This window comes from Gopherus evgoodei, chromosome 6 (assembly GCF_007399415.2).
Source record: "Gopherus evgoodei ecotype Sinaloan lineage chromosome 6, rGopEvg1_v1.p, whole genome shotgun sequence".
NCBI lineage: Eukaryota > Metazoa > Chordata > Testudines > Testudinidae > Gopherus > Gopherus evgoodei.
In genome coordinates this window covers 115,153,752-115,295,650 of record NC_044327.1, presented here as the reverse complement: position 1 = coordinate 115,295,650, position 141,899 = coordinate 115,153,752, and the positions used below count along the sequence as shown (strand labels likewise).

The 141,899-nt window shown below is 44.8% G+C and overlaps 2 protein-coding genes, 1 long non-coding RNA gene and 12 other non-coding genes across 15 annotated transcripts in view; 1 reads left to right on the top strand and 14 right to left on the bottom strand.

Moving 5' to 3' along the window:
* LOC115653896 overlaps positions 1-21,609 on the top strand; it is a 25,899-nt gene extending 4,290 nt beyond the window's left edge. The window contains exons 2-3 of the long non-coding RNA XR_004001032.1: positions 17,919-18,006; positions 19,341-21,609. This is a non-coding gene — a long non-coding RNA (uncharacterized LOC115653896). The remainder of the gene's footprint in view (positions 1-17,918; positions 18,007-19,340) is intronic.
* Positions 21,610-37,010: 15,401 nt separating this feature from the next.
* Positions 37,011-62,553, bottom strand: LOC115653375 (alpha-protein kinase 2-like). The gene is made up of 4 exons (XM_030566596.1): positions 62,517-62,553; positions 62,391-62,426; positions 48,043-48,091; positions 37,011-38,042 (listed from the first exon to the last, which is right to left on the bottom strand). Exons 3-4 carry the CDS (start codon positions 48,081-48,083, stop codon positions 37,826-37,828), a joined length of 258 nt encoding a protein of 85 aa, XP_030422456.1. The 5' UTR covers positions 48,084-48,091; positions 62,391-62,426; positions 62,517-62,553; the 3' UTR covers positions 37,011-37,825.
* Positions 62,554-75,757: 13,204 nt separating this feature from the next.
* On the bottom strand, positions 75,758-108,971 carry LOC115653373 (alpha-protein kinase 2-like). Its single transcript, XM_030566595.1, is given in 4 exon segments — positions 75,758-75,924; positions 76,054-76,327; positions 107,599-108,407; positions 108,410-108,971. Coding segments are annotated over 4 exon segments (1,743 nt in total). The 3' UTR covers positions 75,758-75,826.
* A 16,507-nt stretch (positions 108,972-125,478) lies between these two features.
* Positions 125,479-125,550, bottom strand: TRNAS-UGA. Its single transcript has one exon. It is a non-coding gene; the product is annotated as a tRNA-Ser (tRNA).
* A 1,660-nt stretch (positions 125,551-127,210) lies between these two features.
* On the bottom strand, positions 127,211-127,282 carry TRNAP-AGG. The gene has a single exon. It is a non-coding gene; the product is annotated as a tRNA-Pro (tRNA).
* A 955-nt stretch (positions 127,283-128,237) lies between these two features.
* On the bottom strand, positions 128,238-128,309 carry TRNAP-UGG. The gene has a single exon. It is a non-coding gene; the product is annotated as a tRNA-Pro (tRNA).
* Positions 128,310-129,969: 1,660 nt separating this feature from the next.
* Positions 129,970-130,041, bottom strand: TRNAP-AGG. Its single transcript has one exon. It is a non-coding gene; the product is annotated as a tRNA-Pro (tRNA).
* A 951-nt stretch (positions 130,042-130,992) lies between these two features.
* On the bottom strand, positions 130,993-131,064 carry TRNAP-UGG. Its single transcript has one exon. It is a non-coding gene; the product is annotated as a tRNA-Pro (tRNA).
* A 1,660-nt stretch (positions 131,065-132,724) lies between these two features.
* On the bottom strand, positions 132,725-132,797 carry TRNAP-AGG. Its single transcript has one exon. It is a non-coding gene; the product is annotated as a tRNA-Pro (tRNA).
* Positions 132,798-133,752: 955 nt separating this feature from the next.
* Positions 133,753-133,824, bottom strand: TRNAP-UGG. The gene has a single exon. It is a non-coding gene; the product is annotated as a tRNA-Pro (tRNA).
* A 1,660-nt stretch (positions 133,825-135,484) lies between these two features.
* TRNAP-AGG lies at positions 135,485-135,556 on the bottom strand. The gene has a single exon. It is a non-coding gene; the product is annotated as a tRNA-Pro (tRNA).
* A 973-nt stretch (positions 135,557-136,529) lies between these two features.
* Positions 136,530-136,601, bottom strand: TRNAP-UGG. Its single transcript has one exon. It is a non-coding gene; the product is annotated as a tRNA-Pro (tRNA).
* A 1,660-nt stretch (positions 136,602-138,261) lies between these two features.
* On the bottom strand, positions 138,262-138,333 carry TRNAP-AGG. Its single transcript has one exon. It is a non-coding gene; the product is annotated as a tRNA-Pro (tRNA).
* Positions 138,334-139,288: 955 nt separating this feature from the next.
* Positions 139,289-139,360, bottom strand: TRNAP-UGG. Its single transcript has one exon. It is a non-coding gene; the product is annotated as a tRNA-Pro (tRNA).
* A 1,660-nt stretch (positions 139,361-141,020) lies between these two features.
* On the bottom strand, positions 141,021-141,092 carry TRNAP-AGG. The gene has a single exon. It is a non-coding gene; the product is annotated as a tRNA-Pro (tRNA).
* Positions 141,093-141,899: the final 807 nt, after the last annotated feature.

The window sequence follows — 141,899 nt, the reverse complement described above, 5'->3', positions numbered from 1 at the left end:
CTTGTAAAGGGGACTTGAAAAGTAGTTTTCTCAAAACTGGGTTTGTGCCGAGATGCTGAAGGTTTTTAAGTGTTTATTTTTCCCAGGGCTGCCTGGGAGTGGGAGAGGGGCAAGTGGGTCAATTTGCCCAGGGCCCGCAGGGGCCCCCATGAGAATATAGTGTTCTATAGTATTGAATTTTTTGTATGTTGGGGCCCCTGAATCCTCTGCACGGCCCTGATAACTCTGGGCCTTAGAAACCCCAGCCGCACCAGTTGGAAGAGGGATTTAAAAGGGAGTCACTCCATATAGCAGGGCAGAGGGTGGAGAGAAGCAGACCTGCATTTGTTGCTGCAGAGGGACTATGCCAGGAAGGGAGGTCTGGTGCGCACAGCTTAGACTCCATACCGTGATGAGACCCATGGGCCAAGTCGACAGGGACAACCGCCAGCCACCACGTAGCTCAAATGGGGGCAGAGTGGTAGGAAGAGGCCAGGGGAGAGCATCAGCTGGACTGCAGCTTGTAGACTCCTGCCTTATGGTGCTCAAGAAGGATTTCTGTGTTGGAACCTGGGAGGCGGGGTTTCCACCACAGACTTTTACCTCTAGGCAGGGCTCCTGCCATGGGCTGTAACAGCTAGGTGAGGACTGCTGCCACAGATGGTAACCACCAGGCCAGGAGGCGCACTTCACTTGTGATTGGTAGAGAATGTGATCATAATGGGCCAGTCCTGCTGAAGGATGTAAAGAAGACCAGCAGAGAAATGAGGAAGGAGAATAGGAAGAAACAACATGGACATGGAGAAATTGCTGAAGTAGTCAGTGGACAGCCAACAGCAACAGGCGGCCCAGATGCTGCAGCAATAGAATCAATTATTACAACAGCTGGCCTCACAATGCCAACAGCAATTCATCCAGGAGCTGACCAGAACCAACAATACCTGGTCTAGTAGATAGAGGCACTCCATCACCCCCTGGGAGCCACACTTAACCCGGGGCCATGATCCCCTGGGGGCATCCCAACGCCTGAGATCCAGTCAAGCTGACAAAGATGGCTCCAGGGGATAACATCAAAGCCTTCCTGGTGACATTTGAATGTGTGGCCATTATGGTGGCGTAGTAACCAGATCATTGAGCCATGCTCTTGGCCCCATGTCTAACTGGGCTGACCTAGGCAGTTTCTAGGGCACTAGATCCTGGGGATGCCCGAGACTACCATAAGGTCAAGGTGCCCATCTTGGACTGCTTCGATACCTCCTTGAAGACATACTGCCAATATGTCTGCAGGGAAAAATGCCCACTCTTGGGTGATGGCTCAGTACCTCACGGATTCTTTCTGGTGCTAGCTAACCCTAGAAAGGTGCAGATGGTGGAGAATATTGTCCTAGAGCAATTTATCCAAACTCTCTCAGTCAGGGGATGGGAGCGGGTGCAGAGATATCACCCTAGCACACTGTTGGAAGTGGTAGAAATCATGGGAAATTACCTGGCTGCCGAAGAGCCAATTCCCCAGACCTCCAATGGTAAAGGCCTTGAAATTAAGCTGTTGCCAAAAGTGAAGGGCCACGCATAATAGAAAGAACAGGACACAGGTGACCACCAGCTGGGGCGGGGTCCAAGTCCCTTTTGAGGCAGAGACTACGAGGCTGAATGATAGCGCCCCAAGACACAGAGGCCTGGAGAGACAGAAGCTAAGACTCCTCCAGCTGGAACAACCACAGCGGAGGAGGGTTGGACAGTGGCCCTCCCAGTGAGCAGTAGCTTCAAATGCAGGCAGCATGGCCACTTTCAACACAACTGCCCCTTTATGGATTGTAGCTACAAGTAGGCCTGGACAGCTGCCTCTAGAGCCTGCAAACAGGCAAGGCTGGCTCCAGGCACCAGCTTAGCAGGCAGGTGCTTGGGGCGGCCACTCCGGAGAGGGGTGGCAACTCCAGCTATTCAGCGGCAATTCGGTGGAGGGTCCCTCAGTCCCAGTCGGAGCGAAGGACCTCCTGCTGAATTGCCTCAGATTGCGCTCACGTTTTTTTTTTTTTGTTGTTTTTTTGGCTGCTTGGGGCGGCAAAACCCCTGGAGCCGGCCCTGCAAACAGGGGCTGTCCAAGATAATGGGCCCAGTGAGGGTCTAGGGGATTGAGGCACTTGGCCTAACAGATTCTGGATGCAGACAGACCCTTGTAAGGGAAAAGCTAGTTATGTCCTATGGGATGCTGTCCAACATGATCTTCATACAGTGTGCACATGAAGATATGCACCCTTACCCAACAAAGGAGATACAGCAGACAGTGGGGAGCCATACTGATATGCTCCATGGGCGGGGGTGGGAATGTATTTCTCTTGCCTACCCTGTGGTCCTGGGACAAGACTGGAAGTACTTCAGCAGAGTCTTGCAGGTGCAGGAGAGAGACCCATCCCAGGGTTGACCATAACTCTGATGCTGTAAAAGGAGCAGGGGGCACAAAACTGGCTGATCCAAAAGTGTGAAAAGATCCAGGGGAAGGGACCTCACAACAGGCAGAGGAGCCCCTGAAAGACCATTAGGACTCACGAACCCTGTGGGTATGGAATTGCTGACCCAGAACAAAGAATTCATTAGGGAACAGAAGAGAACCTATCTTCTGCCAGGCATATGAAAAGTTGGCAGCTGTCAACAGGGAGGTAGTTGAGCTACAGGGAGCATGACAATGGTCACGCTTTGAGTTGAGGAGTGCCTATACTGATTGGTACAGCGTGACCCCCAGACCACAAAGTCCAAGCCCAACTCCTGGTACCCTGACCCTTTCAGGGAGTTACTCTGGCTCATGCACTTAGTACCATGTGCTGGCCGCCCGGGAAGAGAGAAAACAATGGAAAGAATTACCAGCTGGTTGTATTGGCCAGGTATCCACCAAGACCGGTGATTATAAAATGCTCAGGGAGATCAGAGAGGTCACAAAGGCAGAAAATGCAATAAAAATAGGGTATTTCAACTATCCTCACACTGGGTATATGTCACCCCAGGAGCTCTGAAGGATCTTAAATATGAAACTGCAGAACTATTAACTGGTATGTAACCTATCACTTGCATCAGCCTCTGCACCAGATGACTGGAGAATAGTTAATGTAAAAAATTTTTTAAAAGGCTCCAGAGGCAATCCTGGCAATTACAGGCTGGTAAGTCTAACTTCAGTACCAGGCAAATTGAATGAAACTACAGTAAAGAACAAATTCATTAGACGCACCCATAAACACGATATGTGGGGAAGAGTCTATGAGGCTTTTGCATATGAAAACACGCCTCATCAATCTATTAAAATTATTTGAGAGTGTCAGCAAGCATGTGGATACTGGTGATCAAGTAATTATAGTGCACTCGGACTTTAAGAAAGCCTTTACCAAGTTCCCTCACCAAAGGCTCTTAAGCAAGGTAAGCAGTCAAGGTATAAGAGGGAAGGTCTTCTCATGGATCAGTAACTGGTTAAAAGATAGGAAACAAATGGTAGGAATAAATGATCAGTTTTCACAATGGGGAGAGATAGATAGTGGTGTTCCCCAAGGCTTTGTACTGGGACCAGCACTGTTCAACATATTCATAAATGATCTGGAAAAGAGGTTGAACCATGAAGGGGCAAAATTTGCAGACAATACAAAATTAATCAAGATAGTTAAATCCAAAGCCAACTGTGAAAGGGATCTCACCAGCCTGGGTAACTGGGCAATAAAATGGCAGATGCAATCCAGTGAGAAGTGTGAAGCAATGCATATTAGGAAAAATAATCCCAACTATACATACAAAATGATGGGGTCTAAATTAGCTCTTAGCACTTAAAAAAGAGATCTTGTAGTTATAGTGGATGGTTCACTGAAAACATCCACTCAATGTGCAGTAAAAAAAATCTGAGAATGTTAGGCACCATTAGGAAGAGCATAGATAACAAGACAGAAAAGATCAAAATGCCACTATATAGATCTGTTGTATTCCCACAACTTGAATAGTTCATACAGTTCCGGTAGCCCCATCTCAAAAAAAGATATATTAGAATTGGAAAGAGTACAGAGAAGGGCAACAAAAGTGATTTATTTAATCTAGTATGTTTTTATGTTCTTAAAATTACAGATTAATTCGGTCATGGATTTTTTATATACCACAGCTGGTCTAACCAATCTCTTTTGTAGAATAGGGCCAGATTCTGATATCCATACTGATGCTGAATAACCCTTTGACTTCAGTGCGAGTGTTCATAGAGTAAGGTGCTACTCAGCTTGAGTAAAGTATCTAACTCTGCCCTGTACACTGGGAGTGGGGAGGGGGAACATAGCACGCTCAGGGGGAAGAGGTGGGACCAGGGCAGGGATTTGGGGAGGGGTACAATGGGGCGGGCAGGGAGGGGGTAGAGTTGATGCAGGGACTTTGGGGAAGGGGTTGGAATGGGAGTGGAGGCAGGCAGGGCAGAGGTGGAATCAGGGCGGGGCCGGGGGGGTCACGAGCACTCACCAGCACCTGGAAAAGGTGGCACCTATGTCCTGGCATACAGAGAGAGGCACCTCCCTGCACCCCAGACTTAGGCACATCTCTCTCAGAGAGGGGTGGGGCTCAGCACATAAGCTTTTGGTTGGCATCTCCCATTGGCTGACTTAAGCAACTCCTCACCTAGCCTGCTGGCTTTTCTGAATCACTTTCTAAGGTGTCTGTTTCTCCCCAGTCTTTATTCTACAGGGAACCTCAGTGCCTACCTCAGGCTTTTTTAATCTCAGTGATTTTTCCATGCGCCGGAAAGTTAGGCACTGTAACACTCAGCATCACAATGCCTAAATCCTTTTGAACATTCAGTCCTAAGTCATTAGGGTAAAATTCTCAAAAGCACCTATATTCTTATTTACTGGTGTAAGATCAGACCTGCTGAGTATGTTCATTGTATGTAAAGTTATGCTCTCAAAAATTCTGCATTGCAATGTTGTTAATGGGATCAGGAGATTAGAAGTCGTAGAAAGAGAAATGAGGATGGTATGAAATCCCTGATCAGGGAACTATTTACAGTGCTATTTACTAATTTAGTATCTTTAATAACTGTCAGCTCACAGGAAAGGGAGAAATTTAATGAACTGACACTTGGTGACCCAACTTCAAGAAAGGACTTTACTTAATGCTTCCCAGAGGGGATTTGCTTTATGTTTACTTCATGCTTCACAGAAGAGAGACATTTGCACAGTCACTTAATCAAACCACCACTTCCCCACCAAATTACTGTAGACAGCAGTCAAGCCCATGAGAATGAGGAGTTGCGCTGAGCATGCTTAGAACATCCCCTACATATTGGCTCCTCCTTGGTTTATTGACAGTAAAGGAGCCAGAAATTCCTGAATCCATCCTTGGAAAGAATCTCAGATAGAGAGGAAAAGCCATGGGTGAAATCTATGGCCTTGGGCACGCTCACGCACACACCTACACCCACATCCAGTGAACTAACCAACCCTGGGTAGGGTAAAGGACAAGCAGGCCTCTGATGTGAGGACAAATTCCCCCGCCACATACTAAATAGTCAACAGGAGTTGCCACCAGAAGGTTATGGTAAGAGAGAGAGAGAGGAGACACATGTCCTGAAAGGGTTGATTAATTGTTTAAAAACAAAAACGGTCCCCAAATCCTCTCCTTTTCCTATCACCAGTAGACAGGAGAGGCAGCCATAGCCTAGGGCTGTAATAATTCCTATCTCCTGCAGGGAAGGAGAGGAAAGAGCACTGCTATTGGGGGGGAAGTTCATTCGTGTGAGTTATATAACTTCCATCTTTGGAGGCAGGCAGCTTTACCTTTTCCCTGAAGAGACTGGCTTAGTGAGCAGCCAGAATGTGGGTTCACACGCCCAAGGCCACTTACTTTCTAATCTGGATGGGGTCCATTGGTAGTAAAAGTTGGTCTTGGAGGTATTATGCCAGCAAATTAATTTGTGCTTTGTTGCCATTGGCAGCAGCAGCAAAATCTGCACAAGGATTTATGTTCAATGAACCTGAATAATGTAAAATGCTGCTGGATAATACCTAGCTAGATTTTCTCTCTGTCACTGTGAAGATTTAGGGAATGACAATGAAAGATACTGTCTATGGACCAGATTTTTAAACAGCAGTCTCCCCTCTTGTGCCTGCAATCATTTTCAAGTGTAATTTAGGTCACTTTGACATAAGGGCTTGTTTGCTTGAGAGGCAGTGTGGCCTATTGGCTCGGACAGTGGACTAAGAACTCAGGAGACCAGAGGTTGATTCCCAGCTCTGTCACTAGTTTGCTGAGTGACCTTAGGGAAGTCATTCTATTGTATGGTGCCTCAGTTTCCCCAGCTGTAAAATGGGGATAATGATGCTGATCGCCTATGGAGGTATGTATCCTCATTACTACTCAAGTCTAAGTTATCTACATTCTTCCCATGGCAATTTTGAAGGTGTAAAAGGGAGTTCTGAGTGAATCTAGACTGAAAATCAGGCCCTATATTTTTAATTTCAAGATAATGGTCTACCTTTGTTCCCTGGGGTTGATGTGTCAGTGTGGTGAGTCACTACGGGGAATGCCAGCATGGTGTATAGGAGCTGATGTAATGAGGCTGACCATTGGGAAATTCAAATCAATTTAGTTTACTGAAAGCTCCAGTGGAAAAGTTCATGGTTTCTAGGTTAACCACCTTTGATCTGTTTCATCCTTTATTATTTTTTTTAAGTTAATTTTTATCTTCCCACTACTCTGGACTACTGGCCAGTCATAGATAATTTTTAACTATTAGCCACTGACTCATTTGGGTCACAGGCACTTTCCCCTCTGTGCGTATTTGGGGTCTATATCACTGTTATGCTTATACTGCATATAGCTTACCTTTGTCTGTAATACCGTGCTAAAAGAGCTAGGTGAAACTATGATTTTGCTTTACAGGGTATTCTACAGTCCTTTTATTTTGGTTCATGTGTATTCATGGCTCTTGAATAGCATGATACATTTTGAGTAAAGATCCAAACAAATAAGCAAAAATCAGCTGAAATGCTCAAGCTTTGCATGCTTTAAGTTATAGAGCTTCTCTACCGATTTCCATGCAAAGCTGTAGAGCCAGATCCTTAGCTGATGTACATCAGCATAGCTCCATTTAAATCCATGAGCCATAATGATGAGTCAGATGTGATTATTTCAATGGAGCTATGCCTGTTCCACATCTGAGGATCTGGCCCATAATTTTGACCCAGGTTTTGTGAATATCAGTAACCCAAGCCCAATTGCTGGGTTTGTAACAGGATACAAAGGTTTTTTCATAGGCGAAATATCCAGATCAGAAATGGTTTTATTAGTCCCAAGTTTATTTTATCATATACCATAGAAGATAGAGCTGGAATAAAACCATAAAGGCACTAGTCATTAATACAGGATGTTTCCTTACATTATTGACATTGGCATAATAGTTAAATTCTTAAATCCTGCAGGAAAAATCCCTTTGACTTCAAATATATGCCTTGCTAAGGACTGCAGAATCAGGCCTTTCTTGAATCCCTCCAGGGCTAGTGCCTCCACTGTCCCCTTTGGCAAACTCTGCATATCAGTGTCCCATGTTTCAGTGAAGAATGTTTGCTTCCCAACTCCACCTCCTCCTCCTTTTCAGTTTTGAGGGCCCAATCCGCAAATCAGTCCACTCATCAGACTGCTGTTGCCTTCAGTTGGAGTTGTGGCATGGCAGTTGCAGTGCATGCAGCTTGCGTGTGTTGGGGGTGTGCACTGCCCCTTGAAATGGAGAGCAGTCTCTCTCCAGGCAGTGGTGGCAGCTGCCATTTTGTGCTCGTGTGCAGCCTGCACGCTGTGCTCTCTCGCTGTCCCACGCAGTTGTATTTGTTCTGTTCATATTAAAAAATGATTATTCTGATTGGAAGTATATGAAAAAATACCCAATCCTGGCAAACCTCATTTAGGTGATGTAAATGGGAGCACTACCCCATGGTCTCAAAATTGAATTGAATGGTGGAATTAGCTTTTTAAAGTCTGGCATAAACAAACACAGCCATTTTCCCCAATTGTGTTTTTAAGCTTTCTCCAGACTGCCCTTGAAATCAGCTTTACTGTGCACAGGGTGGCTTTATGCAGATAAAGTCTGAGCCGGCTCAGATTCACTGAGGGCCTTTTCAGTTAGCATTTCCCTCCTTCCCCCAAGAGAGTATTGCCATCCACTACTCCTTTGGGGTCATATCCCTCTCACACTGGGTGGGGGAATTGCCTAATACTTCATTGTTTGCCCCAGACACTTTATTTTGCCTGTACAGTATGGAGTTGACAGCTGTACTCAGACAATGCTTAACCCTCTCCTTGCCAGTTTCTGGGCTGGTTCAATTCTCCCTATTGCAGAACCTAACCTTTAGCTTCTAGATCATAATTTCATACTTTACCTCTTTCAAAGTATTATGAAAATTCCCTATTTCCTGCCTTAGTAGTAGTTTATTAACTCCTTCAATCAGTGCAGTATTTTTCACGTCCTTCCCTCACCCTTCTGTCTCCCCTTTTTTACCCACAGCATATGACCTGAGGTCCATCTGTTTCTTTTGTTGTATCTTCCAGTCTTTACATAAGGCAAATAATATAAAAGGATTTTCCTGCTTTCACCTGTGAGACAACTTTAAGTTTCTTATAGACTTAGAGCAACCAAAGTCAGCGAGATCTGTTCATATGTATCTGAGGATAGAATTTGTCCCACATATTTATGTATGGTGTACATATTGCATCATGCTTATCTGCTCCTGGATCACATTTAGTGACCTTTAACCAATCCAATTAATTTTCTCCAGGAATTTCAAAACAATTTGGCATTTTATTTCAAAGAACAGGAGCAGGAACAGCCAGTCCTGAATGAGGATTGTTGCAATTCTCTCAAATTATCACCCAGTATCTCCATGTGCAGTGGTGAAAGCCTTTACTTTATTAGCTTTAATGGCTCATTTAAAATTGTAGCACAGGGTTTCTGGGAAAGGAACTTTTACTCATGAACACACTCCCAGCAGTCATTACCTAGTGACACTTCCCTTCTGAAAAATAACAGCATACTAAAAATCTGTTAGAGTTTAGACAAATTACAGCTCATAAAATACATTCTAAATAAATGATTACTTTTTGGTTGTCTTCTGTCTGCTGTTTCAGTTAAGTACAAACCTTCCCCATCATACCAGATACTTCCCATAAGCTTCAAAAACAGGTTTGAATTTTCAGAATTGCACCCAGAATTGGCACATACAGTTATGGTAACTGTACAGGTAAGTCATACACACATCTTTGCACAAGTGCCATTCTGAAAATTTGGACAGCCTCTTAAATGTACTGTGCTCTCCAGTTAGCATGTTAATCATTATTATTTCTTCTTTGTATTACCTGTCTGGCACCTACACGTCCCAACCAAGCAACCAAGAGTGGCACCATTATATAGTGGCTATACAAACACAGAGTAAAAGAGAGGCCCTGCTCCCTAAGTGTTTAGAATCTAAATAGACAAAGAGTGGGAAGGGAAATGGAGACACATTGCCATGCAGTGACTTGTTCATTGTCAAACACAAGCTTAGTAGCAGAGATGGGATTAGAATGCAGGGCTTCTGATTCACAGGATAGAGCCCCAACTGCCAAACCATCCTGCCCCCCGAAACAGGTAGATGCAAATAGCTGCAGCTGAAAATACAGGAATATATTTCAACTAGGGCATATTTATCTCACAATAATTGCGATCTCATTATTAGAATATATCTCCGTTCTCTTTCTGCTGTTATTATCTAATCTTTATACTGCAGAATGCAGAGCCCCATTGTGTAAGGTTTTGCAGACACACACATAGAAGACGACATGGTCTGAACTCTCAGGGTGCAATCCTGGTCCTGTTAAAGTCAGTGGGCGTTTTTGTTTGTCATTTGGTGATTGGCCAGGTTAGGTGAAAACAGTTGACACAAATTTCCCAGAATTATGTTCCCGTGAAAGCTCAGTAGTGATAAACTGGGGCTGCCCCGTGCAGCTGCATTGTATAGGGTGAACCCCTCTCTTCATCATGGTGTATCCATGAAGGAGGAAGCCAGGACATAGTTGCTGTGCATCCTTGAGCACTAGGGGGCTGGCAACGCGCTATCAGGTGCTTCACTTCACTAGGACTTAAACTGCTTAAGTGATTTGCTGAATCAGGACCTAAGTGGCTTGTCTGGCCAATGCGGCTAGTTGTGCTCTTCACCTCCATAGTCCCCAATGGGTACATGGCGAGTTGATTTGGGGGTGTGGCAGGATCCACCCCTGGTACAACAACTGGATTTAGGAAGCAGGTGGTTGGGGCAGCTCCCACTTTAAAGGCGATGTAGGGAGCAAAAGGGATTGTCATTCGTTGCTTGCAGTATTCTCTCCCCACTCCCCCTTTCCTGGTGCATCTCCGGATGCATAAGCTAGCGCTTAGCCTCTAGACTTCATTCTTCTTTGTCTTATTCCGATCTCTGAATTCCTACCAAATGTGTTAACGTTATTCGTTTGCATCAACACTCCCCCTCCCGCCCCCCGAATCTTCTTTTTAAAAAAATGCAACCTGATGCAATGAATTCACGGAATGTTTTCTGTTTTCTCATTTTCATACACAGGAAAAAAGAACATTACAAAAATGCATCATTGGTCTCTCGCATCATTAAAAATGCTAGAGTTATGAGTGGAGGAAATGATCCTTAGAACATAGACTCATAATAGATGTAATGATTAAAAATAAAAGAATCCTGAGACCCAGCAGTGGCGCTCCTCTCTTCAGATATAATGCAATTAAACCCATTCTTTCCTTCTCTCCCCATTTACAGATGTTCTTGGTATTATGTTACAATAATGCCAGGCGGCCCCATTGTGCTAGGCACTGTACAAATACATAGTGGGAGACAGTTCCTGCCCTGAAGAGCTTACAGCATGAATGATGGAAGGAGAAACAGAGACTTGCTCGACATCAAACAGCAGCAGAGCCAGGAAGAGAAGGCATGTCTCTGGAGTGGTCTGTCACTGTACTAGTACATTAAGGGCTTGAGTCTGCTGGGCAGCTGACCACTCTTCCAAAGTGAGTGCGTCATTACCCAGTGGCCACTTTACAGTGCTTCAGCAGAGTAAAGGAGCCTTAATGTCGGCATAAATTACATTGCACCCGCTTTTAAGCCCCTGTACGCTGTGAAAATGGTGCCCAGTAGTCTTAGTGTAAATGAGCATTCCAGCCCCAAACTGCAGGGTGTGAAATGCCACATAGGCTTGTTCCCTAGCTGCCACATGTGTCATGTGAAGAGTCCGTAACAGCACTAAGCAGTGTTATCTGCTCACCCACCCGCATGCCAGCAGCTATAGCCCATCTTATTTTCATATTCTTTTTAGCTGAGAATAAGTATTTTTTAAAAACCTTTTCTAATGAAACAAACAAACAAAACCCAACAACAACAACAACAAAAAAGAATTAAGGATAGTAAAGCACAGGCTAGCTCAGCATTGGGCAGTTTGTTGGACTCAAAATGTAACTTTGGTATATGGCGCAGTAGGTCCCAGGCTCAAATCCTATGCTAGTCCTCAGGAAGGTGAAATATATGGTACCTTTACTTTTGGAATTTGTGTGATGGTTAAGTGGTTAAGGCTCTAAACTATGACTCAGGAAACCTGGGTTCAATTCCTGTTTCTCCCACCCTCTTCTTGTGTGAACATGCATAAGGCTAATATGTGCCTCAGTTTCCCTATCTGTAATATGGGGATCATACTTCCCTACCTGGCAGGAGCGTTGGGAAAATAAAATCCATTAAGGACTGTGGGGTGTTCAGGTTCTTTGGGTATGAGAGTCACATAAATACCTCCACAGAGCAATGAACTTAAACAACAAAAGGTTAACACACAAATCTGTGCAGGAAATGGTAACATTAGTATTGCAGCCAGGAGGTCTGAGATGGGCCATGCTCACTGGAAGTCAGATTTAAACAATTAATGTAGATACTGAGGCTGAATTAACTCTCTTCATCTGAGAAAGAGTTAAGCAAACACAGAGGGCAGTTCTTTTTTGATGTGTGGTTGCAATATCATTTTTTAAGAAACACTGTTTCAAGTCAGGGTAATACAACCATTCCCTCCCACCAATCCACTTTCTCCCCTCTCCACCTACCCACACACACTCTACCCCAAGGGAGGAGGAAAAACCGGATTTTCAAGGTTTTTTTTTCTTGGTCTGTTTGACTAAAGGTGACTCCTGCTTAGTGGACAGAGGGCCATCCCCCACTGATCAATATTTTAATGTGACTTATCAGAAAGAGAATGAATTGTTTACTTAAAAACTCAGGATTCCATAAAGGGCAAGGGGAAAGTGTCCACTGGAAACAGAAGTTCTGGATGCCTGCTGCTGTAAATTCCTAACAAGGAAGCCTAAAACTCAAAGAATCAGAAGACAGTGGTGTCCAGCAAAACAATGCGTTAGAACCAAAACTCCAACAAAGGCACAGGCAGCAGTTATGCAGGATGGTAAGTGCTTTCCTGGGTATATTTCAAGTGAGCAAAATGAAACAACCTCTTCAGGTGGGGGAATGTACTGATAAAAAATTGAGTACAAAAATGATTTAAAATGCCAGTGTTGTTATGCATCTGCTACACTAAAATGTTCTTGCAAGTCCTGTTGCCCCGCAACACAGATGAAATGGATGCTGTATTATAGTCGTCGGATCTGTTCCTGCACCTTTTAAGTCAAGGGGAGCTTTTCCTGTAACTTCAATGGGTACAGGATCAAGCCTATAGACATCCTAAATGCTTATTGTAAAAATAATGATGCAAACGTGCTTGGTTAGACTTTACTAGTCTTGAGGATTAGATACGTCTTGAGAGTTTAGATACATGAAAAGGCTTTAAAAATACAGTAAGTACAGTATTTCTTTTCCTTGCAATGGTGTTCTGCATTGAAGAGCTCCATGCTTTAAACCCAAAGCCACCAAAAGAGTGGCTGAATGTGGAAAGTTTGTGGTGCTACAGCATTTACATTCTGTTTCTACCCTGTGCCAACGTGTCACTCTCACCTTGCCTTTGCTCTTTGCTCTGTTGCACTATTTTAACAATCTCAACCCCTCAGGAATCAATTATCTTCTCTATTCTGTGTCACGACCTATTGTTTCCGGAACGATTTCTGCTGAACTGCTGGGAGTTCCTATGCATGGATAGTGGGGCTTTGAGCATGCCTCACTTTCAGTCACATTGCTTGTCTGAAATATTATTTTAACTTTTTATATTGCAGTAGGGCCTAGAGGTCAGCTATGCTGGGGCCCCACTGTGCTAGGCACTGCACATATATATAGTGCATGACAGTCCCTGCATGATATATACGTGAATTAGAACCCAAATTTCAATATTACTGTTTGCATCCCTTTTGTACTCACTTTTCACTAATAATGCGAGTGAAGGTTTGTTTGTGAGACTGGAAAATAAAATTCAGGTCCATAGCTGAAAATTTGTATCATGACAAAGTGAAATTTGTTTTAGATATAGCTGGGAATCTACCATCTAAACTAAGGCCCCTTCATTAACTTATATAACTGTGTGACAACAGAAACAACAGCAGCCTCCTGGTGTTGTGTATAGGGTATGTTACAGCCCGCTCTTTCTCCCAGAGCTTGCTGCTTCTTAGCAGTAAGGTTAGGCATATCTGCCATCCTGCCTGACAGCAATGTGCTGTGCTGGCATTCACCTACACAGCTGTTTCCTGCTACAGATCTTGAAGGCTCCAGAATAGATACACAATAAACTAAGGATGATTAATATATTGAAAAAGGAGCCATTCCCATCCATTCATTTGCAGATCATGTATGTGCACAAAAATGGAGATGACACAATGGTTATATTAATAAAACAAAAAAGAGAGAGAGGTCTGGCACATTAACTGGCAGGGTTAGGTTGCCTTTGGGCCGTCCATCTGCTAAGGACTGACTCACAACTTGACTAGTATTCTCAGTAGAAATGTGCTCTGGTTTAATTAAATCAGTTTAAAAATCAGTTTAGTGAAACTGGTCCAAAGCCCAAAGGTTAGACTCACTTAAATTTTGCTTAAATCAATGTATTTTAGGTTGGTAACTCACTTATGCAAGTGAAACTGATTTCAACAGATGAAGGGTGTATGTATTAGGGGCTTGTACTGGTTTAACTAGATCAATTTTTAAACCAGTTAAACAAATAGCTTCCAGAAAAGATGGAACATTTGTGTGGATGAAACAATTGGTGGCAGGTTTCCTGGATGGAGCCAATTGTGGAAAAACTTTATTAGAGTCCAAAGGATCCTGCCATGTCCTGTTTTTTCCCCTGCATTGGAATGTGATGGCATCATCATTATCTCTCTTAGAGAAAGGAAACCAGCCCTGTTCTTCTTCCAGTTTAAGCCTGCGAGAGTTTTGCCATTAAGTGAATGGATTTAGAGTCAGGCCCATCATGTCTAACAATTGCTGGTCCTTCCTAAATTACGATAACATATTGATTTATACTTGCCCAACAAATACGTCTCATATTTTCACCAACTATTTAAGATTCCCAGTGAGTGAGTTTGTCCTAAAATTAAATCTAGGCCTCTTTCACTCTTCTACCCCATTGTAGGCCATCAGGTCTACTCTATGAGATGTTCACCTAGTAAGGCCTTGTCTACACTGGGAGGGGTGCGTGTTGATATAAGATACGCAACTTCAGCTACGGGAATTCCGTAGCTGAAGTCAACATATCTTATTCCGACTTACCTCCCGTCCTCACTGCGTGGGATCGACAGCCACTGCTCCCCCGTCTCATAGACTTTAAGGTCAGAAGGGACCATTATGATCATCTAGTCTGACCTCCGGCACAATGCAGGCCACAGAATCTCACCAATCCACTTCTATAACAAACCCCTAACCTATGTCTGAGTTACTGAAGTCCTCAAATTGTGGTTTGAAGACCTCAAGCTGCAGAGAATCCTCCAGCAAGTGACCTGTGCCCCTTGCTGCAGAGGAAGGTGAAAAACCTCCAGGGCCTCTGCCAATCTGCCCTGGAGGAAAATTCCTTCCTGACCCCAAATATGGCGATCAGTTAAACCCTGAGCGTGTGGGCAAGACTCACCAGCCAGCACCCAGGAAAGAATTCTCTGCAGTAACTCAGATCCCAACCCATCTAACATCCCTTCACAGACCACTGGGCATACTTACCTGCAGATAACCAATGATCAATTGCTAAATTAATTGCCAAATTTAGGCTATCCCATCATACCATCCCCTCCATAAACTTATCAAGCTTAGTCTTAAATCCAGATATGTCTTTTGCCCCCACTACTCCCCTTGGAAGGCTGTTCCAGAACTTCACTCCTCTAATGGTTAGAAACCTTCGTCTAATTTCAAGTCTAAACTTCCTAGTGTCTAGTTTATATCCATTTGTTCTTGTGTCCACATTGGTACTAAGCTTAAATAATTCCTCTCCCTCCCTGATATAAATATATCAGAGGGATTAATAAGAAGCAATCATATCCCCTCTCAACCTTCTTTTGGATAGGCTAAACAAGTCAAGCTCTTTGAGTCTCCTTTCATAAGACAGGTTTTCCATTCCTCGGATCATCCTAGTAGCCCGTCTCTGAACCTGTTCCAGTTTGAATTCATCCTTCTTAAACATGAAGTTTAACTCTGGTGGAGTTCCGGTGTCGATGGGGAGCGTGTTCCGGGATCGGTATATCGTGTCTCAGAATAGATTTATTGGGGTTATATCAATCCCTGATAAATCGAATGCTACCCGATGATGCGATGGGTAGTCTGGATGTACCCTAAATAGCTCTGAAGCTGCTAATAAAATCCCTATGTCGAGACAGAACAACTATTGAAAAAAATCACAGCAATCATCCAAAGAGGGCACTGCAAACATTCTTCCCGTATGTATTTCTGGTGCTCATGTGTTAGGTGCATTAAAAACATTTCGGCAACTGGAGGGTTCAAAATTTGCTAATATGTTCTTCCATTTATGCACTGCATCTCTGATATGTGATGCCATAGTAGGCCCCTCTAATTAACAGGAAATAACCACTGGATCTCTGCTATCATGGTATGGCAATTGTTGCTAAATGCTGAAATTTAAAATAATTGGAGATATACCAATCTCCTAGAACTGGAAGGGACCTTGAAAGGTCATTGAGTCCAGCCCCCTGCCTTCACAAGCAGGACCAATTTATGCCCTAGATCTCTTAAGTGGCCCCCCTCAAGGATTGAACTCACAATCCTAGGTTTAGTAGGCCAATGCTCAAACCACTGAGCTATCCCTCCCCCTCCATGTAGGAACATGTATGAAATGTGATCCTTCTTCTGTATCCATATTCCAAGCCTCTTATGGGGCACACGCTTTTGCAGGGTTTGTGTTTTTACAAGCAGCTGCTGATATAGACTTGCAGAGGATGGGGAATCTGGTAGGTGACTATAAGGGACACATAGCGTATGTGAGAGTGTGTGCATTATTGGCTTTGAATGTAAAGCCACTAAAGGAAAATAAATCACTTTAACAAGAATTTAAGGGCAATGTGCACTATGGGGGTGTGATTTCTAAAACACACTAATATATTGCTCATTAATTTGTCCCTGTAGACCTGCTGGTATGAACTAAAGGTTCTCTAGTATGTGTTAACATAGTGCTCTTTGAAACAGTGCTATGCTGAAGTGCATTAGGGAATATTTAGTAAGCATCAGCAGGATCTATATGGACTAACTAAGGGCAGGTCTACCCTACTGCTTAAATCAATCTAACTTGTGTCACTCAGGGGTGTGAAAAGGGGTGTCAAGGAGTGACACAAGTTACTGTGACCTAAGCGCTGTCCACACCGGCACCATGTCAGTGAAAGATGCTCTCCCGCTGACATAGCTTCCACCTCTCATGGAGGTGGGGTAATTATGTCAACGGGAGAGCGCGCTCCTGTTGACATAAAGTGTCTTCACCAGATGCACTACAGCATTAGTGCAACTATGCAGATTTAGTGCTTAGACCTGCTCTAATGTGCAGCACATTAGTATGCTTTGAAAATCACATAGTGAGCATTATCATACAGTGGAGACATACCTTCAGGGAAGAGAGAATGTTCCCTGAATATCCAAAGCACTTCTCCCTCAAACCTTCTCAACTCACTTAACACACCCAGCAATTGCACCCAGGTGTCATAATGATGGGTGAATTAGATAAAATAGAATAGAAGAAATGAAATACTCTAGCGTTAGATGCATCAGAATACTCCTCTTGGTCCATTGGTTCTGGCAGCATTTGAAAGCTGCTGGCTTTCTTAATTATGGGTGGAACATGGTTCAAAATGTATACAAGAGGGATATATTTATAGAACATGTCTAAATGGAGATGGATAAATTAAATCAGTTATAGAGGAGTTCTGTGTCTTATCCTCTCACACAAATAAACAGCTCCCTTCACTTCCATGAACAGATCAGCACCCAATCAATGGAGTTTTTGGAGCCAGACAATTTAAGTTCTTATTAGCCGTAGCAAACCATTAGGGAATCATATTTCAGCATGCAGCACATGTCAAAATCCACGCAGTGCTGTTCAAAATGAGCAATTAATTACACATACTGTGCTGCACCTGAAACACTTTCACCATCTCTAGAGGGATAAAGGAATCCCATCGAAAGGCGAGAATATATCCTTTGGCTTCCCAGTTCACTGCTCATTTTTTGAAAACTGATGGAAAAGTATGTTATTGTTATTATTTATGAATAATAAATCATGACGTTGCAGTTACATACGGTACCTTTTATCTGAGGAGATCGGCGATTTACAAACATCTAATGCACACAACAATCCTGCATAAAGTATCTTGTGGGTTGATGGTTTCTGTTTCAATCAGGAAAGAGAGAGGAGGAGTAAGAAGAAAAGATGGAGACTCTGAATCCTAACCTTTCCTTCTCCACTCCCCTCACTTCATATTTCCCTCATCTATTCCCTTCTTTCTTTTCCAGTGCTCTCACAGAGTGTAGCAGTGGCTCTGCCTGGAGGACGAGTGAGAAGAATACATCTAGTTTGGTTCATGAGATGGTGGAGGGCACAGTAAGTATCACATGCACTTTAGTACTGAGGTTAAATTGCTCAATAAGCCACATCTGAGAGCATTCAATAAACCCCTTGCAGCTAAGGGCCACCACAAATCCCACCATGTTTTGGTGCAAGTGTAAAGTAATCGCCTTTGATCTTGCCTTTCCTAACATAAATAGCAACCTGGATGTTAAAAACAAAACCAACCCCCCCAAAACTCACCTTACTCAAACATGATACTCCCCTGCACTCACACATCTGGCGCTGAGAGAACAAACATGGGACAGAGGTTAGTCATGTTGCTTAATGAACTATGGGAATTCACTCAGATACTACAGTGACGAATGTGATGTAACAACTTGGGCAGAGTAGAACAGAATCTCTGAGGTCTTTCCGTCTCCTGCATCGTCACCATCCATACAGGTCCTGAAGGGCAATCTGTGCTTGTTGTTCTAACTGTGCAGCCCTATTGCCTGTGTGAAGTCGGTTACCATGGTGATGTATGTAGCATGAAAGCCTAGCTCGAGAGGAAGGGTGGCCTTGTGGTTAAGGCGTAGGGCTGGAGAGCTGGGTTCATTTCCTGGTTTTGCCACAGATTGCTGTGTGACCTTGGGTAAACTGCTTAGTCTCTCTCTGCCTCAGTCCTCCATCTGCAAAAGGGGGAGTAATGGCACTTATTTCACACACTCCAACACACATACATACCATTCCCTTTGTCTGTGTTGTGTATTTAGTTTATAAGCTCTTTGATGCATGGACTGCCTCTTACTATGTATTTGTACTGTGGAGCCCTCGGCTGGGGACTCTAGGTGCTACTTTAATACAGGTAAATCATCATCATAAAATTCAAATGGGTTTGAGCAGTGGTAACTAATAGCAACCTAGTGGGCAATGCTTCTGGTGATGTAGGTGGAGGGCTAGAACGCAGCTTAGTCTTCTTTAGCTCTGTTGGATCTATGGGGCTAACAGGAGTAAAAAGAAGAGACTATTTTAGTCACTTAAGGGCTTGATCCTGCCTCCATGGAAGTAAATGACGAAACTCTCATGGGGTTCAGTGGTATAGGACTGTGCCTTTAGGGCCTGATTCAAAGCCCAGTGAAGTCCATGACTAGTTACACTTGGCTTTGAATTGGGGACTAAATAAACACAGGGAACATCTGTGTGGAGAAAGGAGGAGCCATTTTCAACTAAAGTGTATCCAGATTATAACCTCGCTTGAGCAGTGTACAACATGGCAAGGTGCCCAGACTAAACAGTATTGTAAATGCACGCTGTAGCTTGTCACTGATATTTCAAACTTGTTTCCATCATTCATGTTTCACTTGTGATCCTTTGTCTGTTTGTTGCAGATCCTCAACACTGGAGTTTGGGACTTGTCTGTATTTCAGCTCCTACCCAGGACTATTTACTGCCAGAGCTGTGGAGTGTGACAATGGTGTTTGTGTCCAATCTATCAAACGCCATTATCACACTAAATAGCTACTGTTAGATAAGCCATCAGGTCACAGAAGGAAGAGAGCTTTAAGCAATAAATTTTCTGGCTGTGATGAGGAATAAAGCAGGTTTGTTCTTGTATGTCACGATGACTGTGCTCTTTTATGAGCAATGCTAAAATAATTTATAATAAACAAATACTCTGCTGTACGGCTTCCAGTTGTAAAACTCCTTTTTAAAGTACACATTGTAATGAACTTAATGCTGTCCATTTGCTCTTACCGAGTCGTGTTTATATTCATGGATTGTAATGTTTTTATTCAGCAATGCAAGTGGCTGTGAATTCTTCCCTTATTTAGATTTCTGTTAAGTTATAGCTGGCAACCTGCAGCCCCTATTTAAGCAGTGTTGTCAGTATTTAATGCATTTAATTAACACGTTTTGGTGTGGAACATATTCTTCAATGATCTCATTGAATTATCTCACAAAGACCATTGTGGCAATGAAATAAATTTGTTTGGAGGTCAGTTGTACAAATACAACACAGTGGAGTCATGATTAAAGAAAATGAATCAGGAGTATTGCTGCCAAATCATCAAACTGACATGATGTTGTCAGAAAAGAAACCCGAGGCGCAGTCCTGCAACTCTTATGCAAATAGTGTTTGGGCATGTGGAAGTCATGGAAGTCAATGAAAGCTCTGGGTGCTCATATCTTTAAAAATGTAGGGTCAGATTATGAGCCTCTTACTAATGTTGAATAGTCCCTACAAATAGTCCTGTTGAAGCTAACTTGGGGAAAGATCGTGCTACGTCGCATGACTAATGGTGTCACAATCTGGCCCTTATTTAGGTGCCTATTTGTAAGTACCCGAGTTTGAAACATTTGGCTTAGATGCCCAACTTAGCACTTTATGCACCTAGGTTTGACTATTTGGCCCTAAGTAAAATGAATGCAGGAAAGAGCAGATAATGATAATCACTGCTTCTGTATTGTAGTATTAGGTTAGCAAGTGGTGACCTAAGTAGAGCAATTGCCTTTCATTCATAGCATCTATATAGTTCTCCTTATTAGGGCATGGAAAAGTTGTATTTAACACTTGACTTACCTTTTATATAAACACAACATAAATCTGCCACTGCAGCTGCACTCCACATCCTTGGACAAAGACAGCTTTGTTCCCGTGTTGGACAAGTATGAAAAATAAATCGTGATGATGCTAGTTTCTCTTGGTGGATGTTTCCCCCTTTTTAGAGAAAACACCAGCAAGAAAAATTAGGTTGGGCTCATCAGATAACACAGAATGCCAGTAGTGTTCCATCCCAGATATGATTGCATGTTGGTGTTTACAGGCTACATCAGTTGTGCATGGTCTGTAAAGATCCTTGCAAGAAAAGCATCCTGCAAGGTCATGAGTGAATATGAATGCAGCATCAGGCTTCCCACAAACAAAGGAAAGGAAACTTTACTCACAGCCCTATACTACAAGTGTGTCATTTCTTCTTGCAGACTTCCCAGCCATTGTTTTTTAGCTGTTTTTGCAGTTATTCATTCACCCTACTACCAATGCCAAATGACTTCTGATAGCTCAGAGGAGCATGCTGGAACTGTAACACAAAGCAGAAATGGGTATAGGATGGAAATATTTATTGTTCATGGATACACAACCTGGCTGATTAATTGAAAGTGACAAGAACCAGAAGTGCTTGCAAACAAATATAGCCTGTGTTTTATTTCACAAATCTTCAAAAGGCTGAACCTGTGCTAAGGAAGTTTGTCCATTAGGTTACCCATAAACAAATGACAGTTGCCCACAAATGGTCCATCTATTCTATGGTGCAAAAATTATGTTGGATAAATATGCTTAGTGTATTCGAAAAGAAAGAAAGGTAAAAATGGTTTTACTTGCTCAAGTTTCTCTCTGCTCTCAGTACACCCCTTCTACCTTCATACCTATCTGTTCCTGTTCCAGTCCAATTGGCTGATGGTCAGGAGTCTGTAAAATCCCCTCTTTCTCCTGTCTTGGTGAGAGAGAACATTACACAGATACATAAAGCTAAAAAAAAGTCAGGGCTGAGGCATGCTGAGCCTGCAGCCATAGCATTTGGTAGAGTCTGAATTCTCCCCTTCTTCATTACTGTAACTATGGAGTTGTCTGTTGAGAACTACTGGGCTAGGTTAAGAATTAAGTGTTGGGATTTTGAAAGGTACCTGAGGGAGTTAGGCACACAAATCTCATTGGGTACAACTTTGAAAAACTCTTAAATGATTTAGGAGCTGAAGTCCCATTGAAAGTCATTGGAACTTTGGCTCCTAAGTCACTCAGGGTATGTCTACACTGCAATTAAACACCAGTGGCTGGCCTGAGTCAGCTGACTTGGGCTCGTGGGGCTTGGGCTTGGGCTGCAAAATAGCAGTGTAAATGTTTGGGCTTGGGCTGGCACCTAATCTCTCGGACTCCACGATGGGGAAGGATCTGAGAAACTGGGCCCCACCCTGAGCCCAAACATCTACACAGCAACTTTACAACCCCACAGCCTGAGCCCTACAAGGGCCAGCTGTGGGTATTATTTGCAGTCTAGACATACCCCTAGGCACTTTTGACAATTTTGCTCATTAACTTGCAAGGAGAATTGGGCACCTACTTTCCCTGATGCTCTTTTAAAAATTCCTGCCTACAATGATTTTTAAGGTCAAGTGATCACACATTTGTACTGGTAAAAAGAGTGCTTCATGCAGTTCTCTTTCACTGAAGCGTAGCATTATCTCTGGAAGAAATTATACATCAACATTTGTGATTTATCATATAGAAATTACATTGTATTTGCATCTGCAACCATTTCTATTGTTCATCCTCTCTGAACAGAGCATTTTTTACGAGCACCTGAAAATTTTGCATTGAAAATGCAGTCCTCGTCCCTGGGATGTATTCCCATAAAAATTATTAATGACAATATATTGGATTGGTTTACGATGTAAAGAGAGAGATACAACCTCATATTAACATTCAGTTTTAGGGTATGTCTACACTGCGAAGTTGTCGACAAAACTTTTGTCTTTCGCAGGTATTTAAAAAAGCTCCCCTATGAAAGACAAAAGTTTTGCCGACGCAAGTGCGCTCTCCTACCAACAAAGCTAATGCTGCTCGCGGGGCTGGAAGTATTTAGTTGGCAAAAGTGCCAACAAAGTACCGACAAAGAGCATTTACACACGCTGACTTTTAGTGACAAGGCTGTGTCGACGCAGCCCTGTCGCTAAAAACTGCGTGGTATAGGCAAGCCCTTAGTTTAGGCCAGAGGTAGGCAACATATGGCACGCGTGCCAAAGATGGCATGCGAGGTGGTTTTCAGTGGCACTCACACTGCTCGGGTCCTGGCCACTAGTCCAGTAGGCTCTGCATTTTAATATAATTTTAAATGAAGCTTCTTAAACATTTTAAAAACCTTATTTACTTTACATACAACAATAGTTTAGTTATATATTATAGAAAGAGACCATCTAAAAATGTTAAAATGTATTATTGGTATGCACAACCTTAGATTAGAGTAAATAAATGAAGACTTGGCACCCCGCTTATGAAAGGTTGCTGACCCCTGGTTTAGGCACTTGGTAAAAAGAATTTTCCAGACTTCAAACAAGCTGATAATCCTTAATAGTCCCACCACAGGTTGCTCCTCAAGGGACCCTTAAAAATCAGTACTACCCACAGTTTTATGTTTTTCCTCATCAGAACTGCCTGTTCAAAAGCCTTTCCACTTATTGATTTCTTTTGCATTCTGGAAACTTTCAGAGCCACCTGGTGCAGACCATATTAGAGACAGCAGTTAGAGGCTGATGAGTCTGATCAACAGTGATCCAGCTTCTACCTCAAATTGGGAACAGCTCTTGCAGAGAAGTGGGGAGAAAACTGTGGGATAAGTACAGTCAGTAAAGGTGACAAAGTGAGCAATTTTAAGAGAGACAAATGTTCTTGAATCACAGAATTATGGGAGTTATAAATGGAAAGGACCTACAACATTTTTCCCTAGAGTACATTCTCGAAGTGCTTTTTCCAGGCTGCTTTTAAATGGTTTAAAAATTAATGGCGATTTGTATTTTGGAAAAAAAGTGCTATCCAGGCACCTATTTTAAGCTTTCCTTCTAGTTTAAATTAGTTACAATGTCTTAGAGATGCGGTCGGTGATGGCTCCAAGTTTATGGATGTGCGAGGCAGTATAAATGCCTAGCTAGATGCAAATTGTGACCTGAAGAACTCTGTGTAAGCTTGAAAGCTTGTGTCTCACCAACAGAGGTTGGTCCAATAACATATATTACCTCATCCACCTTGTCTAGCTAGATGCAAAGTCTATATAGCACCTATTGCTGTGGAACTTCATACAAAAATGAAAAACCTGAATTGATAAACAATCCCAGAGTTAGTAGCATTACCCCTTTTGACCTGAGCAGTTAGCCAAATTTGGGGTGTGGGAGTTGTTCCAGTTACGAGGAGAATTCTATGACTGAGCCAGCTATTTCCTTTGATGCAGCCGTGTTTATTTACAAGTGTTATAAGATTATACTGTTTCTCTGACACAGGAAGACTCAAATGGCCTGAGACAGTTTCTTTGTTCGCCATCCCAAAACTGCCTTTCCAGCCAGCACTCTGTGCCCAAAACACTTTCTTTCTTTGCTTTCTCTCAAGACCACATTACAAGCACTGCAGTTATTGTCTGACTGCTTGGTTCTCTGGTTGCCTCTGCCTCTGTGTGACCCTCTCCTTGTTCTGTGTCTCTCACACAGATAAGAAGAATCTGGGTCAGAGCCTCTGGTTTTGAAATCCCTTGGGCCACATGGCTCAGTGTCTATTCCCGTTTTTCATGTGCTGGTGTTTGGGTGCTACTGCTGTTGTTTCAGCCACTTCTTTACAATGGCTTCTTTACATTTCTCTTGAATAAAAGGCATTGGTGATTTCTGGCTCACTACACTAAGGTATAACATAAACTAACCCATAACCCTCGTATTAGCTAAAAAACCAATCCCCTCCCCACAACCCTGCTATTGGTAAAACCACCTCAGGCTGTGAGTGATTTGCTAGAGCAGTAACCAGAGATCGTGTCTGTTGGAGGTGTTAAACTGGCATTGTCAGCCCTAGCTTAGGTCTGGCATAACCAAGCCACAGGTGGGGCCAGCACTAGATCCCCCCTGCTGAGGCAGTGAGGGATGGCTCAAGGTGGTTAGGGAATGCACATCACGCCTGGAGCTGGCAGAGCACACCTCCTCTGGGGCCTGGCATATGGTGCAGGCAGGGGCACCCCATGACTTTTTCACATGGTATGTACAACTGAACCACACTCACTTTAGGGGGTCACAGCATCATTCAAGTTTGGCCCAATGACCCCCTCTGTTGTAATGGAGGGGTCACCAGGTCACATTTCAGTGAGTGCATTGTGACCTGGCATGTGAGGTTGCAGGGCCAGTCAGGTCTGGGGGCCCTTCTTCCCATGGGTGGCATTGCTCCTTCCAATGGTATGCAATATGTATAAGGTACGTATGCCTGCGGGTGCCACTGGACACAGGGCAGAATTGCTCTGGGCAGCTGGGGAACTTCTGGTAGGTGTGCGTTATGACATCCTACCCCCTGCATAACAAGACCAGGGGCCAGGTGACAGTCAGGGCCTCAACTTACTACTCTTTAGAATGCGGTGTTGCAATCCTGGCTGGCCCTGTGGACGGAGGGAAGATGTGGGGGAAGGGGGGTTCTCTCTGGCTTCAGTCACATAGCCATGCAGTAGAAGGGGCAGGGTTTTGTCATTATCTTTTAGGTTAGCATGCACAGCAACAGGATCAGCCCTGACTTTTCTGACTAACTGGTAAATTCCCTCTGCATTGTCCCTATTTCTTCATTATGGAAAACAACTGTCTTATTGCAGCTGTCCTTTGGATCATTGACAAAAGGCCTGACTGAGTCTCCTGCTTTCAGAGTCGTCAAAGATTTTTCAGTGTGCAGCTTCCTCCCACAGTTCTCTGTTTTTTCGTTCCATTCTCTGAATCACTCTCAGTAGCATCCACTTCTTGAAATCTATAAATAACTTTGATTCCGCAGTGCTTTTGCTACCCGTCCTCTCTCGCTGCTGGACTCTTCTCGAAACTTGGCCATCCACTGCCCTCCAGTTCCCCTCTTGAGCTACGCAGCCAGCACAAATTACCTTCATCTCCTCCTATCTCCTGCAGTCTTTGCACCCTGACTTCGATGGGCATTTTGCCTGAGCAAGGGCTATGGAATAAGTTTCCTGATTGACCATCAAGTGCCACAGACAGTGATGGATGGATAGATCCTCTGCTGTGACTCCTCCTCTGTTCCTGAGAGCATTTCCTCTGTGCTTGAGAACATCTACCCTTGTTTCTAACTTGGTGATAGAAACATTTAGCAACACCACTAATACACAAGAGACTTGATTCTGTTACATAACAGCAACCTCAGCTCACTTCAAGGTAAATTGCTTGCATGCAGCAGCCGCCACCGCAGAAAGCAAAGATTCTCCTGTCTCCTAAGACTCACTAATCACAATAATTTCACACCCACAATATTGTACAGCAAAACCTTGAAGCTGAATCATAGTAGCTGCTGCTAATTATGGTTTATTTTTCAAAAAGCCTTTTATGAGAGCAAACTGGTGATGGGGAGGGAAAGATTTCTAGAGGCTAGTCTGGGGACAATCCTGCTCTCTCTCCTTGCCCTTGCTCTGAGTGAGTGTAGTGGTTCCTTCCCTTCTGCAAAGCTGTGAGGGCGATGCCTTCAGCAGCAGCTGCTTGGCTTCTCCCCCTTTGAGAAGAGAGTAGAAAAGAGCGCCCTCAACTTCCATTCCTGCAGTGCTGTCTAGGGAGTTAATGGCAATGTTGCTTGCCCTCGCCTCATTATGGATAAGATGATTCTTCTTTGTGCAAAGAACATTTTATGCTATTTTTCTCCTTCTGCTCCCAGATCCCAGTGTGATGTCTGCCAGAACATGATAACCCTACGATAACAACAGTACCAGCAGGAAACTAAAAGCCTGTCATCCTGGAATAGCCCTCGTAGTCACAACATGTCCTTGCCCACTCCAGTACGGTGGGGTGCAAATAGGGGGCACCAATGCCTGAGTTTTGGGGGTGCAAGGGCTGTATTGGCTTCTCCCTGCAGCCTTAATAAAGGAAAAGCATCACTCACACACACACACACGGTTCTCCACCCCCATGGTGCTTCGTGGCAGAATGATAGCTGTGTAGATTAAATTTTCAGTTTTGTTACTGTACCGCACTGAGAACTCCAGATGAAAAGTCATTTATTGAGGCTTTTATTGTAGAGCTGCATGACCTTTGCAACACCCACACAAGTGTTACATATGCTGAAGTTTCTTGAAGAGTGAAAAAGAATTGAGGAGGACTGGGGCAGGGGGAGGAATAATAGGTCTCGGAGCCTTGCAGATCATTCTTAGGTCATGGGAGGCTGAGCAGTGGGACCTCTCTTAAGAAGTCTCCCAATATCAAATAAATATAAAAAAGAACGTAATCAAAAGTGCATTTTCTTTGGTTAAGTGGTACATGAAGAATGTTCCGGAAAACATGCTGCCTATTTCTTAATGGCATTACTTCTCTTCCAGCCTCTCTAAAAGAATGGAAAAGAAACAGAACAGTAGCATTCCAAGCAGAGCAGCTGAGGTTTTTTGGGGCTACCACTTTACCTTCCTGAGCTTCCATCCATATTTCTACAGAATGATTGAGTGACCTGCAAAGTAGGTGAGCAGGATTGTGGGGAATAGGACCTGGTATCTGGCACTCAACTAGCCTAGTGCTAGAGATCAACTTGGCCCTGGAAACCTGACACTCCTGTTTCCCCTCCTTGAAATCTGAATTTGAATGGTAGTATCTGAATGTTTCAATTAGAGCCTATCCCTGTAATGAGCAAAGTCCTTTTTTCAAGTGCCCACCCAGGCACCTACGTCCAGGGGTGGCTCTAGCTTTTTTGCCGCCCAAAGCACGGCAGGCAGGCTGCCTTCAGCAGCTTGCCTGGGGGAGGTTCGCTAGTCCCGTGGCTTCGGCGTACCCGCCGCTGAATTGCCGCCAAATCCGCAGGACTGGTGGACCTCCCACAGGCAAGCCGCCGAAGGCTGCCTGACTGCTGCCTTCGCAGGGACTGGCAGGGTGCCCCCCATGGCTTGCTGCCCCAAGCACGCGCTTGGAGCGCTGGTGCCTGGAGCCGCCGCTGCTTATGTCCCATTGGCTTTCAAGCAGTTTAGACCTCGAAAGCCCAAATCCTCAAAAGTAGATAGGTGCCTAACTCCCACTGAAACCAGTGGGAGTTAAGTATCTAAATATCTTCACGGATCTGGGCCTATGTTCCTGGGTCTTAAGGAGCTTTTGAAAATTAACTAAAACATTGCAAACTTTGGCTCCTTTTAATCATGCCCACTCTATTCTTAAAAACTATGTAGGAAGTGGACTAGAAAAAACATAGGTTAAGAATAGGTATCTGCTTAGAAGATACATATACATCTCTAAATTCAATACTGTATCCTGGCCATGTGATTAATTACTTTTTGAATAACAAAAGGAAACATTTAGTAGTGGCCTTATTGATCATCCATGGCTAAATGTTTTATCATTCTTAATATCTGTAATAAGAATGTAAATCATGAAACAATAGTGCCTCAACCTAAATTACAGCTACGATCATGGTGGATTCTCCATCACGGACCATTTTAAAATCAAGAGTGGATGTTTTTCTAAAAGTTACACGCTAAGAATTATTTTGGGGAAGTTCTACGGCCTCTATTACGCAGGAGGTCAAACTAATTGATCACAATGGTTGCTTCTGGCCTTGGAATCTATGAAGAGGCAAATAAGCATAAGGTTACAAAACCAGTCACAGAGTACAGTGTGCTCATTGTGCCTGAGTCTGAGGATGTTGATGAGTGTAACAATGGGTGCCTGCTGTTAGCACAGGGATTCTCAAACTGGAGGTCGGGACCCCTCAATGGGTCGTGAGGTTATTACATGGGTGGTGGTGAGCTGCCAGCATCCACCCCAAACCCTACTTTGCTGCCAGCATTTATAATATTGTTAAATATATAAAAAAGTGTTTTTAATGTATGGGGGTCACACTGACAGGCTTGCTATGTGAAAGGGGTCACCAGTACAAAAGTCTGAGAACCACTGTGTTAGCAGATACAAAAGTGTTTCTTTTGACTACTTTGCAGATCTAAAGAGTCAATCTTGGGAGTGGTCACTGATGAGATTTTATCTGACTTTAACATCATTCAGAAAGAGCATTCTTTTGCATGGGATGTATTTGCTGGGATTAGAAAACCGATATCTATGTGCACATCAAATATATTTGCATTTTGCTTCTGTGATATGAAAGTTGGGGGTGCAACCAAGCAGCCAGTATGTGTTGGCATTCCACACTGGGACTTTTCTGGTGACCCTTTCGGTTTCTGCAGAATTTAAATTCATATTTAAAAATGACAATGTAAGCAAAATGTTCATTCTGAAGCCTACAATGAGACCTACAATATCAGCATTGTTAATGGTTTTACTGCTGATTATTTTAGCATTTGCAGTACCCTGGGATTGTGGAGAGATGTTAAGTAGAGTGTTACCGCTTCTTTCCCCCCAATATGACCCTGTGGTGAAAATTATTAGCCCATGCACAGTGTGTTTAGTTGATATTCAATTAATGAAAATTTTAATATAAATAAAAACATTACTAACCTTTATAGTCATGGGAACCAATGCACAGTCTTCTGGAGCATTCAGAAACTGACTAAAGAAAGGTATGTACTATTCCCATTCATCTCAATAAGGTGTTAACGCTGAAGCCTAACGATAATACATTCTTTGACAACTGTGTTAACTATTTCACTGATGATCATGAAACCTCCAACTACGATACATTGGGAGGGACTATGAGTGGATTTGGAGCAAAGCTGGCTATCATGGGTAGGGCCGGCTCCAGGCACCAGCAAAGGAAGCAGGTACCTGGGGCAGCCAATAGAAAGGGGCGGCACTCCGTATGTTACTGGGGCGGCACGTCCCAGTCTGCAGTGGCAATTTGGCAGTGGGTCCTTCGGTCCCTCTCTTCTTCTTTGGTGGCACTTTGGCGGCAACTCAATCGCTCCACTTCTAGTCCTCAGCGGCAGGTCGATCAGCATTTTCTTTTTTTCCCCTCTTTTTTTATTTTTTTCACCGCTTGGGGCGGCAAAAAAGCTGGAGCCAGCCCTGATCGTGGGTGCAATCCTGGGTCCACTGAATTAATAGCTAAAGTCCCATTGACTTCAGTGAGACCAAGATTTCACCCCATAGCTGTACTTTCCCCCTCACTCCAGACTGACTCCTTCTAGTCTCACTCCTCAGCCCAGGCCAGTGAATTAAACTGAGATAAAATGCACTCTTTCCTCAGCTTTTCACGTATGCTGGGTTACGTTTACCGGTCCAGACTGGCAAACCATATAGTGCAGAGTAATCACTTGTCAGCCCATGAAGGAAAGGACTTTAGATCTGCAGGAGATCAGAACAGGATCCTTAATGATTATTTGAAATAGCCTCTTTGCCCATTTTCTCTCTCTCTCGTGTGTGTAACCAATGCATTCTCTTGGTCATTCACTCACACGGAATGTCTTTGGTACTCTGTTGGTGCGGGTCATAGGTTCACTATTTTCAATGTTGCTATTTGTATTATGCTAATGCCTAGGAACCTCAATCAAAGAACGGGGTCCCATTGTGCTAGACATTGTACAGACAGACTAATAACAGAAAAGACAGTGAGTGCGAAATGCCTCAGAGTAGCTCATAATCTGCATAACAGTAAATAGATGGATGAAACAGACAAGCAGGTTTGGGGTGGGGTAGGAGGCTCAGATAGTAATAGCATTGAGTTTAGTAGAAAAGCAGAAGTCTGCTCACCAGATGGTAGTGATGGGAATGATTTGTAGGCATCATGGCAGAGGTACTTTTAAACTAATCAGAATGTTTTTCAGCTAAGATAAAGTTAAGAAAATTGATTATTTTTTTCCCTGTGGCAAACTTTCAAGGTGTAATTATTTCAGTGTATTTGCACTTCAAAGTGAATCCAAATGCCACAGAGATTTAAAAAAATCTTCTAGGAAACAGTCGTTAATTTTAACTTTTTAGTTCTGTTGCAGGCAGCTCATTGTATAAAACTAGTTTTCCTGTCCTAAGCTGGAAAAAAAGAACCAATGGGCATACTACAAATATCTTTAAGATTTGTTGTGGGCGTTACATTGTGAATGTATTAATGGTGCATTGTATCTCTAATATGCTTATTAATTGGGAAGAATGGTAAAAATCAATGAAATCTTGGGTAGTGGAAAAGCAAAACCTTTTAATAGCTGTGAAGGAAGTCCACATTCATTTAACCTTAATATGGATAGCTGTTATTACACAGTGCTTCACAGGCACTTCTGTTCTGAAAAATCAATAAGAAGAAAATCACACTTAGCCTTTGAGTAGTGATGTCAGTACTTGGGCCTGGTATTTTTCAGTTGCCTGTTCATCCATCAAAATACCCCTACCCAGCCAGAACATGCCCTGACTCTTTAGAGTCACTGATTAACCATCCATCAATGGACTTGGATAATGACAATCCTCCATAGGAGCGAATATTTCATAAGACTCCCTTATGATCATTTCTGGTGAGGAAAATGTGCTTTTCTTCTTTGGAAAAAAGCATCTTTCCCAAAGAGCCTTTCAAAGTGTTGTGTTCCATAAGCACATCTCAATCAAACCAATCCCTAAGCCGGATTTGTGGTTCCAGCCCGTTCCACTTATTGATCAACAGGTTTGGATAGAGTTTTTGATTAATGAATAAGGAAAACAATATTATTATTGGTTTGTATTATTGTAATACCTATGAGCCCGATCCATGGGCCAGGACCTCACTGTGGAAGGTGCTGCACAAACACAGAACACAAAGACAAAGAGCTTACGGCAAATCCTGCCCCAAAGAGCTTACGGCAAATCCTGCAAGCAATGCTGCAGGGATGGAACCATGGAGCCCATCCATATGACATCATTTGCAAGATCCGTTCCCTCTATGTTCTCTCATCAGTAGTGAACTCGCCAGATAAGTACAATGGGGAAGTGAAAGTCTTCAGGAGGGTACCAAGCGTCAATAAAACTAAGTAGATTTTTTTCTTTCCCAATTCTATACCTCCTGGAGATGTGAGGTAACAGAAAGCGGGCAGCCTATTACTAACGAGGGAAAAGGAGAGGGATGCAAATGTCCTGCTAAAATATACAGTACATAAAGGGACAAATTCTAGTCACCCAGAGCAATACCTGGCAGTTGTTGGCTGTTCAGAATCTTCCTGGTCCAGAAAGACCAAATAAATCACTCTGCCGCTCCTACACAAAGGGGTATAAGAGGGCATGGCCTTCGCAGAAGTGAGTGTGCCCTGCATGTATATGCACCTAAACATACTCAACATCTGGATCAAGCAATATTCCCTGGGCAAGGCTTCCTCACTTAGCAAGACTGAGGGAGAATCCAGACCCAGTGATCATAGCAAGCTTTACAAGACAACACTTCAGAACATAAGAATGGCCACACTGGGTCAGACCAATGGTCCACCTAGCCCAGTATCCTGTTTTCCAAAAGTGTCCGGTGCCAGGTGCTTCAAAGGGAATAAATGTAATAAGGCAATTTTGAGTGATTCATCCAGTCCCAGTTTCTGGCAGTCAGAGGTTTATGGACATGTAGAGCATGGAGTTGCATTCTTGAACATAGATTCATAGATTCTAGAGTCAGAAGGGACCAATGTGATCATCTAGTCCGAACCCCTGCACAAAGCAGACCACAGAACCCTACCCATCCACTTCTATAACATCTTGGCTAGTTATTGATAGACCTATCCTTTGTGAACTTACTGAATTCTTTTTTAACCCATTTATACTTTTGGCCTTCACATCATCCTCTGGCAATGAGTTCCACAGGTTGATGTTCATTCTGTGAAGAAGTACCTCCTTATGCTGGTTTTAAACCAGCTGCCTAATAATTTCATTGTGTGACTCCTGGTTCTTGTGTTATGTGAAGGGGTAAAACACCACTTCCTTGTTCCCTTTCTTTACACCATTCATGATATTATACACCTCTATCATATCCCACCATAGTCATCTCTTTCCTGAGCTGAACAGTTCTAGTCTTTTTAATCTCTTCTTGAATGGAAGCTGTTGCATACCCCTAATCATTTTTGTTGCCCTTCTCTGTACCTTTTCCAATTCTAATATATCTTTCTTGAGATTAAACAATCAGAACTGCCTGTAGTATTTAATGTGTGTACATACCATAGGTTTATATAGTGGCATTTTGATATTTTCTGTCTTATCCCTTTTCCAATGGTTCCTAATGTTATTTTTATGACTGCTGCTGTACATTAAGTGGATGTTTTCAGAGAATTATCCACAATGACTCCAAGATCTTTCTTGAGTGGTAACAGCTATTTTAGACCATTTTGGATGTATAGCTGGGATTATTTTTTTCTGATATGCATTACTCAGTGTTGAATTTCATCTGCCCTGTCACCCAGGCTCTGTGAATTCCCTTTGTAACTCTTCACAGTCAGCTTTGGATTTAACTGTCTAGAGTAATTTTATGTCATCTTCAGACTTTGCCACCTCACTGTTTTCCTCCTTTTCCAGATCAGTTATGATATGCTGAATACCACCGGTCCAGTACAGATCCTTGGGGACCCCACTTTTTACCTCTCTCCATTGTGAAAACTGACAATTAATTCCTACCTTTTGTATTCTATCTTTTAACCAGGTACTGATCCATGAGAAGACTTTTCCTCTTATTCCATGACTGTTTAGTTTGTTGAAGAGCCTTTAGTGAGGAACCTTGTCAAAGGCTTTCTGAAAGTCCGAGTGTACTGTATCAGCTCTATTAACCTTGTCCACATGCTTGTTGATACCCTGACCCTCAAAGAATTGTAATTACTATAGTTTCAAACAATTTGCCTGGTACTGAAGTTAGGTTTACTGGTCTGTAATTGTCAGGATTGCCTCTGGAGCCTTTTTTAAAATTTGCATTACATTAGCTGCTTTCTAGGCATCTGGTACAGAGGCTGATTTAAGCAAAACGTTACATACCACAGTCAGAAGTTCTGCAATTTCACATCTGAATTCCTTCAGACTCTTGGGTGAATACCATCTTGTCCTGGTGAATTATTACTGTTTAATTTATCAATTTGTTTCAAAACCTCCTGTACTGACACCTCAATCTGTGACAGTTACTCAGATCTGTCACCTAAAAGAAATGGCTCTTATGTAGGAATCTCCCTCACAGCCACTGCAGTGAAGACAGACACAAAGAATTCATTTAGCTTCTCCACAATGGGGAAGGATAGCTCAGTGGTTTGATCATTGGCTTGCTAAACCTAGGGTTGTGAGCTCAATCCCTGAGGGGGCCATTTAGGGAACTGGGGTAAAAATTTGGGGATTTGTCCTGCTTTGAGCAAGGTCCCTTCCAATCCTAATATTCTATGATTCTATCTTCCTGAAGTGCTCATTCAGCACCTCAGTTGTCTAGAGGTCCCACTGATTGTTTGGCAGACTTCCTGCTTTGGATGTTCTTAAAATTATTTTTGCTTAGTTTTTGTGTCTTTGGCTAGTTGCTCAAATTTTTTTGCTCTGCTGAATTGTTCTGTGCACTTGACTTGCCAGCAATGTTCCCTCTAACTTTTTACATCCATGTGCAGGATGAATTTTGTTATGTGCACCAATATGGAGGTGATGTGCAGTGGGGGTGAAATGGAGGGGTTTGGAGTGTGGGAAGGGGCTCAGAGCTGGGGCACAGGGTTCGGTGCAGGGGGTAAGGGTTCTAGCTGGGGGTGTGGGCTCTGGGGTGGGCCTGGGGTTGAGGGGTTTGGGGTGCAGGCTGCCCCCCAGCCCTCTCTTGTCTCAGCATCCTGGGGCTGGGGGAGAGGTGCCTCTCCAGTCCAGGCCCTGTGGCTGCGTGCCTGTGCAGCCCTCGATAGCCTGCTGTGCAGCCACGCAGCTTTGCAGGAACTTAGCTTGCCAGTGTTTATGCTTCTTTCTATTATCTTCACTAAGATTTTACTTGCAATTTTTAAAGGATGCCTTTTACCACCTCTTCTGCTCTGTTGTTTAGCCATGGTGGCATTTTTTGTCCTTTTACTGTTTTTTTTTTAATTATTACTAAGGAAATACATGTAGTTTGAGCCTTTTTAACGGTGTTTTAAAATCGTTTCCATGCAGCTTTCATGCATTTAATTCTTGTGTCTATTCTTTTAAGTTCTAGTTTTCTGATTCATTTTTGTACAGTTCCTCTTTTTGAAACGGAACTGTGGTGGGTTTCTTTGGCATTCCCCCCCTACAAAGGTGTTAAATTTAATTACATCATGGTTGCTCTGAGGGTTGCTGGAAACCGGGGGTGGCATGGCAGCATCATTTTAAAAGTAGTCTTGGGGGGAAGAAGAGGCACAGGGGTGGGGCCTCAGGAGAAGGGGCTACTTTTACGGAGCTTCTGTCACTTCTGGTTGCTATTATCAAGCGGTCCAGCTATATTCATCTCCTGGACCAGATCTTGTGCTCCACTTAAGACTAAATCAAGACTTGCCTCTCCTCTTGTGGGTTCCAGGGCTAGCTGCTCCAGGAAGCAGTCATTTCATGTGTCTAGAAATTTTATCTCTGCATCCCATCCTGAGGTGATATATACCAGTCAATATGGGGGAGAGTTGAAATCCCCAACTGTTAATGGTTTTCTGTTTTTTGTAGCCTCTCTGATCTCCCTGAACATTTCACAGTCACCATCACCAGCCAGGCGAAGTGGTCGGTAACATATTCCTACTGCTATGGTCTTACTATTCAAGCATGGAATTTCTATCCATAGAGATTCCATGGCACTGTTTGGTTCATGTAAGATTTTTACTATAGTCGATTCTATGCTTTCTTTCACATATAGTGCCACTCCCCCACCAGCGTAATCTACTCTGTCATTCCTACCTATTTTTTTACCCTGGTATTAACATATCCCATTGATTATCAATGTTCCACCAAGTTTCTGTGATACCTATTATATCAACATCCTTATTTAACACCAGGCACTCAAATCCATCCATCTGCTCCTCTGCACCTGTTAGCTTTCCCCCAGCCCTTAGTTTAAAAAATCCTCGGTGATCTTTTTAAATTTATATGGCAGCAATCTGGCCTATAATCTTCCCCTTCCATTCTGTTCAGGTTCTTACCCTGCTCCAGTCACTGTGGTATCTTAGCACCTGAGAAAGTGGTATTTGATATACAGAGCCAGATTCTCCAGCCTGTTTAGACCACTTTGCACCATATCAGTAGCCTTAAAACAACTGGAGGTAGCTGGTGGAGAATTCCCCTTGGGTAGGGGCACTTTTTTCTGGTGGAAACTGGGCAGAAACTCACTTCTAGCTCTTCCTCTCCCCGCATAAAGAGAGGAAGGGGGCATGTCAGGGGCAGTCTGGGGGTAGGTGTGGATACAAGGATGTATGGTGAAGAATAGCTCCACTATGCCTGGTCTTCCACCAATAAGATATGGCCCTTATGCCAGTGGCAGAAGTTGGAGCAGGCCCCATGGGTGGTTGAAATTCAGGGAACCACACCTGGATCCCTGTGGTGGCCAATCTCCACAATATGCTGCACTGCTTACACATAGTGGAGAATCGAGGTCACCACAATAATTTCCTGTTCTAAGTATGTCAGTTACTGTTGTCTGGGAATTCTGGGTCAGTGTGGACTGTCATGATGGCTCCTCGTTGCATTAGGCACACTTGACTCTAAGCTATTCCTTCAGAAACTCAGAAATCCCTGTGAAGACAAAAATTATTGTACCTTTGTTGTCATGGGGTCTACTCACTGCATGTGGCGCCTCCTCCTAGTGGCTCTAGGGATTAGCTCTTGCTAGGCATTGCCCTCCTCTGGCGTTGTCTCTACCCATCATCTCTTTCACCCTATGGCCCTGCTCACTCCAGAAGTTGTAGCTTCCTGTTGATGACTTGGCCCTCCAGCCAGGTCACTAAAGTTCTCCCCTTCTGGGGAATTCAAAGTCCTTCTGGACCAACTGTCTGTCTGCATCTCCAACACACTGCACCACTTCCCAATGACTGGTAGGGGAACCCAGGCCCACCCACTATACTGGGTTCCAGCTTCCAGCTCAGGGACCCTCTAACAAGCAGCCAAGGTCTGTACAGTTCTGCTCCTTGCTGCTGTTTTCCTACCTATTTGGCTCTGCACCACAAGTTTGCCAGCCCAAGCTCCCTCCTCCCAGGGAGTGACTGCAGACTACTTCCTTGCAGCCTCTTGCTGCTCACTGCTCCTGGGTTTTATACAGGCCCCTCCTCTTCCTGCCCAGCTGAGCCCATTTCCTGCTCCCTGCCTCCTTCAGGTGCAGGCTGGGCAGTTAATTGGCCAGCCTCGCTCTTTAACCCCTCCGGGCCTTGTGTGGGGTCTGCACTGCATCACATGTTGTCAATTAGGTCTCAGTCTTGCAAGGTGCTGAATATCCTTAACTCCCAATGACTTCAGTATGAGTTGTGTTCAACACCCTGCAACGTGGGTCCTCAGGCCCCAGTCCTGCAGCAGGATCTGGGTGGGAGCAAGATGGGTCCAACTGCAGGATCAGGGCCTCAGGGAGAAAACACATTCTTTGAATAAGAAAGTCCCAGGTGTTGCCCAGTTTTAGGATTTTTCCAACTGAGTGACCGAACTTTATCAGGAAAGCTACATAGGTGGCAGCTAAATCCTTGAGCTTGTTCAGAGAACAGGTGTGTATAATGATCCAAATACCCACGTGGCTTATGCTTGTTTTAAAAGGAATTTAACTGGCAAAAGTACAAGGAATATGAGTACAGTAAGGATTAAAATTGTGCAAAGGGTAGGAAATAAAGCAATTATTTTCATACATCCTTGACCCCAGTGCCAGTATCGAGCTCTACTCCAAAACCTTTACTAAGTGGTGGATTAAGTAGTTTTATTTTTACATAGCTGCTGAATTCCACAGTGTCGCTGGTGTAGAGATCTGGGAGTTGCCAAATGGAGGACAGAAATGCTCCAGTCACCCCTCTCCTGCACAAAGATAGAGTGTGCAAATACACAAATATACACTGACGTGACATATGTAAAAATACTTCAAAGTTAATTGAGGCAGATAGCTTTGTTTGGCTTTGAAAACTTTCCATCGCTTTTGAATTGTAGCCTGCTAGGCCACAGACACAGCTGGTTTCCTGGTTGCTGTTATCAAAGAACAGCTTCAAAATGGGGGTATAATGCAGAAGGCTCAGTCTAACTCCGCCGTCATGTCCTTCGGTACCTGTGCATTTCTGGAGAGGAGCTTGTGCGGAGTGGTGCAGTGTTACTGGATGCTTTGAAGACAGGAGGTCTATGTTGTCTTGGTTGCCTGTGTGCTGGCCACTTTTTTCTGTACATTCAGTGACTTTGGAGGGACTTTGCTTTTCATGGCTGTTGGTTTCCTCTGTTTTTGATGACTGCCTGGGAGGGATTTCAACCCCAACATCTCACAGTACTTATTGCACTGGTGGAGGGCTTTAAACTGATCAATGAAGGAAATGGCGCAGTTGCCTTTAAACCCTTTGTATCTGCAGCAGTGAAGAAAAACAAAAAGGGGATTTCAACATTCGTTTTTCAAGCCAGGTCTATGGTGTGACTTTGGATTCATAAGTAACACTATGACATTTAATAAGCCTCTTTGAAGGAGAGAAGTATTATTCCAATTTTACAGATGGTAAAATGAGGCACTGAGAGATTAAATGACTCACCCAAGGCCAATCAGTGAGTCAGCTGCAGAGCAGAAAACAGGGCTCAGGAGGCTGGCTCTCAGCCCTGTGTTCCAACTATTCCTCTTCCATCTATAATTTCAATTTGTGGCTAATACAATTGTCAGTTAACAAACTTCTGCGTTAGATAAATTTATAAAAAAAGAAAAATTCCACAGTATAATCTTTATAAAGTGCTTGGGGCACCTCAGATAGAAGAAGGCTACAGAAGTGGTAAGTGTGATTGTTATTACTCTGAAGGAGTGTCCCTGATGCTCACACACAGAGCTAGTGTGCAGGGGACACAGGCTGTCAAGCTGCCCAGCGTTTTCTCGTTCCCTTGTGTTCTTTCCATCTCTTTGTATCCATCTGTTGTTGCTTGGCTTAGATTGTAAGCTTTGGGGGGCAGGGACTGTCGTTTTGTTTTGTTTGTAATCGGAGCAGGAGTGTGAGCTTTGTCCTGTTGGGATCTGTGCGTGAACAAGTTTATATGGTAGCATCAAAATGAAAATATCTGAGCTGCAATCTAATATACAGTCCTAATACATTCTGAGCATTTCATTTCTCTCCCAGGCAGCCTGCCTAGTGCTAATAAAGATGTTGTCTGCTCCAAGAAGAAAAGCCCAATCTCTATATGATGGATAGGCCTGTCGGTTCTAACATGCTTTGTAGAATAAAATTCACCAAAGGAGATAAGCAGGTGGCACAGAAACCAAAAACTATCTTTGAAGGCAGCATGTCAGTATCTTTCTCTGCATACCTCTAACAGCTTCATTTTGCATCTCTATTGTTCCTTTAAGGTGACGGAATAGGGAAATTGAAATGTCAGGCTATCTGCTTTTCTAGCATCAGTAATCTCACATGAGATGAAAAGGCCACCTGGGAACTCCCATGTGTCAGATCATGATGGAACACACAGTTCCACGGTAAGATGGAAAAAACTCTTTGATGGATCACACAAATCCTACGGTTTCTCAAACATACCCAAAAAGTAAGTCATGCTTTTCTGCATACCTGCACTTCATATTTCAGGCTCCATTGCTTCCTTACACACACAGACTTTGTTGCTTTGTTTAAACACATGCATACACACAATCTTGTCTTAAATGATTTTAAACAAATCATTGTAGCCTTGAACGTATGTGGAAAGAAGATAACAAACCCTCATTATCTTGTAAGGGAAATTATTGGTGTCCTTTATGGAGATCAGCTTCAATAGGAGAGGGAAGTTCTGAAATCAGCCTTTTAATTTTTGATATTTTTGGTCATTTTTGTCTTCTTGTGGTGACCTTACAATCTCATCCCCTTCCTTAAAGTTGGAGCTGGTTGAAATTTAAAAAAAAAAAAAAAACTTTTGCGGGAATTTTACTGAATAAAAGCATTACACTGAGGTTGCTATTATGTGTGGTGTGAACATACATATGCCAAGCCAGCCAGGGGAGGATTTATCTGCCTGACAAGTGAATCTGGTGGACCTGCCCTGCTCTAGCAATGATACCCAGCTTGTCTGGTGGAAGTAGAGAAATCTCCCGCTTGACTCATTTAGGGCCAAGGGTAAGAGTTTATCTGAGTAAGCCCTGGCATATAGCTGTGCTGCTCCAGGAGGAGCTCCCTAAAGGAAATGCAACTCAGACTCGCTCTCTGAGTTACAATTGCTCCACGATGCCTGTTTGCATACTAAGGAATATGTTGCATTTGCCCATGAACTGATCCAGCATATATAATCCACTGGTCTGTATGTATCTGCACCCAATCCAAAGAGGATGTGACTCTATTTCAGTTCTTAGCTGCAGCTTCAGCCCATGCTGTAGACTCATGGTTCTAGGTCTGGAGGCCTCTAGTTCAATCCAGATCAAGGTGATGAACATCACGTGTACTTCACCCACCCTCACCACTGCCAGCCAGCCCTGTTGGCTAGTGTGTGTGTATGTGTGTGTGTGTGTAGTCCTGGCTTTCCTTGTCCCTTTGCCGGCTCCCAGCGTGATTATCAGGCACAGAGTCTGTGCTCTCCCCCTACACCCTGACTCAGGTTTAGAGAAGCTTGCACCTGGTGTCCCCACTCCTTCACGCTCCCTGGCTCTGCAGGTTGCACTCACAGTCTAGCCCTATGGGAGATTATAAACAGAAAGGCAAAGTAGCTTGAGGCTCAGTGAGGGAATGATGAAATGTTCTCCCGCTCCTGGGGGGCGGGAAGAGAGCCAGGAGACCCCCAGACCAAGCCCTGCTCTAGAAGCATGAAGACCCTGATGCAGTCACATCAGAGGATGGTTCTTTTCACAAGCAAGCCTACCTGACATTGACAAGAGCTGCTCCTTTGGATCAAGTTGAGGATAGCCTTGGGCTTGATTGTGGAAATTGGCCAGGGCAGAGCAGCACCTCATCAGAAAGGGCGTGCCTCAAAGAGGCAGTGTTTTATTTCCCCTTTTGTTGTGTTTTGTCTGTGTCTGAAGGCCAGCCTTAGTCCCCCTTCCAACAGGGGTTTAATCATGAATATTCAACCAAGCATTGGCCATTTGTGGAAATAAAGGCCAAATTCACAGGGGCTATTAGTCAACAACAAATAATTCAATGAGTTCTAGTTAAAATCCCTTTGCACTACAGTGGTTTTGAATTACTCTCCTGCATGCTGCAGCACTGTACATGTCAGAGATTCAGGTGTCAGTGTCTGAGAGGATAAAGAGCCTCTGTGATGTAGAGAGCCTTTGGAGAGCATCTGCTTGCTTTAACATTTAAAATATCTTGTTTCCACTGCAGGACTGAAAGAGAGGCCACGTTTCTCTTCTATTGAGCAGGACTGGCTTCTCTGGTGGTGATTTAAAGGTCCCAGGGCTCTAGCAGCTGCGGGGAGCACCAGGCCCTTTAAATCACTGCCAGAGCTCCGGCAGCCGTGCTTGGGAGGGGATTTAAAGGGCCCGGTACTCCTGCAACTACAGGGAGCCCCAGGCCCTTTAAATCACCACCTAAGCCCTGCTGCCCTGGGGTAGCAGTGGCAGGGCTCCCACAGTGATTTAAAAAGCTCAGAGCTCCACAGCGGCCAGTTTCCCAGGTCCTTTAATTTGCCCCGGGGCTTCCAGCCACCTCTGCAGCTGGTAGCTCTGGGGTGATTTAAAGACCCTAGGGCTCACAGCCACAGCCAGAGCCCCAGAGCCTTTAAATCTTGAACGGCCCTGCCTTGTTCAGTTGAGGCCACGCCCCTGCTCAGGACTCCAACATACTGGTAGATCCTTTAAGTTACTTTCACCCCTGCAATTGGGCACCCAGAAACTCAGGGACTGCAGATGAGTGTCCAGTTTTATGAATGTTGGCTATAGTTAAGTAGTTTCAGGTTAATAGGAGAATGAGTTCAAAAGAAAATCCAGTTTAATGAATTCGGACTATTTTCCTGTTCGTATTTTGTTTCTGTCACTCACTATGCTCCTTTTAAAGAGCAGATTATCCAATCAGGGACCAAAAACAATAGAATATGATCAGTTTCATGCCACGAATAGCAGATGATTGAAGTGAACAATTTGTGAAAACTTCACAAACAAGCCACAGTCTCAGAGTTCTTCAGCTGAAATATTCAACACATACTGAATACATTCACAGCAAACGGGACTAGGCCTTTAATGGCTCAGGAATGAAAAACGAGGCCAACATTTTGTAGAGTTTAAAAAGGTGATTAATACTATTCTACCAGCTTTATTCACAAATCAGATCACACCCATTTCCCTTCTTTTATCACAATTGGCTTTTGTTTGCTCTTGTAACTAGAGACAGGACAAAATCAACCCTGCCCCTCTGATCCAAACACCACCACATTTTGGAGGTTGAGATGCTTCAAAATCTTGGGCTGGATCTGAATTTTGTAAATGGCTCCTATCTTTACAATGGGTCATTGAGAGCTACCTGTTTATCCTTTTATACCACACCCATCACCGCAGCACGTGAGAATTAAATCCTTGCATCTACACCCCCAGCCTTTGGGGTATTCAAAAATCCAGATCCAATTTTTGCAGTTCATAACTCAGTGCCTCTATAGAGCCCTCCATCACTTACACATCTATCACTTACACAAATGTATCATTTGTTCTGCAAAGTCTTAATGACTAGTCTAGCTGCAGCTTGGCAGGACTAGTGATGCTAATTCAAACATTCTGCTGCTATTATAGCTTGTGGGTACATGTAATGGGGGAGGAGGTCTGTGTCAGTGAATGGCTTCTAAATTGGAAATGTCCTTATGTTGCTTTCATATGAATTGCATTCGAGAGCACTGAATGACCTTTCCAAGCTCCTGAAAGAATGTTTAATCTGTTGTTTAACATGCCAGGTGTTATTAATTAACTAGCTAGATCAGTGATGAATGCAGTTTATGACAAAATCCCCTAATGTTTAGGGAGAAGCCCAAAGCAAAACTCCTAAAATCTAGAGGAGTTAGCATTTGGATCCAGATTCAAACTTTGTGGTGCTTTCTCTCTCCACAGTAGGCTACTCCAAAGGTCTCCATGCTCAAAAACATGGAGGAATTTTTAGATTCTACGTTTGGCAGCCAAAGCCTTTTTTAATCATAATGGCTATGGGTGTACAAAAGCATATCATGATCTCATTTCCTTTGTGTTTTTTACAAACCATGGCTACTCCTAAATTGGCACTTTAACATCTAATCTAAAATTTTGGTTAGTAGTCAGGAAGCTGCTAGAAATCAGATCATTGTATTTTACTTTTTTTGTTTAAATCTATGAAAGAATTAAGCCAATATCATATTTACAAGAGTTAAATTGCTGACTTTGGTGCTCCCCAATTGTTAAATGATAAATATTTTCATGTTTGTTTTTTTTATTTCCAGGAAAACTTTGCCCTCTAGTGGTAAAAAAAAATTATCACAGCCATTTCTATTACACCTCAACTAATACATTTGTGCTTTTGCGCCTTTTTACTCCACTGATGAAACAGACATGAGAGGTGCGCAAAGCAATTGCTAATCAGAAATGTGTTTAAATGTTGTAAGCATCTAGTCTCTTCATAACCACTACCAAAGCGGGGGAGATAGAGAGGAGGGCAGACAAATAAATAAATTCTGGACAGTGCAATTCATTGTGGTTCAGACTCTAACTGCTTGGAATCTCTGGCTTATAAAAAGATTAATGGCACTGGGCAATGCTAGAAATGTTTTGCAGAATATTAATCTGAGCTGTCTCTTGCTAGATGTATTGTATGCTTGTTTTAAAAGTAATACTAGGGGAAATTAAATGAACATAAATAATTCCGATGTTTGCCCTATCAGCTTTTCTAAATTCATCAGTAACCGTTTACAGCATGACATGATAGTATTTTTCAACTTAATTATGTAAGCAATACAGTGTAGGTATTATTTTTTTGCTAATCATAGTCATAGTGGTGTCAGAGTGCATTTGGCTTTTTATTTACTTGCTGAATTGAACAGAAACTCTATGAATAGTCTCCACTCAGCCATAATTCTGGTAAAATTTCCCAAAGTTCAATATAGGTTCAAAGGAATTAGATATGACACTTATTCGATCAATGAGTTCATCTCCCCTGCAAAGGCAGGTTAGAGCCTATAACGGAATTTGTGTTGGCTATCACATTGATACATTAGTTTCATTTCATCTCGGTCTTACAGAGTCAAGAATATTAGAATCATTATCGGAATTATAACCTAGTATGACTATGTATGCTCTCACAGACATACTGGATTTACTATCTCACTTGTTTGTTTACATCGTATTGTCGTTAGCACTAAGCTGTGATGTGGATGAATTCTACCTATTTGTTTTCCCCTGTACATCCCAACATGTTTTAAAATCAATCTGGCAAAAATTAACTGAGAGGCATCCTTCTGGGTAAATGATGAACAATGTGGAGAAAATACAGGATCAGCAAAATATCTGTTGCCTTGTAGAAATAACATGAGTCAAACAAAAGGACACTAGAAATTTAAATTGCTTAAGACAATAAGTGTCTATTTGGAGTGATCCTTAGTTCAGATTTCACTGTACATTCTTTGTCTGACTTCATCTTCCTGTCTCTTTGTCTCAGATGGGTTTTCATCAGCATAATTTCCCATAATATGTTGTATAATAACATTCATTAAAGCCTTCCTATAAATCATCAGGTTCCAGAGCACAGCATAACATAATGACAACTTTTATTTCTTTATTTTCTAGATGGATGATGAGAGACTAATTCAAATGATTTCACTCTGGAGCCAATGAAAAAAAAATCAATTTAAATTTTGAAAAAGTGCCAGGCTAGAAGTGTGAAGGGTTTTCCTAGAATATGCTAGGATAGTACAAAGGAGGGTGGGTGGAAAGCATTGTTTTTTTCTGTGTCTCTGGCATATAGAGAACCACATAGCCAATAAAGAGATTTCTCTTTGTACCTATTGCTGTGATCAGTTCTATATTTTGTATAGATTACTTAAGGAAGAATATAATGTAAAGTGGGTGTCACAACCATCTACCCAAGGAAAATGCAAGGGAACAGAACTGTGACAACACATACAACAAAGTTGGAGAAAAGAATAGTATGCATTAGTTGAGGAAACAACAGGCTTGTTAAAATAATACCGGAAAGAGTGTTGTTCTCTCTCTCTGGTGCAAAATTTCACAGCAGTTATTGTTGGTAGGGCTGGAATTGCTAAACATCTCAGCAGATGAATGACATTTAAAAACTGATAAAAGGAAATTTGTGATTTCCCCATGTACGGTTAATCTGTAGAATTCTCTGCAAGATATTTGCTTTTGGGTCTTAGCAGGTTTTAAACGGCCTAGCAGGGCTTAAATAAAGGTTAACAGTTATGTGAATAATAATAATAATATCACTCAGTCATATTTGCTGGTGTAAATGTGTACGAGGGATAATGGCACAGGCTTCTGGAGGAGAGTCAGCAACTAACTGTCTGGGATAGTTGCCTATGTTGTCCATTACGTGGCTTTTACACTTTCTTGTGAAGCATCTGGTATTTGCCAATGTCTGAGATAGGATACTGGATTCGATGGACCATGGGTCTAACCTGGTACGACTGCTTCTGTTAGGGTGACCAGACAGAAAATGTGAAAAAAAGGGGACAAGGGGTGGGGGGGGGGATAGGAGCTTATATAAGCAAAAGACCCCAAAATCAGGACTGTCCCTTTAAAATAGAGACATCTGGTAACCCTAGCTTCAGTGCTCCATGATATAATCTAGAGATGACAGAAGGCAAAGTCCTGCAACTCTGGAATGCTCCTAAACTACTGTCACAAGCTCGCTGCCCTTTAAGGCAACCCAGGCTTGGCCTTGCCTGTGACCAGACAGCTATCCCCAGCTGAGGCTGATGGAGACTTAATTATATAATGATTCACCTCAGATGCCAGGGAGCAGTGAGAGGATTACTTAAACAGAGCTGTGAACTCAGTCTGGGGAGGAGTCCCAGGAGAGAGGAGGAGGAGCATGGGAAGGTCTGAGGAAATGAGGCTGGAAGAGACCTACAGGCAGCAGGTTAGGATCTTGTGGAGAGGCTGTGAGATAGGGCCTCTAATGACCAGGGAGATCTCTGAGGGAAGCTGTGAGAGTCCCTGGGGAGGGGACAACAATGGGGGAAAACCTGCTGGGAGGAAACAGCAACAGAGAAGCTCTGCAGGGCCCAGGGATAGTAGCTAAGAAGCCGAGAATGTCAGTGTAGCCTGAGGGGGCAGAGGAATTATTCATTTGGATTTATTGAGATTTACAGTTGGGACTGAATTCAAAAGATTTTGAAAGAGACAGGTCATTGTGGGGTAATGAAGTGGGCACTAGAGGTGAAGTCCTCTGCAACATCATGACTTCGCATCAAGGGGTACTAGGGTGGTAAGAGCGACCACTTCCAGTCCCAAGGGAGCAAACTTGCTTCATGCCTTCTAGAAGACTTCATAAAAACTCAGCGGGTGAAATCCTGGTCTTATTGAAATGAATGACAAAACTCCCACTGTATTCAGTGGGGCCAAGATTCACCCAGAGTTCCCACTCCCTGACATGGGTTATCCTCACAGAGGGATTAAAGGGGCCTGTGTTTTTAGCTGTTATTTTATAGCATACTCAGTAAATTTAATGAATGACTGTCTCTACAGATTAAAAATCAGTAGTACTTTGGGAGAAGTGGAAAATAATTATAACATAAATGGGCCAAGCTCTTTATTTCTGCTGTGGGATTCTATATATTTGTCTCTTAAGAAGGTCTAAAATAATTGCAGAGCCACTTGGAGACAGGTTGCTTTTAAATGCCTTGTACAGTGTTTGCCATTTCCGAGAGGTTTTTGTATTTGAAAAGGCGGGAGAGTGGGGGAAGAGAGAGGAGGGGCTGCTTTGCAATCAAATAAATATCAGCAAATCCTTAAATGAGTTTCCTTTGTGCATCAGGTTACTAGCCTAGATATAGCTGCATTAGACACTCTCCTTCACCTGCCGTGTGTGGCTCACAAGAGCACACAGTTGAGCCTGAGAAAACAGGAGGCATCTGAATGTGTCATGGGAGGAATAACTAACACACAGAGTCTGAAATGTGAGAGAGGGGTATTTACATATAAAACAAGGTGCCACCGTCTTCCAGAAGTGGGAGGGATGTTTAGTTTTAGTATCGCATAACTAATAATGACAGTATCTGAAGGCTCCTGACCTTTCTGCCCAGCCCAGGACTCTCTGCCATGCTCAAATCTCTTCCAGCAAACCATTTTATTCTTCAACATGAAACTCAGGAAAAATGTCAAAACAGAAGGAAGTTCTTCTGTCCCCCACAGGATACAGCCCCCAGAGGCTTCTCCCCTGGCCCCTTTCAGAGCTGAAAGGAGAACATGCCCTTTCCTTCATTCCCGCTGCATCAGGGTCTACTGCAGGATCCTGTCTCTCACCTGCAGCTTCTCTCAGCTGAGCCACTTGCTGACTTTCACAATCACTTGCTCCCTTCCCAGCTGGGTCTGATCACTGAACAGGGCTGGCTGGCCCCAGGCCCTGGCACTTAAAGGGGCAGACCACCTTGTTGCAGTATCCATCAATCTGTGGCCTCTGCCAACAAGTGCAAGTTGTGGTATGGGTGCATCCCATTCTAGGGACATTGCATGTTTCATAACAATTATTCAATAGCCATCAGATAGTAATGGTCACTTGTCGGCTGGGCTGGACTTGCCTTGAAGAAGCAACATAGGCTGGGGCTGCCAAACATTTCAAAAAGAACAAGTGATTTTTGGATGCCTCATTTTTTTGGTGCTCAAACTGAGGTGCTTTAAGGGGCCTGATCTTCAGAAGGTGATTGTTCAGCACTTCTGAAAATCAAGCCCTTATAAAGTATTTCAAGATGGGTACACAAAACCACTTCTGAAAATGTAGGCCTGTATCCCACTACTCATCCTCTGAATCATCACATCTCCCTGATTTTTCAAATAATTTTGCATTGTGGATAAGATAGGAACTGAAGTATTAAATATCGACCATTCTATTGATTTGTATTGCATTGGAGATAAAAAAACAAATAGAAAAGAAAATCTTGATTATTTTTTGTTATTTTACGAGGAATACCAATGACATCTTATTTGTTCCAGGATAAAGTGTTTATGAAGAAATTCTGTAAAGCAAAACCTCCAGTATGTTCCCTTTCCTTCAAAGAGAAAAACAAATGTATTTTCTTGATAGGAAGGTTCCCATTAATATTTTATGAACATGAGGAGGTTAACAGAAATCGCATTGGGATTGTTTCTCCCCCCAAGTTATGGTGAGAAATAAACATCCAATGCATCAACCCCCATCGGGTTTACACTGTGAGGAGTTTGAAGCACAATGCAAATATGTTCCATTGAGAAATATGTCTTTCACTCACCCTTTGGCCAATGTTGCTATGCCAACGTCGGTTAACTTCATTCCTACACCTACAAAAAAACAAAACAGGAAGCTTGCATTATACCAGGCTTTCTAGGAATGTCTTCAGATTTATAGCCTTATAGATGCAGTTAGGTATTCTTTATTGATTATAGTTTGTTTGTTATCTCTGTGTAGCGACAATATTTTAACATTCTCCCCGCAAACGTAGGGTTTTTGGTCTGTGCAGTTCACAACACTAGCAGCAGTCAATAGCATTCCAGTGATTCACAGACAGGGTGATAAATTACACTAATTGAATCTATTTCCCTATGTTAAGTTCTCCTCACACCTTCTATGGGTCATCTTAATTATCATTATTATTATTCAAAAGTTTTTTTTTTCCCCTGAGGACAATAGCTCATCTCAATTGATTAGATTCTTCCTGTTGGTATGCATACTTTCACCTTTTCATGTTCTCTGTATGTATAAATATCTCCTGTCTGTGTGTTCCATTCTGTGCATCTGAAGAAGTGAGCTGTAGCTCACGAAAGCTCATGCTGAAATAAATGTGTTAGTCTCTAAGGTGCCACAAGTACTCCTGTTCTTTTTGCGGATACAGACTAACAACGGCTGCTACTCTGAAAAGGGTGATAAATGGAGCTCTAAGACTCTGGAATGTTTCATATGCTGGAGGGTAACTGAGAGCCTCACTTTAACTGTGGCATCTTAAAGGAACATCTACATCCAGCATCAGAACACGTACATCTGCAAAAAATGCATACAGGTCATTTATTGTTCCTAAGTTTTGGGATTTGGATGTTTGCAAGTGGGGGTGGGGTGGGCTACAGTGTTTTCCACTGGGGAAACCACTTTGCATATCAACATCCTGGCCCAACAATCTTTGCTCTGTTTAGAGTTTTGAGTGATCAATAGGTACTAAATTAAACTCTTCACTCAGTGTTTCCAAAAAGGCCTTATCACTTTTACCCCCACTTTTGTTTTACTAGCCATTGTGGGGAAAGCCCTGCCCTGTGTCGCGCACTTGTGCTGTGGAAAGATGATGATGCAGGGAGTCTCCTTCTCCCTCAGAGCAGGTATAGGGTAGGATACTGATCTAGCACTTCCTTGAGTGCACTGCAGGAAACCAAGCTAATGTGCCTTGCACCATTCACAGCCACGCCATTCCAAGGGGATGTGGTCAGCAGGTTTGGAGCATGGACAGGGTCCCAGTGGTCCGCCTTTGTGAGGATGCTGTTGTTAGCAGCACATATGCCGTGCTCTGTTTTTGGAGCAGCAGGTAAGAATCAATACAGCATATAGCTCACATGCTAACTCAGCTGTTCTGCTTCCTGACTCTAGTGTGCCTCATACTCATAAGGCCAGGAGGAGTTTGCCCTATAGGCTTTTCCCTGTTAATTCATTTGCATTTGGTTTTGGGTTTTTTTCAGCCTTCTAATTTGAAAGGGTAGGAGGTGGAGAGATTCCACCTTTCCTTGCAGAACCCCAGCCAGGACTGTTGCTCTATTTATTCCCTTAACAACTTAGTGAACACACAGACTACTTCTTTTAAGGCCAAATATTTGCACGATGTGGGTGAGCAAGGTGCATAATGGTGTCATGGCAGCATTCTCTAGATATAAGGAGGTCATTCCTTCAGACGTGATCAGGAGCCTAAATTTTTCCATTGGTTTTAAAGACAGATGTTAGATGTTTAAATGCAAGGCAAAGTGCTGGCACAGGGTGCTGTTTTGAGAGTCTTTTAATTCACAAAGCGGTTCATAAATCCCAGAGTGGTGGAGTGAAAAGCAGGCATTAGTCAGCCTTGTTTTGAATGTTCTGATTTACTAAGGGGCATTTGTAGTCAAATTAAATCTTAGTAAGAGTGTGAGACTTTTTTTTTTCTCTCCAAGCTGGTTATTTACAGAGACACAAGCCATGTGAAAACCTCCCCTACCCCGGATTAGATGCCAATGAACCTTTTTAAATAAATTTGTTAGTCTCTAAGGTGCCACAAGTACTCCTGTTCTTTTTAAAGCACTTGCCACAGCAAGCAGCTAATTCATTTCTTTCCTATGAGTATGGATCATGCACAGAAAGCCAACACAGCACCAGAGCTCACAGGGCCTGCGTCAGAGAGTAAAGAAAATATCAGAAACCTCCCTGTGCAGCTTCTATTCTCTCCCATGTGAGATGCCATATCAAAAGGCCATGTATTATTTTAATTGTTCTAACCCCATATTTGTATTGTTCTCCAGTCACTCTGCCAAAGGCACTTGTTATTAGTATTGATGTTTTTTAATTACCAGGTGGGTCTCAGTGCTTCAATTAGACTAAAAAAGAATATACTTTAGACTATCCAATGTCCCTATTTAAAAATTTGACTGCGGTTCCTCTGGCATAATGCTAGTTTGAATTGTTATTTCAGGCAAAAAAGCCTGTTACAATAAGTTTTTGATAACAGTAATTTACAGATATTTTTATACTGACAGGGTATCATCTAATTAGCTAATTCCCGTGAATGATGTTGTTCTTTATTTGTACTTCAGTAGGGCGTAGGAGTCATGAACTAGGGCCCCATTGTGCGAGGCATTGTACAAACAAAGTCATTGGAAGCTGGAGCCATGTGATTTCCTGGTTTGCATAAAAGGTTCAGGTGTGATTCTTGATTCTAGCCTCTCACTACCAAGACCAGAAAGAACCAGGAGCACTGCAAGGGCAGCATGCTTAGCAGAGCAGCGGGATCAAGTCAGAAATGAGACAGTTAGACTCAGATGAGAGTACCATAAGTCCACAATGGGCTGGAGAGAGTATAACACAAGCCAAACAGTTGGTGGAGTGAGGGGAAGAGCCGCCTAGGGTTCCAGAGAACCAGGGCCAACTCCAGGCACCGGCAAAGGAAGCAGGTGTTTGGGATGGCCAATGGAAAGGGGCAGCACTTCTATCCCTATATTAATGTTTAAGTGGTGCAACAGGCTTCATGCTATTTCACCCTATGGTTACTAATTCCATCATTAATATCTGTATGGGACAGATTGCCCCTTTTGTCCTCCTGCTGTTAGATAATGTACAGCTGACTGAATGGATGGGTTCTATGTGCTCAAAGGGTTTCTCATGCCCTAAATTCCTTCTCTTGCAACCATTACAAAGCTCCTTTTGACTTCAGTGGGCATGGGTCAGGCTCTAAGGTCATGGGTATGAAAAGAATATCCTTCTGAGAGACAAAAGTTTCTCTGGCATAAGTACTTGTGCACAACATTATGTTGGCAGGACAGGTTTTCCCGTCAGCATACCTATCGCCACTCGTTGAAGTGATTTTATTATGTTGATGGGAGAGCTCTCTCCCATCAGCATAGAGCTGCTGCACAAGTGATCTTACAGCGGCGCAGCTGCATCAGTATGGCTGTGCTGCTGTAAGCTCGCTCGTGTAGACATGACCTAAGGCAGCTAAAGCCTTTGAGCTGTTAGTGACATGCCACATGTGATGCTCTGTGGAATTGTGACACACTTTATATTATTATTATTAATGCCAATATTATAAAATTGCAATGAATCGTGCCAGATATGCTGTGCAAGGTATCTGTGAAAACATTATGATTTGCCAAGTATGATGATCGTATTTATCTGTTTGTATCACCTTTCTATTGTGAGTTATAGATATGTAGGGTATGTCTGTATTTCCAAACTTGTGCTGTGCATCTGGGTGACACCCCCAGAAAGACTGCCATCAGCACTGCCCATCAAGAGTCATCAACTGTACAATGAATCCATTGAAAGGAACCAGAGAATACACCTGATGAGTCCGCACAGCATGTAGGGGCATGCCTATAGACAGAACTCTAAGGCTTTTCCATACCATGTGCTGTAAAGCTTGTGTTTGGTACAAAGGAAGTACAAGCTGCGTGGTAAAAGAATATAAAAGGCAGCTGCATCATCTCCATTTGTCTTCATTCCTGCTTCTTACCTCTGGAGTAACTTTTCTACAAACTGAAGCTCTGAACAGAGGACTGAATGACTCATCCATGTTGTGAATGTATTCCAGAGGAACTTTCAAGCCAGCAAACTCACCAGTACTGCTAAGAACCTGATCTATGGAGGCTGAGGTCTTTGTATTTATCTGGGTGCTTTAACATTTAACAACTCTCTTCTTGTTCTTTCTTCCTTTTAGAATAAACCTTTAGTTTTAGATGCTAAAGGATTGGCTGGCAGTGTGGTATTTTGGGTAAGATCCAAACTAATATTGACCTGGTAATGTGGCTGGTCTTTTGGGGTCAGAAGAACATTTTGTATAGTGAGCAAAGTTTTTTTTAATAACTTCTCACCGTACTGGACCTAGGTGCTGATTGGGAGCCAGAGAACTGGAATGTAATAAAGGGCGCTATGTGATTTCTTTTTTCAGCTTCTTGATAATCAGAGTGGGGGATCAGAAGCACAGTTTGTGACTGGTTGGTGAGTTTAACTTCAGTGTTACTCTCAAAACTGGTGGTTATCTGCTCTCCCTTTTGCAGCCTGCCCTGATGTTGGCATTTTAAGTGAGGGCTGCCCCAGGTACACAGGTACTTACATTGTGTTTCTGAAATAAAGGTTCAAGAAAAAATGTTCCAACTTTGGTGCCGGAAGACTGGCATTTAAATCCAGATTTAGACACCTGAACACGTGGCCTGGTATTCAGAGGTATGGAGCACCTACAACTCCTAGTCTGGGTTATAATGCCCAGTAATAATACTGTCCTTTACAGGGGACTATACTTGATGCCATGGGGTGGCTTCTATGTTCCAATGACCCTGGGAGCTGTGATGGTGGGAGTTTTAACTTCTGTTAGGACTACCCAACAGACAGGTCAAAGGATAAGGACCAGACAAAAAGCAGCCCACTGGCTGAGCGAAAGGCCAACAACCTATCCTTGTAAAAGAGCTGAGTTATAGAAACACAACAGGAGAACCATTCTGTCAAACAGCACAATAGATAGGGATGGCAGAGCCTTATGGATACTGCTGGTGATGTCTGATGGTGTGGGAAGGATTCAGATTCTGAGCGGGGGGATAAAACATCAAGAATTAAATATTAGAGCCACAAAAGGAATTTAAAAAGTACTCAAGAGAGAGACAGTAAGTGTGGTAGCAGGTGTGCAGCCAGGGCACTGGACATGATCTGTTCAACAGGAATCTCTCTGGTCCTCATCCAAGGGAAGTAGTTTTATGTGAGGAGGTTAGCGAGTGAGAGTAACCCATGCCTGCTTGGCGTGGCGCTCTGTCCCTTTCTAGTGGCAGCTACACCAGCTAGGGATTGATGAGCCTGCTACAGCCTTGGCTAAGAGACATATATCTTTTAGCTCATGCAGTAGAGGATCATGTGTTAAGTCAAGAGCTCTCAGGTTCGATCCTGGCTGCTGATGACTAGGGTCAGACAACGTTACATGACCATGCTCAGCAAGTTCAGTATGTTGAAAACAACAAAGAATAGAATTGTGCTGGAATGAGGCCCTGAGGGCATATCTACATAGCCTGTGGCCTTGAGATTTCCGGCCTGGGGCGATGGACATGGGTTGGCGAGACTCGTGCTAGCACTCTAAAAATAGCTGTGTAGGCAGCGCTTTCAAGTGTACTACCCTCAGCCCTAGGCTTCAGAGTTTGAGCTGCTGCCCAAATTGTAACTTCAGTGCAGATTTTTTAGCTAGCACAAAGCCCCACCCCAAATCTGTCAGCCCAGGCAGGGAGGCGCACCGCCACTGACTCCATAGACGTACTATGAAAGTCTGTCCAGTCACTGTGATACTGAGTGATTGGGTGTCAGGGTGATAGCATGGCAGAACTGTCGCATACTGTCACAAGGATCAGAATTCTCACCTTGAAAATCTGTAACGAGCAAATTTCCATTGGTTTTCTCATACAGCCAGTGCTGAAAGGTGCAACACTTCTGACCAGCTTCTGAGTCTTTTCTCATGAAATTTATTTCCTTGCCATCCCGGACAGAATATTTCACAAATTCTCCAATCAGTTCCTCTTCCACGGTTGCATAAGGGATATTATTCTTAGGACGATGAACAAGGAAACAGGAATGATCCTGAAATCGAACCAATAAGCCTTAATGATCTCAGTCAGGGAAAGTGTAAGAGAGAGACTTTTTGTCCAGGAACATGCAGTTTCAGACAGTCATAGAAAAGATACTAGGGCTGAGTCAAGTTTGATACTAGGAAACATTTGATAGGAATTAGATCCTTCTATTGTGCAGTGATCTACAAATTATGTAAGTTCTTTTTCATGTATTGGGTCAAATCTAAACCCTTCGGCATTAAGTTTTTTAAGCATAATTGCTAATGCTGTCCTTGTACATTCTGAAAATGAAGACCTACATTTTAAAAAGTGTTCCCTAATTTTTGGGTGCATTGTTTTTATGGTGACTTTTTGACAACAGAAGGCCTGATTTTTAAAGGTGCTGAGCCCTTTTATCTTCCAGTGGCTTCCATGGCAATGTTATCTGTGATTAGTGTTGATGCACTTCAGGGCTTGGGTTTCTCATTTGTGCACCTAAAGCCAGAGGCATCCAAGTTAGTTAGCACATTTGAAAATTCAGACCAAAACAACTCTTTTGTCAGACAACAAGAGGAGGAAATATAAGAACTTCTTTTTAGAGGGATCATTAGACTCAGTGTTGCAGCATTGCTTGCTTTATCTCAGAGCTATAGAGAAAATAAAAACCAGTTGTGCTGAGCACGCTTACTGCATACAGAGTAACCGAATGGAAGCAGTCCAGCCTTCCTCTTTCCTTCTGGTGCTGTATGAAATAGCTGCCACTGTGAATGGCATGTATATAAATTATTCTAATTAGTAAAGATGGAAAGACATGGTGTGGATACCAAACCACCTGCTGTTTTGGACAAACCAGGGCTTAGCTTAATGTTCAGCTCACTTTGAGTCAGCATATAGATGTTTATTTCACTGTTTTCTGGATTGGGATCCAAATGGAATCATCTTCACTATATGTAGGGAGACTACTGGGAAAAAGTTAATTCATCCACTCTAATCTTTTTCAGTGATTCAGATGCAGCTGAAGCAGATATCTTATGTCATCTACAAGGAGATGAAGACTTAGGCTGCTCACAGGCATGTGAGGTTTATCCTTGAGATGAGTCATGGACAGGTGGAATTTCAACCATCTTTTGGGCATCTGACTATATATGGTAGCCAAAAACAGGAACAGCAAATCCTTTGAAAAAGATCTGAGATATCTGTTGCAAAATTCACGAGGTGTCACTTCCCATCCTGAGGTGCAGCGATGGGTCTGTACTAAAACTACTCACCTGATTTCCATACATAGACAAACCCACTCTCTACACCGGGACAATCCTTCAATATGAACATCCCAAACATGAGAAGAGTGCAGAACCAGAGCTAAACTTTGTGGCTTAAGCACAGATGGGCTCAAGTGACTTGCCTAAACAGAAGAGGCTTAGTACCAGCTTTCAGAAATTCTACGGGTTTTTTGCTAGGTTTTATTTTTAATTGAAAGCTTTGGGGTCTGACTCTTGTCTACCACTGAGTTTACACTGGTGTACTTGCACTGACATATATGGATTAGTCTTTACATCAGTATAAATGAGAGTGGAATTCGGCCCTTTGCTTCTGAATCTCCGCTACTCACTGGAGTTTACTCTTTTTCTTTATAACTGGAAGAAAGAATCATTCTTACCATTTCATCATTACCAAGTATGATCTAAGATATGACTGCAGTGGTACCTCATATTTTCTCAGCATGTCTGTTTTTTTCTTCCCCAGCAATATTTTCCAGGAGCCAGATGGCCAGTGTAGCTCAGAATAATATACATACTCACTCTGGCACGTCTCCAAAGCCTTCCAAAGATTCTGCTTCTGCTGCGTATATCTTGGCGTACTCTCTTGCGGTATTTTGAACATAGCATTCCTATATTATAAACAGGAATGCCAATGCAGCGTTACTGAAAACATTTAACACAGCCAGCTGTTTGAACATTTCACAGCTAGCTATTCCCACAATGTTTGTTTACAGAAGAAAATGGAGTTTACCTGCATTGCCAGTTTGTAGTTCTTCTGAACAAGTTCATCTTTGGTTTTGGTCCCGTATGAAATAGCAGTGTGCACTTTAAGAACACAAGGATGACCGGGGCTGAATATAGGCACTAGGCCTTGCATCACTTTACTTCGAAATGCTTTCCGGTGCACCCCTTCGCCAAAGTGTAACTCTTCCGTTGCAATTCTTCCATGTAGGTTGCCACCAAAATAGCTATCGCTGATGAAGTCTTCTCTGAACATGAGCTGAATGAATTCAATCTCTTCCAAACCTAAACCACAATGAAACTGTGTTCTGTACAGCATCTTTCCATATACACAGTAAATTGCAAAGAAAGAGACTGTTAAGAGTGAAAAGAAAATAAATAGGGGAAAGAGGTGGAAAGAAGGCTGTTCAGATGGGGAAAGACTGCAGAAGAGAATGCCGAGACACTATGGAGGGACAGAGAGGGACAGGGAGTCTCACTGAGGGAGCAGAGAGGGAAAGAGAGAGATTCAAGGTCCATGAGGTAGGCTGCAGCAAATCCACAATGGATTTTAAAAACAAGAAGGGCAATTTTGAACTGGATCCTCAAATGTACGTGAAGCCATTACAGCTGCTTGAGAACCTGAAGTCGGTGGTGGGGGTGATTTGCTTCAATTTTTTGTTCCTGTGAGAAGGCAGGAAAGTTGGGCCATTGAGCCTACAAAATACACACACAGCTAAGGTGTGCTCTATTTGCATGTGTGATTGCACACCTAAGCTCCCTGGAAATCAGGCCTAATCTTTTTAGAAAAGCCTGAAGACTTGAGGGTGTTGTCAATTCTGCTTTAGCTTATTTTACAATTGAAAAACAATGTTTACAAATTAACTTTAGCTTTCAGATTTCTTCAGTGCAGAACCATGTTTACTTGTGTGCTTGTATAGCACCTGGTTCAAGAGGTCCCAATCTGGACCAGATACTACCATAGTATACATAATAATTATAGCATCATAACATTTTTCAGATCAGTCCAGAGCTGCAGAATTACATGCTAAATCATGTATCTTGAATAGTTGTGTTTGAAAGCAGTAAGCAATAGGTTAAAGATTGATTAGAAAGGAGAGAAGATAATAGGAAGACTAGGAGGGATGGTCTAGGTAATACTTGGTTATTTCTCAGTGCAGAGACTAGACTTGATGACCTATCGAGTCCTTTCTAGTCCTCCATTTCCATGATTCTATGACTTTTTTTATTCCACAGGTGGTTTTGTGTAGACTCAGGTTCTCCATAAAATATTGTGTCACATTCATCTGTGGAGTAACTGCTTTGATTTCAGTGGGGGTGACACTAGGCATAAATTTGAACCATGATTTCTCAAACTGTCACCTGTGGATTTTATAGGTTGCACTGAGATGACGAACATCTGCTTAAGTTTGTTAAAACTGAATAAAACTGCGGAACTACTGACTTCAATTTCTAAATGTGTGGAATAATGTTACAACGAAAATACAGACAAAATATCGGAGGAAGAAGAAGCAGGGAAATACAAAAAGAGTAAAATTAAAAACTGAAGTGGGGAAAAGGGCAAGTTTGTAGAGGAAAATGAACTAAAAATTCTATCTGTATTTCAGATCTGCAGAGTAGGGTGACCAGATGTCCCGATATTAGGGGCTTTGTCTTATATAGGCAACTATACTCCCTGCCCCCTAGGGTGGGGGAAAAAGTATCCCAGTTTTCCATAGTTGCTATCTGGTCACCCTACTGCAGAGTTACGTAGAGTGAGGACTACTTTCATCTCTCTATGTACATGCAACTTCTCCTGTGTTATGAAAAGCGAGAGAGGAAAACCTAAAGCTCTAAGTGTGCAGTCCAAAGTCTTTCTGCTTGCAAAAGTGACTATCTCTGATTTAGACATGTAATCCTTTTACTCCCTTTGAAGCAAAGAATGAACAGTGTATGTATATATACAATGCTATAATAAAAGGGCTCCTTATCTCCAATTATAGTTCTTTTATCAAGTTATACCGCATTGCTAGATGAAAAGCCCTCCATTTGTTTTAAAGAGGAAGTGAATGATTAATTCTACTCCACAAAGAGAAACAAGAAAAAAATCAACCATCTGAATGAAGTAGTTGACTAGTACAGTATGTTCAGAAATGATAAACCAATTTGCAAAGCGTTGTCTATCTTTAGCACATGCGTAGCAAGATGTGCCGGTCTGATTAAATAAAAGATAACACATAGGGAAAATATTCCAGATCTTCATCCTTGCCCTTCTCCTTGGGTAAAGTTACACAGCAGACAACTTGCAAATACCATGTGTTCAAATAGCACTGGAAGATTTTATGCCAGAATATTTTATTGCGCCTCTTTTTTTCTCCTTTATTACTGTGACATGTTGCGGTGGTATTTCACTAGTTACTGTGTGTGAAGTGACAGTGCACCAAATGCATCAAAAGTATCTGTCCATTTAACTCAACCTGTTTTATACGACAGGAATTCTATAAAAGGCACAATTCTGCAAACTCCCATTAGCTTTAAGGGGAATTTTGCCGTTATTAGGACAGCAAGGGACAATGCATAATGGGAAAGAACTGTCCAAGAAATATTGCACTAATGACTGATCTATAAGGTCTGAAGGCATTTCTGGTGCAAGAGGAAAAGATGATTTATCATGTATTAATGGTATAATGAAAGAGGATTCAGGGTCAAAGCTCATTTAATCTCTGATGAGTGTTGTGTCTTGGGCTGCACCTTGGAAACACTACGACTGGATATACGATAATATCATACGACTGGAAGGGACCTTGACAGATCATCTAGTCCAGTAACCTGCACTCATGGCAGGACTAAGTATTATCTTCTAGATCATCCCTGACAACTATTTGTTTAACTTGCTCTTAAAAATCTCCAATGATGGAGATTCCACAACCTCTCTATGCAATTTATTTCAGTGCTTAACCACCCTGACAGTTAGAAAGCTTTTCCTAATGTCCAATCCAAACCACCCTGGCTGCAATTTAAGCCCATTGCTTCTTGCCCAATCCTCAGAGGTTAAGGAAAACAATCAGACCTACAGATACATAACCATTAGTACCCCCGCCACAACTCTGGAGCTGAACACCTCTGAAGTTCGGAAAAAATTAAAACCAGATATGACTGTTGTAACTGGCCCTACCTATAAAATGGGTCAAATGGGCTGAATCCTCTGCTCAGATGCTCCCGAATATCGGAGTGTTTAAACTCCAGACCTGAATTTTAGTGATAAGTGCATTCACCAAGATATGTGATGCATTGTGCATGTTGGATTAGAATATGCACCTATGTGATCAAAAACCTTCGCCACTGTTAATCAGAGTTTTTGAAAATCAAGCTACATGACTTTGTCGATCTGTATTGAAATATATATTATGATGATTTTGTTGTATGATTAGGTAATCATCCAGAATTACTGCCTTAAGGTTAGTGGGCTAGTGGATAGGGAGAAGCTGTTGACATGATATATCATGATTTTAGTAAGATTTTTGACACAGTCCCACATGACACTCATAAGCACACTAGGGAAACACAGGACTGACAGATATTTTCTGGCCAAACTTGTTTTGGCCAAGAACATTTGGGGTCACCACGATGAAGTACAAGGGGACTTTTGTTTGTTATAAAATACAGGTTAGCTTATATAGATCTGAAATAGCTACAAGGTGTATCCCAAAACATTTGACAGGAAAAAAGTTTTACAGAATCGGGTGCAGTGATTTGTATGTAACACCTTGTGGCGATGGAGCAGAAAAAAATGAGGGCACTATCAAGAAAAGAAAGATGACCTCTTTACAAATAGTAAGGTGGAAGATATTTCAAGCATATTTAGTTATAGTAAGGGAGACTGGAAAGGGACAATAATAGGGAGAAGAATTTGGTTGAAAAACCGTACTAAAAGAGTAGTGTTCAATGGTTCACTATCAGACAGAGAGGACATATCTAAAGGAGTCCTGCAGGGGTCTGTCCTGGGTTTGGTACTATTCAATATTTTCATTAGTGACTTGGATAATGGAGTGGGGAATAAGCTTATAATATTTGCAGATGACACCAAGTGGGGAGCACTTTGGAGGCAGATTAAAATTCAAAATGACCTTGACAAATTGGACAATTTGGACTGAAATCAAGATGATATTCAATAAAGACAAGTGCAAAGGACTTCACTTAGGAAGAAAAAATCAAATGCACAAATAGAAGTACAAAATGGAAATAACCTGACTAGGGGTAGTACTGCTGATAAGGATCTGGGGCTTACAGCGGATCATAAATTTAACATGAGTCAACAGTGTGATGCAGTTGTGAAAAAGGCTAATAACATTCTGAGATGTATTAACAGGAGTGTCATATGTGGGAGGTATTGGTCTCATTCTACTTTGAACTGGTGGGCCTCAACTGAGTATTGTGTCCAGTTTTGGGTGCCACACTTAGGAAAGATATGAACAAATTGGGAGGGAATCCAGAGGAAAGCATAAAAATGATCAAAGCTTTAGAAAGCCTGATCATGAAGAAAGGTTAAAAAAATGGGCATGTTTAGTCTTGGGAAAAGAAGTCTGAAGGCAGAGGTGAAAGTAAGCCTGTACGGTCCAGTATGAACGTACCAGTAAGGAGGTGGCTGCTGGTACATAGCTGACCATACCTGCAGGGCCGCTGATGGGGAGGGGCAGGGGGAAAGGGGCAGCTACTGCAGCAGCGGCCGAGACCCAGGTCCTTTAAATCGCTACCGGAGCCTGGTTTAGTGCAGGCCGGGCAGTTCTGAAGGGCTGGCTGGGGGAGTCTGGCCACAGCCCTGCCCCTTCTGCCTGAGGCCCCGCTCCTTCTGGGGGCCCAGAGCTCCCCCCCACACCTTGCCCAGAAACCAGCTGCCCTGCATACCAGTAAGTCCATTAAGTTACTTTCACCCCTGCCTGAAGGGATGACCTGATAACAGTTAACGGGTGGTTAAATTCTGGAATAGACTTCCGAGGGAGGCATAGGTGCTGACTTCTGCTCCTGCCGGTGGGTGCTTGACGCCCCCTCTGTCACCGTCCCTGCCCCTTCCATGAAGCCCCACCCTCCCACTCCTTCCCCACCCCCATTCCAACCCCTTCCGCAAAGTCCCCGCCCCAGTTCCACCCCCTCCCTTCCCCTGTTCCAACTCCTTCCCCAAATCCCCGCCCCAGCCCCACCTCTTCCACTGAGTGCACCATGTTCCTGCTCCTGCCCCTCCCTCCCAGAACTTGCTGCTGTTTGGTGGCAGCTGGGAGTGCTGGGAGGGAGGCGGAGGAGCGGTGACAGGGCATGCAGGGGGTGAGGGGAGCTTGGCTGCTGCTGAGTGCAGAGCACCCACTATTTTTTCCCCGTGAGTGCTCCAGCCCCAGAGCACCCACGAAGTCGGTTCCTATGAAAGGAGGTTGAGCAAAACCTACCAGTGGAGGTTTTTAAGAACAGGTTAGACAATGGTCTAGGTTTATTTGGTCCTGGCTCAGTGCAGGGAGCTGTACTTGGTAACTCCTCGAGGTCTCTTCCAGCCCAACATTCTATAATTCTATAGAAATTGTAAATCTGAGTGTTAGTATCCCAAACAAGGTTGTATTTTTTAAAATGTTGGGTTTTCCTACTATGTATCTTTGACTTGTGTGTGTAAATGGAGTTGTTCTGGCATGCAAAAGATAGTGCAGCTTTGTGGATGCAATCATTTCCCCTGAGACAATTTAAGACATAACTTCCTCACTGAAAAAGATGTGTGCGAAGAATGATTCTGTTCCTAATTCTAGAACAGCCAGCATCACACACACAGTTCATTCCTCTGATCAAGGGAGGGTGAACTGTAAGAATCACGACTGCATTTGCAAACTGGGTGATCTGACCTGAACATAGCTGTTCAGGCACCTAATTTACCATTTGCAAGTGCAATTTGATTTACATATGAAACCACTGCAATTGTGCACGTAAATATGTATATTTTTTGTTCATGTTTTTGTTTGGATCTTGTTTGAAAATTCTTTCCATAAGTTCATCTCTGGGACCATCATTAAAGTGGCAACTTTGCTCATCATTTATTTTCACATTAAGAGAAATGAAATATGTTGGGCCAGATTAACTGAAACAATCAGCCCACTTTGACGATGCAAAGCAGCTGTATAATGATAACCAGATAGTTAAATCAAGCTGACAGCTGCTTTGCATCACCAGAGAAATGAAAAGAACTAACAAACCTGGTCCTTTACCTTCAGGAGCCTAATAATATCATACTTACAAATTGATTGTTGATTTTTATTATATTTTATTGACAAAAGTGTGGCAATTAGTAAGGGCAGGTATTTGAAACAAACAATGATTGTATTTACCTTCAGTATCCTGATAACTTGAAAGATGTTTCAATACTGCAAGGGAACAAAAGGAAGAGACACTGTAGTGATACAGTGTCTGTCATTGTTCTTATCATTTAAAAAGCCAGTGTGTTTGGGATTTACCTTCAGAGTTCAGGTTAAATTCAGCAGTCACCTTTCCATAAACATCTTCAAGCAGCAACAATACAATCCCTGGTCGTTATGCTAGTTTGAATTATTGCCAAAGACACTGGGCGAATCATCCCCTGCACTGGAACAGAAGTTGTTAACATTTGCAGTTTAGTATTTTAAAACATTTTTTCTAACCAATTTACTCAGAACCACCCAATTTTTTGGACTTAATGAAGCTGCAAAGAGCGTGATTCAGAGGGGATGTGAATAGATTTGATATGTTTTTTCAAATCCCACTTGGAAGTATTCAGCCTGTTTTGTATTGCCCAGTAGATTTTTTTTCATCATATCCTGAGAGAAAATAATACTTCTACCAAACCTACATAGAACCTGATTATATTACAATATTGGAAACTCTTATCAGTTTCTAATATTCATATTGGTTTCACAGGTAACCTTGCTACGGCAGGCAGGGCATGTGTACTGGGGAACATGACACTAGCAGTCATAAGATAGAATGTTTTCTGTAGTCTCTTAACATAGCATGTAAAGTATATTTTCCTGTAGACTAAGAAACAAATACCGTTGAATGGACATTCAGATCAGCTCTGCATGGAAATAGAGTGCGTCCTTCCAAAGAAACATGTATAGTTATTGGATATTGGTATGGACCACTTTTTGACATGAAAGAGAACAAAGGTTGCTAACATCGGGGCTGAATTTGACTCTGTGTGTGAGACTAAGGCTGGTATATAGCACCTTATATTTTATCTTTGAGCCTATGCTCAACTTTAAGCATGTGCTGAAGGCCAACCTCTTCATTCATATTATATATTTGCCACTCCACAGCATCATTTGGAGGAGCTAAGAATGGCACATCTAATGTGACCTGGTGAGTGTTGGGAACCTGCTCAGTTACTCTACTAGTAGATGCCCTCAGCTATGCTAACCCTCATTTTTATGCCACTCTTGGATCGTTGTTGCTTAGTGCTGTAATGCTATTTAGGGAAGGGCTGCTTTCCGAGAACAATGACATTCAAGATGGCCAAACCCACAGGCTCAAATATCTCTCTCTTAATCTTTATTATTTACTATTTGTCAGGGCCCTAGCAACAAAGAACGTGGCCCCCTCCGAACATATGTCCGGGGCCCCTTACAATGCAGAAACTGGAATGCGGTATTTATTTTATACAATATACAGGGTTCATATTATGTATAATAGGCCTACAGTGTACATGTATTCCGTATTTACGCAAAGCGCTTCTTTCGAGCCTTGTTCTCCGCAAATTGGTTAATCAATGCGTCATAGTCCAGAGATCTGGCAATCTTGTTTTCGATTGAGATAACGGCAAGCGCAGAAAGCCTGTCATTTGTCATGGTTGAGCGCAGGATATTCCTTGATCAGTTTCATTCTGCTGAAGCTCCTTTCAGCACCAGCGACAGTAACTGGTGTGGTCAGAAGAATTCTGATGCAAATGCAAAGATTCGATATATCTCCTAAAGCTGTTCTTGTATATGTACAGTAAAAAAATTGTTTGCCGTGACAAGTCCTCTCTCTTTCTCGATGACATAAATAAAATGATTCAATTCCATTATGAGTTCGTTGGCATCAATGTCCTCCCATTTTTTCTTTCAACATTTTGCTGTGATTCTCCAGTTCATTTCTCTGTGACACGGCTTCAGGCTGTTAGTGTTGTACAGAAAATCCAAACAACTTATACCACTTCACGAGTTGTTCAATCATGACAAACAGAAGATATGGCCTGATCAGTGAAACAAGAAAGACTGCTATTTGAATTTTTCTTTGGCAGAAAGACGACTCGAATCATCAGCACATTCGTAATCAAACATTCTCTTCTTATGTCGCACCCTGGTTTCTGGAAACACCTGCTCAGTACCCATATGCTCTGCTATTTCACGTGCATTTGTGACCACAGAGTTATATCCTGTATTTTGATAGTCTTCCAAACCTTCATTGTAGCACCAACTTCTGCCTGTAGTACGTCAATTGACACATCTGGTGACTGAATTAATTTGCTGGTTTATTGACGTGAAATAGTATATCGTACCACATGTACACAGTCAGAACAAAAGGCCACGTAGTAACATGGTCTAAAAGCGCACCGGCTTCTGTTGCTGTATTGCCATCTTTCTTTCGAGCGCATATTCTCGCAAAGATGACAAAGCATTGCACAATTCTTCAAGGTGATAATGCAATGGCTTCGCAGCATCAATTCTCGACCCTCAACGAGTGTCCGATAACCCTTTAACAGATATTGGCATATGTTCTTGAGTATATCCCAACGTGAAGGTGAAGAAGAAAAGATAATATATATCTGTTAATCAGACCAAAAAAGTCAACGGCATATTTCGATGACTTTGCCGCGTCTGAGATCACAGATTCCAAGTGTGAGCTCCACAGGGTACATACAAGGCACGGTCATTTATTTCTAGCATGTGGCTTGAACTCCTTTATTCTTTCCTCTCATATTTGCAGCAACCGTTATCATAAGCTTGGCCTCTCATGTCAGCAATGTCTATTCCTAAGTTGTTTGCCTTTTCAAGAAATGCTTCCAATAACCCTCGCCAGTTGTATCATGAACATTAAGAAAAACCAACAAACGCTTCACGAATATTGACACCATCTTCACCGTTGTATTCAACAAAGCGTAACACCACAGACATCTGTTCTTCATGTGACACGTCGGAGGTACAGTCCAAATAACTGAATAATATTTTGCTTTTTTAAGCTGCGCTATGTTGGCCTCTTGAATGTTACTGGCAACAAGTTGAATCAGCTCGTTTTGGATCTGTGGACTGAGGTACTGAACATGTGTCTCTGCCTTCTTATCCTCTGTAAAAATTCGCTGAGGACAGTATCATACTTTGCAAGCATTCAAACAGTCCCAAAAAGTTGCCATTCGAAGGATCGCCGAGCTTTTCATTACTTCCTCGAAATGCCAAGTTTCTTTCGGACAAGAAAATAACGGCATCAACCATGTGTTTGACAACATTTCTCCAGAAATCTCTTTCTTTCAGAAAAGCCTGCAATTCGAGTTGGTCAATAGATGTACGGTTTACTATGCCTGACTGAAGGTCAAACCATTTCACCATACAGTCTTGATGACTTTGCCTGTTTCATGCTGCTGAAGTCTTTTGACAGTGCTTTCCAAGCAGATGTTCCACGACGTAGCAGTATGTTGCCAGTGCCAAGATAATTTACAACAAAAACAAAAAATGGCATCTTTCTGAACTGAGTACATTAACCATGAATGTCGTATTTTCCTCGCCATTTGCCATGGTTCGATAGAAATGAGTACTTGTGAACCTCCGTCTTTCCCTCGTTAAATGGAAATTCGTAACTTTCATTCTGCTGCGGTGGGCCACGTGCAACAATGTCACACACTTACCTGTCCAATATTATAGACGGCCAATCTCCTGGATCATCAGTCAGTGGTTCGATTCAGATACTCTTTCCCGGCAGCAGCTGAATACTGTCACAGTTTGTTTGGTATAATAACTAGCTTCATCTTCGACCTCACTTGAAGCACTTCGGATACTTCTGGATACGATTCGTCGCTGCTAGCACTGTCTGTTTCATGTGTCTGTACCTGTACGTTGGATTGCAGCACAAAATACGTTGACACTTTGGAATTTTCTCAAGTTTCCTTCTCGCATCTTTTGCTGCCTTTCGTTTTCTAGCTCCGCTCTTATACATTCTCTTAGACATCACAAGCAAGCTTCTGCGTTGGTAAACATAAAAAACTAAACAACTAAATTAATAACATTTATTCCGCCGACCGCCATTATGACGCAAATACACATTCTTTGAATGGGTCCAACTAAAATTCGAAACTGACTGACAGACAACTGATGTAGCCAATAGCATTATGATGTATCATAATGACTTCACGGTTTTGTCAGTAAAGCCGACGTGGATTGTGCAATAGCGTCAATAAATGTCACTTACCTAGTTATACCTTACATTTTTTTGCCACTTTTAGGGGCCCCCTTCCTTGCGGGGCCCCTCCGTTTGGAGGGTACAGGAGGGTGCTCGCTACGCTCTGCTATTTGTATTACAGTAGTGCCCAGAGATGCCCTATCAGCATCGGGGCCCCATTGTATTGGTTATTGTATTAGTGTACAGACTATGACAAGCCGTAAACTGAAAAGCATACTGTCTATATGGTGACAAGACTATGGGTACGAGGTCTAGGTTTATTTGGTCCTGCCTCATTGCAGGGGGGCTGGGCTAGATGATCTCTCAAGGTCTTTTGCAGTCCTACATTTCCTGTGATTTTATGCTACATCTACACTGCAATTAAAAAAACCCAGGGGCGCCAAGTCTCAGAGGCTGGGTCACCGCTGACTCGTGCTCACTGGGCTTGGGCTGCGGGGCTATCAGATTTTAGCTTAGCTGTTTGGGCTCAGACACTCACCAGGTCTGGGCCCTGAGACCTGTGAGTGTCCTACACTGCAATTTATAGCTTCACAGCCTGTGCCATGCAAGCCTCAGTCAGCTGTCCTGCAGTGTAAATGTACCCTGACAGACTGGAGAGGTAGATTGAAAGGGCACAATGAAAGAGCTGAAGAGATGGGAAGAGGAGTAAAAATTCTAAAAGTGCCCATGTGACTTAGGCTCCAAAGTTTCCATTTTCAAAAGTCACGTAGTACTAAGAAGCCCTAAGTATCATTGAAAGTCATTGGGGACTAAGGGCCATATTTGTAAAGGTATTTAGGTGCCTACATATGCTTAGTAGGAGTCTGAAAAGAGGCTAGGTTGCCTAACTCTCCTGAATAGATAAAACTTTCATTTCCACTTTTCTCAGTGCACTGCTGCTCAGTCATCCGTAATATAATTTATTGGCTGGTTAAGGAGTCAGAATAATTTTCACCTCATAACCCAACTCTTGTCAGTTTAAAGGGCCATTTAAAACAGAACTTAAAGTTCAAAGGATGTGACCTCTCCTGTTCCTCAAAAGAAGCTGCTTTATTAGGCCTTGGAGATGCATATCTCCCAGTTTCTCATATCTTAGCCAGACTTGTTTATATCGTTTGGCCCAGCTGCATGATCTTGTACAGTAGCTGACAGTCTGTTGGGAACAGAATGAAACAGCTAAAGCAAGCAGACAGGAACGACCTTGAAGGAGGGAAACAATGTCTGATGTTAATACCCTCTGCAAAACTCTGGCTACTTGTTTTAGCCAGTATAGTGTCCCGTCATTGCTCTACAGTTTTCCTCACCAAGAGTTTATCATTAGACCCTTTAATTTTCCCCCACGAAAGATCAATCTCAAAATATTCAAGAAGTGCCAGTTAGGATCCCTCCTTACCTTCTATTGACTCGAGCTAGTAACTTTGAATCTTTAATCCATGTAACGATGGAGTCTTCATGAATTTCCCCAAACTGACAGCATAATTTAAGATTTCCAGAACAATCAGGGAACAGCTCAGCATGATTTTCTTCAGTAACGTGGGGGCTTGAAATGAAATATCTAGTTAAGATCAGAAAATACTACTACTACTTTGCCATTTTCAGAGGGACCTCAAAATTCAGCTACATAATTTAAACTGTTAAAGACTGTAAATATTTAGGAATAAATATTAATGCAAATTACCCTCCAATGTGGAATAAAATATAAAAGACTTGGAGGAATGAAACAAGTATGAAATTTCTTGGTTAGGTAGGGTAGCCTTGGTAAGATGAATGTCCTCCCAAAGTTATTATTTTGTTTCAATGCAATCCTGTTGGGTATCCCTGAATGACATTAAAACATGTCAGGATGCACTATTAAATTCCTATGGAAACAAATGACAAGGGTTAGTTCTAACATTCTGTATAAGCCTACAAAGAGGTATGGACTAGCTTTCCCTAACTTTGGCTTATTATTATGCATCACAATAAAGAAATGTGAATCTGTTGGTTAATAATTGAGACATGGACGCAAACACTGCTAAAATGAGAACAAACGGAGATATTTTAAATATGATTGGATTAAATGAAATGTACGGTCACCGAAAAACAAAATATCACTCTATTCTCGCAGGAACTACCTTAGTGGGCTTTGGACATATTTCTAAATTTCTTACTTGGGGCCAAGGCCCTCCCCTTAGCTATTTCATTAAATAATGATGAAAATATCCCTAGGAAATATCAAAGTGACTGTTCGTATGTTTGGTTAAGAGCTGTGATTACTTCATTCAAACAGCTGTTCTGGGTCCTTATCTTGAAATCATACACAGAGAGAATAAATTAATGTAAATAATATAAAGATCCCATATTTTCAATATTGAAAAGTCAAAGATTTTGCTGGATATTAGGTGGCCCTATTTAGGCCTTTAATCACATTTGAGGAGTTGACGCAGGAGCAAGCAAGAACAAAAGATTTAATTTCTAAAATATATACAATTTTGACTGAAAAGGACATTGATAAGAAAACAACCCAGATGAAAAGATGAGAGATGGATGTGAACAAAGAAATTGTTCTGGATGAGTTTGTCTCTATGTGGGAAAGGGCATATACATCTACAATTTGTGTGGCCCCTAAAGAAATTTTTTTTTATAAATTATTATCTAGATAGCATTTGACTCCAGTTAAGTAAGTTCCAACATACTTTTGCTACTAGGGAAGTACTTTGTTGGCAGGCTTTATTGTGTGCATGTGGTGGCTGTGTCCAGGAATTAGATAGTTTGGGGAGGAAATTATTAAAGAGATCCTCTTACGACAAAATGCCAGCTTCCTAGAGATCCCCTGACCTGCTTACTTAATACATTTTAAACAGAAGGACAAATTAATTTCTTTTGTACTGTTAGCAGCTAGACTTTTTATTGTACATGACTGGAAATGCATAATCCCTCTTGTGGAATTGTGGTATAGTAAAATATGCAATAGAAAAGCTTTCCCATCAAGTATGTACACTAGAGAAATGCCAACAAGAGGACAGGTATTTAGACATTTGGTCACTCTTTCTAGCATATTCAGAAGGAGGGTTCCCCAGCCAGCAAGCTGGAATCTTTAGCCAGGTTCTCTGAATATTGTCCTGATCCTGAATAAGTTATAAGGAATGTACAATGTAGTATGTTAAAATTTTATTTTAACTTTGCCTTAATACATTTTTTAAAAAAAAAGCCGTAATGTAAGCATAGCATGTTCTTATTCAACACACCTTCTCCCTGATTAGAGGGCCAGTCAGTTAAACCATAATAAAGCTGCACAGGTATCACTAAGGTGTAATTATGTGAACATAGTGTGGTTACCCAAGTAGCACTGATTTTGCCTAAACTCCTTTATCACCTAGGGTGACTAGATAGAAAGTGTGAAAAATCGGGATGCGGTGGAGGGGGATGCAGATAGGTGCCTATATAAGAAAAAGCCGTAAATATCGGGACTGTCCCTATAAAATCAGGACATCTGGTCACCCTAGTTAGTGAGCAGACTCCTTATTGCTATTGATGATATGAGAGAGGAAAGATAGCAGATTGATTCTCAGATTCCAAATGGAGTTCGCTGTTGTTAAAAACAAAAACAACCACCCTCCCCAAACAAAGCCCCCATATTTTACTCATAAGTTGAGGGCATTTCTAACTCCCAACCTTAACCACAAGCCATTCCTCTATGGACTGAAAAGAAGAGAATTACTACACCAGAACTGATTCACCCGATCATCAATACTATACTAAATGTTCACATGTTAGTTCCATGCAGTAACCATAGATTACAAACATACAGTTTAAATCGAAGTGGATCAGATACACGTGTATAAAACTTGCCCAGTCTGCTGTATGCCTGGACATTTGCAGAACAATATACAGAACCTAAACAGATGTTTTAGTACCTACATTCTACATGGCCTACATTATTTGAGGATAGGACACATTCTTCCCTCTTTCTTAATGCAGTAGGTCCTCTTGTAACTACTCTGAAACTAGGTCCTCTTGTAACTTCTGGTTTGCCTACATTGTTAATTACAGACATTTACAGGACTGCAGTTGTACAACAGACCTCTCTGCACAAAGTTCCAAACCAGAACTAGTCATTTATTGTGTCTGCTACAGCACATGTCCCCTAATCCCCTTTTAAGGTCATTGCTAGCGCAAAAATTGTCATGCAAAGAAGACATCTTTTCTATCACCTATAAACACAGGAATGCATTCAATTGAATAAGTGATTGGTGAAAGCAGAGATCCAGCTCTACTGCTACATCACTGCAGCCGTGCCACTGTAGCACTGCTGTGTAGTTGCTGCCTATATCAACGGAAGGGGTTTTTCCATCAATGCAAGTAATCCACCCCTCTGAGAGGCAGTAGCTAGGTTGATAGAATTCTTCCATTGAACTAGCTGCATCTACAGTGAGGGGTAGGTCAGCATAGCTACATTGCACAGGCACATCCCTGAGTGATGTAGCCCAGTGCCCATGGGGGCAATGGAGCATAGTGCAGGGGGGTCAGTCCCTGGAACGAACGGCTGGCCAGGGGCATGGCATGGCAGGGGAAGCCCTGCTCCACCCAGTCCAGTGTGAAGGCACTATTTACAAACCAGCAGTTGCCGGACACAGTGGCCTGCCCAGACCTGTGCTGCAAGTGTGCCCCTTCCCCTTAGGGGTGGGCCCATGCCATGCCACAGAGCCCCCCCACCCAACACTGGAACAGCCCTCCGATTTCCTATGGCCAGAGCCCCCTGGACCCACTATGCCCAGTGCCCCCCCAGACCCTGCCACAAATGCACAGTGCCCTGCACAACACCACCCCTGCCCAGGGCCCCCACTCCCTAGTGCCCCAGCACACACATCTTCCTCACCCCCTCACAGCCCAGCACCCCACCCCTGGCCCTCCAGACAGCTCCTCCCCCACACCCTGCCTCCTGGCCACACTCACCAGCCCTACTGGGAGGTGACTGTCTGCCAGGCTGAGCTGCCAGTGCCGGTCCTGGGGCAGGAAATCGCTCTGGCCCCTCAGGAGTGGTGAGATCAGCCAGGCCAGGGTCTGCCCCAGCCAGTCTCCCTCAGGACCCACTTGCCTGGAGGAGCCCAGCCAAGCCCCCCCAACTGGCTGAGACTGGCCAGGCTTCTTCACCTGTCCTAGGTGGCTCAGCTCCTGGAAACAAGTGGGGCCCCACAGATGGTGGGAAGCAGAGACTGCCCAGAGCTGGAGGTGCACTGGGGTCTATCCAGGGTCAGAGAGAAGCCAGCGGGTGGGGCCAGGGGGTGAAGAGGAACCCTCGGCGGGCAGGCCAAGAGGAGCAAGTGATGAGTGGGGTGGGGGGAGCCAGTGGGCTGGCAGGGTCTCAGGACACAGTGCAAGCAAAGCAGGCTGGGGCCCCTTCTGAGCATGGGTCCGGCTTCATAGTCCCATTGTAAACTTGGCACTGGATGTAGCTAGGTCGACCTATATCTTAGTTGTAGAGCCTTCAAAAAGATTACAAGCTTGCTTAGAGTCTTTGAACAGCTTGTCAGCCTCCTTCCAGTCACGCTCCACCCCTGCTCCGATGCCTCGCCTCTTAATGATTTAAACGTAGTTTGTGTTACAACATGAATGTGAAATGTAATTTAAAAAAAATGAAAAGAAAAGCTCAGACCCAGCAAAATCTTACATCAACCATAAATGCTTAGTTGTGTTACTTTTACACTACTGCCATTTTGTGTTTTGTCCTCCCAGATTGTAAGCTCTTTGGGACAGAAACTGGGGGCCTGGTTCTCATTTTATTTATGCTGGTTTAATGCCAGTTTAACTTCATTGACTCAGCAGAGTCACTCAGGATTTATACTGGTGTAAGCAAACGCAGAACTGGGCCTTTTGTCATCTTACATTGCTGCAAAGTGTTATGCATATCCAGAGCACTATATAAATAATAGTAATAGGTTACCAGCAGTATAAACACTTTTGGTCCCAAACACAGTGTAATTATATTGGGGAGCCACAGGGTGGTGGCACAATTGTGAAACCAACCCATTTCAGGGGTAGAACAACATGATACTACTGTGTTTGCTATTATATTGCATGGATTCTGTTGGAATAATCATAATGTACTTTATGTTCCTGAGCCTTGACTCGAACAGAGGAAACTACATTATAAAAGGCATAAAATTTAATAAAATATGATACATTTATCAACTAAGGGGAGCCAGGGACTGAACAGATTTGCAGCATGGTATAGCAGTGGTTATTACTTCAGAGAATGGACATTTCATATATTAATGCATGACATCAATAGCTGATTTAGTTTAGCTGAAGGAGTCTTGTGGTGTGTTGGAAATGTCTTTGAATTTATACTGTAGTCTGAGGGATGTGAAAGAAAAAAATCAACAATAGAGAGACAGCTCCCTCCTACCTTTGCTGTTTTTTTTCGCAGATATTTTTCTTTGCTCTTCCCTCTCTTTCCTCTGAATGATGCCTGCATTAGCTTTCAGGGCCTTTTTAATGCAACTGGAGTTCTTGCTGAGGTTTTCCTTTGCTTCTAGCTGGGGTTTCTTAGACAGCACCTGTGACAACATTTTCTTCTTACCCCCATCAGCCGAATGTCCACTGTTTGCTGTTTCTTGCTGACACTTAACGTCCTCAGGCCCAGCAAGTAAGTGCTTGCAGGATTTTGACCCCTCTTGAGTTTTTGTCCTCTCTTCTCTTAGTGTGAATGGATCAGCTGTGGTCAATGCTAAAGAGCACTGCTGAGATTTGCTCTGTGGCAGCTCCTCCTGAAAATGGCTGTTCTCTGAGGCATATGTTGGGAGGCTAACTAAAACCCCTGTTACATGGTCTGATGAAATCATGTTTTGACTCCTGCCTGCCATGAGTTGTCTGGTTTTATGATATTCACTAGAGTTAGTTGTATTTCCACTCCTGTATGTATTACAGGGTGTTCCAATTTGCTGAGCGGAAGGAGTCCGGGATGGATCAGACTGTCCAGTACAATAACTTGTAATATGTTCCTCTTCCTCTGGAGTAATCAAAGCACGCATATAAGGCTCCACTTCACCTTCACCTAGACTATATTCAGTGGCTTCTTGGATTTGTTCTGTTTTCTTTTCACACAAGATTGTTTCATCCTTGTTTTCTTCAGCTGTTTTATGGCATTGACACTGCAATGGTTCAGGTGTAGTTTTCAACTTGTTCATATTTTCATTCCCCTTAAGTACCATTTGTGTGGATTCAGACTGCACTAGGCTTTCTACACTGGAGTATTCTTTTACCAGTGTGTTGATAGTGGATCCTTCTGTTTGGCTCATAGGTTCTGCAGAAACAGATGAAGTTTCTTGTAAGTTCATATGTTGGGTGGAAAGGATGGAACTATCCACCTTGTCACCAACATCTTTACAGTCTTGACTTGCAGTACTATTATTTTCATTCCCAACATGTGTCATAGGCTGAAAGAAGCTAACTGGTGTCACCAGCCCAGAGTCGTAAGTGGAACCTGCTGAAGAGTCCATTCTTAACTTTCTTTCAATCTTGCAACCATGGTCAAAGATAACTGCATTTCCTTCTGATGCTCCATGCTGAGAATCTAAAGGCTGAATTTCTGAAATGCTGTCCAGTCCTGGGACACCTAAAGTTGCAATATTTTGTACCTCATCTATTCCAAGATCTCTCTTTTCTCTATCCATTTTGTTTTCTTCATCTCTTGGTTTTTCTAATAAAATTTCAGTTAAAAATTGCTCCTCAGACAATGCCTTGAACACCACCTGCTGTACACCTGTCTCTGTCTTACTGTTTTCTTGATCTGGATTTTTCAGTCTGTCCTGATATGTTACAGTTTCAGGACTCCTAATTAAATTATGTAGCTGTATAATGTAACTGCAGTCCTGTGAATCAGAAACACTTTGGAAATCTTTACTGTCATTATCTCTTGAAAGATGGTAAGTGCCAGAGTTACTGTCATTTTGTGCATTCAGGTCTGACTCATTTCCTTTTTCCTGAAAATTCTCTTCAGAACTTTTATTGACTTCTTTAACAGAAGAGTTCTTTTCACCTATAAATTGATTGATATTTTCACAGGAGGAATTATTGGATAAATCTTCTTTTTGTACAAGATCAGGGAGATAAACACAATCTTTTATTTCTGGGTAGCTCTGTATAACTGGAGAGTCTTTAGTAGATAGTTCATTTATACATTTAATTATCTGATTATTTGTTAAATATATATTCTGTTCTGTATAAGGTAATTGACCAATGTAACTATCTACTATGTAAGTTAGGTGTTCTTGGTCTTGTTTTAAATGATTACTTTGAGCCTTTGTTAATCTGGGAGGAGATTCTGCATCATGAGATTGTAAAGAATTATTAGAAGCAAGCTTTCCTTCCTGGGCAGCAGTCATTTGAATAGATCCATCATCATCAGTTAATGTTTTGTTTGGCTTCTGCTCCAACCACTCCTTGGCATTTAAGATATCATTTGTTAAAACGTGAGTAGATGGTTCTTCTATTTTATTTCCAGTGCTTGAACACAGGCCCATACCATCTGTTTCTACAGTTTGTCTGAGAGAAGTGTTTCTGATGGATGTACCTTTACACTCTTCATCTGTTTTTAGTAGGCTATCAGAATCACGGCAACCCTCCATTGCTGTTCTTAGTCCATTTGCCAGTGCTGTGACATGTTCATTGTCTTCTGTTATATTTACTGCAACAGGATGTTCAGTACTGGCCTCTCTGATAAAGTTCACTGCTGTGGCTTTGACAACTGCAGGACTGATTTCTAAGCTCTCAAGCTTCCTGTTTTCACATCTGAGGTGACAGTCTGAATCTTCTTCATAAAGAGGTTTCAATGGCTTGTCATGTGCTGAAGATGAATCAGAGTCTCTATACTGAGGTTCCACAGATCCCAGAATTGCACAGCAATTTGCTTTGGGCAGATACTCATTACATGGTTCATCACAGAAGGTATCTATATCAAGAGCACCACATGTTTTTCCTCTGTCCTCTTGGCCATCACGTAGCTCTGTAGGAGTCAGAACAGCACATACAAGGCCTTGCTTATTAGTAATAGCATCAGTAATCCTGTAGAAAACAAGCTAATACATCACAGAGTTTAAGACCAGACTAGACTAGATCATCTAGTCTGGCCTTCGTTCTGCATATCACAGGCCACTACCGCCAACCAGCATCCGCACACTAAACCCAACAACCAAAATAAGACCAAAGTATTACAGCCCACAGGAGATTAGACTTATGTGCCGCAGGCAGAGAATAGGAAGGACTGAGGTGAACCAATGCTTGAGGTCCCCACAATAGCAGGAAAATGATTACATGAGATATATGCAGATAATCCTGGTAAGTGACCTGCGCTCACACGCAGCAGAGAAAGGTGACCCCTCTCTCCCATCCTCCCCAAAGGTTACTGCCAGTCTGACCTGGGGAAATATTCCTTCCTGACCCACATATGATGATCAGTTAGACCTTGAACATGCGAGCAAGAACCAGTCAGATAAGCACCTGAGAGAGAAAGAGAGAGAGAGTGCTCAGTGCCACCTCAGAGCCCTGCCCCTCCCTGTCCAATGTCCCATCTCCAGCTGTGGCCATCCCTAATGCTTCAGAAAGAGATTTTAAAAATGTTGTTGTTACTTGTAATATTAACTCTTTGTTCCCCACATGGTTGTTGCTGATCGCGATCCCTCTGATCATGGGGCACATCGTGAGCGATACAGCTTTGTAAAGTCACATATCCTGTTTGTAATCCATTTTCACTGCTGATCATATTCAACGCTGGAAGGCTGGTTGTTGTGATGTCCTTTACTGGAGAAGTCGTGAAAATGAAACTCTCGTCTATTTTAGGGTCCATACACTCTTTCTTATATCTTTGCATAAAGCTTTCTGTGTTTGTTTCTTGTTCCTGTGCCTAGGAAAAACAGGGGAAAGAGAAATACAAAATATTAAGATAACTGCTAGAGAGAGACCTGAACCAGAATCTTGGATCCAAATGCCCCTGATCTTTGGTGAAATTTTGATCATCATCTCAACTTCCTGGCTTGTATCTTTTTCTATCCTGGGCAGAATAAAAACTCTCCATCTAAACAACCCTGAATTCAGGTGAAGTTCAGATCTGGATTCAAACTTTGTAGAATATCAGAATTGTGATGCTGGATCAGATCAATGATCAATCTAGTCCTGCACCTTAAAGACAAATAAGCAAACCCCAACCCCTTTACCTGTCATACTAACAAACAAATAAATCACACACAATATAACTTTATCCCAAGCAGAGCTTTTATAGCCCCAAAAGGGGAAGAGTCAGAGACTCCATGAAATCCACTAGTGTCTTCGTTGTTGCGAATCTACTTTACATTTAAAGTGTTCAGATGCTACGGTGATGTGTGGCAGTATAAAACAGATACATGAATAGAACACGTACGTTTCAGAAGAAGGTACAAGAAACCCTGTAACAATTATGGAGTAACCTATGGCTCTGACACATCTCAAGCAATTTCTAAACTTAACAAACAAGTAGTAGAATATCATTAGTATGTAAACTAATAAATAATACAACATTTTCTCAAGCCCCCATCAAGCACTGAGCCAGTCCAGGCAGCCTTCTGTGGGGCCCTGCTTCTTTTTCTTTTCTATTGTGAGTCTTGCATCTTATTCTCACATAAATAACGTTTCCTCCACAGTTGTGAAATGTTTCAGAGGAAGAACTAACATCCCACATAAATGCCCTGGTGGGTGCACTTACAACAACACTCCAAGCAGTAAATACACAAATCTGGCCCAATAGTCAGCCACCTTGGCAACTAGAGATGATGTCCTGAACTCTAGTCCTTCTATTCCAAGGCTGGGCACTGTGGAGGCAGCATGCTCAGCCTTGCAGCAGAGGGAGTACCTTCTGTCCCTCACAAGCTCTCTTCCTATTCTTTAAAGCGGCACTGAATGGCTCTGTAGAGTCGGGCATGTCCAGCCCTTTGCCAAGGAGGTCACTGAAACCTTGAGGACATCACTGGTGGATGTACAGGCAGAAAACCACATTCCTAGGAAATCCTGCTCTCCTCCCACCCAACCAAAATATCCCAAATTGTTTCCTGCTATACACCTAAGAATAAAAAAATTAATATGATTTTGAATTAAACTAAGCTAAGTTCAGTTTAATGTATATAGTAGGCACAGATCTGATTAAGGAGTCAGCCAGTGTTTTGGCCCACAGGGAACTTATAAAATTACAGACATCTGTCTTGAAATTAGAATTAAACTAGTGAACCATTCCCCCTCAGAACTAGATTTTCACTCCTAAATCATTGTTTAAGAGTCCCTGCCATGCAATTGTTTGCTAGTATTTTTCCTGATTCTATTAATCATTAAATCAGTTCTACACAGACTGTGAGCATGTCTCACTCATGGTAAATGGAGAGCTATATAATTTTTCACCAGATGGAAATAAATTGGTTTTTTTAATGATTTTTGTTTTAAGGTTTCAATTACTTTTGATTTGCCAGAACAATACTGTAAATCCTAATTTGAGAAATTGGAAAAAACTGCAATTTAGCACTTCCTTCTGAGAAATATTTACTTCCAAATAGTTTATCAGCAGGATAGGCAACAGGTAGTGTGTTCTGGTTGAAATGCACCAATTTAGTGCATTTGACCATGTCTCCCTCTAGTGGCTGGCCTCAACAATTACCACTACGCCCAGCTGTGTTATTCGTCTATTATTATGGTGGTTGTTGTTATTTAGCTCAAGTGGAAGGATCATGTTGTTTTGCGGGGGGATGATCACGCGTTTGATCCTGCTCGTGACTACTGTTTTTGCGTTTGTCTGCACTCATGGTTTGTTACACTAGCTAGCTGTTTTAAAACCATAAATTAGCAATCACTTTTTTCTTGTGCCAAAGAAGAACTATAATCTGGTTAAAATTAAGGAGCATTTTTGAAGTTTGTGAACTAGAGCCAACCTGATTATTCTGTTTAAGTAGTGCAAACTACCTGGCATGTTATCGCTTACTGGATTTCCCAGGAACATGAGGTATGGCTTATACTCCTCCATCCCTAGTACCGCCTTAAACAAGAGCGAGAACATCATTCTCTTTATCCCGCCATGCTTCTGCAAAACTCTGCCCCCTTGAGAGTTTATTGATCTGAAGTATTTTTCTGGTTATCATGGTAGATGGACTAGAGGTGCAACATTCAGACATTAAATTCACCCAAGCGTCTGAGGGTTTGAATCTGGGATTTTTCAACTTTTCTCCACACATGAACTCAAAATAAGACACTGTTTCCTCTCATGAGCTTAATTCATCCTATAGTTCTTTGCAACAGGTTATTTCTAAATTTGTGATGCGTGTGCAGGTGCTGGGTGGATAGAGCTGGGAGCTGTGGAAGCGTAGTGGGTTGGGGTCTCTGGGTTAGGCTGATAAGAGAGTGGGTACTGATGAGTAAATGGGTGGTGCAGGGTAAGGCTTTCTGAAAGCAGATCAGTGTTGTCTGTTTAGCGGGGAGCAGGTAGGTTCAGACTGGTCCTGGATGAGTTGCTGGGTGTTCTGGCAGAGGTGGGGCTTCTGGGACATCAGGCTAGGAGTTTCTGGGTGTTGGAGATGGGGGGGATGCTGGATAGGGGAGAAAGATTGCTCCCTTCTGCTCTTGCCATGCTGCTTCCACTGCAGCAGCTTCTTCTCTCCCATTTTTCCACTCAGCTACAGAGAAGCTTTGCTTAAGTAGGATGGGGAGCTGACTGGGTGCTGTGAGAAGTAGGGGAGGGAAGGATTTTCTCCTTTGCCTACTTCCCAGAAGTCTGAATAATTTTAATGAGGGAGGGAGGAAAAGGAGGAAGGGAAGGTTTTTGTCCAAGACTTCATGGCCTTGACCCTCATCCCCCTCCAGCAGCACCCAGCAAACTTCAAACATCTCATCTTCAAAGCTCCTTGCCCAATGACCCCGCACTCTACAGAGCCTGGAACCCTCTGAACCACAGCTCCCACACCCATAGCCAGCACTGCTTACTCTCCCTCGTGGTAGTCTCTTATGCCCTCTACAGAGAGCAGTGCCAGTCTCACACTTTGGGTATGTCTACACTACGGGATTATTCTGATTTTACATAAACCGGTTTTGTAAAACAGACTGTATAAAGTCGAGTGCACACAGCCACACTAAGCACATTAATTCGATGGTGTGCATCCGTGGTCCGAGGCTAGCGTCGATTTCTGGAGTGTTGCACTGTGGGTAGCTATTCCATAGCTATCCCATAGTTCCCGCAGTTTCCCCCCCCCCCTTGGAATTCTGGGTTGAGACCCCAGTGCCTGATGGGGCAAAAATCATTGTTGCGGGCGATTCTGGGTAAATGTCGTCACTCATTCCTTCCTCCGGGAAAGCAACGGCAGACAATCATTTCGCACCTTTTTTCCCTGGATTGCCCTGGCAGACACCATAGCATGGCAACCATGGAGCCTGTTTTGCCTTTTGTCACTGTCACCGTATGTGTACTGGATGCTGCTGACAGAGGTGATACTGCAGCGCTAGACAGCAGCATTCATTTGCCTTTGCATTATAGCAGAGACGGTTATCAGTCGTTCTGTACCGTCTGCTGTGCCATTGTAAATTGGCGATGAGATGACGGTTATCTGTCGTTCTGTACCGTCTGCTGCTGACATGGGTGCCCCGGCTGAGGTCGGCTGGAGGCGCAAAGACAAAAATGGGAATGACTCCCCGAGTCAATCCCTCCTTTATGGTATCTAAAAATAGAGTCAGTCCTGCCTAGAACATGGGGCAAGTGTACTAGAGAACCAGTGTATCAGAGAACCAGAGAGCACAGCCGCTCCGTGTCAGATCCCGCAGAAATGATGAGCTACATGCCATTCATGGGGGGTGCCCCTGCAACAACCCCACCCATTGCTTCCCTCCTCCCCCAACGTTCCTGGGCTACCATGGCAGTGTCCCCCCCATTTGTGTGATGAAGTAATAAAGAATGCAGGAATAAGAAACACTGACTTGTTAGTGAGATAAAATGAGGGGGAGGCAGCCTCCAGCTGCTATGATAGTCCAGGCAGGACATTAAGCGGTGTGGGGGAGAGGAGCCCAGCATCCCGTTGCTATGATAGAATCTTTTCTTTACACATGAAAGGGAGGGGGCTGATGGAGCTCAGCCCCCAGTTGCTATGATGAGGATGGTTACCAGCCATTCTGTACCATCTACTGGGAATGACCGGGAATCATTCCTATTTTTACCCAGGCGCCCCCGGCCGGCCTCACCTGATGCCAGCTAGAAGCACTCACGGGCTCATGACGAGGACGGCTATCAGTCCTACTGCACTGTACCATCTGCCACCGGGGAGGGGAGGAGAGAGGATGCTACTGTTTACTGCTGCAGCACCGTGTCTGCCAGCAGCATGCAGTATACATAGGGTGACATATACAAAAGTCAAGAAACGATTTTTTCCCCTTTTCTATCCCGAAGGGGGAGGTGGTGTAAATTGATGAGATAGACCCTGAACCACCCCAGACAATGTGTTTGACCCTACAGGCATTGGGAGCTCAGCCAAGAATGCAAATGATTTTCAGAGACTGCGGGGACTGTGGGATAGCTGGAGTCCTCGGTACCCCCTCCCTCCCTCCAGGAGCATCCATTTGATTCTTTGGCTTTCCGTTATGCATGTCACGCAGCACTGTGCTGTGGACTCTGTATCATAGCCTGGAGATTTTTTTAAAATGCTTTGGCATTTCGTCTTCTGTAATGGAGCTCTGATAGAACAGATTTGTCTCCCCATGCAGCGGTCAGATCCAGTATCTCCCGTACAATCCATGCTGGAGCTCTTTTTGGATTTGGGACTGCATCGCCACCCGTGCTGATCAGAGCTCCACACTGGACAAACAGGAAATGAAATTCAAAAGTTCGCGGGGCTTTTCCTGTCTACCTGGCCACTGCATCCGAGTTCAGATTGCTGTCCAGAGTGGTCACAGTGGAGCACTGTGGGATATCGCCTGGAGGCCAATACCGTGGATTTGCGGCCACACTAACCCTAATCCGATATGGTAATACCGATTTTAGCGCTACTCCTCTGGTTGGGGAGGAGTACAGAAACTGATTTAAAGAGCCCTTTATATTGATATAAAGGGCCTCGTTGTGTGGATGGGTACAGCGTTAAATCGGTTTAACACTGCTAAAATCGGTTTAAACGCGTAGTGTAGACCAGGCCTGAGTCTCTGGTTTCAGATTCCAAACTTTCCCAACCATTCAGGAGATTTTAAACTAGAGTTTGGGCCTTGACCCACCTCTTAGTATGGGTTTCATTTCCCAACCCTCTATTAATTCTCAGCCAGTCCTGAGCACTCCGTCCATCTACAGTTTTATCTCTATCACCTCCACTTTTCTCATCGCCTCCTGCAAGCTTAAAGGTTGCTCAATTTCCTATCGCTTCCAGCCACTGCAGTCTTAATCAGCGAACCTTTCACTAATATCAGCTGAATTCTTGCTAAGTAAGTCTGACATCATATGATCAGTCAGTCCATACTGCCTGTACGTGTGAAACTGAAAATAGACAGCTGTTTCTTGGCCACTAGAAGCTATAAGCAAACTACAGGTTATTTAGAGAACCCTCCTTTCTGCTTATCTAGTCCATGTGTTTGTGTAGGTGTCTGTCGGTCTTGAGCATTTATAGGTGTCCATTGTTGTAGCGTCCAGGCACCAAGACATCTCTTGATTGTCAGTAAGTAATATAATAATAATCATAATAATAAAAAAAGCTTGTAACTAAGGGCCTCAGGTTAAAGACCTGAAAGTGGAATATTGTTTTCAGTCTCGTGGTGACCACATTGAGAATTTATTGATTGATTATGAATGTGATGGACCCAGCTGTGTATGACTAAGAACCCTGTGTTTTTTACACTATAGAGTACTTAAATCCAGGCCCTTGTAACAAATTTAGAGCTCTTCAGTGTTTTCTCATATTTTCTATAACAAGTCATTTCAGATAGCACAGTTCTGGAACTGTGAATCTTGATTTGATTTTTTTCCTCTTCTGGCAGGAGAAGATTTCTATGCTTTAGTGCCTTCAGTACATTTTAACAATTGCTTCAATTACTGCACTGTCTGCTTGAATCTAGGAAGATGAAAAAAAGCACCAAAAAAACTGCACAGTGATTAATTATGCAAACTCTGCAGCACAAGTTATTTTAATTTGTGTGTGTATGTCAGAGTGCCTGGTATGAGATGGTAGATAGAAGGTAAAAGACAATTCTGTGTTCTAACTCCCATCAGAAATATAGTCCTTGTGGTTTAATTATAAAAGCATGGTTATTGACACCAAAGGAGTGATAAAAATCCTGGCAAATAGACAAGTCAATGAGATAATAATTACACAAAAGGAGATGGATTCAACCACTCACAAAGGTGTCTCCCCTAGACCTAACTCAGACAAAGTAATTTCAAGATCAGAGGCAGGTAAACAGGCATCTAGCTTTGCCATAATATGGACAAAACCCTATCTGGACCAAAGACCAGACAGAAACAGTTAAACTTAAATGAAAGTAGGAGAAAGTGTGTACATGTTCTGTCTATTCTGCTTACTTTCAAATTAGAGAAGGTAGGGGCAGGGCTGGATGTAGGCATGGGGTAGCAGAGTAGTCATTTGCAGGGGGCGCTGTACCGCTGATGGTGGTTTGTTTTTCTCTGTTGTGATTGGCCAGCCATTTTTGCTCTGCTGTGATTGGCTGGCTGCAAGTTTTTTTTCTTGCTGGGTCGTTGGTGGGGGCATAGAAAATATTTTCTGCCTTGACCAGCAAAATGGCTAGGGCTGCTCCTGGACAGAGGAGTAAGATGAAGAGAAACAAAGAAAAAAATCCTCTATTCTTTGAGCACTCCCTGAGACAAGGAGCATTTCAAGCTTGTCAATTCCTGTGGGATTTAGACAGCATGAAAGCTACCAAACTGACAGCCCTTCACAACATAAACAGCATGGGCAGATTTCCCCAGGCTGTCCTACCAATGTGTCTCAGCTGCAGGGGAGGCCCTAGACTAGCTGCCAGCAACTGGTGCCCTAGGCGAACCATGCAATCGGCACCATGTAGTTGTCTCCTTCAGCGGAACGAAACCCAGAAAATGTTCCTTTATGAGCACTTCAACATTATCTTCATCTGCAAACTTTTCCATATCCACAAAATGAATGAATAATCATTGTCATTTGTTCAACATGACTCACATCTGGTGTACAGTCCAGTATTTAAAAGTATTTTGCAGAATGGGCAGCATCAACAATTTTCTTTTTAACAGCATTTGGTAGGATTTGAATCAGTTCATTCTGCATATTTTTCCTATGTAATGAACCTGTGTTTCATGAGCAGTTATTTTACATAGATGCTCCTTCATGACTGAATTGAGAGACTTCAAAAGAGAATTGAAGATATGTTTTCCAGTCCTTCGAACCATTTTCAGTAAATGATGTACCAATTGCTTGATTTCTACACAACTTGCAGCAAAAGCAAAGCACAGAATCCTTTGACACTGACTATTGTATCCAGTTTTGATGAATTTCTTCCCCATTGATGAGTTTCCTCTTGTAATGCTGAGCAGAGATTTTTCTTTTATTTTCATCCTTAGGGTAGGGAAATTCATTAACTTGTTCAGATCCATATTCCATACTCAGCTCCTGAGGGTTTTCTTTTCCTCTTTCTGTCATGGGGCATTTGAATATTGTTATGTACTGTGCTCCCGACTGCAAGCATTATAGGATTAAGGATGGCTGACACACCCACCACATGGCTGGCGATTTAAATCACATTGCAGCCATCCCAACACATCTTTTCACTGCTTAAATGTTCAGTGATTAGTAATATATATTCACTTACCTATTAAATGGTTAGTTACAGCATTTACAAGAAAACAAAATGACCTTTTTCGACATTATAACCCGACACCGGTTGTTTGGAAAATAATCCCATTCCTCATGGTTATCCGCTTGGAGGGTGATATCATCACATTCATAGTCTATTAAGTGTTAATGCTGTTACTTATAATTTATGGGCCTTATTTATTACATCTGAACCAGTTATAACAAAGAAAAGTTCATAATTATACAGCCCGATGATAACGCTAAGTTTAATAACACTTAAAGATACTAATATTTTGGATTTATAATGCTGAAAGACGTTATTCTTTATTCTTTGGCACAAAGAAACAATTTTCCACAGTATTCACTCGATTCTTAATCATTTACCTGTGACGTGTGTTAAAATGACCCTTTGACATATATCAACTTGTGATATCTCCGCTCTCCATGAATTTCCAGTTATGCTACCTTGATGTATATTCAAGTTAGGTGTCACTAGCATTGCAGCTCTTGCCACTGGTGGCTGAATTATGGCTGAATTATTTCTTATCAAAATTTCGGAGTGGGTCATCTTGACCCTATGATGCAAATTTTTAAAAAAATTCACTAAAATATTATTTATTTTTGCAGTAAATAAAAGATTTGACATTGATAAATTCTCAAAAATGTAGAGAAATGAATTATAATTCATATTCCCTCCATACATGCCTGGGAATTGAAATAATGACATCTTCATTATTTTATTTGTATTTTTTTCATCTTTTTTTCCATTTTATTTTTTTTTCATTTGATTTTTTTCCTCGAATTTGGTGCCCCATTTAACTTGGCACCCTAGGTGACCACCTAGTTTGCCTATATGGACGGGCCGCCCCTGCTCAGCTGTGACATAAGGGCACCATTGATAAGGATGAAGGGACAGGTCAGTATCCATGGCCCATTAAATCGTTGGCTTGTTGGAGGAACCTGCCAAACAGGTGCCAATCAGTGTCAAATGTAATGATGATTATTTTTTAACCCAGTCTATATCTGTATTAATACCATGCCCATCCATAGGGTATCTGAGCATTGGCACATTGGGAACTGAACTGAGACCCTCACACTCATTTCACGTAGGCCACCAAATGGCCAACAGATGGTAATAACATTCAGTCCCTACTAACCAGGGTTGGATGCTAACCTTAGTACTAGAAGTGAAAGGATAAATATGCCATTCCACAGGCATCCAGTTTTGCACTAGTTCAAGCTTTAAAAAGTAGTATCTATTTAACTTTTGTGTTGTTGAAGCAAAGCTCTGATAACTGATTAGTACCATGGGCTATGCAGCAGGATGGAATGGGTCCTCTTTTTCCACTTATTCTTTATTGTCAAGGAGAAAGGTAGTGGAGGGAAGACTGCTTGTTTTATTTCCTGTTTCAATGTCTATGCATGCTCAATAGTGCCAGGAAGAGGTGCTGTTGTTTGAAGACACCAATTCCCTTCTCCACACTATGACAAAGTTCTGTCCTTGACTCCGTGGGTCCTGCGTTTCCTGGTGGATTTTGCTAGCCTCAGAGGCTCACTGTGACCCTCCACATAGCGCTTCTTTCTCTAGAGGCAAGGGTCACAGCTTACTGAGCCATTTTCATCATAAGCCAACAAAAGAGGGGAGGAGAAGCAATCCTCCCTTGCAGTCTCTGTTGTCTCCCAGTCTCAGTGATTAATCAGGGAGGGGTGGGGGGAGCCCAGGCCCATCCTGTACTCCGGGCTCCAGCCCAGGCACCCTAAAATTAGCAGCTATGGTAGCTGACTTTTTGGAAATAGGACGTGTACAATTCCCTGGGCCACTTCCCCACAGCAGCCCCCACTCAATATCTCCTTCACTGTTACCTCAGGGCCTCCTTCCTTGCACTTGATATGGATTCATACTGCTTCGTTCCTCCAACAGTGCAGCTCCCGCCTATAGCTTCTGACACGCATGCCTCACTGACTAACTGGGAGGCTTTTAATTAGTTCCAGCCAGCCCTTGATTGGCTTCAGGTGTCCCAATCAATCTAGCTATCTCCATTGCCTTCTAGAAGCATCTTAATTGGCCCCAGGTGTCTTGATTAACCTGGAGCAACTGCCCTTTGGTTACCATGGTACCAGGGATTTGTTTAGCCTGGGGATAATATACCTGTTCCTCACTACTTTACTGTAGCCACTTGGCCTTGCCTTATCACAACACACACTTAAGCAGTAAGACTCAGATCATTATCTCCCATGAGGATAACCTGTGGAAGAGGCATGGTAGGTTTCCTCCACATTCTTCCATTGGTTGGGGTATTCTTCCCACAGGAGAAGCAGATGGTGCTGTAGGTCTATGTTAAAACATGAATTAAGATTTATATTTCACCTCTATATCCTAAATATATCTGATATCTTTTATCCTTGGCTACTGTGCTTCTCTTGGTCCCTACAACAATTGAGCTAGAATATGATCTGCTCACTGTGATAGGGTAAGTCATTTATACTGGATGGAATTCTTACGCCATATTAATAATTTAAAGAATATCTCAAAGAACACTGGCATCAGTACTAGCAGTGGGCAAAAGGTTTTGGGGGTTCAGTTGGAAAAATATCTTATAGGCTGGGATGGATCCTTATTCCAGATGGCGTCTGAACTTATGGGTGCTCCTGCATGTCATTTCTAAGGGGTGTCTCTCTTGAACCAGCATGTCCATCCATTCCCCAGTGACGTCCTTTGCTGGTTGCACCCTCTGCCCTGTTGAACATTTAAACCTTTCGTGCCATAATTGTGAAAGATCTGTTGCATGGTGGCTATCTGTTTCTCAACTACACATACCACTACCATGTCAATCTTACATGCTCTGGTTCTAGATACACCTCACCATGTGTTGCATCCCAGAACACCTGAGAACTGGCTATGGCAGGACTCAACAAAGGGTTTAAAAGAGGAATGGGACTTGACTAAGTGTACTTCTCTGCCACCCTTCTAAACATGACAATGCTTCCCCATCTCATACAGTATTCGTGTTTCCTTTGAGTTTTCCAAATACAGTAGAACCTCAGAGTTACGAATGGAGGTTGTTCATAACTCTGAAATGTTCATAACTCTGAACAAAACATTGCTGCTGTTCTTTCAAAAGTTTACAACTGAACCTTGACTTAATACAGCTTTGAAACTTTACTATGCAGAAGAAAAATGCTGCTTTTAACTGTCTTAATTTAAATGAAACAATCACTGAAACAGCTGCCTTACCTTGTCAAATATTTTTTAAATAACTTTCCCTTTATTTTTGTAGTAGTTTAGGTTTAACATAGTACTCTACCGTATTTGCTTTTGTTGTTGTTGTTAGCTCTGCTGCCTGATTGTGTGCCACTGGTTCCGAATGAGGTGTGTGGTTGACCAGTCAGTTTGTAACTCTGGTGTTTGTAACTCTGAGGTTCTACTGCAGTCATTTGTATTATGGCCATGTTTATTCATTCCCTTTCCAAAAGCAACTGCACTCATTGTTTTGTCTCAGTGATAATTTGTGAAATTACAATAGGGCATGGTGCTATGTTGTTGTAGGCATAGAGCCAAATCTATCCAAAAGAAAATGAATGGTAACATACTGAATAGCAGGAGTTTTACTCACAGCTGAACTCAGAGTTCATAAAAAGAAGTTTGTAAATGTATCCAAAACAGTCTGCCTGTGTGTGCACCACAGCCACAGGCACTAACTGAGATCAAACAAAATCTGGATAGGGCAGAGTGAGAATACTAACAGTCTCCTGTTTTCAAAGGCAGCTGGTGCATGTTTGTCTTCTTCTAACTACATCTTAGAGCAGGGGCGGGCAAACTACGGCTTGCAGGCCGCATCCGGACCGTGGGACCATCCTTCCCGGCCCCTGAGCTCCTGGTCCAGGATGCCAGCACCCAACTGCTTACCTGCTGTCCCTCCTCCCCTGCAGCCTCAGCTTGCTTGCTCCACTGCTGGTACAATGCTCTGGATGGCGGGGTTGGAGCTCCTGGGGCAGCACAGCTGCAGAGCCCAGCCTGACCCGGTCTCTGTGCTATGTGGTGATGGCGACAGCAGCAGCAGCGTGGCCCAGCTCCAGTCAGGCAGTGTGGCTGTAGCGATACCAGTCACTGGTGCTCCAGGCAGTGCGGTAAGGGGGCAGGGAGCAGGGGGAGTTGGATAGAGGGCAGGGGAGTTTGGGGTGGTGGTCAGGGGGTGGGGGTGTAGCTGGTGGCTGGGGGCAAATGGGGTTGAATGGGGCAAGGGCCCTGAGGGGGAAGTGAGAAGGAGGTGGGGTTGGATGGGGCGGCAGGAGGCAATCAGGGGCAGGGGTTCAGGGGGCAGTCAGGAAAGGGAGAAGGGGTGGTTGGATGGGGCAGGAGTTCCAGGGTGGCTGTCAGGAATGAGAGGAGGGATTGGATGGGGTGGCAGGGATCCAGGGGCAGTCAGGGGACAAGGAGCAGGTGTGTGTGGATGGGGCAGGGGTCCCAGAGGGGCCGTCAGGGAACAAGGGGGGTTGGATGGGGCAGGAGTCCTGGAGGGGGGGGCAGATAGGAGGTGGGGGCTGGGCCACGACCCCCTCCTCTAACCAGCTCTCCATACAATTTACAAAACTCAATGTGTCCCCCAGGCCAAAAAGTTTGCCTGCCCCTGTCTTAGGCAGTGTGGAGGCTGACACAGCAGAGATGTTATGGAGCCAGCTCAGTATGCAGCACTCAGTGAGCTCCATTGCCATGCAGGGCACTAAAGTCCAGCAAAGAACGCAAGATGCCTGAGAACTCTGATCAGAAATGACTTAGTGCACTGCAGAACAAAATCATCCAAAGCCCAAGATCCAAAGCCCAAGATTTGGTGGTGATGGGGGACTTCAACTATCCAGATATATGTTGGGAAAATAACACCGCGGGGCACAGACTATCCAATAAGTTCCTGGACTGCATTGCAGACAACTTTTTATTTCAGAAAGTTGAAAAAGCTACTAGGAGGGAAGCTGTTCTAGACTTGATTTTAACAAATAGGGAGGAACTTGTTGAGAATTTGAAAGTAGAAGGAAGCTTGGGTGAAAGTGATCATGAAATCATAGAATTTGCAATTCTAAGGAAGGGTAGAAAGGAGTACAGCAGAATAGAGACAATGGATTTCAGGAAGGCGGATTTTGGTAAGCTCAGAGAGCTGATAGGTAAGGTCCCATGGGAATTAAGACTGAGGGGAAAAACAACTGAGGAAAGTTGGCAGTTTTTCAAAGGGACACTATTAAGGGCCCAAAAGCAAGTTATTCCGATGGTTAGGAAAGATAGAAAATGTGGCAAAAGACCACCTTGGCTTGCCCTTGAGATCTTGCGTGACCTACAAAATAAAAAGGCGTCATATAAAAAATGGAAACTAGGTCAGATCACGAAGGATGAATATAGGCAAATAACACAGGAATGCAGAGGCAAGATTAGAAAAGCAAAGGCACAAAATGAACTCAAACTAGCTATGGGAATAAAGGGAAACAAGAAGACTTTTTATCAATACATTAGAAGCAAGAGGAAGACTAAGGACAGGGTAGGCCCACTGCTCAATGAGGAGGGGGAAACAGTAACGGGAGACTTGGAAATGGCAGAGATGCTTAATGACTTCTTTGTTTCGGTCTTCACCGAGAAGTCTGAAGGAATGTCTAGTATAGTGAATGCTTACGGGAAGAGGGTAGGTTTAGAAGATAAAATAAAAAAAGAGCAAGTAAAAAATCACTTAGAAAAGTTAGATGCCTGCAAGTCACCAGGGCCTGATGAAATGCATCCTAGAATACTCAAGGAGTTAATGGAAGAGGTATCTGAGCCTCTAGCTATTATCTTTGGGAAATCATGGGAGACGGGGGAGATTCCAGAAGACTGGAAGGGAGCAAATATAGTGCCCATCTATAAAAAGGGAAATAAAAACAACCAAGGAACTACAGACCAGTTAGTTTAACTTCTGTGCCAGGGAAGATAATGGAGCAGGTAATCAAAGAAATCATCTGCAAACACTTGGAAGGTGGTAAGGTGATAGGGAATAGCCAGCATGGATTTGTAAAGAACAAATAGTGTCAAACTAATCTGATAGTGTTCTTTGATAGGGTAACGAGCCTTGTGGATAAGGAAGAAGCGGTGGATGTGATATACCTAGACTTTAGTAAGGCATTTGATATGGTCTCGCATGATATTCTTATAGATAAACTAGGAAAGTACAATTTAGATGGGGCTACTATAAGGTGGGTGCATAACTGGCTGGATAACCGTACTCAGAGAGTAGTTGTTAATGGCTCCCAATCCTGCTGGAAAGGTATAACAAGTGGGGTTCTGCAGAGGTCTGTTTTGGGACCGGTTCTGTTCAATATCTTCATCAACGATTTAGATGTTGGCATAGAAAGTACGCTTATTAAGTTTGCGGACGATACCAAACTGGGAGAGATTGCAACTGCTTTGGAGGACAGGGTCAAAATTCAAAATGATCTGGACAAATTGGAGAAATGGTCTGAGGTAAACAGGATGAAGTTCAATAAAGATAAATGCAAAGTGCTCCACTTAGGAAGGAACAATCAGTTTCACACATACAGAATGGGAAGAGACTGTCTAGGAAGGAGTATGGCAGAAAGAGATCTAGGGGTCATAGTAGACCACAAGCTTAATATGAGTCAACAGTGTGATACTGTTGCAAAAAAAGCAAACATGATTCTGGGATGCATTAACAGGTGTGTTGTAAACAAGACACGAGAAGTCATTCTTCCGCTTTACTCTGCGCTGGTTAGGCCTCAGCTGGAATATTGTGTCCAGTTCTGGGCACCGCATTTCAAGAAAGATGTGGAGAAATTGGAGAGGGTCCAGAGAAGAACAACAAGAATGATTAAAGGTCTTGAGAACATGACCTATGAAGGAAGGCTGAAGGAATTGGGTTTGTTTAGTTTGGAAAAGAGAAGACTGAGAGGGGATATGATAGCAGTTTTCAGGTATCTAAACGGGTGTCATCAGGAGGAGGGAGAAAACTTATTCACCTTAGCCTCCAATGATAGAACAAGAAGCAATGGGCTTAAACTGCAGCAAGGGAGATTTAGGTTGGACATTAGGAAAAAGTTCCTAACTGTCAGGGTAGTTAAACACTGGAATAGATTGCCTAGGGAAGTTGTGGAATCTCCATCTCTGGAGATATTTAAGAGTAGGTTAGATAAATGTCTATTAGGGATGGTCTAGACAGTATTTGATCCTGTCATGAGGGCAGGGGACTGGACTCAATGACCTCTCGAGGTCCCTTCCAGTCCTAGAGTCTATGAGTCTATGAGAAGAAATGTGAGTGTTCCCTCCCTCAGGGCAAGTCAGGAGGAGAGGCAAGGATATGGACCATACACTTGTTCATGCCCAGCAGCTGAACGAAGCAGCACAATATGCCTTAGGCCAATGATCACCAACTTTTGAGGGTTGCACTCCCTGCTTTCCCCTGTCCACGCCTCCCCAGAGTGGGGGCCGAGAACGGGGCCGCAGCTCCAGGGAGAGAGGGAAACAGACCGGGATAAGGGGGCCGAGGCTCGGGCTGCAGCTAGGGGTGGCTCTGGGGTCAGGAGTGGGGCCATGGCCAGGGGCTGGGGCAGGAGTGCAGCTGCAGACAGGGCTGTGGTGGGGGCCAGTAGCTGGGCCTGAGGCCAGGTGTGGCTCTGCTTCCGGCTCCACCCCCAGTCTTGGCCCCCAGCTGGGAATGGAGCCGTGGCCAGCAGCCAAGGCTGAGGACTGATGCAGGGCCTGGAATGGAGCTGCTCTGAGGCTGAGGATGTGGCCAGGCGTGAGGCGGAGAGAGATGTGGCTGGGGGCAGGACTGCAGCAGTGCTGGGGGCAGGGAGGGGCTGGGTGGCACTCCCTCCCCACCCCCCATTAGGGTGACCACATGTCCCAATTTTATATGGACAGTCCCGATATTTGGGTCTTTTTCTTATATAGGCACCTATTACCCCCCACCCCGTCCCGATTTTTCACACTTGCTGTCCGGTCACCCTACCCCCCCCATGGAGGTTGGCCTGGGCCCTGCCGTGCCCATCCTCCACACCCCCTTAGGGGGACACTGCCCACAGTTTGATGACCTCTGCCATAGGCCCCACTCCATGCAAAGTGAAAAAGAAAGGATACACTATATCAAAGGTACGAGATAAAATTCACAAACTAAATCTTTGTTTTGAAAAGAACAAAGAATGAAAGCACAATTCACTGGAGTCCAGCTAGCATCCTCTCCCCCCTCACCCAAACTACTCTTTCTTTGCAAAAGTCTTACATCTTTTAAAATGCCAAAGATTTAAAGTTTGTAGTATTGTTGTAGCCCTGGTGGTCCCAGGATATAAGATAGACAAAGTGGGCAAGGTAATAAGATTAAGGGCTTGATAAGGAATGTAGCCAGTTTCAGTCTAATATAATCCTTCCTCACTCACTGTTACCCGACAGTGAAAATTATATATTTGTAGACACAGGCCACCATAATCTAGGTATGTACCTGAGGGCATGTAACCCACTGATAAGTGTATGTTTTAGATCCTCGCCTGTGCCTGTTTTCCAGCAGATATGAGTTTGTTACTGTAGTGAGGCAGCCTGGCTCCCAGCCACCTCAGAGAGGGACGAGCCCCTATGGATGCCAAAGTGGGTGGAGTCACTGGAGCCTGCGCCCGCCCCCCAGAGGTCAAGGCGTAGGGCAGAAAGTATAAAAGCCCAACCCCAGGGCTCAGAAGCTGCCGGAGATGCCAGACGCTGATGTCCTAGCTCCCGCAGGGGAGACTCCTGCCGCCTGTGACCAATCCGAGGACTGGCCATACCCGCGGAGGCCGGACGCCGACCAGATGCCGGAAGAGCCAGTAAGCTGACTGGTATGAAGGGACCTGCCCTGCTTACCGCTGGCTGAATATCCTGAGGAGCCCATGGTGCTAGATGCCGTGGGAGACGCCACTGAGACGCAGGTACTGGTAGAGGGGGAGGTTGGAAGTAGCCCGGGGGCAGCCGACCCTAGTCTGGCTGCAGCACACCCAGAGCCAATGTCAGTGTGTTGCAGCCAGGTTCCACACTGACACAGCAGCAGGCCGCCTGCCGCTGTTAGGACCCCGGGCTGGAACGCAGAGGAGTGGGCGGGCCTGCGTTCCCCCTGCCACCCCACTCACGGGTGGCAGTCTCCCCCTCACCCCGACGCTCAGGACCAGGAGCCTGGGCTTGTTAAGACCGAACTCTCTGCTCAACCCCTGCCTGAGGGTCTGAGCCCTGAACTATTGTTTGCTGCCCCTCCCTGACCTAGGGCCTGGGCTTGTTAATACTGAGGGTCTGAGCCCTGAACTGTTGTTTGCTGCCCCGCCCTGACCCAGGGCCGGGCCAATCACTGAACTATTTTGCTCAGCCCCTGCCGGACTGCCTGAGCCCCTGACTGTTTCCTGCCCCACCAGGCTAATTCGTCCACTCACCAGACTCGTGTAGTGAGGCAGCCAGGCTCCCAGCTGCCCCAGAGAGGGGTGACCCCAACAGTGGATGCCTACAGTTACAGCCCCAGCAAAGAGATACTTGGTTCTTCAGCTCAAGCAACTGATGGTTTTAGCCAGGGGAGGCTCTAGGCATTTTGTCACCCCAAGCATGACAGGCAGGCAGGCTGCCTTCGGCGGCTTGCCTGCGGAAGGTCTGCTGGTCCCGCGGCATGCCTGCGGGAGGTCTGCCGAAGCCGCGGGACCAGCGGACCCTCCGCAGGCAAGCCACCAAAGGCAGCCTGCCTGCTGCCCTTGCGGCGCTGGCAGAGCGCCCTCTGCGGCTTGCCACCCCAAGCACGTGCTTGGCGTGCTGGGGCCTGGACCCGCCCCTGGTTTTAGCTCTGGAGCGCCATGCTTCAGTCCACACTGTGTCAGCCAAGATGGCAACCATCACAGGGAACATTCTATTCTGGTTCTTTTACTTTTATCATACGGTGGTATCTGAGTGCTGTCTCTGCTCTCAGTGGCTTCATAAGCCAGGATTAGACCAGGAAAAGAGCTTTCTTGATGAAAATAATTGATTATGGCTATGGGGTTCCTCACTGCCTTATGGCAAGATACAAATCCCATTTATGTTGGTAGGTTGTTTTTGGACCCCTCCTTTGTTTCTGATATTTGCATTTGTTACCCCCTTTTTATCCTTGCTTTTTTTTGTATTAATGAGGAATGGATTCCTTTATTTTGATAAGTCGCTTGCCTCAGTCTATGGTATTTGCTTTTGTGTCAGAACTTGTAGTTCTGTTTAGATTGGGTCTTCAGCTTGATTACTTTGTTGTGTGCTGATTCTTTTAAACAGGGCAATGCCATCTTTTTACTAACTGGTGTTAAATGATAAATATACATGCAACCGCAAATACACATGTATTCCATTTCTTGGTGTGGAAACAGACAATAACCAGAAAACATATTTGTGGACACTAATGTTCCTAGCACAGGAAAACCTGTGTAGATGGGCTGTGCTGTGGCAGGTATTAGTGTGTATGTCTATACGGAATGAATGCGGCATCAAAAACAGGGGTGATTAATAGCGCATGAAGAACGATGCTTATGTGTATGCTGGTTCCAAACTTGTGCGTACATTAGAATTGTCCAAGAGGAGACTTCAATTACATGTTTTATAAAAGTAAATGTCACTCGGTTGCAGCACGAAGAGTGTTTTTCTTTTAAATAGCGAATTTTAGTGCTTGTGAAAGATGCTGGATTAACACCTTTGAGCTCTGAAGTCTTCTATTCACAAATCAGGGGAAGCAGCAATGTTGAGGAATTACGTCTCTGGGGCTGGAGGGTAGTTTAGTTAATTACCCATGTCCATCAATGTTTAGTCTCTCTAACGAGAATCCACATAAGGATGCACAAAGGAGCTCAGGCACTGTGGTAATGAGGGCAGTATAAGAACCTGTACAGAACTGAATAGAACAGAATTAGTGCCAAATCTCATGGTTTTATGATATGGATACCTGACCATTAAGGGTTTTCTTCAATATATCAATTAGGAGGAGGTGACAAGTAGGCTGCTGCAAGCCTCTGGTCTTACTTAACTTCATCACTGATTTGGAAAGAGTAGGCAGCACATTTATGAAAATGGCAACGGATATTGGGAACCTCTTTGACGCCAGAGAAATAATACAAGGGGAACTAAAAAGACTAGAAATATGAGCAGGAAATAAAATGAGACTCAACTTGGAAAAATACAAGCTAATACAACTGGGGAAAAAGTAATCCTGAGTACACATAAGCAAGAAAGAAAGGTACATGGAAAGCCACAATATTAAAAGAGAACTACAGATACTAGTGGAAAGCACATTAAACATGAGTGTGCAAGACAGCAAGACAGACCAATACGATTTGGGGGTATCCTGCCATGGGCAGGGAGGTAATATTGCCTCTCTATATAACTGTGGTGTCACAGTAAATAATATGATGTGACTGGTGACACTGATTTATTAAGAATGATCAAATAAGCTAAAATATTTTATTCCGGACAATAACTATGTTAACACAGAGTGAAGGTTGAAAGTACATATAAGTAATTTGGGGGGGGGGGGAATTAGAGAGGTTTTAATTACCCTCAAATCAGTATTATATACCCAGGAAATTCAGAGCTCAGGTGAAACTTATAAGAAATCCTGAAATATTAATTTATGGGATTGTAGTTAAGGCACCCAAACCTTAACTCAATCCTGACCACATACAAATAACTGTGCAGTTATGAATGATTCATTTTGAATTTTTGTGGTATAAAGTTATTTCCCCCTCCCTTCTTTACCTTCCAACCCTGTTGGTACCAGTATAGGGCAGTTAAGGTTGCTTGGGTGCCCTACCTGTACATTTCCTTCTTTACATAGGATCATACTCAGTTGTTGTTTATTCCTTGCAGTAGGCCTCATGGGTCCCTTTTATAGTAACTTTTTGGTGCAGTTCTTTTCTCCATGGCACAGAACAAATGTCAGCATAGGGCACCAGGTGGTATTTTACAATATAACAGAGAAGGCTTTATTGTTTTTAAAATTGCTGTTATTTTTAAAATGTGGCAAATATTGCCTATGACACAACTGTATTTCATATTTTAATCAGATTGAGCACAAAGTTCTTATTTGGATCCAGACTTCCCCAAACTCTACTCGAGCTAGGAACTGATCTATTGGTTTGACTTAGGTGTTAGCAGATAAGTTTGTATCTGGAGCTGGATGTCAACAAAGTTTGGAAGTGTTCATGCCCATTTGCAATGTCAGTGTTGCAAAGAGTATAAAACAGCTATAGATTCATATTACTGTAGAGTGTATATCAAAGGGAGCAGATTATAAATAAAATTAGAGGGGAAGATATTTCCTGCCATTGTTGCTGTCAATGGGAATTTTGCTATTGTCTCCACTGGGGCCAAGATCTTACCTGATATGTTTATCTCAAATCACAAAATATAGGCCCAAATGTTCAAATTTGGGTGCCTAACGTTGGGCATCTAAAGCCACACTTAGGCACCTAAATTCTGGACACTTACTTGAGAGATGATGAGCGTTCACAACTCCAGGTGAAGTCACTGGGGAGTTGCTCAGCCGCTATGAAAATCAGTCTAATTTCATTTAGCGGCCTAAATATGGATTTAAATGCCTGGCTTTTGAAAAGGTTGGTCATAGTGTTTAAAATGGACACTTTGTGGTGCAATACGGTCTTTCTGCTTGGCAATGTTGTCTCTAGATAGCTCATCCCAAATCTCTTATTATGCTGAACTGATCAGACAGAGCTGAGCAGAAGTAAGCCACATGTCTAGGTCTTCAGAACCTTGAGGAAAAACAGTCTATCCTGTTACAGCTTTTTCCATTCTTGCAACTTGCCCTTTGACCTAAAATATTTGTGGTGTGACTTTTTCCATCCTTTAGACCAAGCTGTTGAGAACATTTAGATCAGTCCCTAAGATTAACTATGAAAAAGGCTGAATCACTTGCTCCTTCTAGCCCGTTATAGTAAGAGAGTAAAGTGAGAGACCTGTAGATACCAATAACTAGAGCAGCTTCAAAGAACATGTAGCTATGTCAGTCATCCATGGAAGGTTTATCCTACAGATTGGATGTATTCTCACATGGCTTTATATAGTCTAATACATTATAAAAGGCATTTGCAATTTTCTGGGCTTGTGTGAGTGGTCCAGTGGTTGGTGTAGATGACTTGGAGCCAGGACTCATGGTTTCCAATGGCTACTCTCACATTCACTTACAATGTGAATTTGAGCAAGTAACTTAATCTTTCCATGCCTCATTTTCCCTCTCCGTAAAATGGGTGTAATAGTGCTTACTTATCTACCTCATAGGAATGTTGGAAGGACTAATTACTGTTGGCAAAGTGCTCTGACAATCTCAGACGAAATGTGCTGTATTAATGTAAAGTTGTATCAAATTGGAACGTTCTGTCACAAAAATATTCCTATTTCACCTCTGTATCATGAGTGGTGCTGTCTAGTTTGGTGCTTTCAAACAAATGAAGGGGAAAAAATGCATCCTTCTCCCCTCCCTCCCCAAACTATGATTCCCTTAGTTAGCTTTGTGGTGTTTGTCCAAAGCTGCCATACCTACTGTATGAAAACACATTTTAGATCAGGTGTTTGCCAGTGGAAAGTTCAGTGGCATGGGCTGCAAACAACTTGCAGTGCCCATGAGTCACCTATTCTCTGCTACCTGAATTCCCAGTGCGTCAGTCACCACACTATTTTCTGACAGTATCTTAAAACATTACATGTAATATCCAAATATAAACTATCATACTACACTATGGCCCAAATTCAGGGAGTGATGTAAATAATGGTGTGTGTTACATTCTGGTAAGTCGGTGTGAGTTGGGTTGAAGAAGGAAAATTGACCAACAGGAAAGCAGCAAGCAGAACTAACTCCTTATGAGATTTCCACATGGAAATTCACATGGATTCCACATGGAAATCCATGTGATTAGCAGAGGATAATACTGAAGAGAACAGCTCTTGCCCACTCCTGCCCCCTGCTCCCTCCCACAGCTCCAATTTTGCTCCAGTGGAAGAGCTTCTGAGGGTTCTTGTGGATGGGACAAAGATGTTGCTCAGATGAGTTTCTTACTTTCCCCCCAAAAGTACTGGGCTTTCTCTGAGGAGGAGGAGTGCAGCTCTCAGAGCAAGGGCATCCCTACAGGGATGGGCAGGGAATAGCCAGTGGGATGGGAAGCAGATATAGCAATGGCATTTGACTGGGCATCTCCTGGCTGAGGAGCCATGGAGCAGAAGCTGGCTGGGGGATTGGGCATGGGGGGAGTACAGTGGCTAGGGGAACCTTTCTGGGGAGAGAGAAATGGAAGGATGACAGCAGAGAGGGATTCTCAGCAGTGAACTAAGGGCATTCATTAGCTGGAGGAACTGTTAGCTTCAACAGCTGTCAGGGTTGGCAGCTGTCAGAGCTGACAGTCCATTGATTGTGCCAGCATCTTGCATCCACCCAGGCACACCATGGCTTGAGCATTCTCTAGTAAAGGCAATGCAGGTTCTTATCCGTGTAAAATTCTGAGTTAAGTTAAGCTGATGGCTGCCTCCCCCAAAACTGAATGAACCACTTTTGTGTGTAAATACAAAGTGCTGTTCAATGGATTGCACAGCGAACAATCAATGTAACTTCTCTATTAGTCTCAATAAGGACTCAGATTATTAGCTCTTTAGGACACAGACTGTATCATCCTGTTTGTGTGGACAGAGCCTAGCACCTTGTGGCTGTTAGCAGAATGCAAACAATAAATACAATAACACTTATATCTGCATTCGGATCACACCCTCCTCAAAGCTTAGGGGTGCTTGGATCTGAGTTTTGGTCTATGCCTTTCTCTAGCAACAGAGATTCTGCATAAAGAGAAAATATTCATTGCCAGAGTTTGGTGACCCTTCCTCCCTCCCAACTTTGTTCAGTGTCACCCAGGAGCACCCCCAAAAATTTCTGACACACTGTCAGTCGCTAAGGAGCCATCTCTGCTGCTGCCTCCAGCATCTTGCCTGCTGAGTCCATGCTATGCTCAGCCCCCACTTTCTAGTCCGTCCTGCCTAGGTACAGAATCATTCCTCATCCCTGAGAGAGGACATGGGTTGCTGGAAGTGGTACTAGACCCAGCTGGTCCCTAGGCAAGAGCCCTGGTGGAGGAATTGGCTCCATATCAGCAGCAAGGAGGAGCACTGCTGCCTGCTACACTGCCCATCAGTTTTGGCCCCCCAGACCCTCCATCGTGAGTTCTTCAAGAGACAAATAATTGAACTAATCATACCAGCTGGAGATCAGGCCCATAGTTTTCTACTGAAACTAGATGAGATTTGCAGTCTCATTTGGTTTCAAAGTGACATTCAGCGTTTTAAACTGAGTTTCACTTTGAATTGTTTGACGTTCTAATCTCAAAGCGAAAGTTCTGGGTGGGAAAAGAGGTTATAACAATCTCCATGGTTTGAAACCAAAGAAAATAGTTACACGAGCCCCATTACCTCAGACCTCCTGAGTGTGCACAACTCTAGATAAGAGAATATCAATTCTAATTCCTTATTTTATCTCACTCAAAACTTCATCTCAATTTCCACTTTGTGTTGATATTTTGGAGGCTTCGTCTCTGAATATTTTTTTTTTAAGAAAGATTCATCCAAAGAGCCAATTTTGAGTGAAACAAGTTGAGGGGGGACGGAGTGGGAAATACATGCCCCATTTAAAAAAATAACAGGAAGGTTTTCTTGTGCTTGAATAACTCAAAAACTTCACACCCACCAATGACTGTTTGATCGGGTGAAGATAAAAGACATAGACATGTTTTAAGAAAATTTGAATCAAAAATAAAATAATTATAAAGTGACTGAAAATGGCATATTGGCTATGCATAGTAATTCTCCCTCATTACTGTTTTTGAACTTCACTCATTTTAATCTTCAAAAACAATAATTAAACTTGTTTCCATCTGACAGCTGTTTGTTGGCCTATGTGAAATCATCTGCTGTTCTTGATCTTATTGGGAATGGACAGATGTCCCATCTTGACTGGCATTAAATGGTCTCTCTTACTCTCCTTTCCTGTATCACTCAACCTCTTCTTCCTCCACCCTTTCCCACACCTTTCTTCTGCCAGTTTCTCCCCTTCATACTTTTTCTGAGTTTCTTTGCCCGATGTTAGAGCACTGCCTATGCTGATTGTGATATGCTGCGTAGAGCTGGTTAGATTAAATACTGTTTCATCAAAAAATGCTGGTTTGTCAAAACTGAAATTCCTTGTAAAAGCGATTGAGGTTTGACAAACTTTCCCCAAATCAATTCAACTTAGCAGCTGTCTGTCCTAGAGAGCAAATCTCAGTTTGCTGTTTCTGAATTTTATTTTATTTTTTAAATTTTTAGTTTGCAAGAAATTTTGAAATACTTGGTTTCATTGCAATTTGGTACAAAACTAAATTTAGAAATACCAACATTTCCATAAACTGAAAATCCTGAGTTTCAGCCAGCTCTTGCTGAGTCCATTCTACCGCCTTTGAGCAATACACTTCTGTATTTGCCACAGAGCATGGTGTAGATCACTGATCCAAAGATGCAGAGCAACTCTGACAATGTGGCAGCAACATGGGAATCTAGGCTGCAGTCACATATAGGCTACCCTGCAAAACCTTGGTGGCTGAGAGGCAGGGGTTAGAGAGGTGCTACTCAAAATAACTTTTTTTCAATCAGCTACCCCAATTATTTTATTTGTTTCTGTCCCAAGTTTCATTTAGTTGTGACAAGTAGAAATGGTGTACATCCAAGTGAAGGAGGTCAATGCAAGTATCACTGAAGGTGCACAATTGGACAGAGGTGTATTTTTCCCTCCACACCTCACTCTGAAATGTCAGAAATTGGCCACAGCAGGAGATAGGACATCTGTGGACTGGTGCTGTAAGGTGGTACATAGAAACCTCTTTCTAGATATCTGGTTGGTGAGTCTTGTTCACGTGCTGAGGGTTATATTGATCACCAGATTTGGGATTGGGAAGGAACCTTCCCCAGGTCAGATTGGCTGGGATGTTGGGGATTTTTTCACCTTCCTCTGTAGCCTGCTGGGATCATCTAGGCATATCACACTTAATTCCTGGCCATTGCACAGGCATAGAATCATAGAAGTGTAGGACTGGAAGGGACCTCGAGAGGTCATCTAGTCCAGTCCCATGCACGCAAGGCAGGACTAAATATTATTTAGACCATCCTTGACAGGTGATTATCTAACCTGCTTTTAAAAAACGCCAATGACAGAGATTCCTCTCTAGGCAATTTATTCCAGTGCTCAACCACTCTGACTGTTAGGAAGTTTTTCCTAATATCCAACCTAAATCTCCCATGCTGTAATTGTAATTGTTTCTTGTCCTATCTTCAGAGATTAATGAGAATAATTTTTCTCCCTCCTCCTTGTAACAACCTTTTATGTACTTGAAAACTGTTGTTTCCCCTTAATCTTCTCTTCTGTAGACTAAAAAATTTTTTTTTAATCTTTCCTCATAGGTCATGTTATCTAGACCTTTAATTATTTGTGTTGCTCTTCTCTGGACATTCTTCAGTTTGTCCACATCTTTCCTGAAATGGGGGGCCCAGCACAGGACACTGTACTTCAGCTGAGGCCATATTAGCACAGAGTAGAGTGGAAGAATTACTTCTCATGTCTTGCTTACAACACTCCTGCTAATAAATCCAAGAATGATGTTTGCTTTTTTTGAAGCAGTGTTACACTGTTCATTCATATTTAGCTTATGATCCATTATGACCTCCAAATCCCTTTCCACAGTACTCCTTCTTAGGCAGTCATTTCCCATTTTGTATGTGTGCAATTGATTATTCCTTCCTAAGTGGAGTAATTGCATTTGTCCTTATTGCATTTCATCCTATTTACTTCAGACCATTCCTCCAGTTTGTCCAGATGATTTTGAATTTTTATCTTATCCTCTAAAGCACTTGCAACCTCTCCCAGCTAAGTATCAGCCACAAATTTTATAAGTGTACTCTCTATGCCATTAGCTAAATAATTGACAAAGATATTGAACAGAACTGGACCCAGAACTGATTCCTGCAGGACCCCACTCAATATGCCCTTCCAGCTTGACTGTGACCTGCTGATAACTACTCTCTGGGAATGGTTTCCAACCCATTATGTACCCACCTTATAATAGCTCCATCTAGGTTGCATTTCCCTAATTTGTTTCTGAGAAGGTCATGCGAGATAGTATCAAAGGTTTTACTAAAGTCAAGATATATCACTTCTACCACTTCCCCTGTATCCACAAGGCTTGTTTCCCTATTAGGTTGGTTTGATACAGGTTATTCTTGACAAATCCATGCTGACTGTTCCTTATCCCCTTATTTTCTTCTAGGTGTTTGCAAATTGATTGCTCGATTATTTGCTCCATTATCTTTCTGGCTACTGAAGTTAAGATGACTGGTCTTTAATTCCCTGGCTTGTACTTAGTCTCCTTTTTATAGATTGGCACTATACTTGCCCTTTTCTGGTCCTCTGGAATCTCTCCCGTCTTCCATTACTTTTAGAAGATAATCGCTAATGACTCAGATATCTCCTCAGTCAGCTCCTAGAGTATTCTAGGATGTATTTCATCAGGCCCTGGTAACCTGAAGACATCTAATTTGTCTAAGTAATTTTTAACTTGTTCTTTCCCTATTGTAGCCTCTGATCCTAACCTATTTTCACTGGTGTTCACTATGTTAGATGTCCAATCACTGCCAACCTTCCACATTTTCTGTTATTGTTCCCCCCCCTCATTGAGTAACAGGCCTACCCTGTCCTTGGTCTTCTCTTGCTTCTAATGTGTTTCTAGAACAGGGGTAGGCAACCTATGGCACGCATGCCAAAGGCAGCACACGAGCTGATTTTCAGTGGCATTCACACTGCCCGAGTCCTGGCCACTGGTCCGGAAGGCTCTGCATTTTAAATTAGTTTTAAATGAAGCTTCTTAAACATTTTTAAAACCTTATTTACTTCACATTCAGCAATAGTTTAGTTATATATTACAGACTTATAGAAAGAGACCTTCTAAAAACATTAAAATGTATAACTGGCACGTGAAACCTTAAATTAGAGTGAATAAATAAAGATTCGGCACACCACTTCTGAAAGGTTGCCGACCCCTGCTCTAGAATGTTGTCTTGTTACCCTTTATGTCTCTAGCAAGTTTAATCTCCTTTTGTGACTTGGCCTTTCTAATTATATACCTATGTGCTTGTGTTTGTTTGTTTATATTCAACCTTTGTAATTTGACCTAGTTTCCACATCGTACATTGGTGGCATCTTGACAGGCACATAACTGTTGATGGTGGGAGGTGGCACAATTTAAAGTTTCTGGTGTGAGCCCTGGCAGCTGAAGCAACTCGTGGGGAAGCATGCCACACGGCCTCACAGTCAGTCACTGCGCCTTCTTCAGTGCAATGCAGAGCAGCTTCCTAGCACCTCTCAGATCAGAGCCAGCTCCTGGCCTCCCAGCCAGCCCCACCTTTGGTCACAGGCTCCTGGTCCCGTCCAGCCTTTGGCTGCAGGATCCCAGCCCCCAACCACGCAAGGCTCTATTCCTGACTCTGTGATGGACTCTGTAAACTGGACAAAGCAGTTGGGACCAGTTCTCAGGGCTTCAGGTGCAGCCCCTGAGCACACACGTGGCCACACAGCTGCATGAGGTTAAATGCAAGGCCTTCCCCTATAATTGGAAAATCCCACCTCATTCCCAGCACTGCGGCTTGTAAAGCATTTTGAGACCGTCGAAGAGGCGCTGCTGGAGCAGAGCAAGCTGATTGCTGCTCTAGGGAGACATGCCCTGTGGGTCAGCCTCGGAGACCATCCCCACTGCACCCAAATTTCTGCCAAGCAGAGGTGACACATACTGTTGGTGTGAGGAGGGCACAATTTAAAGGCTCTAGTTTGAATCCTAGAAGAAATCTGCGGGGGGGTGGGGGGCATGACTCTGTGTGCTCTCCCATACATCTCTTCTGCACTTGGTCTCTCCTGTTCTTTCACTGTGGCACACAGTTTTATTTCCTGAGGACTAATATGCATTAGTCTAACTAAAGTCTTTGGGCTTGATATAGGAGTATCTGGGTGAAAATTCATGACCCGTGATATACAAGAGATCAGACTAGATGATCTAATGGTCCCTTCTGTCCTTAACCTCTGTGGAACTATGAAAAGGTAAATGTTGTAGTGTTTATGCCCCCAAAACCCTATGAACTTGCCAATTGCAACAGCACTTCACTGACTCTGCTGACATTTGGCAGGCTTCAGAGACAGGTGCTATAATTTAGGGCTAATGCCAATGTTTCTGCAACTGATGATTTTGACTGGGCACACAACAGCTGCTTCCTCTTGAATGCAAGTATATCGTGAAGTTGAAGTGCTCCAGTTTTCAGTTCTGTATGGAATATCATGCCGCTGGCCTAGCTGGCTTTGTTTTTCTGTTATTAATCAATGTGCATTAAATAAATACATTTCATGCAGGGCGAGGTTGTGAGGCTATGAGGCTTTGTGGGAGGGAATAAGGAGCCTCTCTCCTGGCGTGGCTCATGAAAGCAAGATCCATGCAGAATACCAGCGCCTACACGGAGGCTGCTACTGAGGTACTCCACGAAGGGGACTGGAAGAGACAGAGGATAGGTGGAGCCATGGTTATTCTGCCACTATGATCCAGCCAGCAGAGCTGACCTACACTGCACAGTGGGAAATAACTGCACCCTTTGGAAGGGGATAGCAAATCGCTTTCTCACCAACTGAACCGGAAGTGCCTCATGGTGCTCTTTCTGTTTTTCTCTGCCCTAAATGCAGAACTGAGGTTAATATCACAATGTAGCCCTAAGTAGACTAGGCTGTCTATACAGGGCCAGCCTTATGGGTGGCAGCATGAGGGACCACCAAGGGCACTGTGGTCAGGGGAGGCGCCATGGTCAAAAGGCTGCACAAGGGCTGTGCCTACCCTTGGGGAGGCAGGGGGAGGGGATAAAGGGGGCTGGGGGGCAGGAGCCAGGTGCTCTTACGCATCCCCTCTCCATCCTCTTGGCTGCATGACACCTACAGCGCCACTGCTGCTCTGCCTGCTGAGCGGCTACCCACTGCTTGGGGACCAGTACTTAAAGGGCACCAAAGAAAGTTCGCCCAGGGTGCCATTTTCCCTAAGGCCAGCCCTGTGTGTATAGGGTACAAAGTTGATTCTTACTCTCCTTTCTTATGTTACATTGAGATACTATGGGAAGGTTTATGGCTCATTATGTACTTTGTAGAGATGGGTCCCAGGGCAAAGCTCCAATCCAAACTTCCCTGAAGTTGCAGTTGGTAGTGTTCAGGTCTGAGGATTTGATTTGGCCCATTGCTAAAATGGCAGTCTGCTGTAAATTTGTATCCGAATCCAACCTTTACCCCAGTTGGAGGGTGTTCGAATACAGGGCTTTGGTTAATCCTCATTTCTAATATCTGTCTGTATGTTTTTGTTTCATTTTTTCTTTATTTATGTGGTATGAAATGCAGTAAAGCCCACCCAGCACAGAAGTGCAGGTAGCCAGAATATAACTAGCCAATTTGGAATCTGGCCATGCCATTTGGATTAACAACCTGCTTTGGAGAGAAGTGTCATGGGATCTTAATGACTAGAGACTGTCAGGGCTTAGGTTTAATGTCTCAGCCAACCATGACTGTGCCTAATGCCATTAGATTTTTAGTAGGTTTTTACTTAATGGGAGTGTTTTACATCACAAGAGTGTGACTCACTGTTAAAATGTTACTGCACCTTTTATATACAATGTGTAACAAAGAAAAACCAGGAATGCAGATGGCAAGGTGGGCGCGATAGCTGCTTTTCCAAGTGAAATAATTTGACTATTTTTGATTGTTTAAGAAATCCAATGACTGAACTCAAAGTTAACTATCGCTTTGAAATGGGGGCCTTTTTTTGCTAGAAAGAAATAGGAGAAGAAAAGTAAGTTCCGTTAAAAAATGCTCTATGCATAAGTGTGTGTTTTTGGGGGAGTTCATGCATGCCAAATATAATGGAAAATGAGTAGATTTAAATCAAATGCTATGTGGGCATCTGAGTGACATGCCAGAGGGTTGTGCCTGGTGAAAGCAAAGGAAGATGTCTCATGGCAGTTATAGCAGGTAGTTATAGGGGAGGAGAAGAGAGAGAGAAGGAGAGGGAAAGTTTAGGCAGTCAGGAGTTGTATTCTGAGGTCCAAATATATGAACAATGGGGCACTTGAATGCTATCCACATTTGAATGATGTTTGGCTAGTACTACTTGTCCCCTCATGCTCAATCTCACCCAAAAGGTCAGGGTGAAGAATAATTTACCTAAAGAGAGTTTTCCATTTTTCTACCTTTGAGATGCAGAATGTTGCATCACTTCAAGAAATTACTCCTTGCTTTATGCTGTTTTTGTTTTCAAAAGCCTATTATCAGTGCATTAGATTTTGAGGTAAACACTGAAGTCAATAGGAGGCACAATTATGTATCCACAAGTAGGGTATGTTTTTATCAATCAAAAATATGCATTTTTCATAAATAAGATTTCCTGTGAATTTTGCCACCCATTTTAAAATCCTTTCCCCTAAGCAAATGATAAAGGAACAAAATCTGCCCAATCTGTTACGTTTTAATGTTTTCCTTAGGTCTTTACTACATGAAATAAAAAGTATGGGCCAAATCCTCTGCTGGTGAAAATTGGTGTACCGCTATGTAAATCAATGGGTCTATGCTGATTTACACCAACTGAATATCTGGCCATTTAAAACAGCAGCATTAAGAGAACACTTCGTGTTACATGCTTTTCACAAAGAGAAATAAGCCACTTTTCCCTAGAATATTTAAATCCTTCATTCTTTTTATTAAGAAAACAATCAAAACTGTCCCTCTTTCTAACATAAACCCTTTGGATCAAATTGTCATCTTAGTAACACCAGGGTAAATACAGTTTAACTCTCAAATGACTTCTGTGGAGCTAATTTAGATTTACATCAGTGTAGCTGAGATGACAACTTAATACTTTCTTTTCAAATTATGCTCATATATTAAGGTATATTCTCCACTTGCAACACTCAGTTAAGAAACTTTCTAAGCAGAGAGAGACTTTGCCTGGATAAGACACATGCAATAGATTAAATATCAGATTTCCCTATCCAGCTGTCCAGTAATGCCTTTTACTATTATCTGTCTCTCTCTATAATTAGGACAGCTTCTGGTTTATCTGGGCTTTTTTCAAAACCAGATTTCCTTCACAGCAGTAGCTGTCATTCACAAGGGTTTGAACGGTACCTTTTAAAGTAATTTACATTTTGCATTATTTTGCAACAAATAGGAATAAAGTACATTCAAGTTGCTAGAAAAGCTCTTTATGTTAAATTATAAAATGCTTTACTTACCCTGGGTGAGACACTTTCATTTGGCAGCTGATTTTTGTCAGACAGGCCACTAGTCCATTTCCTTCCCCAATGACTGGTTGTATCTGTCTCTTGTCTGTGACATAAACCAGCCTGGATTAGAAAGCTTTCTGTCACCTGGTGCTTTTGTTTTGAAATGACACCTCCTGGATTATGAAACAGTGCACTAGTATCCATAACATTTGCTCCAGTTAGAACAGATTCTCCTGTGTGTCTTAATGGTTTGCTAAGTTCTTTGGGGTCTAATAGATTTAAAAGATCTCTTCTCAGCCTCTCTGTCAAATTGATTACAGCATTCTTAGATTTTTCTTCTGCCAGTTTTCTCCTTATCCCATTTAATTGCTGTGAACTCTTATTTGACAGGTCTCTGTCCATACTATTTGCTATCATTGTCTCCGAGGCTTGATTTGTCAGAGAACTATCTAAGCCACAAGAGGAGGACTCCACTTCTGCAAGTACGGCATCCATATTCTGTGATTTGTCAATAGAGAAATCTTCCGCTGAGTGGTTATTTGTATTGTTTTCTTCAATTCTAGGATAATCATTTTCAATCACTGGAGAAGCGATAGGCAATTTGTACTTCTCCTTGTCTTTCACTGTGGTAGTTTTATCTTGGTGGTGCCCAACAGTAAGAGTCATCCCTGTTTGCAAGGTTGACTGACTGTTCGTAGAGAGATCTCTCCTTACAGCTACTTCTTTGGATTTTGAGTGATGACCACAGAAGCCAATGGTGGTATCCATAGGCACAGTGTTATCTGACACTTGAAACCGGCAAGACATTTCACTGAGGAATAATCACACCCATCACAATCCTTACTCAGCATTATATCCTCCCCCTCCTCCTCCTCACTTTCTAATAAAAATTGTAATTTCTTTTCCCATATTTCATTTGCAAGATCTGTCATCACATTGGAACATTCCAGATACTCAAGGTCATCATCAGAAAACTCATCAGCTGTGATTAGAGTTTTACCTGGATAAAGTTCAAACTTAGTGTCACAGATTTGAGAGGCATCCTCTACAAAGTTATGCTGATTTCCTGTGTGAATATTTGCTTGGTAATTGGACAGTGTATTCTCAGTCAGAAGTTTATTGAGGCTACTATGTTCAGATGCCTGGGCATCTTCAGTGGTCTGACTAGCAACTAAGATTTCAGCAGTAAGGCAACAGTTGTCTGTATGATTACTGATTAGACTTGTTGATTTGGTATACACTTCTCTGCTGTAGCATTTGGCTGCTTTTCCAGCAGTGTCACTAGCTAAAGTGTTTGAGTATACAAAATTATTTGCATTTTCTGATACATGCATTGTGCAGTTGTTATTGTCTTGGAGTTTAAATATGTTTTTATCATTCATATTGTCTTCCAAGCTAGGTATGTTTCTGTACTGATTCTCCAATGAAGATGACATCTGTGTTTCTATTGGCTGCTCTACTGACAAACCATTGATTTTTGTAGAGGCCAACTCAGGTGAAATTAAAGTGGATACTCATAGGAGCAATTCCTTTTCTCCGCTAAAGGTTTCTCAATCTGCCTAGCTTGATCTGAACCTTCCCACTGAATGCATTGGCCTCATTCTTTCTACTAGCTCCTTCATCATCATTTTGGTTTGGCAATAATTTTTGGTAAATTTTGTGTCTGATTTCACTTCAACAAAATCTGAAGACTGGAACATCCGAAAGCAATTTCTAGCCATGATCTGACAAAGTGCAGCATCTTGCTCTGTGAATAAAAAAAATAGCTGGAGTTCAAAACTAAATTTTAAAAGAATACGCATTTTATTTATTTCATAAATGCCACAAGTTTGCTTGTCTGTACTATTTTTTCTTAGATTTTTATGTTTTGTACTTTGAGTTGCAAGAATTTTCAAAGGAACAAATCAGGGTTTTAAAAAGACAGCAATTGCTAACTGCAACAACTAAAAACCACTCCTCTATGCTTAGATGCTTAGTAAGAGCATATTAGGAGCAACCACGGAGATTTGTGCTAGCAAAATAAACCAAGCCAAACAGCCATCACACACATTTCAGCCCTCGCCTCAACCCCAATATATTCTTGTTTCCACATGTATTTAGCTGCACCAAATATGTGTTCCTGCATCTGATCTGGATATATCCATGTGTAAATGGGAATCTGTAGGTATATGTGTGAGTTTTGCATATGTACCCATTTTTGCTATTTTGACAGTTATTCTGAGGCAATAATAATTTTTTTTTAAACTGGAATGTCTGAATAAAAGTTCCATAAACATGTTACTAGTAACACTTTGGAATAATCAATCTGAATGAATTTTAAATGTTGTTTTTATTTTTACCATTTTGATTTCTTGTTTGCCTGATGCATCTGGAGCACTGAAATCAGACTGCTTAGTTTAAATTTCCTGTTTATATTACATCTCACTTTTTGGCTGTCATGCACGAACAGTACAATTGTGTGTACGTTCACAAGATGATTTTAAAAAATAACTAAAAGAAAAACAAACAAAATACCCCAAAGTTCTAATAATTTAAAACTGAAAAAAATATGAAATGTGTTTATTCTTTTTAGGCTTTTCAAAAACACCTCTAAATTTTACACTTAGTTGCTGGACAATCTCTGTCTAAAACAATACTGTTTGCTTTGCATTACCCATTTCCTGCAGCAAAAATCCTCAAGGGCATATTACAAATACAAAACAAAATAAAATAAACCAAGCTCAACTCCAATCTTTTGGTTTTGTTCTGTAAAAATAATAGGCACTCTGAGCAGTACTATATTCCTGATTAGCCCCTCTGACTTCAGTGGAACTATTATGGGAGTAAGGTGCTTACTACTCAAAGTAAGAAACCGTGGCATATTCGAGCTCAGAGGGAATTCAGTGCTCAAGAAAGGAGAAAGATTAACAATCCCAGAAAATAAAGTACTATATTTATTCACAGAACAGGTGTGGTTTGCAGAGCTGAAATGAAATCTTGCTCACACTATTTTCCTAATGCGTCTGAACTCTGATCTGATGAACCACTTTGAGGATGAACCCCCAGTGAGTCCTTTTCAGTTAAAATATCTACCGTCACTCTCCTAACTCCACGCTGTAGATTCCCAAACCTTCTATGTTACTTTCCTAGCATGCAACTTCCCCAATGCTCTTCCAAGCTCTTTCAATTGCACTTCAGTTGCTGCAATGGGGGCTTAGGTAGAGCAGTCAGCTGCTGTCTGTGCCAGGTTCCACTAGGAACTGATTCAAAGTCATTCAGCATGAAGACACATGATGAACTAGATTAACGCCTAGTAGTGGATCAATAGCAATGGGCATGTATCGGCTTGCTTGGAGTTGAACTCTCTGTAGTAAACAGCTCACTGCAACTTAGTCAGTTTTCCTTTCTTAGGGGGCAAATCCTCTTCCATGGAGATGCCCTGATGCAGTGGAACCAGTCCAGTTCTGATGCACTGCTTATGGAAATGTTTTGTAGAATTTAATAGAGTGTGATGATTTTTCTATAGGTTCTTTGATAATTTAATAGAGAATTACATCTCTGCTATAGATTTCTGTAGGATAGTTCAAAAAACCTATTGAAAGAAGCTCATTCTCTATTAAATTATATAGGATGTTACAGCAACATATATAAAACTCTATTTCTATAGAATCCTATTAGTTTAATCTATATTACATTGTATAGGAGTTTTCCAGGAAAGGGTGATGCAAGATTAATTGGGGAGGCCTTGCAGAGGCCCAGCACTAGTCTTGAAGGGCAAAAAATCCCCAGAACACAATAGAAGCTCTCGATTCATCTGCTTTTGCTGTCTAATCAGGATGTGGGAGAGGGGAGGAAAGACTGAATCACACATTCATATCACTAGTCATATCACTGAAAGCACTACTAGAAGTGCTCAGATACCAGGGTGATGGATCTGAATCGAATTGCCCTAACTGATATTTTGCTCCTTCCCATCGAGTGTACCACTATACTGGCCCAAATCATGAGAATTGTGAAGCCTTTCTCTGTCATAGCATAATAGCAGAAAGCTCAAGCACTCAATTCACATGTCCTTATAGCAGTGTTGCTCAGGCCATGTGTTTTTTTTATTATTTATTATTTTTATTATCATAGCACCTAGGAGCCTTAGGCATGGACCAGGACTCCATTGTGCTGGGTGCAGTACAAAAAAGAGCTGACAATAAGATTAGGTGACAACAGATGGATAGACAGTCAAATGGGGGAGCACAAGTTAAAAATGAGACAGTATTGTTCAGCCTGATAGGCAGTCGTCTCAGAATACCAGCTGCCTACCCACTGTCATGTTTTCTGTAGGCATCATAGCAAAGGGGAATTTTAAGGAGGGATTTGAAGGAGGATAATGAGTTTTGAAGAGGCTAACAGGTAGCTCCTCCCAAGTGTGAGGGGCATCATTGGAGAAAGTGCAAAGGTGCTTATTTGAAAAATTAACAAGTGGGCAATGGAGGCTGGCCTAATGGGCTGATTAGAGGTGGAAGTCAACATCTCGAAAGTAAATGAGAGATAAGTAAGATGGAGATCAGTCATGAAGGTCCTTGAAAGTGAAGATAAGCAGCTAATGTCTGATGCAATAGAGAAGGGAGAGCCAGGTGAGTGGATGCAGAGAGATGGTGAGATGGTCAAACTGACGGGCTAGGAAATTGATCTTTGCAGTGGCATTCTGAATCAATCTGAGCAGGTTAAGCTTGCATTTGACAAGACTAGAGAGAATCATAGAAATGTAGGGATAGAGGGAACATTGAGAACTCATCAAGTCCAGCCCCCTGTGCGGTAGCAGGACCAAGTAAACCTAGACCATCCAAGACAGGTGTGTGTTGCATGATGGGGACTCCACGACTTCCCTTGGAAGCCCATTACAGGGCTTAACCACCCTTATAGTTAGAAAGATTTTCCTTACATCTAACCTAAATCTCCCTTGCTTCAGATTAAGCTCATTACTTCTTGTCCTACCTTCAGTGGACATGGAGAACAATTGATCACCATCCTTTTTAAAAGTCCTGAACATATTGGAAGATATTATAATGTCCCCATTCAGTCTTTTCTAAAGACTAAATATGCCCAGTTTTTTTAATCTTTCCCCTTAGGTTAGGTTTTTCTAAACCTTTTATCATTTTTGTTGCTCTCCTCTGGACTTTTTCCAGTTTGTCCATATTTTTCCTAAATTGTGGTGCTTAGAATTGGACACAGTACTCCAGCTGGGGCCTCACCAGTGTTGAGTAGTGCAGGACAATTACCTCCTGTGTTTTACATGCAACGCTTCTTTAAATACACTCCAGAATCATAGTAGCCTTTTTTGCTGCAGCATCACATTAATGACTCAGTTTACAGTCCACTATAACCTCCAGATCCTTTTCAGCCATACTACCACCTAGCCAGTTACTTCCCATTTTGTAACTGTGCATTGATTTTTCCTTTGTAAGTGAAGTACTTTGCACTTGTCTTTATAGAATTTCATCTTTTGAATTCAGATCAATTCTTCAGTTTCTCAAGGTCATTTTGAATTGTAAATCTATCCTCCAAAAGTGTTTGCACCCCCTCCCAGCTGGTGTCATCTGCAAATTTTATAAGCTTACTCTACTGCATTATCTAAGTCATTAATGAAAATACAGAATAGTACCAGGCCCAGGACAGACCCCCGTGGGACTCCATTAGATACATCCTCCAATTTCACAGCAAACCATTGATAATTACTCTTTCAGCATAAATGGTCTTTCAACCAGTTGTGCACCCACATTATAGGAATTTCATCTAGACCACATTTCCCTAGTTTGTTTGTGAGAATGTGGTCAAAAGCCTTACTAAAATCAACATATATCATGTTACTGCTTCCCCGCCCCCATCCACTAAGTCAGTAATCCTATCAAAGAAGGAAATTAAGTTGGTTTGGCATGATTTGTTATTAACAAATCCATGCTGACTATATAACCCCATTATTCTCCAGGTGCTTACAAACTGATTGTTTAATAATTTGCTTCAGTATCTTTCCAGATATAGAAGTTAGGATGACTGGTCTATAATTCCTCGGGTCCTCCTTGTTCCCCTTTTTAAAGATAGATACTATGTTTGCTCTTCTCTACTCTTCTGGGACCTCTCCCATCCTCCAGGAGTTCTCAAAAACAATTGCTAATGGCTCCGAGATTGCTCATGCCCTGCTGACTTGAATACATCTAACTTATCTAAATATTCTTTGACCTGTTCTTTCCCTATTTTGGCTTGCATTCCTTCCCCAGGGGCATGGTTGTTAATATTAATTGTGAGCAATTAATATCTGGTCATTAACCTTTCTAGTGAAGACTAAAGCAAAATAGTAAGTAAGCACCTTAGCTTTATTGATGGCATCAGTTATTAGCTCTCCTTCCCTGCTAAGCAGAGGACGTACTTTCCTTCATCTTTCTCTTGATCCCAATGGATTTAAAGAATCTCTTTTTTTATTGCCTTTTATGTCCCTTGTCAGGTGTAACTCATTTTGCCTTTTTGATTTTGGCCCTACATACTTGTGCTGTTCTTTTGTACTCTTCTTTATCAATTTGAACATGTTTCCACTTTTTGTAGGATTCTTTATTTTATGTTCAGGTCATTAAAGAGCTCCTGATAGAGCCATATTGCCCTCTTACAATTTTTCTGATCTTTCCTTTGCATCAGAATAGTTTGCAGTTGTGCCTTTAAGATTTTCTTTTCATGGCATCTTACCTATCAGTTCTACAATTTATTAAAATCTGCTTTTGTGAAATCCATTATCTTTATTCTGCATGGGCTGAGGGACATACTGGCTGCTGCTTCCAGCAGCTCCCATTGGCCTGGAACAGTGAACCGTGGCCAGTGGGAGCCGTGATGGGCCGGACCTGCAAACACGGCAAGTAAGCAAACCAGCCTGGCTCGCCAGGGGCTTTCCCTATACAAGCAGTGTCCCGAGTTTGGGAAACACTGACCTAGAGGAAAAATACTTCATATCCTTACCCTGAGCCATATTGCCCCAGGGCTGCATTTTTCTTTCAATTTCATCTTTGGAAAGACTAAAAAACCCAGCAGGTTAGAAATGTTAAGGGAAAGTTGAATACTTTCTTCACAGATTGATATCAGTATTCTAGCAATATAGATATCCCGCCCCCTACACACCACATGCACACATTCACCCACCTGTATGCTGTGCTGATTCCTCTAAAACTTCCTGCAAAATTATCTTGAGTCTCTTTTAATTTGCTTTTTAGAAGATCAGCTGCATCGGCTCTCGTTGGGTGGATTTAAGTTTTAATACCTAGTAATTTTCCCAGTTGAACAGAGCTGCAGTAACTACTTTTGATGCAGAATAAACTCATGAATATTTTTTTACCAAAAGTAGTTTTACCATACAGTTATCATTATCTTAGTTCAGCTGCATCTCACTATCTGGGGGGAAAGCTGTCAGAGTTCTTGATATGAAAATAAGATTGGATTGCTGCACATTTTGTCAGATACAACAATGGAATTTTTTATTACAAGAAAAATACTTATGTACCGCTCAGAAAACTGCTATAAATTCAGATATCAAGAGACAGTTTTTTTTCCCCTCTCCTTTTGGGGAGTAAAATGGAATATATTAGAGATTATCAAAATTTCATTTTATTAAATATAAAGCTATATTGGGGGAAAAAAGCTTTTAGGCAAAAATGTCTGCATTCTAAAAGAAAGGTGTGCCTATGTGGAGTAAAGTGGTAACAGTACAAGAATCTCAGCTGCTGAAGAAAGATTAATCATGGTCATTTACCAGCCACTGACAAATAATGAAACATTTACTAACATGCAACACTGGGTTCGTAGCAAGCTTAGTATCCTTGTGCTGAGAAATATTAATTTGCTTTAGACTGGGAAGAGGGAGAAAAATACTAACTCCATTATAATGTATAAAAGATTTTGTCATTTGGGGTATTTGGCCTCTGTTGTCTTCAATTCTGGTCTGGAAATCAATGTGGCTACTTATGAGTAAAGTACTACCCATTGTAATTGTGGTAGATCTGACCCTCTGTTTCCAGTGGCCCTAACCAGGAGGAATAAACAACACTTGCAATTTGCAAAAGAAAAATATGTACCCTTTTTTGGTCCTTTGTTGCATAAAAAAAATTCTGCTAGTTAAACTATATTTTCTCATCTGGCTCCTTTTAAAGCAACGGCTATTCCCTGATATGCTGCTTAATTTAAGCAGACCCCGATCACTAATAATAGATTTTGTCTCCCAGCCTACAAACAACTTTGTTTTTCAGCACAAAAGATTAAACAAGAAAAAATAATGAGAGAGAATCTTCAAAAACAAAATATATAAGGGGTCAAGGAAGAAGGCGTGTGGTTGTTGATTGCTTTGCATATATAGCTCTAATGCTTTACCTTCACTGCCAGGCAGGGCTGTAGCAACAAAGAACATGGCCCCCTCCGAACATATGTCCGGGGCCCGTTACAATGCAGAAACGATAAAACACTAAACAACTAAATTAATAACATTTATCCGCCGACCGCCATTATGAACGCAAATACACATTCTTTGAATGAGTCCAACTAAAATTCGAAACTGACCGACAGACAACTGATGTAGCCAATAGCATTATGATGTATCATAATGACTTCACGGTTTTGTCAGTGAAACCGACGTGGATTGTGCAATAGCGTCAATAAATGTCACTTACCTAGTTATACCTTACATTTTTTTTGCCACTTTTAGGGGCCCCCTTCCTTGCGGGACCCCCTCCGGTCGGAGGGCACGGAGGGCGCTTGCTATGCCTCTGCTGCCAGGGGTGCTGGAACAATGTTTTTAGGGGGGTTGCTGATGATGGAAATCATGTATTTGATGTTTGTTATTACTACTTCAAGCCAGGGGTGCCACAGCACCCTTAGTTCCAGCAACTCTGCTCACCGCCAACTTTGTGTCTGCAGTGGTTCTCTTTGTCAGTATCATACTGTTGGCATTGGGCGCTAAAGCTTAATTCCATGGAACTGAAGATATGAGTGTGAAAATGATAAGCTGAGAACAATCATTAGAAATATTTTGGGATGGATATGTAGCACTGCAGTGGTGGGCAGAGACTTGAAACCATCAAATGAGCCAGGCAGCAATGAACTAGTTAGGAATTTTCTGACAAAACATTTTTTTGTTGGAAAATGTTGATTCATCAAAACTGAAACTGTTTGCAGCAAAGGGTTGGTTTCAACAAATTTCTCAATTAAAAAATTCTTTGAAAAAACGTTTTGAAATTGTCTAAATGTCCCATTTTGACATTTTCAAAATGAAAATTTAGTTTTCAAGTTCAAAATGACTTACATTTAAAAATTTTAGGTAATTTATAATTATAGATAAATAAAGGTTAATTTTTTTAAGTTGAAAATGAAACAAAATGTTTTCAAAATCCCATTGATTGACCCAATCAGAAAATTGTTTTGGATTTTCAGTTTGCAAAAATGTTTGAGATTCTGACTTTTTGTCTCATTTTGGGATAGGAAGAGATTTCAAGATCTCAAAAATTCTCATGGGATGGGAAAACCATTTCCTGTCCAGCTCTATCAAAGAGCAATTGAGCAACAGACATTAGTATGGTATGAAAATGCCACATTTACTCTTCAGGCAAGGGAAGAAAAGTTGTTTTTGCATTACAGGTCATTAAATAGTTATCCTTCTTTGAAATTTTGGCATTGTCTGTTGCTATTTGTTGCATTCTTTCTCAAAAATAGCTTATTACTACTCTTTTAAAAATTCCCATATATCTAATTCTTTTTAAACTCTCACACTGACTATTTGAGCTTGTCAATTTTTTTTCCACTGGAAAATATCCTGCGGGAAAATGTCAATTTCAGCACAAAAAAAAATTGATCAGAAAAATTGAAATGAAAAATTTAGTTTAAAATTGACATTTTGTAACAGTGAAAAGAATCTAGTTTTTAAAAATGTTGATTAAAACTGAAAATGCTGGTTTTAAATTTTTTTTAAATGAAAAATGTTATTTCAACATGTCAAACTGTTTTGATTGAAAATGTCAATATTTTCCATGTAAAGATTTCCAATTTGAAAATGGTTGGAGTTTTCCCACTTTGTGAAAGTTTTCAATATTTTGACTTTTCATTCCAATTCAGATTCAGGAAAATAATTCTGAAATATCAAATTTTCCCATGGAAGGGAAAATTCTGATTTTTGAACTGTTTTCCTTTACTTGGAGAGAAATAGGGGAAAGGACTGTAATTGTGAATAGTTTTGGACCCAATCCTGCTTCCATTGATTTCAGTGGGAATTATGGGGCCTAATGCTGCCTCAACTGATGATGGTGGGAATTTTTTGCCATTGGCCAAAATTTGCAAACCTGGGTAAACCTAAGTATCTCAAATTATATTTTTCTCTCCCTCCCTCTTTGTTCAACATTCATAGCACTCATTGGTTTTCACTTCTCTACTGTGTTTGGTTAGGACCAGGGTGTAAAACTTCCCTCTTTGTAAACTCTTTTACATGTACATGAGTTGTTTTTCTGAGAGCTTAAAGTCTTCATATACACAGGGAGAGATATACTAAGGGAGACTTTCCATGGGAATTGGGCACCTAACTGCCCTTTGGACCTTTGAAAATCTGCCCCTTTACCTTTTCCTTTGAAATTTTTCTCCAAAGTTTGTTCTCTTGTTTTCTACCTAGTCTTCATGTCATTTGTCTGTACTGTTCATATTTCTACCCATCCATGCTTCTGTACAATGTTATTTATATATAGTATATATACTCCCATATCTATATACCTTCCCCATTATCAATCTGTATTTACCTGTTGTCTTATGTCTTATACTTAGATTGTAAACTCTTTGGGTTGTGGATTGTCTTTTTGGTCTGTGTTTATACAGTGCCTAGCATGATAGGGTCTTGGTCCATGTCTGGGGCTCCTAGGTGCTAGGGTGGTACTAAAAGTAATAGACTACCAAAAAGCATATGACAGCATCCCACATTCGCGGATCATTAAGACACTGAAAACACACAAGTTTCATCCAAAGATCATTTCCTTTCTGCAACAATCTGTGGGTAAGTGGAACACTCAACTCTACCTGCAAGGGAGTTTTGCTGATGGAGTTCAAATTAAAAGGGGAAATTTTCAAGAGAAATCCTTATCACCAAAGCTGTTTGTGGTAGCGATGTTGCTGCTGTCATGGATGGTCCATGAGACAAACTGTGCTTATCATATGAACAAAGAGCAACAACCAATTAGCCATTTGCTATACATGGATGATCTGAAACTATGTGGACAGTCACAAAAGGGGATACAGAGATTAATGACATGTAGAAAAGTTAGGGGAAGACACAAAGCTACGGTTGCATTGGCTAAATGTTTGGTGACATCTGTAAAGAGGAGCAAACTGGTATAATCAGATGCCACACAAGTTAACAAAGGAACTATCCAAGATATCTCTCAGCATGGCTCCTACAAATACCTTGGAATCAGGGAACTATCAGAATTACAATATAAAGAAGCAAAGAAAGAATATTGCACACAAAATAATAATTACTCTAAAGGAGAAAACTCAACTCAAAGAATTTGATCCGAACCAATAATATGTGGGAGATACCAGTAATATGATACACTGCTGGAGTGAAAAAGTAGAATCAAAAGGAGAAGAAAAAATGTGATATCCAAACAAGAAAGCTCCTGGAGAGGCATAGAGCAATGAATATCAGTCAAGAGGGGCACAGCATGTACATCTGATGGTGTGATGTAGTAAAAGGTATGTCATCTGTGGAGAAACCAATTGACAAAGAATATAACATGAACACATACGAGGAGTCTGCCAGAGCAAAAAGATCATCAGTTCATGATAACAAGCGATGGCCAAGCATGCATCCCAGCCCAAGGACAGCATAAAAGAAAGGAGAATGCACCAAAGACTCAAAAGATTTATACATAAATCAATGCTTGGACAGTGGTGAAAAGAGCTCAAACCCATTAGTGATTGAAGATTAACAGAGTCATGGCTTATGGAAGGATACCTCAAAAGAGAGACAGAGAGCCTTACTGTGAGTACACAAGAGCAGTGCTTAAGGCTTAATTACATTCAAAACAAAATTGACCAACAGAATTTTTCACTGAACTGCAGAATGTTTTCCAAAATGGAAGAGACAATGGAGTATGTGTTGAGCGCCTATGTGAGCCTGCCTGGAAGATAGTATCTGAACAGACACATAATGAGGTCCCAGATAGTATCTGAACAGACACATAATGAGGTCACCAAGTGTCTGCATTGTAGCCTCTGTGGCAAATATGGATTTAAATGAACTATTTGGTATTAAACCACAAAAATGAAATCGTTTTAGAGAATGAAGAGGCTAAGATTTTAAGATTTAAGTTTTGTGTGGCAATTGTCACAGACCGAACAGTGCAGGCAAAGAGGCTGGACATAGTTGTGGAAAAGAAGACAAACAAGCCCATGTTGACTCATATTGCCAGATCAGTAGACAGACACATAAAAAAGAAACAAGGAGAGAACATGTCAAAGTATGAAGAACTTTGCCATGAAGAGGAAAAATTTTGGAAAACTAGAACAAAGATGTTCCCAGCGATTATCAATGATCCCTAAAGGTATGAATCAGCAGCTTAAGTACATGTTAGGTGCGCAAGATCTCATCATCAGTGACTTCCAGAAGCCATCTCTCTTAGGGTAAGTTTAGACTACCCACTGTATCGGCAGGTAGCGATCGATTTCTTGGTGATCAATATATGACATCTCATCTAGACGCGATATATCGATCCCCGAACGTGTTCCCGTTCACACCAGAACTCGAGCAGCGCAAAGGGTGGTAGCGGAGTTGACAGGGGAAGCCGCAGACGTCGATCCCACGCTGTGAGGATGAGAGGTAAATTGATTTAAGATACTTCGACTTCAGCTACGCTATTGGTGTAGCTGAAGTTGCGTATCTTAGATCGATTTCCCCCCACCCAGTGTAGACCCGCCCTTAGGCACTGTGAGAATATTAAGGATATTCAAACGAGAATGAATGCGTCTGAGCACTTAAATGCAGGAATTCTGTGGAGGGTTTAATAAAACTGCGGATTACTTAAACTTACAGCATCAGTTTGTGGTCAAGATTTATTGGTGAGTTCTGGGCATAAATTTTAGACAGTAGTGTTTCCTTTTTTGTGCTTAAAGATCTTATATGCTATGAAATCTATTTGATAAAAAATATGATATAATAATGAAGGATAATAATAATATATTTTAATATGCTTTGATAGCCAAAGGATTGTCAGGCTATATTGTAAACTTCCATACAGCAACACAAATGCCTTTCTTTTGTTGTCCTATAACCACAGAAAGAAATTCACGAAATTAAGTTAATATAAGAATGGCCATACTGGGTCAGACTAAAGGTCCATTTAGCCCAGTTTCCTGTCTTCTGACAGTGACTAATGCCTTCCAGAGGGAAGGAACAGAATGGGTAATCATGAAGTGATCCATTCCCGGTCACTCATCCTCAACTTCAGGCACGGAGTTCTAAAGAAGAAGCTGCATTGTACCACACAGTGAGTTCTTACCTAAACAAATGTAAAAGGTGTGAAACTGGTTATCCTCCAGTACTTCATATTTAGAAAAATCCTTCAGCCTTCTAACATCCTTATAACAAGTTACCTCTGATTTGGGATTGTCTGGAAATGTAGATACAAAAAAGTAAATAAAAATGTAGATAATAATTGAGTGGTTTGTAATCCTGACAGGAGCTGGACAATGCAAACTGTAAAAGCAGCAAAGAATCCTGTGGCACCTTCTAGACTAACAGACATTTTGGAGCATGAGCTTTCATGAGTGAATACCCACTTCGTCAGATGCATCCCACCCACGAAAGCTCATGCTCCAAAACGTCTGTTAGTCTATAAGGTGCCACAGGATTCTTTGCTGCTTTTACAGATCCAGACTAACACGGCTACCCCTCTGATACAATGCAAACTGTGTCATCAGTAAATCTATCTGCTGTTATCTACATTTATGAGTATGTGTGAAGCATGTCAAATGAGGGCTTGGCTCCCTTAGCTAAGGATTATATTTTATTACACTTCTAGCTACAAACATGCAAATACATACAACACTCAAACAGCCACATCAGCAATGTAGAAACATCTTTTATTGCCCATTTTCTTGTCAACCACGCAAAACTGGTGATTAGATCTTTGTGTTCCATCCTGATTTCTCTGTCAGGGAATTTATAAAGAGTAGCTGATTCCATACTACTCTTGTGATTTTATTGCAAGTTTTATTATATTTGTTTTTGGAGGGAGTTTAAATTCCTAGCTTCTGGACTCATAGACTCATAGACTCCAGGACTGGAAGAGACCTCGAGAGGTCATCAAGTCCAGTCCCCTGCCCACATGGCAGGACCAAATATTGTCTAGACCATCCCTAATAGACATTTATCTAACCTACTCTTAAATATTTCCAGAGATGGAGATTCCACAACTTCTCTAGGCAATCTATTGCAGTGTTTAACTACCCTGACAGTTAGGAACTTTTTCCTAATGTCCAACCTAAATCTCCCTTGCTGCAGTTTAAGCCCATTGCTTCTTCTTCTATCATTAGAGGCTAAGGTGAACAAGTTTTCTCCCTCCTCCTGATGACACCCTTTTAGATACCTAAAAACTGCTATCATGTCCCCTCTCAGTCTTCTCTTTTCCAAACTAAACAAACCCAATTCCTTCAGCCTTCCTTCATAGGTCATGTTCTCAAGACCTTTAATCATTCTTGTTGCTCTTCTCTGGACCCTCTCCAATTTCTCCACATCTTTCTTGAAATGCGGTGCCCAGAACTGGACACAATACTCCAGCTGAGGCCTGACCAACGTAGAGTAAAGCGGAAGAATGACTTCTCGTGTCTTGTTTACAACACCCCTGTTAATGCATCCCAGAATCAGGTTTGCTTTTTTTGCAACAGTATCACACTGTTGACTCATATTAAGCTTGTGTTCTACTATGACCCCTAGATCTCTTTCTGCCATACTCCTTCCTAGACAGTCTCTTCCCATTCTGTATGTGTGAAACTGATTGTTCCTTCCTAAGTGGAGCACTTTGCATTTATCTTTATTGAACTTCATCCTGTTTACCTCAGACCATTTCTCCAATTTGTCCAGATCATTTTGAATTTTGACCCTGTCCTCCAAAGCAGTTGCAATCCCTCCCTGTTTGGTATCGTCCGCAAACTTAATAAGCGTACTTTCTATGCCAACATCTAAATCGTTGATGAAGATATTGAACAGAACCGGTCCCAAAACAGACCCCTGCGGAACCCCACTTGTTATACCTTTCCAGCATGTTCCTACTTGAAAAATATCAGCTTTTATTAAAAAAAGACACACACATTTCTAGTCTTCATGACAGTGGAGGAAGCTTGAAAATGTGAATCCCAAAGCTGCAAAAATGAGAAAAAAAAATACGCCTTCCCCCAAATTATTTTAAAAATATTCCTGATTTTTAAGCCAATTTTATGGTGTTTGGGTCCTGACACATGATTTTTGAATATTTTTGGATGGCAGTACTACTACTAGCCGGCAGGTGGAGGAGCAATTGGTCTGGCTGGCCAGAGGTCCAAGGAGTGCATTTAGAGCAACCCAGGATTTGTGTTATTTTGTGTTCCTACAGGGCTCTATACTGTGCATCCATTGTAGGTGAAGTGCTGCTAGGCTCACCAGCAGATCACTGGGTGGCAACTTGTTCTCCTCTTGTTTTTTCTTGGACATATCGCTTTTTCCTAAAGTGTTAAGAATCTGTACAAACTGTCTGAGCAGAGAGGCACTGCTGAATGCAGGGGGGATGATGAGACATGAATGCCTGGTGAGAAGTTTGATCTGTTTTGACTCATGTTAGCCAACACCGTGTCACACTGTCCAGTGAATAGGATGATTAGATGATCATCTCTCTATTTTGCACATGCAGGACCTGATTATCTACCTGATAATGCAGTCATTTACACCTGTGCAAAATTAGTGTAATGTTGCCAGATCTTGATGATAGTCACTGGGTCCCCTATTATAGGGCTGGAAGTTGAAGCCAGGAGCGCCGCCAGCTTTTTTGGCACCCTAGGCGGTGGAAAGTCCCGCCCCCAAAATAGCACCCCTGACAGAGGCGGCGGAAGGTCCCGCCCCTGAAATACCGCCGATGACTGAAGCAGCCGAAGATCCGGCTGTTGTGGTCGCCACCCCCCAAATGTTAGTGCCCTAGGCAACCACCTAGGTCGCCTAATGGGTTGCACTGGCCTTGGTTGAAGCTAGACACTTTCAGACTGGAAACAAAGTGCAAATTTTTAAACAGTCAGGGTAAGTAACCATTGGAACAATTTACCAAGGGTTGTGGTGGATTTTCCATCACTGGTAATTTTTAAATCCTGCCTGGATGTTTTTCTAAAAGATAGGGTCTTGTCCTGGAGGGAAGGTGAAGCCCCCCTTTGGGGAGGCTAGCCCTCCATCTTCCCTCTTCTGCCCAAAGCCCTACCCCTACCCTATCCCTTCCATCTTCCCTTGCCCACTGGAGCCCCAAGCCCTTCTCCTCACACTGTGGCTAGAGGACCCCAGGCCAAACTGTTCTGACCCTTGGGCCACTGAGTAGCCAGAGCACCTGCCCAACCCCTGGGCTGGCCTGACCCCCAGCCTGGTCCACTGGCCAGCCCAAGCTCCAAGCTCCAGGCATCTCGCTGAAGCTGAAGCCCTGCTGGCTTCCGGGGAGAGGGGAGTGAGGAGGGATGTGGCGAGCTGTGGGCGAGAGGGTCTCACAAGGGAGGGGCTTGTAGGTGAGGACAGGTGAGCGGTGAGTGACCTCATGGAGGAGAGGAGGTACACAGTGAGCAGCAGGGATCTCCAGAGAGGGTGTAGTAGAGGAGAGGAGGGACTCGCCAGGCAGCAGGGAGGGCCTCAGGGAAGGGATGGAGCAGAGAAGAGACTAGGCACAGCCACGGCCCAGGCGTCCGATGGTGGGGCAGCAAATGCGCCACAGGAGGTTAAGCGAGCTTATTATACCCACCACCCATGGCTCTTGGTCAAATAAGAATTAATCTTGTGGAAGGTCAGACTAGATTATCACAGTGGTTCCTTGTGGCCTTGGAATCTCTGACAGTAGTGACCATGTGCCCAAATTAGGCTGTGTTTTTGCATCTAGGGTTTTAATCACTTTTCCAGCCCAGACTGCTGGATTAGTGGCTGCAGACAGTTTGTCCCACACTCTGCCTGTAAGTTATAGGGAACAGAAACTTTCTAACCTCTACACATTCTCTACTTTACAAACCCTAATAGCTCAGGTATTGTGAGGGCCGTCAGAGTTCCCCTACAAGCCACCGAGGGCATGGCCTAGACCAGGCAGAGGGCACTGAGGGGCACGACGGCAGTGGGGTCAACGTGGTAGTGAGAGAGAATGCATAGGCCCCCAATTAAGCCTCTCCCCTTCCTTGGGGTGCCCACTGGAAAACCTCCCCAGCCTGTGCTCCAGCTGGAATGTTAAGCCTCCCTGAGTGGCTTGGGCCGAGGAGTAGGAAACCCCGTTGGAGGTCATTTGGGGGACATGGCGTCAGGAAAGCATTTGGGCCACCAGTTCAACCCATTGGCTGCAATGGGTGGAGGATGTCGCCGACTCCGTGCGGCCACCTCAAGCCAGTTCTCCCGCCAGCGGCCGAGGCCGCCGGCCAGCCTGCCCACCCCAGTGGCCCTTGCGCCACGTGCTCAAGATTCTCCTTCCACCATAGGGGGAAGCGGGCACTCCGGCTCGCCCTCTGCAACCCTTAGCTCCCAGGCTCTGTCGGCCACCGGGGCAAACCGGCACTTCGTTGCGACGCTAAGGCAGCTGTGGCTCGACAGGCTGTTGGAGAAAAGAAGACGGTCAAGGGGGCAAATCGTGCCAGCAACGAAACCTCGCGCCAGGGCTTGTCCGGGAATTGAACCCAGGACCTCTTGCTCTCAAAACAAGAATCATACTCCTAGACCAACAAGCCACCGCTTGCTGCTTATGGCACCCTGGCGCCTGCGAATGAAGGAGAGGACACACGCCCTGTGCTGATGAGGTTTCACCCACCCCCAACAGAACTGGAAGGCATTCAGGTGGCCAGCTAGGCCTATCACCGCCACGGGCTGCACCTGGAGGAAGAGCCAGGGGTCAGAGATGGAGCGCAAGCGGACTCAGCTGGGCCGGAAGAGGCAGGGCCTCTAAAGCCAGGAAGCTGGCAAGAGACAGAGGCTGCTGCTGGGACAGGGCACTCACTCCCTGGGAGGATTTGGAGCTGGTCCACCCAGAGCCAGGAGGGAAGCCAGGACTTTTAGGAAGCAGTCCAGGCAAGGAGGAGAAATTGCTAGGCGTAGTGTCCCTGGACTGGATTCCGCAGAAGAGGGCCCGTCCGAGTTCCCCTACCAGCCACCGAGGGCATGGCCTAGACCAGGCACAGGGCACTGAGGGGCACGACGGTAGCGAGGTCACCGTGGTAGTGAGAGAGAATGGAAGCCCTGTACGCTGGAAGGGGGGAAACGCCGCGTGCCCTAGCCGGAGGGCTGCCTCCCAAAGAGAAGAGCGGCAGCTCCTGAGAGCGAGAGAGGGGCTCTAGAGGAGTAACTGACAGGCTGTTACCGCCGGTTGGGGCCTCAGCCTGAGCCGGCCTATTCCCCAGTGGAGCCACAAGGAGGAGCGGTGCGCGGACGCGTGCCGTCAGACTCAGCAAATGGAAAGAAGAGCAGGAAAAGCCACCCCCAGGGAAAGAGGAGCCCCCACCCCAGCCCCCGAGTTCCCCGTGGAGCAGCAAAGAAACCATGGCGAGGGCTCGTGTGGGATTTCTGGCACCCTAAGCGAGAAGCCTACCTCTAGGCCAACAAGCCCCTCTGGCCAAGGAGGGGCTCGGCACGCCCCGGAAGTTTGGGAGAAACAACAGGCCGCTGTAGGCATGAAGTTGAAAAGGACCGCGCCCCTCTTCAGCTTTCCAAGGTCATCTCCACGCCGGCTCTGTCACACCCCTGGAGCAGCGAACCAAATTTACGCCCTAATGCCACTCTCACGCCACAGGATTGGGGAGAAAAAGCCAGGCCAAAGCTGGGGAAAAAAAGAAAGGGACAGTGGCAAAGAGACCCTTTGGCGAGGGCTGGTCCGGGAGCTGACCCTGGAGCCTCTCGCACCGGAAGCGACACTTGGATTCGCCAAAGTCAACAAACCTCCTCTTTTGGAGCCGTAGCCATCATCGTTGCCCACCTTTTTCGCAACCGAACCAAAGGAAAGCAACCCAAGCCCCGCAAGAAGTGGCAGAGTTAGCCCTAAAATGTAAAAAAGGACTCTGCCTGACTTCACCTTTCCAAGGTCTCCTCCTCGCTCTCTGCCGCCGTAAGTGAGAACCGTTCCCCTGGACCAAGGAACCAAATGCAGACCCTAAGGCAGCCCTCCCTCTCCGGGATGTTGGAGAGGAAGAGGAAGAAAAAACCCTCCCTGCTCCGCTGCCAAGACAGGCTTGGCCAGGGCTTGGATGAAATTTGGAGCCGGGGTCTCTTGCGCCCAAGAGCAGACTCCCGCCCCAGTCCAGCTAATCCTTTCGTAAGTCTAAGGAAAGCAGCGTTTCCAAAAGGGAGCCAGGCAAGGAGGTCAGGAAACGCACCCTGTGGGATGGAGGGCGGGCAGGCGGGCTTGTCCGGGATTTGAACCCGGGACCTCTCGCACCCTAAGCGAGAATCATGCGCCTAGACCAACAAGCCACCTTGGTTGGGGGTCTGGCCTCAGCAGGTTAGGCCAAAAACCAACCTTCCTGTAAATGTTCACCACTTCTAAACGGCGCTCCTCCAGTGCCACGATAGCCCAGGCAAGGGGGCCTGTGCGTCTGGCGTCGGGCAGCGGTAGGTAGAATGCAGCGCCCGCGTCTTCGTCTCCCGGGGAGGGATCCGTTGAGGCCACGCCAATCGGGAGAAGAGTGGGTAGAAGAAAAGAGCCAGAAAGTTGCAAGAGTCCTCCTTTGCGTCGGAGCTGTGTGTTCCATTCTCCACTTGGGGGGCTAGTCCTGAGAGCTGGGCGGATAGGGTGCGGGCAGCAGCAGGTCTGTGTGCGCTTTTGTGTCTGAGGCGGGCGCTCGGTTCTTGTCTTCGGGGCGGGAGCGTGTGGGTCTGCCGAGTGGGCGACTGGCCTGCGGGGAGCTGTCGAGCCCCTCCAGCTGCGTAGGCCCCCACTTAAGCCTCTCCCCTTCCTTGGGGTGCCCACTGGAAAACCTCCCCAGCCTGTGCTCCAGCTGGACCGTTAAGCCTCCCTGCGTGGCTCGGGCCGGGGAGTTGGAACCCCCGTTGGGCGTCATTTGCGGGGACATGGCGTCAGGAAAGCATTTGGGCCACCAGTTCAACCCATTGGCTGCAATGGGTGGAGGATGCCGCCGACTCCCTGTGCGGCCACCTCAAGCCAGTTCTCCCGCCAGCGGCCGAGGCCGCCGGCCAGCCTGCCCACCCCAGTGGCCCTTGCGCCACGTGCTCAAGATTCTCCTTCCACCATAGGGGGAAGCGGCCACTCCGGCTCGCCCTCTGCAACCCTTAGCCCCCAGGCTCTGTCGGCCACCGGGGCAACCCGGCACTTCGTTGCGACGCTAAGGCAGCTGTGGCTCGACAGGCTGTTGGAGAAAAGAAGACGGTCAAGGGGGGCAAATCGTGCCAGCAACAAAACCTCACGCCAGGGCTTGTCCGGGAATTGAACCCGGGACCTCTTGCTCCCAAAGCAAGAATCATGCTCCTAGACCAACAAGCCACCGCTTGCTGCTTATGGCACCCTGGCGCCTGCGAATGAAGGAGAGGACACACGCCCTGTGCTGATGAGGTTTCACCCACCCCCAACAGAACTGGAAGGCATTCAGGTGGCCAGCTAGGCCTATCACCGCCACGGGCTGCACCTGGAGGAAGAGCCAGGGGTCAGAGATGGAGCGCAAGCGGACTCAGCTGGGCCGGAAGAGGCAGGGCCTCTAAAGCCAGGAAGCTGGCAAGAGACAGAGGCTGCTGCTGGGACAGGGCACTCACTCCCTGGGAGGATTTGGAGCTGGTCCACCCAGAGCCAGGAGGGAAGCCAGGACTTTTAGGAAGCAGTCCAGGCAAGGAGGAGAAATTGCTAGGCGTAGTGTCCCTGGACTGGATTCCGCAGAAGAGGGCCCGTCCGAGTTCCCCTACCAGCCACCGAGGGCATGGCCTAGACCAGGCACAGGGCACTGAGGGGCACGACGGTAGCGAGGTCACCGTGGTAGTGAGAGAGAATGGAAGCCCTGTACGCTGGAAGGGGGGAAACGCCGCGTGCCCTAGCCGGAGGGCTGCCTCCCAAAGAGAAGAGCGGCAGCTCCTGAGAGCGAGAGAGGGGCTCTAGAGGAGTAACTGACAGGCTGTTACCGCCGGTTGGGGCCTCAGCCTGAGCCGGCCTATTCCCCAGTGGAGCCACAAGGAGGAGCGGTGCGCGGACGCGTGCCGTCAGACTCAGCAAATGGAAAGAAGAGCAGGAAAAGCCACCCCCAGGGAAAGAGGAGCCCCCACCCCAGCCCCCGAGTTCCCCGTGGAGCAGCAAAGAAACCATGGCGAGGGCTCGTGTGGGATTTCTGGCACCCTAAGCGAGAAGCCTACCTCTAGGCCAACAAGCCCCTCTGGCCAAGGAGGGGCTCGGCACGCCCCGGAAGTTTGGGAGAAACAACAGGCCGCTGTAGGCATGAAGTTGAAAAGGACCGCGCCCCTCTTCAGCTTTCCAAGGTCATCTCCACGCCGGCTCTGTCACACCCCTGGAGCAGCGAACCAAATTTACGCCCTAATGCCACTCTCACGCCACAGGATTGGGGAGAAAAAGCCAGGCCAAAGCTGGGGAAAAAAAGAAAGGGACAGTGGCAAAGAGACCCTTTGGCGAGGGCTGGTCCGGGAGCTGACCCTGGAGCCTCTCGCACCGGAAGCGACACTTGGATTCGCCAAAGTCAACAAACCTCCTCTTTTGGAGCCGTAGCCATCATCGTTGCCCACCTTTTTCGCAACCGAACCAAAGGAAAGCAACCCAAGCCCCGCAAGAAGTGGCAGAGTTAGCCCTAAAATGTAAAAAAGGACTCTGCCTGACTTCACCTTTCCAAGGTCTCCTCCTCGCTCTCTGCCGCCGTAAGTGAGAACCGTTCCCCTGGACCAAGGAACCAAATGCAGACCCTAAGGCAGCCCTCCCTCTCCGGGATGTTGGAGAGGAAGAGGAAGAAAAAACCCTCCCTGCTCCGCTGCCAAGACAGGCTTGGCCAGGGCTTGGATGAAATTTGGAGCCGGGGTCTCTTGCGCCCAAGAGCAGACTCCCGCCCCAGTCCAGCTAATCCTTTCGTAAGTCTAAGGAAAGCAGCGTTTCCAAAAGGGAGCCAGGCAAGGAGGTCAGGAAACGCACCCTGTGGGATGGAGGGCGGGCAGGCGGGCTTGTCCGGGATTTGAACCCGGGACCTCTCGCACCCTAAGCGAGAATCATGCGCCTAGACCAACAAGCCACCTTGGTTGGGGGTCTGGCCTCAGCAGGTTAGGCCAAAAACCAACCTTCCTGTAAATGTTCACCACTTCTAAACGGCGCTCCTCCAGTGCCACGATAGCCCAGGCAAGGGGGCCTGTGCGTCTGGCGTCGGGCAGCGGTAGGTAGAATGCAGCGCCCGCGTCTTCGTCTCCCGGGGAGGGATCCGTTGAGGCCACACCAATCAGGAGAAGAGTGGGTAGAAGAAAAGAGCCAGAAAGTTGCAAGAGTCCTCCTTTCTGAGCTGTGTGTTCCATTCTCCACTTGGGGGGCTAGTCCTGAGAGCTGGGCGGATAGGGTGCGGGCAGCAGCAGGTCTGTGTGCGATTTTGTGTCTGAGCCGGGCGCTCGGTTCGTGTCTTCGGGGTGGGAGAGTGTGGGTCTGCAGAGTGGGCGTTTCGCCTCCGGAGAACTGTCGAGCTCCTCCAGCTATGTAGGCCCCCACTTAAGCCTCTCCTCTTCCTTGAGGTGTCCACTGGAAAGCCTTCCCAGCCTGTACTCCACCTGGACAGTTAAGCCTCCCTGCGTGGCTCGGGCCGGGGAGTTGGAACCCCCGTTGGGCGTCATTTGCGGGGACATGGCGTCAGGAAAGCATTTGGGCCACCAGTTCAACCCATTGGCTGCAATGGGTGGAGGATGCCGCCGACTCCCTGTGCGGCCACCTCAAGCCAGTTCTCCCGCCAGCGGCCGAGGCCGCCGGCCAGCCTGCCCACCCCAGTGGCCCTTGCGCCACGTGCTCAAGATTCTCCTTCCACCATAGGGGGAAGCGGCCACTCCGGCTTGCCCTCTGCAGCCCTTAGCCCCCAGGCTCTGTCAGCCACCGGGGCAACCCGGCACTTCGTTGAGACGCTAAGGCAGCTGTGGTTTGACAGGCTGTTGGAGAAAACAAGACGGTCAAGGGGGGCAAATCGTGCCAGCAACGAAACCTCACGCCAGGGCTTGTCCGGGAATTGAACCCGGGACCTCTTGCTCCCAAAGCAAGAATCATGCTCCTAGACCAACAAGCCACCGCTTGCTGCTTATGGCACCCTGGCGCCTGCGAATGAAGGAGAGGACACACGCCCTGTGCTGATGAGGTTTCACCCACCCCCAACAGAACTGGAAGGCATTCAGGTGGCCAGCTAGGCCTATCACCGCCACGGGCTGCACCTGGAGGAAGAGCCAGGGGTCAGAGATGGAGCGCAAGCGGACTCAGCTGGGCCGGAAGAGGCAGGGCCTCTAAAGCCAGGAAGCTGGCAAGAGACAGAGGCTGCTGCTGGGACAGGGCACTCACTCCCTGGGAGGATTTGGAGCTGGTCCACCCAGAGCCAGGAGGGAAGCCAGGACTTTTAGGAAGCAGTCCAGGCAAGGAGGAGAAATTGCTAGGCGTAGTGTCCCTGGACTGGATTCCGCAGAAGAGGGCCCGTCCGAGTTCCCCTACCAGCCACCGAGGGCATGGCCTAGACCAGGCACAGGGCACTGAGGGGCACGACGGTAGCGAGGTCACCGTGGTAGTGAGAGAGAATGGAAGCCCTGTACGCTGGAAGGGGGGAAACGCCGCGTGCCCTAGCCGGAGGGCTGCCTCCCAAAGAGAAGAGCGGCAGCTCCTGAGAGCGAGAGAGGGGCTCTAGAGGAGTAACTGACAGGCTGTTACCGCCGGTTGGGGCCTCAGCCTGAGCCGGCCTATTCCCCAGTGGAGCCACAAGGAGGAGCGGTGCGCGGACGCGTGCCGTCAGACTCAGCAAATGGAAAGAAGAGCAGGAAAAGCCACCCCCAGGGAAAGAGGAGCCCCCACCCCAGCCCCCGAGTTCCCCGTGGAGCAGCAAAGAAACCATGGCGAGGGCTCGTGTGGGATTTCTGGCACCCTAAGCGAGAAGCCTACCTCTAGGCCAACAAGCCCCTCTGGCCAAGGAGGGGCTCGGCACGCCCCGGAAGTTTGGGAGAAACAACAGGCCGCTGTAGGCATGAAGTTGAAAAGGACCGCGCCCCTCTTCAGCTTTCCAAGGTCATCTCCACGCCGGCTCTGTCACACCCCTGGAGCAGCGAACCAAATTTACGCCCTAATGCCACTCTCACGCCACAGGATTGGGGAGAAAAAGCCAGGCCAAAGCTGGGGAAAAAAAGAAAGGGACAGTGGCAAAGAGACCCTTTGGCGAGGGCTGGTCCGGGAGCTGACCCTGGAGCCTCTCGCACCGGAAGCGACACTTGGATTCGCCAAAGTCAACAAACCTCCTCTTTTGGAGCCGTAGCCATCATCGTTGCCCACCTTTTTCGCAACCGAACCAAAGGAAAGCAACCCAAGCCCCGCAAGAAGTGGCAGAGTTAGCCCTAAAATGTAAAAAAGGACTCTGCCTGACTTCACCTTTCCAAGGTCTCCTCCTCGCTCTCTGCCGCCGTAAGTGAGAACCGTTCCCCTGGACCAAGGAACCAAATGCAGACCCTAAGGCAGCCCTCCCTCTCCGGGATGTTGGAGAGGAAGAGGAAGAAAAAACCCTCCCTGCTCCGCTGCCAAGACAGGCTTGGCCAGGGCTTGGATGAAATTTGGAGCCGGGGTCTCTTGCGCCCAAGAGCAGACTCCCGCCCCAGTCCAGCTAATCCTTTCGTAAGTCTAAGGAAAGCAGCGTTTCCAAAAGGGAGCCAGGCAAGGAGGTCAGGAAACGCACCCTGTGGGATGGAGGGCGGGCAGGCGGGCTTGTCCGGGATTTGAACCCGGGACCTCTCGCACCCTAAGCGAGAATCATGCAGCCTAGACCAACAAGCCACCTTGGTTGGGGGTCTGGCCTCAGCAGGTTAGGCCAAAAACCAACCTTCCTGTAAATGTTCACCACTTCTAAACGGCGCTCCTCCAGTGCCACGATAGCCCAGGCAAGGGGGCCTGTGCGTCTGGCGTCGGGCAGCGGTAGGTAGAATGCAGCGCCCGCGTCTTCGTCTCCCGGGGAGGGATCCGTTGAGGCCACGCCAATCGGGAGAAGAGTGGGTAGAAGAAAAGAGCCAGAAAGTTGCAAGAGTCCTCCTTTGCGTCGGAGCTGTGTGTTCCATTCTCCACTTGGGGGGCTAGTCCTGAGAGCTGGGCGGATAGGGTGCGGGCAGCAGCAGGTCTGTGTGCGCTTTTGTGTCTGAGGCGGGCGCTCGGTTCTTGTCTTCGGGGCGGGAGCGTGTGGGTCTGCCGAGTGGGCGACTGGCCTGCGGGGAGCTGTCGAGCCCCTCCAGCTGCGTAGGCCCCCACTTAAGCCTCTCCCCTTCCTTGGGGTGCCCACTGGAAAACCTCCCCAGCCTGTGCTCCAGCTGGACCGTTAAGCCTCCCTGCGTGGCTCGGGCCGGGGAGTTGGAACCCCCGTTGGGCGTCATTTGCGGGGACATGGCGTCAGGAAAGCATTTGGGCCATTAGGTCAACTCTTTGGGTCCAAAGGGTGGAGGATGTCGCCGACTCCCTGTGCGGCCACCTCAAACTGGTTCCCCCACCAGTGGCTGAGGCCACCGGCCAGCCTGCCCACCCCAGTGGCCCTTGCGCCACGTGCTCAAGATTCTCCTTCCACCATAGGGGGAAGCGGCCACTCCGGCTCGCCCTCTGCAACCCTTAGCCCCCAGGCTCTGTCGGCCACCGGGGCAACCCGGCACTTCGTTGCGACGCTAAGGCAGCTGTGGCTCGACAGGCTGTTGGAGAAAAGAAGACGGTCAAGGGGGGCAAATCGTGCCAGCAACGAAACCTCACGCCAGGGCTTGTCCGGGAATTGAACCCGGGACCTCTTGCTCCCAAAGCAAGAATCATGCTCCTAGACCAACAAGCCACCGCTTGCTGCTTATGGCACCCTGGCGCCTGCGAATGAAGGAGAGGACACACGCCCTGTGCTGATGAGGTTTCACCCACCCCCAACAGAACTGGAAGGCATTCAGGTGGCCAGCTAGGCCTATCACCGCCACGGGCTGCACCTGGAGGAAGAGCCAGGGGTCAGAGATGGAGCGCAAGCGGACTCAGCTGGGCCGGAAGAGGCAGGGCCTCTAAAGCCAGGAAGCTGGCAAGAGACAGAGGCTGCTGCTGGGACAGGGCACTCACTCCCTGGGAGGATTTGGAGCTGGTCCACCCAGAGCCAGGAGGGAAGCCAGGACTTTTAGGAAGCAGTCCAGGCAAGGAGGAGAAATTGCTAGGCGTAGTGTCCCTGGACTGGATTCCGCAGAAGAGGGCCCGTCCGAGTTCCCCTACCAGCCACCGAGGGCATGGCCTAGACCAGGCACAGGGCACTGAGGGGCACGACGGTAGCGAGGTCACCGTGGTAGTGAGAGAGAATGGAAGCCCTGTACGCTGGAAGGGGGGAAACGCCGCGTGCCCTAGCCGGAGGGCTGCCTCCCAAAGAGAAGAGCGGCAGCTCCTGAGAGCGAGAGAGGGGCTCTAGAGGAGTAACTGACAGGCTGTTACCGCCGGTTGGGGCCTCAGCCTGAGCCGGCCTATTCCCCAGTGGAGCCACAAGGAGGAGCGGTGCGCGGACGCGTGCCGTCAGACTCAGCAAATGGAAAGAAGAGCAGGAAAAGCCACCCCCAGGGAAAGAGGAGCCCCCACCCCAGCCCCCGAGTTCCCCGTGGAGCAGCAAAGAAACCATGGCGAGGGCTCGTGTGGGATTTCTGGCACCCTAAGCGAGAAGCCTACCTCTAGGCCAACAAGCCCCTCTGGCCAAGGAGGGGCTCGGCACGCCCCGGAAGTTTGGGAGAAACAACAGGCCGCTGTAGGCATGAAGTTGAAAAGGACCGCGCCCCTCTTCAGCTTTCCAAGGTCATCTCCACGCCGGCTCTGTCACACCCCTGGAGCAGCGAACCAAATTTACGCCCTAATGCCACTCTCACGCCACAGGATTGGGGAGAAAAAGCCAGGCCAAAGCTGGGGAAAAAAAGAAAGGGACAGTGGCAAAGAGACCCTTTGGCGAGGGCTGGTCCGGGAGCTGACCCTGGAGCCTCTCGCACCGGAAGCGACACTTGGATTCGCCAAAGTCAACAAACCTCCTCTTTTGGAGCCGTAGCCATCATCGTTGCCCACCTTTTTCGCAACCGAACCAAAGGAAAGCAACCCAAGCCCCGCAAGAAGTGGCAGAGTTAGCCCTAAAATGTAAAAAAGGACTCTGCCTGACTTCACCTTTCCAAGGTCTCCTCCTCGCTCTCTGCCGCCGTAAGTGAGAACCGTTCCCCTGGACCAAGGAACCAAATGCAGACCCTAAGGCAGCCCTCCCTCTCCGGGATGTTGGAGAGGAAGAGGAAGAAAAAACCCTCCCTGCTCCGCTGCCAAGACAGGCTTGGCCAGGGCTTGGATGAAATTTGGAGCCGGGGTCTCTTGCGCCCAAGAGCAGACTCCCGCCCCAGTCCAGCTAATCCTTTCGTAAGTCTAAGGAAAGCAGCGTTTCCAAAAGGGAGCCAGGCAAGGAGGTCAGGAAACGCACCCTGTGGGATGGAGGGCGGGCAGGCGGGCTTGTCCGGGATTTGAACCCGGGACCTCTCGCACCCTAAGCGAGAATCATGCGCCTAGACCAACAAGCCACCTTGGTTGGGGGTCTGGCCTCAGCAGGTTAGGCCAAAAACCAACCTTCCTGTAAATGTTCACCACTTCTAAACGGCGCTCCTCCAGTGCCACGATAGCCCAGGCAAGGGGGCCTGTGCGTCTGGCGTCGGGCAGCGGTAGGTAGAATGCAGCGCCCGCGTCTTCGTCTCCCGGGGAGGGATCCGTTGAGGCCACGCCAATCGGGAGAAGAGTGGGTAGAAGAAAAGAGCCAGAAAGTTGCAAGAGTCCTCCTTTGCGTCGGAGCTGTGTGTTCCATTCTCCACTTGGGGGGCTAGTCCTGAGAGCTGGGCGGATAGGGTGCGGGCAGCAGCAGGTCTGTGTGCGTTTTTGTGTCTGAGGCGGGAGCTCGGTTCTTATCTTCGGGGTGGGAGCATGTGGGTCTGCCGAGTGGGCATTTGGCCTGCGGGGAGCTGTCGAGCCCCTCCAGCTGCGTAGGCCCCCACTTAAGCCTCTCCCCTTCCTTGGGGTGCCCACTGGAAAGCCTCCCCAGCCTGTGCTCCAGCTGGACTGTTAAGCCTCCCTGCGTGGCTCGGGCCGGGGAGTAGGAAGCCCCATTGGGCGTCATTTGCGGGGACATGGCGTCAGGAAAGCATTTGGGCCACCAGGTCCACCCATTGGCTCCAATGGGTGGAGGATGCCGCCGACTCCCTGTGCGGCCGCCTCGAGCCGGTTCTCCCGCCAGCAGCCGAGGCCGCCGGCCAGCTTGCCCTCGCCCTGCCTGCCTGCCACCCGAGTGGCCCTTGTGCCACATGCTCAAGATTCTCCTTCCACCAGAGGGGGAAGCGGCCACTCCGGCTCGCCCTCTGCAACCCTTAGCCCCCAGGCTCTGTCGGCCACCGGGGCAACCCGGCACTTCGTTGCGACGCTAAGGCAGCTGTGGCTCGACAGGCTGTTGGAGAAAAGAAGACGGTCAAGGGGGGCAAATCGTGCCAGCAACGAAACCTCACGCCAGGGCTTGTCCGGGAATTGAACCCGGGACCTCTTGCTCCCAAAGCAAGAATCATGCTCCTAGACCAACAAGCCACCGCTTGCTGCTTATGGCACCCTGGCGCCTGCGAATGAAGGAGAGGACACACGCCCTGTGCTGATGAGGTTTCACCCACCCCCAACAGAACTGGAAGGCATTCAGGTGGCCAGCTAGGCCTATCACCGCCACGGGCTGCACCTGGAGGAAGAGCCAGGGGTCAGAGATGGAGCGCAAGCGGACTCAGCTGGGCCGGAAGAGGCAGGGCCTCTAAAGCCAGGAAGCTGGCAAGAGACAGAGGCTGCTGCTGGGACAGGGCACTCACTCCCTGGGAGGATTTGGAGCTGGTCCACCCAGAGCCAGGAGGGAAGCCAGGACTTTTAGGAAGCAGTCCAGGCAAGGAGGAGAAATTGCTAGGCGTAGTGTCCCTGGACTGGATTCCGCAGAAGAGGGCCCGTCCGAGTTCCCCTACCAGCCACCGAGGGCATGGCCTAGACCAGGCACAGGGCACTGAGGGGCACGACGGTAGCGAGGTCACCGTGGTAGTGAGAGAGAATGGAAGCCCTGTACGCTGGAAGGGGGGAAACGCCGCGTGCCCTAGCCGGAGGGCTGCCTCCCAAAGAGAAGAGCGGCAGCTCCTGAGAGCGAGAGAGGGGCTCTAGAGGAGTAACTGACAGGCTGTTACCGCCGGTTGGGGCCTCAGCCTGAGCCGGCCTATTCCCCAGTGGAGCCACAAGGAGGAGCGGTGCGCGGACGCGTGCCGTCAGACTCAGCAAATGGAAAGAAGAGCAGGAAAAGCCACCCCCAGGGAAAGAGGAGCCCCCACCCCAGCCCCCGAGTTCCCCGTGGAGCAGCAAAGAAACCATGGCGAGGGCTCGTGTGGGATTTCTGGCACCCTAAGCGAGAAGCCTACCTCTAGGCCAACAAGCCCCTCTGGCCAAGGAGGGGCTCGGCACGCCCCGGAAGTTTGGGAGAAACAACAGGCCGCTGTAGGCATGAAGTTGAAAAGGACCGCGCCCCTCTTCAGCTTTCCAAGGTCATCTCCACGCCGGCTCTGTCACACCCCTGGAGCAGCGAACCAAATTTACGCCCTAATGCCACTCTCACGCCACAGGATTGGGGAGAAAAAGCCAGGCCAAAGCTGGGGAAAAAAAGAAAGGGACAGTGGCAAAGAGACCCTTTGGCGAGGGCTGGTCCGGGAGCTGACCCTGGAGCCTCTCGCACCGGAAGCGACACTTGGATTCGCCAAAGTCAACAAACCTCCTCTTTTGGAGCCGTAGCCATCATCGTTGCCCACCTTTTTCGCAACCGAACCAAAGGAAAGCAACCCAAGCCCCGCAAGAAGTGGCAGAGTTAGCCCTAAAATGTAAAAAAGGACTCTGCCTGACTTCACCTTTCCAAGGTCTCCTCCTCGCTCTCTGCCGCCGTAAGTGAGAACCGTTCCCCTGGACCAAGGAACCAAATGCAGACCCTAAGGCAGCCCTCCCTCTCCGGGATGTTGGAGAGGAAGAGGAAGAAAAAACCCTCCCTGCTCCGCTGCCAAGACAGGCTTGGCCAGGGCTTGGATGAAATTTGGAGCCGGGGTCTCTTGCGCCCAAGAGCAGACTCCCGCCCCAGTCCAGCTAATCCTTTCGTAAGTCTAAGGAAAGCAGCGTTTCCAAAAGGGAGCCAGGCAAGGAGGTCAGGAAACGCACCCTGTGGGATGGAGGGCGGGCAGGCGGGCTTGTCCGGGATTTGAACCCGGGACCTCTCGCACCCTAAGCGAGAATCATGCGCCTAGACCAACAAGCCACCTTGGTTGGGGGTCTGGCCTCAGCAGGTTAGGCCAAAAACCAACCTTCCTGTAAATGTTCACCACTTCTAAACGGCGCTCCTCCAGTGCCACGATAGCCCAGGCAAGGGGGCCTGTGCGTCTGGCGTCGGGCAGCGGTAGGTAGAATGCAGCGCCCGCGTCTTCGTCTCCCGGGGAGGGATCCGTTGAGGCCACGCCAATCGGGAGAAGAGTGGGTAGAAGAAAAGAGCCAGAAAGTTGCAAGAGTCCTCCTTTGCGTCGGAGCTGTGTGTTCCATTCTCCACTTGGGGGGCTAGTCCTGAGAGCTGGGCGGATAGGGTGCGGGCAGCAGCAGGTCTGTGTGCGCTTTTGTGTCTGAGGCGGGCGCTCGGTTCTTATCTTCGGGGTGGGAGCATGTGGGTCTGCCGAGTGGGCATTTGGCCTGCGGGGAGCTGTGGAGCTCCTCCTGCTGCATAGGCCCTCACTTAAGCCTCTCTCCTTCCTTGGGGTGCCCACTGGAAAGCCTCCCCAGCCTGTGCTCCAGCTGGACTGTTAAGCCTCCCTGCGTGGCTCGGGCCGGGGAGTTGGAACCCCCGTTGGGCGTCATTTGCGGGGACATGGCGTCAGGAAAGCATTTGGGCCACCAGTTCAACCCATTGGCTGCAATGGGTGGAGGATGTCGCCAACTCCCTGTGCAGCCACCTCAAACTGGTTCCCCCACCAGTGGCTGAGGCCACCGGCCAGCCTGCCCACCCCAGTGGCCCTTGCGCCACGTGCTCAAGATTCTCCTTCCACCATAGGGGGAAGCGGCCACTCCGGCTTGCCCTCTGCAGCCCTTAGCCCCCAGGCTCTGTCAGCCACCGGGGCAACCCGGCACTTCGTTGAGACGCTAAGGCAGCTGTGGTTTGACAGGCTGTTGGAGAAAAGAAGACGGTCAAGGGGGGCAAATCGTGCCAGCAACGAAACCTCACGCCAGGGCTTGTCCGGGAATTGAACCCGGGACCTCTTGCTCCCAAAGCAAGAATCATGCTCCTAGACCAACAAGCCACCGCTTGCTGCTTATGGCACCCTGGCGCCTGCGAATGAAGGAGAGGACACACGCCCTGTGCTGATGAGGTTTCACCCACCCCCAACAGAACTGGAAGGCATTCAGGTGGCCAGCTAGGCCTATCACCGCCACGGGCTGCACCTGGAGGAAGAGCCAGGGGTCAGAGATGGAGCGCAAGCGGACTCAGCTGGGCCGGAAGAGGCAGGGCCTCTAAAGCCAGGAAGCTGGCAAGAGACAGAGGCTGCTGCTGGGACAGGGCACTCACTCCCTGGGAGGATTTGGAGCTGGTCCACCCAGAGCCAGGAGGGAAGCCAGGACTTTTAGGAAGCAGTCCAGGCAAGGAGGAGAAATTGCTAGGCGTAGTGTCCCTGGACTGGATTCCGCAGAAGAGGGCCCGTCCGAGTTCCCCTACCAGCCACCGAGGGCATGGCCTAGACCAGGCACAGGGCACTGAGGGGCACGACGGTAGCGAGGTCACCGTGGTAGTGAGAGAGAATGGAAGCCCTGTACGCTGGAAGGGGGGAAACGCCGCGTGCCCTAGCCGGAGGGCTGCCTCCCAAAGAGAAGAGCGGCAGCTCCTGAGAGCGAGAGAGGGGCTCTAGAGGAGTAACTGACAGGCTGTTACCGCCGGTTGGGGCCTCAGCCTGAGCCGGCCTATTCCCCAGTGGAGCCACAAGGAGGAGCGGTGCGCGGACGCGTGCCGTCAGACTCAGCAAATGGAAAGAAGAGCAGGAAAAGCCACCCCCAGGGAAAGAGGAGCCCCCACCCCAGCCCCCGAGTTCCCCGTGGAGCAGCAAAGAAACCATGGCGAGGGCTCGTGTGGGATTTCTGGCACCCTAAGCGAGAAGCCTACCTCTAGGCCAACAAGCCCCTCTGGCCAAGGAGGGGCTCGGCACGCCCCGGAAGTTTGGGAGAAACAACAGGCCGCTGTAGGCATGAAGTTGAAAAGGACCGCGCCCCTCTTCAGCTTTCCAAGGTCATCTCCACGCCGGCTCTGTCACACCCCTGGAGCAGCGAACCAAATTTACGCCCTAATGCCACTCTCACGCCACAGGATTGGGGAGAAAAAGCCAGGCCAAAGCTGGGGAAAAAAAGAAAGGGACAGTGGCAAAGAGACCCTTTGGCGAGGGCTGGTCCGGGAGCTGACCCTGGAGCCTCTCGCACCGGAAGCGACACTTGGATTCGCCAAAGTCAACAAACCTCCTCTTTTGGAGCCGTAGCCATCATCGTTGCCCACCTTTTTCGCAACCGAACCAAAGGAAAGCAACCCAAGCCCCGCAAGAAGTGGCAGAGTTAGCCCTAAAATGTAAAAAAGGACTCTGCCTGACTTCACCTTTCCAAGGTCTCCTCCTCGCTCTCTGCCGCCGTAAGTGAGAACCGTTCCCCTGGACCAAGGAACCAAATGCAGACCCTAAGGCAGCCCTCCCTCTCCGGGATGTTGGAGAGGAAGAGGAAGAAAAAACCCTCCCTGCTCCGCTGCCAAGACAGGCTTGGCCAGGGCTTGGATGAAATTTGGAGCCGGGGTCTCTTGCGCCCAAGAGCAGACTCCCGCCCCAGTCCAGCTAATCCTTTCGTAAGTCTAAGGAAAGCAGCGTTTCCAAAAGGGAGCCAGGCAAGGAGGTCAGGAAACGCACCCTGTGGGATGGAGGGCGGGCAGGCGGGCTTGTCCGGGATTTGAACCCGGGACCTCTCGCACCCTAAGCGAGAATCATGCGCCTAGACCAACAAGCCACCTTGGTTGGGGGTCTGGCCTCAGCAGGTTAGGCCAAAAACCAACCTTCCTGTAAATGCTCACCACTTCCAAACAATGCTCCTCCAGTGCCACGAAAGCCCAGGCAAGGGGGCCTGTGCGTCTGGCGTCGGGCAGCGGTAGGTAGAATGCAGCGCCCGCGTCTTCGTCTCCCGGGGAGGGATCCGTTGAGGCCACACCAATCAGGAGAAGAGTGGGTAGAAGAAAAGAGCCAGAAAGTTGCAAGAGTCCTCCTTTCTGAGCTGGGTGCTCTGTTCTCCACTTGGGGGGCTAGCCCTGAGAGCTGGGCGGATAGGGTGCGGGCAGCAGCAGGTCTGTGTGCGCTTTTGTGTCTGAGGCGGGCGCTCGGTTCTTGTCTTCGGGGTGGGAGCGTGTGGGTCTGCCGAGTGGGCGACTGGCCTGCGGGGAGCTGTCGAGCTCCTCCAGCTATGTAGGCCCCCACTTAAGCCTCTCCTCTTCCTTGAGGTGTCCACTGGAAAGCCTTCCCAGCCTGTACTCCACCTGGACAGTTAAGCCTCCCTGCGTGGCTTGGTCTGGGGAGTAGGAAGCCCCATTGGGCGTCATTTGCGGGGACATGGCGTCAGGAAAGCATTTGGGCCACCAGGTCCACCCATTGGCTCCAATGGGTGGAGGATGCCGCCGACTCCCTGTGCGGCCGCCTCGAGCCGGTTCTCCCGCCAGCGGCCGAGGCCGCCGGCCAGCCTGCCCACCCCAGTGGCCCTTGCGCCACGTGCTCAAGATTCTCCTTCCACCATAGGGGGAAGCGGCCACTCCGGCTCGCCCTCTGC

Excerpts from the sequence above, each read along its gene's own strand:
- LOC115653375 (XM_030566596.1), bottom strand. The coding sequence starts at position 48,083 with ATGAAGTTAACCGACGTTGGCATAGCAACATTGGCCAAAGG. Across the intron at positions 38,043-48,042 it reads ATAGCAACATTGGCCAAAGG|ATACAAAGGGTTTAAAGGCA; the intron begins GTGAGTGAAAGA and ends TCACTGCTGCAG.